The sequence below is a fragment of the Lathamus discolor genome, chromosome 4 (genome assembly GCF_037157495.1).
Source record: "Lathamus discolor isolate bLatDis1 chromosome 4, bLatDis1.hap1, whole genome shotgun sequence".
NCBI lineage: Eukaryota > Metazoa > Chordata > Aves > Psittaciformes > Psittacidae > Lathamus > Lathamus discolor.
Genome location: NC_088887.1, coordinates 35,203,496 through 35,328,539, shown reverse-complemented (window position 1 = coordinate 35,328,539; position 125,044 = coordinate 35,203,496). Strand labels below are relative to the sequence as shown.

General features: G+C 43.9%; 2 protein-coding genes across 13 annotated transcripts; both read right to left on the bottom strand.

Annotated features, from left to right (window-relative positions):
* Positions 1–13,180: 13,180 nt before the first annotated feature.
* Positions 13,181–63,040, bottom strand: PDE9A (phosphodiesterase 9A). Of its 4 annotated transcripts, XM_065677032.1 has the most exons (18): positions 62,877–63,040; positions 50,120–50,190; positions 48,260–48,337; positions 47,295–47,338; positions 40,063–40,117; positions 39,147–39,217; positions 34,490–34,574; positions 30,255–30,336; positions 28,290–28,364; positions 25,111–25,197; positions 21,901–22,005; positions 20,680–20,762; positions 19,533–19,689; positions 18,222–18,335; positions 17,444–17,548; positions 15,924–16,052; positions 15,641–15,736; positions 13,181–14,062 (listed from the first exon to the last, which is right to left on the bottom strand). In XM_065677032.1, exons 1-18 carry the CDS (start codon positions 62,943–62,945, stop codon positions 14,012–14,014), a joined length of 1,557 nt encoding a protein of 518 aa, XP_065533104.1. In that variant the 5' UTR covers positions 62,946–63,040; the 3' UTR covers positions 13,181–14,011. The 4 variants fall into 4 exon arrangements, with proteins under 4 accessions (XP_065533104.1, XP_065533107.1, XP_065533106.1 ...); XM_065677035.1 differs by lacking the exons at positions 47,295–47,338; positions 48,260–48,337; positions 50,120–50,190; positions 62,877–63,040 and adding an exon at positions 41,765–41,868; XM_065677034.1 differs by lacking the exons at positions 39,147–39,217; positions 47,295–47,338; positions 48,260–48,337; positions 50,120–50,190; positions 62,877–63,040 and having other exon boundaries at positions 40,063–40,091.
* A 15,473-nt stretch (positions 63,041–78,513) lies between these two features.
* On the bottom strand, positions 78,514–117,972 carry SLC37A1 (solute carrier family 37 member 1). 9 transcript variants are annotated; one of them, XM_065677023.1, is made up of 22 exons: positions 116,892–117,286; positions 116,233–116,295; positions 114,662–114,723; positions 112,953–113,120; positions 111,155–111,236; positions 110,190–110,316; positions 108,070–108,148; positions 107,124–107,259; positions 105,268–105,344; positions 103,298–103,464; positions 102,547–102,584; positions 96,826–96,909; positions 92,343–92,474; positions 90,864–90,954; positions 89,886–89,948; positions 88,112–88,197; positions 87,438–87,486; positions 86,535–86,608; positions 84,939–85,017; positions 84,291–84,388; positions 81,887–81,939; positions 78,514–81,248 (listed from the first exon to the last, which is right to left on the bottom strand). In XM_065677023.1, exons 4-22 carry the CDS (start codon positions 113,006–113,008, stop codon positions 81,233–81,235), a joined length of 1,587 nt encoding a protein of 528 aa, XP_065533095.1. In that variant the 5' UTR covers positions 113,009–113,120; positions 114,662–114,723; positions 116,233–116,295; positions 116,892–117,286; the 3' UTR covers positions 78,514–81,232. The 9 variants fall into 9 exon arrangements, 8 of the variants coding, with proteins under 8 accessions (XP_065533095.1, XP_065533098.1, XP_065533096.1 ...); XM_065677026.1 differs by lacking the exons at positions 116,233–116,295; positions 116,892–117,286 and adding an exon at positions 117,880–117,972; XM_065677024.1 differs by lacking the exons at positions 116,233–116,295; positions 116,892–117,286 and adding an exon at positions 117,415–117,805.
* Positions 117,973–125,044: the final 7,072 nt, after the last annotated feature.

Below are 125,044 nucleotides of genomic sequence, written 5' to 3'. Positions count from 1 at the left end.
AAGGTAGGAGGAGACACTCCAGCTACTTAAATTAAACACAACATTGATTTGATTTTTCTCCTACTTCCCGTTTCGTGGAAGAATTCATATTATTATCTATATACATTTAGATTTACCTCAAATAATAACTCATCATATCTAAGGCTGGCAGTATTCAACAAATAAACTGGCCATTAGAAAGTGAAGGCTTCTTATCTTCAAGGAAATAATAATTAGTCACCGTGGTAAGATTTGCATGTACTGCATTTCTGGAATACTTTATCAAGAAATTCTGTTTTGTAAACAAGGCAGAACTGGTTTTTGTCAGGCAACTTCTAGTAAGAGCAACGACAATCGACCAGTACTTTACAGTTGGCCTGAACCTTCTGAAGAGAGTTTCTTTAGGAAGTAGTTTCTACCTGCTTGTTTTAATACAGAGATGTAGAATCTTTGGTCATTATGGTCTAAGTCTGATTTTCAGCCTTTTCCCTCGCTTGCCACTGCCTTCATTAAAAACCAAAAAAGTTCTCCAAAGCCAACAAACAGAACCCCCACAGCCAAATTAGGACAAAAGGCCCCAGTGATTACTCTGCTCAGTGTAAAACCAGCTGTATAGGATTTCAGATTTCTTCTCAAAAATGGCCACATCAAACCAGGCTCTGTCCCTTCTCTGCTCTTCGTGGTACAGCCAGGAGGAAGTTTCCATGGGTTTTGTAACCCAGCACAGGTATGATCTACAGTAAAAAGAAATAAAGCCAGAAAAAATCCTCCTGTTTCTCCTTTGTAGCTATAGAGGGTCCTCTACACAAAAGGTTAAGGGCTTGAAACTGAAAGTACTCATTGGATGGATGCAGCATCTTGGGCAGTAGTTGGGTATAGCAGCTCCATTTGGATGTGCCAGTTAAAAGCATGGAAAAGCTGCTGCCGTATCTTTGCTTCCTGTTAATAAGTAATGGGTATATTTAGAACAGCACTGAAAATTGAATAAATCAAAAAGCAAGAGTTTTTTTCACCCTAGGTGCTTTATTTTCTGGTTACTGGGAAGCCCAGCAGCATTATCTAAATAGCATAGGGGAAATCCATGCATGAAGTAATAACAACTGCCATAATTATTAGGAGGTTCCTAGTTCACTTCTTGCCCTCTGGCCCCACATGGGGCTTTACTGGCACCGCATAGGCAATGCCCTTTCTCACTCCTTGGCTGCCTTGTACCACCCTGCCCAGTAGTTCTCTCTTTCCCCATGCTGGTTACAGAGGTGGCAAGGTTGAGGAACCCAGGCCCAGTCTGTGGCTGGGCTTCTTGCTATGTCCCCATCTGGGTATGCACAGGACAACGAGAGTTGCTCTCCTCACCTGCTGGGCATGGGAAAGGGGCTCATGTGCCTGCCGAGGGATGCAGGACTCTGTGAGCCATCAGAGCCCTGTTTCCATCTGTCCCTCTGGCTTGATGTGTCTTCTCTGCCCGATTCCCCTTTGTGTATGCTGCTTGTGCTTTGGCACAGTGCCTGGTGTTCCTGCTCTGGTTTGGGTTCTGACATCTCGCGTCAAGCTGACAGAAGTCAGGCTCTCCTGGAAATATCACTAGCATAATGTGTCTCACTGAGTGAGGTGTGTGACTGCACCAAACAGTTCAGTAATGAGAAACAGGGGAATCACTCTTCTGTGAGGGCTCTCCAGGGCGTGCAGTCACCTCGCCATTCCCGTGCTCATCCTTTGTCACTTCACTGAGAGATGCCACCTCTTTATTCCGCAGGCAGAGCCAGGCCTGCATACCTTGTGTGCACCTCAGCTTTCTGTAACTTGTCACTAGGAACCCAGCTGATCTTATTTGCCTGAGGACAGTTAACATGTGCAACACTTATTGCTGTTAGGCTATTTAAGAAATAATGGGTTTTTTTAATAAAATAATCTATTTTTGTATATATAGATCACATCAAAGTTGCAAGAGATGAAGAAAGGGTCAGGAAGTTGTGCTGCCTGGTAAGCAATGACCAAAACTGCAAGTGTGGCTGCTGCTTTATTCCTTAATGGGAGGTGTTAGGGCTGAAGTTATTTCACCACATGGATGTTTGTTCCTTTCTGCTGCCCTGGGGAGTGAAGCGGTGGTGAGAGGGCTACCCGCTGCTCTTTCTGATCAGCTCCCCTTCATGATGGGGGTTGGAACTAGATGATCTTTAAGGTCCCTTCCAACCCAAACTATTCTATGATAACAGCAGGCCTGCAGGAATGAGCCTGGCAAAGGCAAACACAGAGACAAGCCAACAAGCTAAGGGAGGTGGCTGCGGCTGGCCATCATGAGGACACAGAGAAGGAAGAGTTGTGACTGTGTAGCTTGCTGTTGCCATCTTTTCCTGTTCCCGAGCTGTGGGCAGGGCCTGCAGGAGGGCAGGTAGTGCCACTGAGGCTGGGAGCTGATCCCACCCTGGCCACCTCTAAGCCATGGAGGACTTCTGCAGAAGCAGATGCCGGAAAACCAGCCTGCTCTCAGGCTTTACTGGCAGTTCTATGGTCCACCCAGTTCACAGCCCCGTGCAATCTAGTGCTGCGCACACACACACACACACACACACAGAGTTTACATGGGGCAGGCTCCCTGTCAGGGCAGAGCAAGCTCCTATCTGCCTGCAGCGTATGACGTAGACTCAGTCCAGTCTCCTCTGGATGAATGAGGTCCCTCAAACCAAAGGGAGTTCAGTCCCAGGGACCACTGACCTCTTCTTTATAGCCCTTGCAGGAGGAAAGTCAACTGCCATTGGAAGAGACATTGCTGCACCACCCCTGCAGTGGGGTTTGTGTGTGTGTAGTTTAATGAGCCCTTACTCACCCAGGAGGTGGTACAGTGTGTAAGCATGACCCTGCAATGACATTCCTGCTCTGCTCAGAAGGCAGTGGTAGTCATTGACTTCCAGCTCGCATGTACTAGTTAGTTGAGTACACCCCCATTTACAGGAAAAGCCTTTCCTGGTGAGGGTAAAGACAGCCAGTGTTTTCCCCCTGTGTGCTTTGCTTTGTCCCTGTGAGTTTAATGGGTTCCCTGCACTTAGCTGAGCTGAGCACAGTGTTCCCAACTCAGCTCATCAACTTACTATAAAATTATGTAATTCAGGAAGAAACCCTATCTAAATTATCCTGATTTAAAATAAACAGATAAGCTGAAAATGGAAGAGTAACGCAAGGCCAAACAAGAGCTACGAGAGGAAGGGGAAGTCTTTTTGGATCTGAGCTTTCAGCCAGCCTCCTCTGAGAAGCAAATAGATCACCTCTGTACAGAGTTAACTAGCAGGATATATTCCATCTGTATTCTATTCTACCTATATTCTGTCCAGGAATAAAGGAGCTGCACCAACCTGTGCATGCACTGCCATGGGTTGGAATGGTGCGATCAGCAGATCTGAACTACAGCAGAAGAAACATGCTGTAACCATCACTGCCACAAGCCAATCAAGAAACTTCAGCTGCAAAAAAGGTGTAAATGAGCTTGCATTGGCAACTTCATTTTGGAGAAATGAAATGGGTTCTGCATACGTATGATCTTTCCAGCTTCTCTCTCAGATCTCTTGGTGACCAAAGGTTCACACGGAGGTTAATGGGTAGGATCTACATGAGGAATGAGGGTGAGAGGAGGAGACTGCTTTCCCTCCAGAACATTCATCATTGTCAGAGTGCTGCTGTCATCTGCTCACTCATCCTGGGGCATGTATCGCACCACTTCAATTCATTTATGTCCCATTTTGGATTATGTAGTCAACTCATTGAGGTAGAAACCATGCTTCTCTTAACATTTGCAGACTTCCCACCAATTCAGCGCTACCACGGTGTCAAGTCTTCTTCCAGCACAAAGTAATATGTGTAATTAAAAGTGAAAAGAAAATTAATGACATTTACTCTAACTTCTTCTAGGAAGGGGAGCGACATGTTTCTATTTTATTCTTGCAGATTCCTGTTTCCTTGTGGTTGTCCCTGAATGAATTTTAAACTAAGAGGCTTCCAGTGATATGTTACTATCCTACGTACCTATGTGGGTAACCACTGTAGAAACACCCTTATTAGAGCTAGACAGAAGAAGCAGTTTAGATTTGACAGATACAGTCTAAGATTTGAGGTCAGGGTTGCAGCTGAGCCAAACCCATTTGGGATGTGATTTGCATCAAAGACCCTCACTAGGATCTGTGGTTACTGTAAAATTGCCAACTGGTTAATCTCAGCTTGATCTAGAGGAGGAAAATGCTGGAAAAAATACACGGTAGCCTCAGTGTTGAGAGGGTAAGCATTGGCTCTACCTTTAACTGTTGTGGTTTTAGTGGCCATGCAGCTTGCTTGTCTTTCTGGCAGCTGTGCCTGTGGGACCACTCAGAGCTGGAGACTACAAGTGGCTGATGCACGTTGCTTATGGAATCATGTTCCTAGCAGAGACGTTTGAAGTGATCAGGGGCCTTTACAGACATATGATAGCTACCGTTGTTTATTGCCAGCATCATATAATCATTGAAAAGAGTGACTGTTATCCTCCCCAACCTACTAACTCCTTTAGGATCAGAAAATGTAACAGTTTTGCAGTTTTCTTCTCTGATCCTCCCTTGTCAGTTCTTTAACACAATGGTGGTGCAGTTGGGAGTGAGGAGACTGATGTGGGTGTCATCCATAGGATTTCAATGTATTTTGCAAAAAGGTAATGAAACAGCCTGCCTGGTGCAGCACGCTGCCAAAGATGGAGAGTCCTTGCTAATGCTTAGTCCCCTTCACCTGTGAAAAGACCGACATCATCAATATTCTTCTAGCACATTTTGAACAGTAAGTACTAGCATGAAAAGAAATGTCAGGCTCCTATATAGTTCCTTGTTATTATGCTGCTTTCATGTACATGAGGATACATTTAGATGGGCTAGAAAGGGGTTCTTGATGGAGTAGAGTAGATAATAATGTAATTCTGAAAAAAATGAGAAACTGGAGAAGATAAAAGGTTTCAGATTTGGACAATGTGGGAAATAGATGGAGCTGATGCAAGCTAATGAAGGGGGTATAATCATGTCTGATGTAAACACTACAGCCATCACGTAGCATAAACTAGTACACGTGTTAAGCCTGTGCACTGCCATTCTTGCATGCATGAATGCTTAACTGGAATTGTGTCTAGTGAGGTCTGGGGGTGCCAGGTTTGCTCTTCCTTTTGCTGTAGCTGCATCTCTGCTGCTGGGGCTAACGCTGCCCTGGCAGCTACCAGCTCCTCTGTGTGTCAGTGTTGACAAAAAGGTCACAGCCATGCTGCCATCCCCAGTGGTATCATGCCTTGGTCATTGCAATGTCTACTGCCCTCAAATGCCTACTGGGATTCCTCCTCCTTCTCTTCCTCCGGACAAGGAAGGAACAGGGAGCCCCACATCACAGAGCATCTGTGGTTATGCTGCCAGTCACCTGGTAGTAAAAATACAGCAACAGTTGAGATGATAGTAGAATAAGGGCAGCATGTGCCCATGGGCACATACCCAGGGCTAATCCAGGCACTTTCACCTGCTCTTGGTTATCTGGGTTGATTACAGAGAAGCCGATTTTTCCAGGCAACTAGTTGGAGGCATCCCCCCCCCGCAGCTTCAGGAAGACTGCACTGTGTAAATGAACATTAAAAGGGTGAATTCTGATATAACCTATGGTGGTGAAACCAACTTTTTACTGAGCTCACAAAAATGGGGCTTAAAAAAGAAATTTAGAAAAGATCAGGAAATCCCTATCTGGCAAACAGGCTTTGATTCTGATCCCACTCTGTGGAGAGCAAATCCCCCATGCAGCACAGAGCACAATTCACCTCTTTTTTCAAAGAATGCCCCAGGGGTTGTTATTCTCTTTTACAGTCTGCAAACACCATTCTTACTCTGCAAACTTTGAGTTCCTCTTGTAAGTCACGCCACTGAATCCCCCTCCCTGTGCAATGTGTCTTTTAAGATTATTATTGTCTCTCTAGTTAAATTTTAACAACTGACATGAGAAAGGACCTTTGTGCTAGAGATAAATTCAGAGGTGTTATAAGATTATTACATTGGAAATAATGGATTTAAATTCATCAGGCATCCCGAGTTAGCCTGCGTAGTTCAGATTTGAAAGAAAGACTATACAGTACTAACTGGTACAGACTTTGAATATTAATCAGCTTGTAACCTTTTTGATTTTAATTTTATGTATTTTCATGCAAAAGATACATGTTGAGCTCTGATTCTGTAGAACACCTAAATGAAGCTACATGAATGTCCATGCTTCAATGCAGTTCAAAACCGGGTGCCACTATCTGAGTGTTCACAATTTTCTCCTTAGCCAAAATAGTTAAATAAAAACATAAATCATAGACTCATAGAATGGTTAGGGTTGGAAAGGGCCTTAAGATCTAATTCCAACCCCCTGCCATGGGCAGGCACACCTCTCACTAAACCATGTCATCCAAGGCTTTGTCCAACCTGGCCTTGAACACCGCCAGGGATGGAGCATTCACAACTTCTTGGACAACCTGTTCTAGTGCCTCACAACCCTCACAGTAAAGAACTTCTTCCTTATATCTAATCTAAACTTCCTCTGTTTAAGTTTTAACCCATTACCCCTTGTCCTGTCACTACAGTCCCTGACAAAAAGTCCCTCCCCAGCATCCCTATAGGCCCCCTTCAGATACTGGAAGGCTGCTATGAGGTCTCCACGCAGCCTTCTCTTCTCCAGGCTGAACAGCCCCAACTTTCTCAGCCTGTCTTCACACGGGAGGTGCTCCAGTCCCCTGATCATCCTCGTGGCCCTCCTCTGGACTTGTTCCAATGGTTCCATGTCCTTTTTATGTTGAGGACACCAGAACTGCACACAATACTGCAAGTGAGGTCTCACGAGAGCAGAGTAGAGGGGCAGGATCACCTTCGACCTGCTGGTCACACTCCTTTTGATGCAGCCCAGGATACGGTTGGCTTTCTGGGCTGCGAGCACACACTGCAGCCGGCTCATGTTCAGTTTCTCATCAACCAACACCCCCAAGTCCTTCTCTGCAGGGCCGCTCTGAATCTCTTCTCTGCCCAACCTGTAGCTGTGCCTGGGATTGCTCCCACCCAGGTGTAGGACCTTGCACTTGGCATGGTTGAACTTCATAAGGTTGGCATCAGCCCACCTTACAAGCGTGTCGAGGTCCCTCTGGATGGCATCCCTTCCCTCCAGCGTTATCAACCGAAGCACACAGCTTGGTGTCATCGGCAAACTTGTTGAGGGTGCACTCAATCCCACTGTCCATGTCAGCAGTGAAGATGTTGAACAAGACCGGTCCCAACACCGATCCCTGAGGGACACCACTCGTTACTGGTCTCCAGCCAGACACTGAGCCATTGACCACAACTCTTTGTGTGTGGCCATCCAGCCAGTTCTTTATCCACCGAGTGGGCCATCCATCAAATTGATATCTCTCCACTTTAGAGAGAAGGATGTCGTGTGGGACAGTGTCAAACGCTTTGCACAAGTCCAGGTAGATGGCACCAACTGCTCTACCCTGTCCATCAGTTCCGTAGCCCCATCATAGAAGGCCACCAAATTGGTCAGGCAGGATTTCCCCTTAGTGAAGCCATGCTGGCTGTCACCAAGCACCTTGTTGTTTTTCATGTGCCTTAGCATGCTGTCCAGGAGAATGTGCTCCAAGATTTTGCCAGGCACAGAGGTGAGACTGACTGGTCTGTAATTCCCTGGGTCTTCCATTTTCCCCTTCTTGAAAATGGGGGTTATATTTCCCTTTTTCCAGTCGTTGGGAACTTCACCTGACTGCCATGATTTTTCAAATACGATGGCCAGTGGCTTAGCAACTTCATTTGCCAGCTCCTTCAGGGCCCGCCGATGGATTTCATCAGGTCCCACGGACTTGCGCATGTTCAGGTTCACAGGAATGCATTTTTGCTGATTTTAAATGTACTTGCCAGTGGATGAAGCTGCATGACCTGTCATAGCCCAGTCTCTCATGAAGGTGCTTAGCACTGTACAGCACTCAGGGAGCAGCTGGTGCTTTCTGCACGGGTGAAAATGGCAACGTGAAGCACAGGTCAATGAATAAATCACCATATGGAATGCATAAATGAAATGGCTGGTAGGGTAAAATGAAGCACTATAAATAAAGGGGAGATTCCTTTACTTTTTATCACTGAAGTCCTACAAACCAGGATTTGTTTGGACGCAAGCTGTCTTCCAGATGGAGAAGAAACTTGCTGCCATTCTCTGGCAAAGCACGGCCAGCTTCCACTAGCTCTGGATGATGCAGCCTGGCTCACCTTCCCTAAAACGAGTGGTGAGTCTTCTGCAAGCAAAGGAGCTGGGATGAGTGGGTGAAGCTGGAGACCTGCCCTTGGCAGTACACACAGTAGCCAGCATGACGAGGAGGATCAAAGTCTCGAGTGAGGGGAAAAAATACAGTGTGCAAGAAATGGAATTGTCGTTTATGACACACACATCACCCCAGTGAACTTTCTGAAGTACAGGCTGGTTTAGATTTATTATCCCATAACCTTTAGGAACTCATTTCTTCAGCTCTTCCCCAAGATAAGCACCTATCTCCCTGCAGGCAGACCCTGCTACCTAGCCCTGGAGGCACCGTGAAAGTCCAGATGCACTGGGTGGCACTGGCAAGCAGTGCAGGGACAGCTGCCAATGGGGAAGGAGGCACCAGACTGCCTGTGTGAGCAAGCTTTGGGCACACCAGTGCCCGCCCCAGGCTCTTCCTTGCTTTCCCTGTCAATTTTCTTGTTGTGTTTTATAGCCTGGAGCACATCCCGTATGTCCTGAGCCCAGAACACCATCAGTGGACTTAGAGCAAGCTCTCTTTGCTTAGAAAGATATAGAGCTGCTGCAAGTCCCTGTCACCTTGGAGCTTCCTTTAGGGCAGAGGGTCTGTCAGCCAGGCAGTAGCTGTGCTTCCACAAAGTTTGGAAAACAGAGATTTTTCCTCTGAGACATTATAGCAAATGTTGGCTGTGATGAGACCGGTTTACACTTTCCAAACCTCCCTGGTTCTAAGTTTGTCTTGCAACAGAGCCAAAAGCCGTATTACAAAAATGTCTGCAGATAGATAGCCATTTTGTGTATAAGCATGTGCCCGAGTACACCTGTAACTCCTGATTACATGCCACAATAGTCAGAAAGCTTTTCTCTGTGTGTGGGGGGGGAGTGAGAACTATTACTTCTAAATAGCAAAGAGACAGGTCTACTGCAGCATGGTTGCCAAGAAAGAGATGGTTGACTTGCTGGGTACAGCTTCTTTGTTTATGAAGATGCTTAGTAAGGGTTTTTTTTTTGACAGAAATTTCTATCAAGTCATATTTTCTGAAGATGATAACTGTTGGTTCTTGCAGTTGGGAGCATTTTACATCCAAATACCACAAGCTGCTTTACAGAGGTGGGTCTCTGTTTGAAAAAAGATGGGAGTTCTGGCTTGGTAACTGGCTCTGCAGGGTGTTGGAAGCCAGTGGCAGATGTACGTTTGCTATTAAAACTTACTGGTTTCTTGTGCTATCATAGCACACACACACAGACCAGGAGTCCAATGTGCCAGTTTTTCAGAGTACAAGCTTTACCTCTGCCTAGTCACTCCCCTGGAGAGCGGAGAGAAAGGAGAGATCACCTGCTGCACTGTCACAGTGCCTTGAAAAGCAGCATCTAGGCTGTCTTAAACACACTTCAGAAAGTCTTTCCTTCACTTTGCTGGCACTGAACAACCTTAATTGCTAGGGTGCTGCATGGTAGAGATTGTGCAAACAGAAGGGTGGCTCAGGAGTGCAGGGCCTGCCTGGTGGTCTTCTGGACTACAGCCTGGAGCTGGGATGCGCCTTACTCCAGAGCAACCTCTTGGACAGTAATGTTTTTTACGCCGAGAGTCAGAGCAGCACCGCATGGCCTGACATCAGGCTGTCCTTGCACATGCATCCTTTCTGCAGCCTGGGGCTTGAGTGCTCCTTGTCACTAACAGGCATGTTGCTGTTTTCTATATCCTGCCTGCCACAGGGAGATGACAGTGCAGGAAGGAGGTGAGATTTTTCATCCTCAGGGTCGGTGATTTGCCCCACTGTGTCTGCTCTCTCACCTTCGCAACAAAACAGAACAGTATACGAGGAGAATAAAAACAGGTGTGCATGCTTTTAGTGCCACAAACCAGGCACCAGGGTAGAGCTCGTCTTCAGGTGTTTCCAGAGAGGAGGGGCAGTTTGCAGTGAAAGCCCACTGTTCAAACAGGAAAATGACAGTGCTTCTCCTGATGGACTCGTGCTCTGCACCAGCACTGTGCCTCACTCCCATATGGAACAGATGCTGTTGTTATTGCTGCTCAGAGGCAGCAGAGATTAACAGTTTCCATGTACAGATACTTCTTTGGCATTACATAAGCTGTGTATTTAACACACACTAAATTTTCATTGCAAATGGGCTGCTGTGGGGGTATTCACATTTTAAAAAATCTGTTTCCTTCCCAAGGCACGCAGTTATGCTATAGCCTCAGTTTGATCCGATGATGAGAACCATACTAAAAAATGGAGTGTGTATGGGGCTGGGGGAGCTATCAGTTAAAAACAAAATACTAAGAAAAATCCCAGGGCTCATCGTTAGTTTTCCAAGTCAGATGGCATGGAACAGTTGTAACCTGTTACCTGCTCATCTTTGATCGCAAGCATAGGAGCGGCAAGGTGAGGCTGGGGTTCATGTGGCGCTGTCATAAGGCTAAAAAGATGCGTGCAGCGGATCATAGAAAGTTCTTTAAAGGCACCTACCGTGAGCTGAAACAACACTGAGGTATAATATTCATGCTTATTCATCAGATTAGGGAGAGAAAAGATTAAATCACACTGGAGACGTCTGGCTGGCTGCCTCAAAAAACCTTCATTTTCATGCTAAGTGTAGTTTCAAAATGTCACCCTGAAAATGTGTGACATTTTAATGGGCTGATTGCCAAGATTCTCAAATCCATTAATCTGCATGCAAATCATAGTATCAAATGTAATGGAAAAGGTACAAGAAACTAGAATTATAAGAGAATGCCTTGCATTCCCCTTGGTTAAAAATATGTTGGGAGGATTGTCTCTTACAAATCTAATATTACAAAGGCAAATGAGATTAAAAAAAATGCTGTGGTATTCCATTTATACTGATAGCTGGTTGTGACTGCATGTGGTCTCTTTTAGAGCTGTCTTTGAAAAACAGCCTGGACATGGCCTGTTCTTTCAGTAAGCTGCATAGCGTGTTACAGCATTATGACTGTCACTAATGCAGCCCTTAGGACAGGTTGCATTCCCTAGTCCATGTTTCTGATGCAGTTCCAGTGAAGACAGTGGGATTTCACTGACATCTTCTGAGCATCTCCCTCCAATAAACTGTTTTCAGCTTGTTCTTAAAAATGATGGAGCCAAAACAAGCACCAATTCTGAAATTCCCATGCACTTCAATCAGAGAAAGCCAAGGAGCCCGCAGTATTCAATTAGCTACTGCATGCCAGGGTCCGTGACTAGGCTTGTGGGAGTTAAGCACATGCGTAAATACTTGTTGGATTAGGGTTTAGGGTCAGACAAAATCCTACCAGCTGAAACAAAACTTCCTCTCAGGATCTAACTCTTGGACAGTTGTAGGAGGAGGAGAGTGCAGTCGAGTTCCTACAGCAGGTTTTCTCATCTAGAGTAACTGACTAGCTCATTGCAGGACTTGGCATATCCTAAGCAATTGTTTCTAGCTCCTGCACGGCTCATCTGCTCTGGGAGCTGATTTGTGACGGAAATCTGCTTGAATGGAGATGGTAAATTTGATTTACTTGTGAAAGCAAAGTGAAGAATTCCACAGCAGAACAATCTGGGTCACAATGTACTTTGGATTATAAGATTTAGTACAGAAATAAGGCCCAAACCACTTAATTAAGATCCAACGTTCAAGCATCAAAAGTTTGAGGTTAATCAAAACTAGGGCTTAGTTCATCCATTCATGAAGATGTCTGTGTAGCTTGGAGCTGACCCTGTACTTGGATCTTCCCATCTCCTTTGGAGTCCCCCAGGACTGTTCAAATCCAGAGATCAGACCCTTTTCTAGTTTGGAGCAGAAAGCCCCAAACCACACACACACAAAGCTGTTTAAAGGAGAAAGCAGCCTAGGCAGAAAGAGGAAGCAGCGAAGAGAACTAGCTCTGAACTAGTCCTGGGTCTCTAGAAGTGTGCAAGTAGAAATAGGGTACAGAGTGGATGTTTTAAGGTAATATTGTTCTCCCTGAGAGACTGGAGAGTACTCGGAGTAGTACCGTTTTATGCACAAGAAAGAGACCAGACAATGGCAGTGGGGGAGAAACGAGAGTTAAGTTCAGAATTAATTTGCAGAAACAGCAGGAGAACAAACCTGAATTTCCAGAGCAGGAGGCATAGTTTTTGTTCAGGGCTGAGCTTCGTAGTAGACACATTGCAGAGAGGCTGACCTTCCTAAGGTGCTTCCTGGGTCATGGGAGGAAAGACTGGCCCCCACCCGTTCATCTCTTTTGAAGAACAAGGTAAGACAATGCATGTGGCTTTGGACTTTGCAAAGGCAAAGCGCTAGTGTCACCCTTATTGCTATCACACCTTGCAAAGTTGATGGGACAGCCTCAAGAACTGAGCCAAGGAGGACAAGAGCAATTTGCATCATCGGCATCGTTGGCTGCATGCCTGTGGCTGCCAGTGAGGGGATGCCAGCAAATGCATGTGAATCACCGGTGTCATCAGCCACACTATGACAGGAACTGATATTCACTGCTGAAACCCCAAGGCAGGGTGAACTTTCCCCAGTGGGAAAAGCCAGGATTAGGTGAGCAGCGTGGTGGGGGCTCTCCTCTTGTAGCCATGAGGAAGGGGGTTCCTTCTGGCCTCCCCTTTGGCAAGGTGGTGCACAGGAGTTGATCACAGTACTGCTGGCTGTCTGCACAAGCGCAGCTCCGGGCAGAGCTTGCCTCCCCGGAGCCAGCGATGGCTCATTGATGACTAAGTAAGTCATCAGTAGAAGTGAAGATCTCTTGGTGCTGCACTTACGATGCAAGGATACCACAAAGAGTGTTTCTAGAGGTTCTCCACCAAGACTCACCTCTCCTTTACAGCCCCTTGTATTCATTATGAAAGCGTTTGTCTTTAGGAGCAGATGCAGTTTTCACCCAAACACACACAACAGAAAACAAGCACAACAGCCATTTCTGTAGAAGAATATATTATTTAGCAGATCAGTTTAAAAGTAAAAAAAAAAAAAAAAAATCTGTACATCTTTGAAGGTTTTTCATGTTGGTGCTTTTTGCATCCAGGAGGATAAAAATTTGCTTGCACAGTGGTTTCAGCTTCAAACTCCCTTTGCTCATTCTGAAGGGTCCCATGATGTCTAGTCGTACCAGGCCACAGAAAGAACCTGCAAACTCACTGAGGTTTCTTCTGACTTCTTCTAGTGTAGAAAAAAAATATGCATCCACTATGCTGGGCTTCTGAATGTACAGTGAACACTATAAAATTCAGAGAGTAATACAGAGAAATGTGTCATTAGGGCCTAGCAGGCAAACAAAAATATATGCCAGGGCCCTTGTCAGAATATAAGCATCTGTTAAGCTATGCTGTAATTAGCATACTGCTGTACACATGTATGTTATATCTTGACTAAACCAACTGTTTCGTTTGGTTTTGGGTGCAGCGGTTGTTTTCCAGAAAAGGCTCATTAGCTAAACTGCTTTGTCTCTACGCACTGCAGTCAGTGTGGTCACCAGAAAGGCAGATCTGCTGAAGATTTGAGCTGTGCTGAAACACGTGCGACGTGCGCAGCAGAGGACATGCCGGAGCGTGCGGAATCCTTGGTGCTGACCCTGGCAGTGCCAGTGTGAGCAGGCTGCAGGCTGTAGACAAGGCTCCCAGGCAGGCAGACAGGTCTGTGAGGCGTCTGTGTCAGCCACCACTCTGTGTACATGGTCCCGGTTGGATTTTGATGTAGCCACCACGTCCGTTTGGCAAACACAGCACTTCTCAAAACCAGAATAACCTCAGGGCTTGTGTCTTGTTCAGACTTTTTCATCTCACTTTTCAGTACTTCCAGTGGTCAAACTGTCACTTTTCTTTTTCTGCAACTGAAAAGAAGAGCAAAGGAGCATTAATACCCTGGCTCACACAGTGCTGCTTTGCACTGCTGCTGTCAGTCAAAAGCTCATCTCTTCACAAGGTATGTGCAGCACTGCTTGGGAAATAATAGGCAGCATCTTGGTGTATCACAGGTACCGTTTCACCTAAACTCCTCTGGATGTATGTCCTGAGTAAACAGAACCCAGTCTTTCTCATCATCTGCCATACTAGGCTTTTAGATTATTAACTAACTCTTCTTGCTTCAGGATATTTCTGCATTCAGGCAGCTCCTGTTTTTCTAAGACCCTTGTGCCAATGCACCATAATTACAGCTCCGTCAGTTTGTATAGAATTTCTGTTTGACAGCTTCTGTAAACCAGAAGTCAAATCTCAGCTGAACTTGAAACATGAGCAGGACTCGGGAAGTTTGGCAGTCATATCTGAGTTCTTCCCTCCTTGGAGAAATGCTCCTGTCTAAATTACAGAATGCCTAAAAGACTTTCTTCTCCTTCGTAACTTAGTGTCCTCAAAGCACGCTCTCTTTGATTAACTTGTGCTGCTGAAGGGCTTTTTCTCCTAAGCACTTGGGAGGACGTGGCAGCTACACCAAGGATGATCAAGTGAACGAATCTTCATTTCCCACATATCAAACAATGTCAGCACAACTACTATGCCAGGGCACTTCGCAATCTATTTTAATGACAGAGTGACTGATAGTATCCTGTCTACATGATCAGATTTTTCATGTCAGAAGACATCTATGCTGTGATGCCATTTGGGCAGGTTTTGTCGTCTGCCTCAGTGTGCAAGGGAATTGGGCAGGCTCGGTGCCACAGGCTGCAGGATGCTGTGGAAGCCAGGCCAGCATGCCAGCTGCTGTACTGTAGGCAGCTCGCAGGGTCTGGCTTTGGTGTCTGCCCTGCCAGGCTCCTGAGGCCATGCAGACATGGTCAGAGGCAGCAAACATGGTTAAATACATATCCTACCTCCCCCGAGCCTTAAATAATCAAAATGAGAGACACTGTAAATGGAGGTTGCCACTCAGCACGGGCCATAAAACAGCTTTATTGGTTGTGTGTTTAATCCTACCGGTTGCTGTGTATAAAAGAGCAATTCCTCATAAAAGTTCAAGCACAGACATGTGAGTGGAAGTTTCTTCCTAGAAAACAGACTTATGGCTTGGTGGTGTGGTGCCTTCAGCTGCCCAGCCCCAGGACATGTTGCAGCAATGTAGCCCAGGCTAACTGCTTCCCAGGGGAAGGCAGCTCCCTGCAGGAAGAGGTGTTTGATAACGTGCTCCGCTCAGGCAGTAACTTCTGGATTTTGGTCTGAGGTCCCTCTCTCGCGAGCAGCTCCCTTCCCGTGGCTGTACTTGTGTGGTGTCTGGTGGACTTGGCAAGGGCATGTTTGTGTGCACACTTACTGCTTGTGGTACGCACCCAGCCAGGAACAGCCGCTGTGTTTCTCATGGTAACAGTTATGCCATAAGTATTCCTAATGTTGCAGAATTAAGCTGCTTTTAACTTACAATGTTTGACTTATTCAATCCTAATGTTTGCTTTATCAAAGAGATATTTAGAGCTTACCTCTTTCATAGCATCATCTATTTGTTTTAATTCCTCATAGTGGTCCCTGGATTCCCAAAGGGGCTGAAGCATTACCTCCTCCACTTCTGGGAATAGCTAGGTGAAAATAAGGAAAGAATATCAACATTTCACTTTGTATTTATTAACTTGTATATGCTGGAAATGGGGGGAAAGGCAGGGTGTGAATTGTACATCCCTATTTCCCTGGCTAACTAAACACCTGATGCAAGAAATGCGGAAGCTCTGCATGTCCCCCTTCTGCTTCTGGCCTTGGGTGGCTTACCTTTGTTACTGTTTCAAACATGGGGATGAGAACAAACTTCAGAAAGCCAATCTGTGCTGTCGGCTTGGTCACTTTATCGCGGTCCATGAATGGTGCCACTGGAAGCCCCTCAGATTTTTCTCGATCACTCTGGAACAAATCCAGAGAGAACAAATATTAATCATGGCTAGAAGCCTTTAAGGATAGTAATGTAAGAAGCATTAGCTTGCTACTAGGTAAAGAGCAGTAGGCTTCAGATATGGATCTCAGTGGTGTCTGAAGATAGCACAGAATAGCAATAGGTTTCCCTTGGGCCAATGCATCCTTCGTTGTTTAGTGCAAGTTTCTGAATAGAGAACTCTGTTCAGTTAGTTCTGCACAGCACTGGCATGAAAAAGTTGACCTCCAGGCTTCCAGGTCAACAAGGCCACCTGATTCCCTTTCCAAATCTATGAGATTTATGAGGTGAACTATTTCAGGCACTCGGAAGGGTGGTAATGGCTCTTGCCACTCTGGAAGAGAAAGAATAGGTCTTTGATTTCCTTGTCATTTTCCAGAGAGTGATTATTTTCAGGTATTCAATTGGAAATTACACCTCCTTCTTCACTAATTATTAAAACTGGCTCTGGATAGCCAGGTCAATGGAGAGCAGTTCAATTGACTGCAAAAAGTTTACCAAGCTACATACTTGACCAATAATTTATTGTTTCTATGTGTGGGGGTTCATGTGCAAGGAGGTCACAGACTGTGTATGCAAAAAATACATCCCGTAGCAGATTTTCTCTCTCAATTACTGGGTCTTTCGGCACATAGTGTCTTCGCTGGATAGCCAAAATAGTAAGGCACATGAATACTGTAATTTTGAGTAAAAAGCTGGAAATGCAGCGGGCTAGAAGTGTTTCTGACACATCATCCAAGAGATCTTCTTGGCATGAACCCTATCAAAATACAGACAAAACACAAAAGACAGCTCTGGCATCTCCTACTCAGAGCACTGCAGCCATGTGTTGACTAAGATCCACTGCTGCAGCACATACATGCAGCTCGGGAGCCCATGTGCCAGGGACAGCTGAGGGCTTCTGTTCCAGGGATCCTTTTTTAAGCAATCACAAACTGTGTTCAGCTGGGAATCCAGTGAGGAGCAATGGTTTGTGGAGCTTAAAGTCTGACTTTGCAGACTGTGATGTTCACATGCAGCGAAAAGTATCTAAATTAGTTCCTATGTGGTATTTGATAACTGACTTGACCAGTTTCTCTTGCCATTGCTCTTGCCCTTTTGTCTCAAAAATCATTTGTATGTCAAACAAACTTGCTTTACAGAGAAGAAGCTTAAGTCTGCTAGCATTAGGATTTCTAGGTTGCTGCTGTATTTCATCTGCAAATTACATTAATTTGCTCTCTGAACAGCTTCTCTTGCTGACATCCTTCTCCAACTTCCTGCAAAAGAAGTCTTCCCATGCTAGAGCTAGACTGGTCTGTCAGAGATGGAGCACCTGTAGCTGAGGTGGCATTCAGGAAGAGCAGCCCTCCCTCATTCTTACCTGCATAAAATATTCCTCTAGTAAACAATCTACCCAGGGCTCTGCTACTTCCATTGGGCGGACTTCATTGGAGATATCACAGCATTTTATCAGTACCATCTTCAGCTGAAAGAGGATAATAATTTTATACTGCAGTCTTAATGCCAGCCCTTTTTTTCCCTGCTCAGAGCCTTTCTCTTTACAACGCCCCGGGAGGCAATGTTTTCAAACAGAAAGGACAGTTTTAGGATGAAATCAGAGGCGTTAAATGATCTGGATTCTTTCCCACTCTCTCAGTTACTCTGTAAATCGCTTATCCCCTCTCTGCCTTGGTTTCCCTGTCTGTGGCACTGCTATGTGTCACAGTGGGACATGTGCTTATCTGCTGCATGAAGAGATTCAGCCACAAATGACCATGAGGTTGATCATGGAGTACTCAGAGGTAGCTGGGGAAAGACTTCCCTGGACATCAAAGATGACTGGATTGGGAAGTAGGGGAGGCTAGAGTTTGTACCCTTGTGGGTAATTTTTGCCCCGCCGTAATGGACAATATGAATTTATGACCTGACAGAGTAAATCCAATTTTTTCCTGATGGGACTCCAGGATTTCTAAAGCTGGAATAATCTACTTTATATGGAGCATTTTCAAATTGCAATTCTTTTTGGTGGGGCAGAGAATGTAAGAAGGATTTATGTTTTTTAATAATGTATATTGAATCTTGGGTTTTAAACAAACAAATTTCAATCTATGAGCTTTCACACTGTGCACAGAAAGATCATAATCCAGAAAACCTCTTACACAGGTCATGTGTTCTTCATTTGAGTAATCAAAGTTTTCCATTTTTTCCTTGAAGGAGTCCAGTATTTCTGCATGTCTCGCCATGTCTGTAGCCAGAATTAATGTAATTATCCCCTAGCAAAGAAAACAAGTTCACATATTAGCTTGGCACTCTTTACACTCGTTACACTCTGCTATTACAGAGCAGAGTCTTTCTTACACACAAAAAGCCTCAGATGCAGTACATAGTTAATATGTAAAGGGGAAGTTTCTGACCTGAAACTGCCAAGCAAATTGGAAGAGGGTTATGAAGAGTTCATGGTATACGAAGATACTGGTTGGATTGGCCTGTAACATTTGTGTGATATTCCAGAGACATTGAGGGTTTTCTTTTCTGATTGACTAATTGTGGGAAAACAAACTGTACAACAAGATGTTAAAAGCCACACTCTGCTTGCCAAGATCCACTATTGACTCCTTGGAAAGCACTACAGATTTTGCTGCTGACTCTTAAGGGCCCTAGGAAGAGACAAAGATCAGTAGTTGTAGGTGTCCTCTGTGCTCATTTTGCTTAGGAGCTTTGAAACACCCAGATGCAGACAGTGTGTTAGGACTCGGTATCCTCCTGCTAGGTCGAGTTGGGATGGGTAAACATGATTAATTTAAAGTAGAAGGTTTTCATACAGATCTGTACATTTTGGGCTCATGCCTGCTTCCTGTACACTGGCAGAATCAGTAATTCCAGCCAGACAGGTATCTGAACCCTTACATTGGTCTGCTTTTTCATTTGGTGTGTGACGGAAAGCACAAATGCTTTTTCATTTGTGTGGAAACTAAGCCTGGATTTTGGCCCTTACAGCTCTAATGAGAACTGTAGCATTGTTCTCTGTCTCAGAGGTAACTGTGATGACTCCCAGTCCGCCAGAGCCTCTTCCAACAGCACAAGTGCTCTGCTGCTGTAAATCTTTCCCCATTTTGAAGTCTCTTTTAATATTAATACAATGTTCTCTTAAAACATAAACTTCTGCCATGAGAGCTTAATCCTTTCCCAGTCAGAGCTAATTGGCTCCTTCAATAATATAAATGTCTATCCCTCAAATGTCATAGGCTTTAGTAGTCAGGATGTACTCATTATTTCACAGCAAGACATTCCGGGGAGTGCTGCTGTGGAAATTTTCCAAGAATCCCTCTTGAATCCTTACAGTGTGAGGGGCTTTTTCAGTCCTACCCTCTAGGGAGAATGATTCACTTGCATTGTACAACAGGGAAGTCTGCGAGTGCTTTTGTCTTCAGGAACAGTTTGTATGACACAGAGGGGACCCGCATTCATACCTGTCTTATCTGTTTGAATTGGTCCTGGTTAACGTTGGAGAAAATGTTGTATTCTGGCTGGGAAATGATCTGGAAAGCTACAGCACAGTGGTGGTTCTCCAGCGGGGAGATGTCATTGTAGCGTACCGCAAGCTCAGTCCGTGCGTTTATCTGATAGCTGATGTGAAGAGAAACAATGAGAACTCCTGCAGATGCACACCAGCTGCTCTAAACCATGCTGCTTACTTTTATTTACATTCTTTTCAATATTTATTCAATTAGATGCAGTTTGCTTTTTGATTGTTAGTACCAAATCAGATGTTTTGAGAAGATAGATTTTATTTTAATATCGTCTCAGGCACTATTCCCCTGTAGAAGCTGGTTTGGGGTTTGGTTTGGTTTTCTGGGGGTTTTGTTTGTTTGGTTGATTGATTTATTTTATTTTATTTTATTTTATTTTATTTTATTTTATTTTATTTTATTTTATTTTATTTTATTTTATTTTATTTTATTTTATTTTATTTTATTTTATTTTATTTTATTATTTTACCAGGTGTCTGTATCTTAAAATGACATAAGACAAAGAAAGAAAGAACCGTCTGGGCTTCATTCAACCCCCACTAAGGTTAGCGGAGAGATTCTCACTGATCCCAGCCAGAATTGGGTTCTGCCCTTATTTAATGTATGGCTACAAATAAATTAGATTCTCTTTTGTTCGCACACACATACAGGCACACAGAAGTGTCCATGGGTCAACAACTATCATTTCATCACAAGATAATAAACAAAATAACATGCGCTTCATTATTTATAATTATGAAATACTATGGAAGTTTGCATTTTCCTGTAACGATTCCATTTCAGTCAATATAGCTATAATAAGGTATTCCCTCTCTCTCATAGTACAACATTTTACCTTGTTTTCTCAGCAGTGGGGGAAAGTGTTGGAATAGAAACATGAAAAGGCATTTCCCTTACAGAGGCAAGGACAACTGGCAGCCTCAACCCGGACCTGAGCTTTGTGTGTGAAGCTCTGCCTTGGCCTATGTGTGAGTGAACACCAGGGCCTTGGGGAAGGTCATTGCCAGCTCAAGCCGTGAGGAGAACCTGATCTACCAAAACTGCAGCTGATACTGCCTTCCCAATGAATGTGAAGGGACAGACTTACGTATTGTTGTAGCCTGGATGGTCCAGGTCATGGCACACTGCTGCAGTCATGAGAATCAAGATGTCAATTTGGGAAAATTTCTCCTGTAAAATACAGAACATACGGTAGTATTACGCTTTCTACTTCCCCTATCCCCATAAATGAATGTAAGTGAAAAACCCACCCACATTTACTTTTTTAGAGAAATGCAAATCTGAGCAAAATGAAGTGTTTTTCCACAGATCAATTTGCTTCAGTCAAGAAAGAATTCTGCCTTCCCTTCCAGTAAAAATGACTCAGATTTGCCTTTGTTGCATTAAATAACAGCAGCTCAGAGGAGGCAATTTGCTTGAAACTTGTTATTACTGCAGGGATCCTATAAAAGCACTGAGATATTAGTATAGTCTCTTACAAGCCATTTGAGCATCCTGATTAGGTAGGGGAGGGCTAGAAGATAGCTTAGTTGCCATTGCGTTCTGCGTTAACTAAAGTTATAAAAAGGGTGAGAAAAATTAAGTGTTGCATTCCCACAGTTTCTGAATAGGGCAAACTTCCATTAAAGAAAGTTCTTCTTCACACTCGTACTGGCAAGAAAATACTTAAGCCAGTAACTGAGATGTTTAACTATGGAGGAGACAGGGTTTTTTTTACTGAACAAAATCTGGTTTGTACAGAAACGAAATGAATATATAGACACAAGTTATCCAGCCAATGAAAATTAATTATGCCTATAGTTTTGAACAATGTGCAGGTTGAACGAGAATCTTGCGTACTGTACATGCAAGGCATTATTTGAAGTAGCTCACCCAGGTGCAAGCACACATTTTGGGAAAACCTCTCGTGGGATTATTTTGTGTCGTAGATGAAGACCATATCCACAGACCATAATTCATCAGGCTTTGGGATCCGATTCGTTGATGTTTCATGCTATCAGAGTGTCAGAAAAGCTTCAGTGTACAGATTTGGGATATCCGGGAAGTGAAGGTAGCATCCCAGCAGCCTCAGAAAGCTGTGCAGGCGCTTGAGGTCTGGGATGGGAAGGCTGAGTGGGCGGGCAGGTGGAAATGAAACACTTCCTCCTTGCCCCAGGGGCTAACCAGTGCGGCCATTGCAAAGCTCATCACTTGCTAGCAAGCTGATGGCCTGTTTTGCAAGAAAAATGCACAGGTGTCATAGTGCTGAGCGGATGAGCACGTGCCCCATGATGGCAATGAGGAGGTACTATTGAGGTGGAGGGCATACCTGGAGGCTGCAGAGCGAGATCATGCTGTACATCATCTGGGTCACACAGAAGCAGTGCCGGAAATTATGGAAGGGGTTGTTTCTGTAATTGTCATGAATACACAGCTGCAGAGAGAGGGAATGAAACAGTCAGAGAGAGGAAGGCTCTTTCTTTATCAACAGATGCTTCCCAACTTCCCTGGAAGCACTTTATATCCCTACAGGTCTCCTGTGGAGCCCAGTGTTATTTTCTGCTAGGACAGACTGACAGCACAAAGGCCTTCTGACACTTTCTGCCTTCCTGGGGGAAGGCGAGGGATTACTGCCTTTCAAGAATCTGTCAGCAGGTAAAGCTCATAGCAGCTTCTCTCATAGCAGCTAGCAACGGGTAAACATCCCAGCACAGTCAAGTGAGACAGTCCTATCAGTGTCGAGACAGGACTCTGGGCTCTCACCCTGAATTTGTGTTTCAAACTGTGCAGTGGTTAAATGGTGTCTTTGTGTGTGTAAAGAACTCAAAGTATATCCCTGTTCCCCTCTCTTGCTGAATGCAAATTGCAGCTTTGAACTCTTCAAGGCTGAAATGTAGTTGCTATTTCATTTGCAAATGCTCAGAGGTAGTACTTTGGGATGTGTTGCTTGGCAAAGTGAAGATACGAATGCACATTCCCTGGCTTACCTATGTGGATTTCCTACGCTAAAGCAGCATGGGAGAGATTAAGCCATATAGGCACATGGGAGAGGTTTTAACTTTCTACAGATCCTGGCTTTGTGCCCTTATTACAAATGCATGTCTTTCCATGTGTCCTCACTACTGTCAACTGGGCTATCTGAGTGAAGCTGACACAGCTGGGTTGCCACATGCCACAGTCATTCTCGCAATGTGCTGGAGAGCCTTTGGTGTCCTGCCCTGCACAAAACAGCCAAGCATCAGCAGCACTGCTGGACCCCTTCTGCTGAATCATCCATAGCCTGGACCCTTGTGCACATGCCAGAGCCCTTGGAGAGCTCTTATGCACAAGCTTCAATTACTGAGCCTGAACTAATGACATGGGCGGAATTTGTGTCCCCTTCTCCAGCTGAATAGTGAATTTACTTTAAAGAGTCTTCAAGCCCCATCAGGATCAAACCCTTCAACCCGGGACCCAACTTCTAGGAAGCCTTAAAGTTCCGGATCAGGTCAAGAGAACTGTGGGTTTTCAATACTTATTCAGTATTTGGGGGCTTCATTGCGAAGCTGTTCAGATTATTCTGCAGCAAGGACTTTAGTAATACATTATATTATTTTAAAATAAAAACTAATGGCACAATACGGTTGACAGCCAGGCTCACGGGGTGGGCAGTATGTCACAGCCTCTGCGTAGAGACCATGGTCGTGCCGGGGCACTGTGCAGCACTGCATGGATGTAATGCACACAGCCAGCAGTGGAACTCAGAGCATCCCAGGGGACTCCTGACTCAGAGCACTGAAGGACTGGAGTGACTGTGTTGCATTAGTCATCTGTTCCTCCCCTTTCTGGAAGATTTCTGTAGCCAGTGGATGTGGGAGCAAGAAAGCAAGCATGTGCATGAGGTGGCTTTTTCTGACCCGCTTAAGTTCAAAGTGGTGCCCGTACTGTGCCTGGGGAAGTATCATAGTTTGAAGTAGAGTCCTCAAGGCTTTTTTTAATCATCTTTTTTTTCTTCTTCTGCAAAGTCAGCATTTAAGGAAAGAAATCTCACCCTGTCTTACCTTCATAGAAAATACATAATAAAGTCCCCTTGTTCAGATCAAGGCTGTCTTAAATGCTAGTGGTAACCAATTACTTGGAGATACAAGCTAACAGGAAGCTGCCTGCAGTAGGGCATGTGGGTGGCATGTTGATGTGTGTTGACATATCACCTTGCTCCCCATGTTTTCAGGCTGTGAAACAGGAGGAGGAAATTTTCTGTTTTATCTACTCCGTGCTAGCCTTGTTTGCATTGGGTTTCATCCCACCCCTTCTGTTCAGCTGCTGTCTAAGGTCAACAACACTGAGCTTTTCATCTGCCTTCTGCGGGAGAGTGTTCCTAGGTCTTGATCATTTTTTGTACTTCCTTTAATGTGGTCATACTAAGTTTCTAAAAAGGCCTACAAATAAATTTCAGGTAAGCCTTATGCCTGTGTTACCAAAGGGTAACACAGGTCCATTTTACCCCTCCTTTCATTCTCTGATCAGCCTTATGCCTTCTTAGCTTCATTGTGCAGCAGCACACCAAGCAGTGACAGTCACTGTCCTGTGTAAGCTCACGCCTGGGTGCTTTCTGCTTTTGCTGTACTTCATGATGCGATGAATTCGGAGTTTGCTTTGTGCTTGCTAAATAGCTTCTGAATTCGTGGAATTTGCTCAGGCCCTTCTAGAAGTCTATATCCACCATGTAAAATGGTTTCCACTATTCTATGCGTATTCTTCAGGTTATTAGAAGAGATAAATGAGATGAGTCTTTGCCACAGGAATTGTATGAAACATCTGTATAATGAATTTCACATCATGAAGTTTTTGATTACTGTAATAATCAATTTGGCAAGTAAAGATGTAATTTTTACTAACTGTAATTCTTCAGGCTGTACCTAGATCCTATTTAAACAACAGGTAAAATATTTACTGTTCTGCAGTTCCCTAGGAATGCAGCAGGTTTTTCTAAGAAAGCCAATATATCCTTCAGCTTTTCAGTAAATGCTTTCTCATGCCCCACCTTGGACCTGAAAACTTACTGGTTTTTAGATCAGTGTTTCTTCTTCAGACATGTTAGTTTTGTATGATCTTAACATTAGCATGTCTTGCATCTCTGCAGCAGTCTCAACACTAATGACTAAAGCAAAGAAAGTTATTTGGCTTCCCAGGAATTCCGTTTCCTTCCTGACTTGCTGCTTTACTCACCGTGTAGTACATCTAATACTTATTGCACATACTGGCTTTTTTGGCCATATCTGAAAATGCTCCATTTACAGCAGGTACCAAGAGCATTCACCAGAAATTAACTGCTCTCAATAATAGAAATCTCAGCAAATGCAAACCAGTTAAAAAAATATCATCTGGGACCTCTAGACTGCAAACATTCACTGAAGTACTTCAGTTTTAAGAATCTGTGTCAATTGACTGCTTTCAGTGGGATTCCTCAGGTGAGCCCCGTTCATTCCATGACCAAAGGTCTTCTTCATCAATTTTTGAGTTTAAAAATTTTCAAATATGAGTAATTTTAAATGCTTACCAACCACCTCTTTAACGTAATAGGATTGATATTGAAGTCTTTTACCAGTCCAAGATCATGGTACATGTGTTCCAAGCAACTCAGCATCTGTAGCCAGGAACAGATAGATAGGTTATTGGCTTGGTAAATATCACTTTGCTTCCTGATACACTGCAAAGTGAATTTTCTCCTTGCAAGCATCTAATAATTGTAAAGCCCTCTTGTTAAGATGAAAGAAAGATGTTCAAAGACTGTGTGATTAAAGACAGTGCAAGAGGGAAGATAGAGAGGTTCTGAGAGCTTTTTGAAGTAGACAGATTGCTGTTGACTTCATAGGTTTTATGGAGGGCTCTGAGTCACACCAGCTCTCCTTAGTAAATGCGATTCATTCATTTCATAGCAATGCCTTCTCACAAAAAAGTATTGCCATTTTTCTAATTCAGCTGGGATATGTCCTAATGCTTGTTGAAAACATGGGAGTTTTCTCACTGACTCCAAAGGCCCTGGCTGTATGGAAAATGACAGCAGAAAATAAGATTCTTGAAAACCCCTTTTATTCTAGATACGTGTCAATATCTTCTTTCTTTATGACTTCTTGTGAGTTTCTAACACCATTATCTTAACTCGTATTTCTTGTTTAACAAAACGTCTACCAATATAACCCTACAAAATTGCAGCAGGTTTGTGACCATCCGCCCCTGTAAACTGTAACTCTGAATCCCGACAGCTGAACTGCAAAGGCAGGCTGCTCTTTTGAGGCAACATCTGCTCTGCAGTAGGAAGGAGGGTGCAGGTAATAAATCACTACCAATCCCAGTTAATCTTCCAGTTTGAAAACAGTGGAAAAGAAAGGTTTTGATCATCTGATGTGTATGGGCACTTAACAGCTGCCACCAGACAGAAATGAACAGGAGTTCAGGAGTTTATGTATCTGCATTCCCATTTCTGAAGGCAAAATCTACTGGGGATGAAACGTAGCCATTAAATTACTTGATGCAGTTCTTAGACTGTAGACTGATGAGTTTTAACATGATGAGTGTGATGTCACAAATATGGCCTTGGAGACATTTCTAGCTAGGTTTCTATTATTTAGGCTCTTCAAAACTCTCCAGAAAAATGATTTCATCTAATGAAACTTTATGTTTATCCAGGGAATATATGTATTTCGTGCAGTAAAAAAGAGGCTGGTTTTGAGTCATCTGAACAGGAAGAAAGGGACTTTCCTGCAAGCCTTCAGGGACAAAGTCACGAGCTGAATGGTGCTCGTATCGCATGGGTAGCATTTTGCTGTAGCCCACCATGTCCTGTTCCTAGTCCCTGAGGTAGAATATATGTTTGGCAATAGTTTCCGAAAAGACTTTCTGAGACAACAGACTGGATCCAGAAGGGCTGAATTACTCTCAGAAAAACCTATCTCCCCGCATTTGTTGCCAAGAGAGCTATTGTTGAGTGGCCAGGTCACTGTAGTCCCAAAGCTCCTGCCCTGAGCATGTGAGAATCTCAGTTTTCATTTTTAGCTTTCTTGGTCAACAGCAAAAGCTTGAACACTGGACTCTTCTAAGGCTTAAACGAGTGGGCATTTGATAAAGCGAACACAAGCTTGCTGCGTAGTTCTGTTTACTGAGATGCTGCAGAGCGCATTATTAATTTGCTTACAGAAGGCTAAGGTTTATAACCTGCCTGCCTTCCGCTGCACATGTGAGCAAATGCTCATTGCTAAACAAGCATTGGCAGGATTGAAATATTCTCTGTAAACATAACCCAGAGCTAAAAGGGTAAGACAAACCCAAGTGGTGCTCAGCTCACTAGAGATTGTGTGGTATCTTGTTTCTGAGCAGCTCTCCTCCTTTCAGGGCATGTCTAATCTCTGCATTCTCTTGTTAGCCTTGTGCATGCCACCATATAGTGTTTCCTAAGATTCCAAATGAGTTACTGCGCTAAAATAATATGCCTCAGCACACAAGAATCCATGGATAATGTTTTTTGTCTCTCACTATTCTTTCTTAATAGTCAGAGAAACAATGAGCCAACAGAGTTACGGTCCACCTGGCAGGTTGTAATTCTCTCTTGCTGTAAAGACCTGACAGACATTAAAAAGTTGGGGCCAAGCCATTTTGCCTGAGCAGTTGTATGGCCGTGGTACAGAGAAAAGGGACCGGAGAGGGAGCAGTAACTGCAGAGGACCAGCCTTAGCTTGGCATGGACCGCACAAGGGAAGTTCTGCCAGTCTCTGCAAATGGGAGATGGACCTAAAGCCACCAGAGAGGCGTTCTGTTAAAGCCGGATGAAACATCCTGAAGGGAATATCTTGTTCTTGTGTACGGTATGGGTATTTTTAGTTGTCGTGTTGACCTACAGGTGCTGAGCCAGAATGATCCTTGTATGCACAACATCTGATTGAGAAGGTAATTAAAGTGATTGCTGCTGGGGTGCTGCTAGAGCTGCTCAATCCTTCCCTTGGGAAAAACACAACACTAAACCCCTACTTTAGTCCTGCCCTCCCTTGTATTTTTCCTAAGTGAGATTTGCTCGTATTTGCTGAATCTAGTTTTATATTAAATTATAAGCTGGCCATTACAGAAACATCCTTCTCATTCATGTTTCCACAGAGGTTTACACATGGTCCTTCCAGAACCTTCCGCAATACAAGTGACAAGCAATGAATGATACCAATAGCAAGAAGAAAAATAAGACAATTAAGCAACAAGAAAATACTAATAGGCTGTGCATGCAACTCTGCAACCTCTTCAGAATACACCGCAGGAAAACCCCTCACCTAAAAGGGTGTGAATCAATGCATGAACCTCTGTTTGGCTTCATACAGCAGCATGCTGCTTTATTGATTTGAGCAGAGCTGTTGATGACGTGCTTGAGCATACACTTTGCTAGGGATTGATTTGTTCACATAAAATGGCACGAGACAACTCATGTGGCAGTAATGACAGTGCACCAGTTGTTGGGGGACACTACTAGGAAAAGATTAAAGAAAATACAGAGAGGAGTCAGTTTATGATAACCAGCATAGTCTATCTGGCATCTGTTAGGAAAAAGTGCTGTATTCTGCTGTAGTATGAAAATCAAAAAAAGATAGAGAGTAAGGGGCAGAAAAGGGGAAAAATCCCACAGACCATCTCAAAGGGCTCTTCTGGCTTTGTTGGCTCTCAGAAAGAACGCTAACCCAGCTAACTCAGCATCCTTACCTCATTGGGCTCCCACAGCCATACGTCAAAGGTTGGCTTCCGAAGTGCTTCAATGGTCTCCTGGGACAGCATGTACTGCAGACAAAAAGACAGTTGGCATAAGGGTCCCCCAGCCTGGCATGGGACCTGCTATGGGCATGTCCTTGGCACTCCAAGGTTCTATTCATGAGGGGTTTAGCCATATTTCCCAAGGAGAGAGCAACTGAGCTCTCACTCTGCCTGCCCAACCCTCCTCACCCTCCCCACCAGCTGCTTGTGTTCAGGCTAGGATGCCCATGCCTAGCAGGCAGCAAGACCCCAGGCAACTCGCTGGGCAGCAGAGATCCCTGTGGAGCAGAGAGGTGGAGAATCTGGGAGAAATGGGAGGAGAGTGCAAGTGTTATGGATGGGGTTATGGGTAAAACCAGCACAGGGATACAAAGGGCACACGGCTCAGACCTGTCCCTGGCTGCACTGGGCTTGTTGCCTGCAGAGCATCAGCAACATTCAGTGCAGCCAGTTATGTCTGGATGGTGTGAAGTGTCTACGCTCACAGTGCTAAATTAGCTGGTGGGTATGATATATTTACTTTCAGATGATTTATACTCTCATTTTGAGTATTTTTTCAAGAACGCCCACATTTTCCAATTGGTTGTCAGCCTGCAAGATTCCGGTGATTTTTTATCATTATGCTCGGAGGCTTAGAACAAACGCAAGCTCATCATCCAGTTATGATTTGTGTACAAAATGGAAAAAAGGAATGTGGGGAGTAACAAGAACAGGACTCTACCTATTCATCTTTTCTAGACTCCGTTCATCAGAGTCTTTCTGGGCCACAAAAATCTCACAGCTTCGCTTGGCCCATTTACCATGGCTGTCTCTAATTAGTCTGGGCTTACGGTACTGAGCAGGTAAATGAAATTTCTGAGCCATCAGACTGCTGATGCTTAATCCAAGGTAGAATAACACCAAAGATTAATTTCCTTCTTGAGAATGCAGTTGATTTTGCATTTGCACATATAATGTACATTGAATACGATGTTCGCAAGAAAATTGTGAACTGGCAGTATGGATTTGTTATTTGATAACAAATGCGTGTTGCTGAATAAACAGGAGAACTTAAAATTCATTGCTCTGTAAGGCTCTGAAGGCAAATACGCAAGGATGCATGTCCATATCATACACCTGCATCACACGGGACCATGTGAACTTCAGAGTGGCTGAGCCAGCTTTGATGTGCGCAAGCAAATGACCACTCAGCAGCTCTGATTTGCACACGTGAGCTGGTGTATTGTCAAGGTGTGAGGTGGGCACTGAGCAGACATAGCCTGAAAGCTTTGCATAATTCCTGTGGGCAAAGACTGATGGTGCTAGGACCGAAGATGCTGTGTGCTTCATGGTTTCAGCCTCATTCATCACTGTGGATTTCTGCTTGTACTTGCCCAGTAGACATTTTTCTTCAAGCATTGCTGTTTTCTGTAGTAAATACATTATCTCATTTTCACAGGGACAATGAATCATTCTGGAGAGAATCCAGTGTCACATTTTCTCTTTGTTTCCCTAGGTGAAGCATCCCCATAAATTGCTTTTTAAATTAAAAAATAATCCATTAGGAGAAAACAGGCAGCGGCACTATTTTCAATTAGAGTACAACATTGTAGGCTGGTTTTGATTGCTTGCTCTGAGCATGGAGAATAAACAAATATAACTAGACCAAAGAGCTTTAAACGCTGATGAATGCAAAATGTTCATTAACATTTCAAACGCTAACGAGCTTTCAAATATTAAACACTACTGAGGATCCAACTTTAAGTCACCACAGGCAATGACAGCTTTTTTCCATTGGCTCCCAGGGATTTTGGATCAGGCTCTGGATTTAGAATAGCTAGGATGTAGATGGCTAGTGAGTCATGCATTGTAAACCAGCAGTTGTCAGGATAGCAAGAGTGTGGTAGGATTCTGGGAAGAAAAAGCATTGTGTGGTACCTTTGGATAGGATGGTACATCCCGCCGGGGAGTCGGTCTCTTGTTTTCATCCAGAAAGCTGTACTTGCAGGGACAGTTCGTCCTGAAATTAAATATGCGACTCTTAACATTGTGGAAACAGAACCACAGTGCCTCAGAAAACGCTGGAAGTACTCCGGTCTCTCAGTAGGCATCGCTTGGAGAATTACCCTGCTCCCCAGACTCTCCCTTTCTAATGTGGTGTTGCTCAAATGCTTTAAAAGTGTGATCCTCTTTAGGATTTTCTGCCCTCGTGCAACTTGTTGCAGCTTCTCAGTCTATCTGAATTTGAGTGAGGAGCTTCTCTATGCAGGCATGTGGATACCCCAGAATTTCTATTTAAACCAAGCAACTTCCAGCAAGCAGCTTGCTGTCTGTGACAAGCATAGCTGTCTGAGGACTGCAGAGCCCGGCCAGGGGCCACACTGAACATGGACACTGGCACACCTATGCTTATTTACTAGTGTAGGCACACACCAAGCCCAAGGCTTATTTCAGCCCAGCTCCAAGCCTGATGAAAGCTTGGGTAAGAGCCTCCATTTTGATGGCCTCACCATCTTCCCTGCTGCTCTTCAGGCAGGACAACAGCAGTGAGGTGCAGGCTCAGCAGACGCAGTCTGCTTGGCTCCCAGGTCCTGGAGGAAGGGAGCTGTTGCCAGCAGTTACAGGTAATTAACACTTGCCTGGTTTTTAACACCAGCACCCACTGACAGTTATCTGCTTGTCCTGCCTCTGCACATGGAAGAGCCAAGCTGATGCTGATCTAGGTGAAGATGTCCCTGCTCATTGCAGGGGGTTGGACTAGATGACCTTTGAAGGTCCCTTCCAACCCAAACTATGATTCTATCCCAGCTGAGCAGAGGACCACGATGGTGGGAGGTACACAACAGCCTTACAGCCTTTGCAGAGCATCTAGGTTGCTGCATTGCAGTGTGAGAGCAGTTTTTTCCCTTACAGCCATGGGGGGCACAATAAAATGCAGGGCTCTGTGGTGTCACCTGTGGCAATCATGGTACTTTAACTCAACACACGTTTTCCATGTAGTTGGTCATGTGGATTTTAAGAACTTTCATGTGAGGTTGATCTGCTTGTAGTTTGCATTTATCCCCGGATTATTCTTTCTCATTTTTCAAGCCTCCTGCCAATTGAAGTTAAAAGAAACCCCCCAAAAGAGCCAACCAAAGCATTCCATTAACTTTATTTGAGCCTTTAAAAAAGAATCTCTTTCTAGTGCTTCTCTTCTCTGTTGGGAGTTGGTCTGGGTCTCTTTTCTGCTCTTAACATTGATGTCTTCTATCACTCCTGATGGTGTTGTCTGAATCCTGTGAAAGTTATGTCATCCTACACTTCATGGTGGTCAGCTGGCTTCAACCAGCTTTTGAGGAGATTTGGGGAGCCCTGTTTGAGTTGATTCTCAGGTGGTGAAAAGCTGTCTTCATAATTTCTAAGGCCGTTTCCTCAAAATTCCGCTGTGAGGTGTATTAGTTGGATGAAAATAGTGAGATGTGGGCATTCTTTGCCCTAATTGCAGCTGGCTGCCAAGGCTAGCTGAAGGTCAGCCAATTATCTTTAATTCCCAGCTGTAGTATGACATCCCAGTATGCAGTATGACATCCCAGTATGTAGTATGACTCCATGCTACCACACTGGGGCACACACCAGAGCCAGGGTGCATCAGACCTTTACAAATGTAAAACTGTATCTGCAAATGATCATGATTTTAAATGATACTATATTGTTATTAGCATCTGCCAGTGGTGAGCACAAAAAGCAGACAAGCAACCAAAAAAGCAATTTGAGGGGATGCAAGCGGGTGTCCTTTGCTCTTGTGAAGAGGACAGATGCACAATTCACTATGCATGATCACTCCTACTCTGTTGTTCGGTAATGTAACAGCAAATGTAAAAATATGCAAACATACAAGCGTACAGCTGTGTATGCTGTGATATTATTGAAGGAATATATGCACTCAAACATACTTTTTTGTATATTAACTGAATTTAGATGTGATCCCTAATTGCAACTGTAACACATTATCTAGCAATTGGCATAGCACAAGAGATGACAAGCCTAAGTAGGTGCAAATACATTGCCATATACGCTGGGATGACTTGTTTTTCCCCCACAGCACGTATCTCATGCCAATGGGAGAGAGATTGCTCAGCCGCTCTGGGGTGAAGCATCCCTAGGCTGAGGTCACTGTGGTCATGGTTCCTGCAGATCCGTGGTTGCTTGGGAATAAGGAACCACAGCTCATCCCTCAGCAGCTCCCAGTGGGGTCCCTTTTAATGGCCAGCTACCAAGGACCATTCTCTTCCCAGTCTTACAGCAAGAAGTGACTCACAGCCACCCCTGGTTGAACCTAGCTACATACATACTAGCCACATACACAGCCAGGCTGAACCTAGCCACATCTAGCTGCTTTGAGACCCAAGCCCTTAAGCTACAAATAATAATAGACAGAATTTTGTGCAAGGAGAAGGAGGTTTTGTGCAGCTGGGAGGAGGAAGACCGAGCTCAAGGCAACCAAGAAGTGCTGTGACAGGTAGCTGCCATATCGGTAGGACGCAAAGGGATGCTGAGTGGAGTAAGTTAGGGTCCTGTTTCAGCGAAAGCAGCTATGCAGTGTGAGCTAAGAGCAAGCAAGCTTGGGTATCGGCTCTGCCTCCTGCTGAGCACTGCACCCATTTTCACCACAGCTTTCCAGCACCACGGTCGATGCTGGTGTCTGGCTGTTGGCAGCTGTCATATCTCACTACAGTTCTGGGCAAAGACTACACACCTCAGTTGGAGCTGGCTGCACTGGGCAGGCATGGCACTCCCCATTCCTGTTCTTGTTAGCAGATTGCTGTTTATACTACAAAATATAGATTGTAAGGTGACAAGATCTGGGACAGGAATGAGTCATGGCTGTTGCTGGGACAGTTTCATACTTCCTGATGTGTGTGGCAGCAACTGGGCAAACACGAAGTTGCCATAGCTTCTATTTTGGTTTTAATTCCCTATCTGCGTTGCTATGCTTGTAAGTGCAGCTCTCCCAGCTCCCCACAACAGTCGAGGAAAAGTAAAGGCACATGCATGAGCACAAGTTATTCACATCACTCCCTGCACAAATCAGTGTACATGCTTTCCTATTTGCTGCCAAATTGAACTCTGATTTTTCTAATGAGATTTCCTCACACACCTGAACAAGAAATGATGCAAATCACAGGGCAAACTGCAATCCATCCCACTGGAATAAATCTGGAGCAGATATGAGGTTAATACTTTTACTCTGCATTTATACTAGAATGACAGCTGAATTTGGCCTTAGACCTAATAGGAATGTATTAACACTGTGCCTTCTGACATATCTGGATAGCAGAATTTATGAAAGTGAGTGATTATAAAGCCTGATTCTTTTAGCACATCTCCTATTGCCCTTAGTAGGAAATAGCTTTGATTAAAGGTCAGAGAATTTGACCCTGAATGAAGAAAATGAAATGCTGTCAAGATAGCATAGTCACATTTGCTGAGAAAACCCCCCTTCACCCACCCTTTGAGCAACACAATATATCCCTCTTCAGCAACCTTTCCATAAGTATTCATCATCTCTCCGTGATGATTTGTTTGTCCTAATGGCGTGTTTCAGTGACACAGGGGGCAGACTTTCCAGCCGAGACTGCGTGCCGTACAAAATGCAATCTTTTCTGCTGTTGTTTTAATTACAGCGAAACCAAGCTTCATAATCGCAGTAAGCCCTTGAACTAGAGAGTAAATTCCCAGCTTCTTGTTGAATTTGAAATGGGTGTTTTATAGTAGCATGAGATCATAAAGTTAGAAGAGCTGCTACTTATATATTTGATATTGTCCCAGAATATGTTGGAGCTCATTTGAGCGTTAGCTGGTTCCCAACTGAGCACCACACCATACAAAAGTTCTTTTCCCATTATCTGTCTCCCAGTAAATCTGGATAAAGAATTCCCATTCTTTCTGTATAGTGAAAAATAACTCTCTGCTGCAAGACCTTTTTGTCTGTTCCCATGGCCTGAGCTGTTTTAACTGATGGATGGCTATAGATCTTCAAATGCTAAATTAAAGCCACTGTCCGTAATGGTTATTGGGTTCCTTGCCTCTGCACTTCTAAGCCCAGAAGGTAACTCAATCCTGCGGAAACACAGCATAAAGGTTTGAAACCAGATACTTATTTCTTTGGTTAGGTCTAAAGCAGAACTTACCTGCTGCTTCTGGCTGCCATTTCCTCCCTCATCTTTTTAATGTCGCTCTTGCATTTCTCAATCTCCACTACTTTCAGGCCTTCCACTGTCAACAAAGGAAAACAACAGGGGTGTAACCATGGCAAAAGTCGAAGGATCTCGTTTCACAGTTGTGCAAAATTTCAAAGAGCTTTAACATGGGGTTATCCAGTGAGCCAGCAAGCTCTTACAGCCTGCCTCGGTTCTCACATATGCAGGTGCTGCCAGAGCGATGTATCTTGAAAACCCATAAATCCACTGCCGATTTTAGATAATAGCTGCAGTATTTTAATTCACAGAGTAGCTATAACGTCTCAGCTTTTCCACCACTGTTAGCAGCAGTCAGCGGTCCTGGTGCCTTCACTTCTCTGCTGTAGAACACGAACCAAAGGAAATCCTGAGCAAAAACAATCCCCTCCAGTGATGGGATGATAAGCACAGCTAGGTAAACACGTCCCGGTGGGATTAGAATTCCCATTAAGATAAAAGGTTTTAATTCAAAAGTTCACGCAGAGCATTAAGGAGCTCTGAAAGGCACAGCTAGATGCAGAAAAAGCAAAGTGAGAATGTGGGAGAGAAAGAAAAATGTTGAAAAGCTTTTCTCTAATGATGGATTTAATTTATTTTTTCTGTCAGGTATTGAAGATCTGTCACTTCTTTTTGGCAATCAATTTTGTAATCAAAGGTTATTTCTGCATGCAGCATAAAAAATCCTATGTTTCCTTTCTGTGTGCAATTATGAGAGCCACAAGGCAAAAAGTTTGATTGCCTGTTTATGCAGCAATGTACTTCACATAGCTGTGAAAACCTAACGCAGTGCAAGTATGAGACTATTCTCCCTTTTCTTTCCCTCTCATTTAACTACCAGTGTGCTCAAAGACATAATACAGCACCATGTATTAAGTACATGTCATTCATATGCAATCATTTCACAGCTCATTTGTTTACTTATTGTTTGCTTGGACAAGCTGTGGTTCAGGGAACTCCAGGGAACGTGCAATTGTACAATCAGTATTCAATAACCTTCTTGGAAAGTAATACTCAAAATCACATTTGTCTGGAGGGTACCATGTAAGTGATAAGAAACTGCCTCGGAGGGCACAACTCTGTAGATAAGCAGAGACCTCAGCTTCATTTTCCTTATGCTAGTAACAACAAAGATTGCTACTGGAAATGGGAAAGAGGAAAAACAGAGAGGTGTATGAACAAGTCCAAAATGCGAGTTATTAAGGAAAGGAAAGGGAAAGGGGTTTTATTTATGCTTGATTACAGGGATATCCTCCATTTAAAAATCCAATTTCCAGATTACTGTTGTGGGGGTTTTTTTGTCTAGCATTGTAAAAAAGCAATTTTTTTGACGATGACAGTGTGATGATATGGGCAGGATGTTGTCCTGCTTAGTCAGTATCTTCATTCTGGGTGTCCGGCTGCACTTTTTTGGGTGCTCTGTTCAAATGCTGATGGTCGGCCGCAGCTGACCTGCAGTATTGGGCTGCTATGTACCATCCCGGTGCATTAAGCTGGGAGAAGTTCATGGATAGCCCATATGCCAGGCTGGTGCTCATTTGAAGCAGTGGGAGCAAAGCAAAGTTATCAGACTGAGGGTAGTGGGGCAGGCAGCTGCAGAAGGAAGAGGGGCTGTGGTGCAAAACGGCAGCCCTGAGCATTTTTTCGTGTTGCATCTCTTCAGTTTTCTTCCAAACCCTCTCCAGGGGGAGAAGAGAATTTACATAACTATTTTCTTAAGGTAGATGTGAGATGCTTACAAATTGTCAAGGGCTTTTGCCAGCTTCCTTATTCATGTGTGGGCTGCTGCGCAAACACTGTGCAAAGCATTCTTAGTGCTTGCCCTGTGTGCAAGCGTTTTCCAAGGGGAAGTCACAAGCTTTAGATGGGATTTAAAAATCAGTTAAAAGATTCGGCTCCTTGAAAACATGTCTCTGTGATATGGTCTCTAGACAGTAATGGGAAGGAAGCCGAGAACATTTTATGTGAGGTGCAGATGTAGCTTTGTCAGGAGCACTTATCCCCACACACACATCCCCTCTGGGGAAGAAATCCTGGAGATCACATGTGAAAGTGGTAGAAAAGGGTTCTCCGAAGGAGGCAGGAGAAAAGGCAAAACAAAAGCACAATTCTTCTCACATTTGGCTCACAAATGATGAATGGCCTTGTCATGTGCGCTGATTAAGGGCCCATTATATTATTCTGCAGCAAGAAATACCTCCGAAAAAACCCTGTGCTGTCTAAAGAAATCCTTGGGCTGAATCCAGCACTGGAACATGGCTCTTAGAGCAACCTCTGGGAGCCCAGCTCAAGCAGGGAGGTTGGACACTCCCTTTCTCTCGCAGTTTTGCTTTTTAAGCAGGAAAGCCTGGAATTATTTCAAAATGTTGCAGATCTGGCTCTGCCACAGATCCTGGAAGTCCAATTTCGAGCAGATGGGTGCACTTGTAGGCAGGCAACCCAGGGAGCTCCTTCCCACAGGCTGAGGCTGCCGGAGATAGGATCGCGAAGCGCTCAGGCAGAATGGCAGCAGATTGCTCCATCAGCTGCTATTTCCATCAGTGGAGAGACCCACTTACAGTCAGAAGCCTTGTCTGGGGACCAGAGCATTCAGTTCACTTGCATGGCACCGCAGTGCTGGGTAGGCTGCGTTCCCTCAACAGCAGTGAAGTGCTGGGGAGTGCAAGCACACAGCTCCTCCCCGCCGGCAGCAACGTGCAGAGATCTCTGTTATCTCCCTCCACTGCTGCTGGCTGCCGACGCTGAAAGGCAGCCTGCGTGCAGGGTGCAGCCAGGGATCACAGCGGGGACAGCGGCTGGGATAGTTGCTTGCCTGGGGGATAGGAAGTCCCGCAGGAACGCTTGCCTCATTTGCCTTAGTCCATGGCACTTAGCCCTAAGGACAGGAGTTGGTCGGAAGTTTCACAGAAAATGCAGTGACTGAGCTAATTTCTCTCATTTTTTCCTGTATTTATTTTTTTTTCTTTTGGACAAAAGAATACATCAGTGGAGCTTTAGGAAAACCAGCAGCCGTGCAGACAGGGAGGAATTACAACCCAATCTTGCAGAGGTCTGTGCTGTGGTAGGCATACTGCAGGTAGGGCTCCCACCCCACTGGAGCCTACAGTGAGGGTGGCCTCAGGAAGAGGTTCCCCTGCAGCTGCTCTTTGAATAAGGACATACTTCCCTCTCCCTGCTGACAAAGGCATCAGTCTCACTGAGCAGCTGCAGGGTCAAGGTAGCTTCTGGTCAGGGGAAGTTTCAAGAAAACAACTTCTTCCACAAACCAGAACCCTTTTATTTCCCAGCCATCTCTAGTGAGAAAAGTGCTTTCTGCAGCTGTAGTAACAGGGAAAACTGCCTGCTCCTGACTTAAATGCTGCATACCAGCAAGGATGCGGCCTTTGGTGTCAAGGCAGTGCTCGGTGACAGTGCCATACCTCTTATTCATACCTCTCCCCTGCTTTTCCGTGACATGTGCTCTGAATAATATACTGAAAACCAAGTCAGATGCTGAATGACAGGAGGAGTGGGTGAGGAAGTCCCAAAACCCAGAAAAGGAGCTCTTTGACCAAACAAATTAAACTTGATTGTGCACAATAACTGCATATTGTTGTGTTACATGTAACACATTGAACAAGTGAGGAAATTGATGCTGCCTAGTACTCTGCAGGCAGTGTTGTCAGGGAAGGGTAAACCTCCATGCTTGCAGCCCAGAAATCACTGCCTCGCAAAACAACGAGATGAACCATGAGACAAGTGTAGGTTTAGATATTAGGAAGAAATTCCTTATTATGAGAGTGGTGAGGCACTGCACAGGTTGCCCAAAGAAGTTGTTGCTGCCCCATCCCTGGCAGTGTGCAAGGCCAGGTTGGACAGGGCTTTGAGCAATCTGGTCTAGTAGAAGGTGTCCCTGCCTTTAGCAGGAGGTTGGAACTGAATGAGCTTTAAGGACCCTTCAAACCCAAACCATTTTGTGATTCCATGATTCTGCAAGGAGAAATCTCTCTGCAAGACATGTTTGACCTTGTCAGATACATGTGTGCAAGTATCTGACTTAAAGCAGAAGGAAGGCAGCTGTGTTACTCCCTGTAATTAATTACAAGATGCGGCAGTGAGTACCAGGTCCCAAGTATGTTAAGGAGGCAGGGACTCCTATGCAGAGGCATGGGAGGGTCAGTGCTGGGTGCAGGGGAGGTGATGGGGATACGGGGCATGGAGGGGATATGTGAGGGTTTGTCAAGGGGACTTGGAAGTATCAGACAGGGAATTGGGTGTTGGAGACCCTCTGTTGTGGGGTAGTGGGAGGACGTATCCCTGGTCCCAAAGCTTGGTGGAGGGCTGAACGGCCCCTCACAGGGGAGGCCAGGAGGCACTCTGGATGCCTGCAATACCAGACATTTCTCCCTGCCCTCATCCCGTAGTAGGTGCCAGCATGGGCTCTCACCTTCCCCACATCTCACCCCAGGCTGGCCTCCAGCCTTTGAGGGCCAAGGCCAAACAAATTATGAGCCATTGGAGAAAGCGGAGGGGCTGCGAGGAGCGGGGCGGAGAGGGGGTACAATGAGAGCAGCAAGGCAGGGGGTTTCTGAGGCACCAGTTCCCACTGTGATACGAATAAAGGGACACTCACATTCAACCTTTTTCTCCAGCATTGCCAAGTGATTAGCTACTTCCGTTTTCAGCTCATTGATTTTAAAAACCCTGAAAAGAAAACCCTCATGTATTAATGTTATACATTCATTGCCATACCTACCCTAGGTACAAAGGATTTTTGCTAGAAATCCCTATATTTTTTCAGAGGATCGACCTTTTCGGCCACGCTTGCTGTAAGGAATGGAAAATCCTCCATGGAAATGCTAAAATTTGGTCTGAAAATACTTCTTTCCACCCCCCCCCCCAAAAAAAAAAATTAACAAGAACTGATTTTGTCATGGCCCTGGCGCTGGGAATGTACTGTGGCTCTGCAACACTTCATCACCCCCGCTTTCAGCAGCGACTTGTTGTTGTACCCCCCAAGGGAACCAAAGTTGAATTGATAATGCTTTGCCTAACAAACAGCAGCCTTTTGGTCTCTGCACACTCTGAAGCCCTCCTCCTTCGGAGTTATGCTGGGGATTTGCAGAGCTGTGGTGGGATTGATCCAGCTTATGGAAACCAGCTGGAATAAAATAAGCAGCTCTACAGATGTTGAGAAATCCTCTCGGAGGAGAGACACATTTGAGTGAGATAGGGAAAAAGGAACAGATCAGATGATTTGACTGTTCAACAAAGGATTTCTTTTGCTTCCTAAAAGGGCAGGAGCACAGTAATAACATTTATATGTATTACTCGATCTCTTTTTAAGATCAAAGATCATTGCCAGAACTGCTTTTGGTTTAGGCTACTGTATTGCTGACAGCAGGAAATAACGTGTGTACCAGGCCTAAATTTGGCAGGATGAGTGGAATTTGAAAGAGATCTTAAATGCCCCTCTGCCTCCTGTGAAAACTTCACTTCAGGCTGATAAAAGAAAAAATGTTTTAAATCAGCAACGTTCAGCTTCTTACCTGGAGAACTGCTCCGCAATCTGTCCCAATAAATTCTGGAACAACTCTTCTTTCTCTGAAAAAATAGGAGGGAAACATGACAGAAAATGACAAAGGAAAGGAGACATCCTCAACTCCCCTGCAAAGTGGCATCCCCAGGCTTCCAGCTCTGACAATGAGGCATTTAGCCAAAATGTTGTTCTGGTCCTTTGAACAAGTGACAGCAGTTGGGAACAATTCCTCATCTCATGCCTTCCTACGCCTGCGGATTGCAGTCAAGGTTTATCAGAAGTGTTTTGGAAGGTGCTGGGTCTCTGAGGGGTGGCTTGTTTTAAGGCAGCACTCTCCAGGAATGAGACCCTTTTTGCATGTCTTAGCTGGGACACCCAAAATCACCATCTGCTTTCGAAAGGACTGGCTCACAAAGACTGCCTCTACAACATTAGCAACAGAGCGCCCCTGAATAAAGCAACAACTTGTGAACACAATAAATGCCAGCTTGCCTTTCAGATTTACACTTGGCCATTATCCTGGACACGGTATTTTTGGTGCAAATTCGTAAGGATCGCACTGCTATGCAGAAGCTTCAGGCAGACGTGAGATGCCGAAGTGACTGTTCTAGCAGAACGAGGTCCGCCCTTCCTGGTTCGTGGGACGGACACAGCAGGGCACAAGTTTCCCAACCCCTTTTCCCTGAGAACATAACTTGGACAGTGTCGCTGCAGGGATCCTCTCCGGATCCCCTCGCTGCCTGAGCAGCTGTGGCAGTGGCCGCACTGGGAGTGCTCGCACCAGTAGCTCCCCGCCTCCTGCTCCTTGCTCCAGCGCTTGGGAAAGTCAGTCTGGTGAAGCCCCAGCCCCTTCCCAAGACCATCATGGAACTGCAACTGCTCATAGAGGGAAAAGCAAACCAGTCCTTAAAGAAAGACCCTAGATTTCGAGGGACAGTACATTTCAGGAACAAAGAAAAAGTATAACTGCAAAGTTTCCCATCTCAGTCTGTCCACACTGTATTCACCCTGTGGACAAGGGACAGCGTAGATTACCATTGCAGAGCTGTGAGCTGCTGTGTAAAGATTGCTCCCACTTTCCCCCACAAACTAGTTCAAACTGCACTATGCTGCAGTTGTTCTCACGCCTGCAATGTGGATGTACTCCTGGTTTCTCATGCTTAAGGAGCAGAAACATTGCATGCTGTCATATGCACACTGCAGATTACAGAATATACCCTACGTAGCAATACTTTTATACATCCTAGGTAGAAATACCCTGATGGAATTTCTTTTTGCACTTGTGTGAGGGGGTACAATGTCTCATGAGTGCAAACCCAGGCAAAACACATCAGAAAGAAATGCAACCCAGCATTTATAACCTATTTCTAAATAATAGCTCTTGGTACCTGTTGAAAGGATTCGCAGCTCCTCAGGCATCAGAGATGTCAGAAATACTCGTCAAGAGCATTCACTTTGCTGGTCAAAACAATTTGTCTGTTATCCCTGTATCTCTAAACTGGAGCAAGCACTCTGTGCTCTGAAAGTCTCTGATCTAATTCTCTCTCTTGTTTCCATCCTTTCGCTGAGATCCAGCTCCCAGCGGAGCGGTCAGCAAAGCAAATTAAGGGATCAGTTCTTTTCACAGAGACCTGTTTTCAGTTTTCTCACAAAACCCATGTGCTGTAACAAAGCAAACGCTGTGTCCTATTTAAGACAGGAGGAAAGCTTACCGTATGCAGCACCTGGGGTGGTACCTGAGTCCAACAGTGAAAACGAGCACAGAAACCCGTGTCCTCTCACTTCGATGCTGCTCCGCTCTCTGACAGTGGCTGCAGCACGCCAGAGACTGACAAGTTCCCTATAAACACCGTTCCGGTAAAAAAACCTCTCTTACTTTCACTCCCTCCCCCTGTCAAAACTCACTGGGAGCACTAGGACATTCTCATCCAGGGAACAGGCAGCTGCAATCTGATGTTTATAGATGTAATAAAAGACTTTCCAAATGAAGATGTATGTTTTTATAACCCTAGGGTGCAGTAAAGATATATGACTAAGAGTGGCAGTTCATCTCATCTTAAAGAGACAAAGATCTATTTCTCTGCCCTATTCCTTTTCAAGGGGGAGACCTCCGCTAAACCCTGATTCTGAAGAAAATGAGATATTGCTCCAGCATCATTTGGTCTTGCTTCTCCAGTCCTTTGTTAAATGGGAGGGCTAGGTGTCCTTTTGCTCCCTTCATCGCCCTGTCTTCTGGGTTTTTTATAACTCTGGGGAGGGCTGATACCCCAGGCGCAGAGCTACCTTTTCCCTCAATTGCTTCATTCATTTTGCTGCGATTCCCTCTGCAAAAAGAAACCCTGCTGCACATAGCTACAATCTGTACACCTCGCTGAGGGTCACCAGCTCCTTCCTGCAGCAACCCAAAAGCCAACGCCAACCCTTTTCTCAGCTCATCTGCCACTGGCACCACGAATGGGCAACGTTTGCAGATGCAGGTGCTCAGCGAGTCAGATTTCTGCCCAATACTTGGGGTGGTTCAGAGTGCAAATATTAACCCCCCCCCCCCCTCAGAAGATGCTGCAATAGAGCAATGCCGGGCAGAGCACGGGTCAGCCCAGGGCTTCCCACAGTCCATACCCATGCTCGCAGCGGGCACAGGGACTTCGGCTCCTTGCCTGCTGGTGCCTGCCAAGCTCAGCAGGGAGCGTGGCTGAGGCATCACAGAGGAAGGAGCCACCTCGCTGTCCCTCCTGCAGCCCCTTTGCCATCAGGTTTGGGCAGAAAGCAGGGATGGGGGAACACGTCAGCAGCGCCTTTTCCTGCGATTCCAGCTGTGGCCAGACCCGAGGGCTGGCAGCAAGCACCACCTTCCCTGTCGGATGGGGACCAGGTACACACTGGGGCAGCTCAGGTTACGTGTGCGCTGACACAGATGGCTTATTACCGACTGGCATGCACCCTGCTCGGTGGTGACTCTTTCTCTCCTGTCTTATCTGCTGGGATCACAGCCAGGGAACCACCTCCATCCTCCCACCTTTCCCAGCAGAGAGTGCGTGGGGTTGTGAAGATGGGCTGGTTTCCCCCCATCTTTTCTGCTGTGGCCAAGCAAGGCTGGGAGGACGTTAGTGTCTGCCTTTCCGTGCCTTATCAGACTGGAGGATTCCTGACACATGGTCTCTTTCTCATGCGTGCTTGTTCCTCTGGCCCAAGCCCCTGTTTGTATTTCACTTTCTGTGGTTTGTTTGGATGTGGACAGTCAGGGGAATTAATGAACATCCAGGTGTACAAAAGCCTCAGGAAGGGGCATGATTCAAGCTCCAGCCAGCATCTATGAACCACGTCATACCAAGCACCAAATTTGCTCGACATCTCAAGCTAAATTGTGCTCTCTCATGCAAGTCCCTGTTCAGGTGAGTAATCCTGAAGCAATTGGCCCCGTCCTGATGCACGCATCCATGTGGGATGCATATTAGGAGCAGCAGGTGGGAGGGGTATTTTTCTCTCGCAGTCTCTGCCTCTTAATTCTTGCCTAAACTGCAAGCGTGAATATGCTTAAAAAAGGAGGAGAGATCCCAGAATAAGAAGATTTAGGCACAGTGACGAGCTTCTGTCACTTTACCAATAGCAATTTGCACAAGATATTGTGTCCTTAATCCTTTGGGAGAAAAAGTGGACCCTGCAGATCTCTGGTTCGGTCATTGGTGGGCTCAGTGGTAGGAAAGGCAGGGCAAGACGGTTCAGACATGGACCTTCTAGCAGGCAGTTGCAAGTGTCTTGCTGGAGCTAGGTGTCCCATCATAAGCCAGTATCCCTTGGGAGAGACCCTGGGGTTTCCTCAGTGCAAGCGCTAGATATCTTATTAGCTGAAAAAGCAAATAACTGAATGGTGAGCGAAGTGGGAGGCAAAGATGGTGCCTACAGCTCCAGCATGGCCAAGTGTCTCCAGCACATACTGGCGGGGTTCCCCAGCACAGAGGCTGCCAAGCAAGCAGTGGCAGGTGGCGAGCTCTCTCCACTTGCTGGCTTCCATCCCGGCCAGGCACTGTTGTCTTTGGGTTTCCTCGGCCATTTCCCCCTGGGGTGAGAGGATGCTTGTGTTGAAGGACCCACAGAACAAGCTGGAGACAGATGCAGAGAGAGCTGGGGCTAAGCTCAGCACATCGTGTGCTTTTTCATGTCACACCTCTGGTGAGATGTTTAAGGGCTTGTTCAGCCACCTGTGTGCTTGCTGCCCTGACTTCAGAGCAGTAGGAAAACCCCTCTGAATGTTTCCCCATGTTTAGGACTGCAGTGGATCAGGCTATCCTGAGCTTCACAACAGCTCCTTTCTCTGCTCTATTAGAAATGTAACAGACTTCATTTTGACCTCTCAGGAGTGTGCTCCTAGTAGGATTTGTTCATTTAGCTGGCACCTCCAGCAGCACCACCAGTTCAGAGTGCCTGAACCCTACTAATTGCAGCCCCACAGAGCCATCAGTTTGTGAGTTTTGAGCCTGTTCCTCCACAAGGACACAGACCAGAGCCTTTCTAGGGAGGAGAAGATGCCCGTTCAATAAGCTTGGGAGTTTAAATGCTCCAGAGAGAAGGAAAGGTTTGTCATTGGGTGCTTGGTGCTCTGCTCGCATAGCCTTCTGGTCTGAGGCCATGGTAGGAAGGACAGCACATGATGCAACGGCCCCGCAGGCCCAGAGCCAGCCAGCGCAGCCCCTGCCTTTGCCTTGCAGACAGCTGACCCCGTGGTGATATGGCAATGGATGCTGCATCCAATGGATGCTCGGTGGGATAATAAGTTTTTTCTTTCTAACCCTCTCCCATGACCATGGCCAGGGAATGAAGAGCAGTTTCTCAGCAGGACTCTGGTGTATATCTCCTCTGCTGGATAAAAGCCACTGCTTATATTTTCCTCCCGAAGGATCATATTTTGTGGTCCCACCTTTTACAGTCTTTGTTCTGCTGAAGCATGCGTCATTCTTTTCCAGCTGCCTGAGAGACTGCTGAAAAGAGGTGCATTACCTCCCACTGCTGTGAAAATTGGGGTGACCCCATTTTTGGCACGTACTTGAGCAAGTTGCTTCGGGAAGCAGAGTCATGCAGGCAGAGTTGTTTAAGAAGGGAAGACTGGAACAGAGCTGGGTTTTTTCTTTTAACGAATAGGAACAATTTCCCACTCTGTTTATTCTTCCCACTCTCAGCAAAACGTCAGGAATGCTTAAGATTAATGACAACCCATGTGAAAGAGAAACAGATACCAAGGAACATTAGTTCCATCACACTCAGTTCAACCTTCCGCCTCTTTCCATAGCAGCGTCTGTCTTATGCTTTGGCAGCCTACTGCCAGAATTTTTCTTGCCCTTTTCAGCTTAGACCTTTGGAAATCCTGATTTTATAAAATGCAGGGAGGAAAGAAAGACCTTGCTGACTCAGTGAGCTGCGCTCTGCACAAAGCAGAGCCATGTGCTGTCAGCTGGAGTGAAAAATGAGGGCCCTGGGAGAGTGAGAAAAGTCATACACGGGCTTACAAAAATATACGGTTAGCTTCATGTCAGGGGGAAAAAAGGCAGGTATTCTTGAAAGGCCTTCAGTCAACTTCCCAGCTGGTATAACGCAGTGGCATTCCCCAGCAGAGCCTCGCCAGCCCTGTTCACTGGTCTTTCTCTGTGTTGGGGCAAATGGCTATTGGTTACCCATGCCAGATAGTACATAGAGTGATATGCTCCAGTTAGACCTCATCTTTTCTGATCTTGTAAAGCAAATAACGTACTCCTGGACCAGAAGAGTGATGCTGTTCCAGCAGACTTTGTTACAACGGGAAATAGTTTAGGAGACAGCTTCTTTTCCCTTCACAATCACGTGTGTCTCTTGGCTTTGACTACCTCCTTCTGGCAGCAGTGGCAATCACTGACATGGGACCTGTTTATGACTTGTAACAAATCTTACTGTGATAAAGTTCTTCTCAGTTTCCTAAGCTTCTTTGTTGTTTTTGCTCTCCATTCACCTTTGCTCTCTGCATGTACAAGCTCCTCATTGTTGCTTCTCTGCCCACCCCTCATCCTCCTACACTGCTTTGCTGTGCCCTTTTCCTACAGACATTCCTGCCGCAGCTGATGTGAGTGCCTCAGAGAGTGGCCTCAGTTCCCTCTGCCTCCCCATCTGAAAAAAAACAGTGCTGTGAGACACTGTGTTTTCTCTTGAGTAACACAAGAGCCTAAGCAAGAAGAGGAGACGGGACCTGCAATTAGCTTGAGCCAGAAGAGGAGGTGAGACCAGCAAAACTGCCTTGCTGCTATCGCAAGAGCCTTATCCATTCCTGCAAACTACTTTTTCCAGCCCCCAGACTTTCTGGCTCCCTCTTGTTTCTTCTGTGCACTCTGCGTTTCCAAGATAATCTATCTTAACCTCTTGCCTTTTGTCTCTCCTGTCTTCCAGTTTTACTGCTCCAAACTGTGTCCCCAGCTGGTGTCTCCTTGCCTCCTGCAGCCCCTACCTCAGTGGCCAGCCTCTCCCTATAGCTCTACAACGTATAGGTTAGGGCTCTTGCTCAGGCAAGAGAGGGTGGTGGGAGATGTTGCAGATGCGCAAATGAGAGAGATGGCGAGCCAGATGCTCTACAGAAATTGCCACAACCAAGTGCTGTATTCCAGCATCTGAGAGCTTCTGGCCTGAGTATGAGACTGATCGGCAAAGAGGAATGGTAGGAGTGCCACTCTTGCCTGTGCTGTGAGCTGGGCAATGTGTTCCAGACGTGTTGTTTCATCCAGGCCTTCCTTAATCTTGTCAAGTGTATTTAAATATTTATTACACTTAGAGCTACCATGCCTAGAGCAGACATTATGGTCTCTCGTCAGCAATTTGGGAATACCAGGGGGTTCAAATGTTGTGCTTAGCTTCTCAGCATAGCTTTGCTGAAAGATGAACAAGTTTAACAAAACACTGCAAGACAGGCTTTCAAGCATTGTCTGTTGCCTGAAAAACCCCACTCTTCCAGGCGAGACTTCCCCCAGGACATCAGTGGTGCTGAGCCAGATTGGAGCTAAGCACTGGGAAAGTCCCCCCATCCAACCTCACCCTCAGATATGTTGAAATCTGGGGGCATTTTTTTTAGCTCTCCTCCAGTGCACTGTGATCAAACACTTCTTACTCTGCTGCAGTGACAACCACGACACCATCATCTTTCCTCCTTGCATCATAGCCATGCAATTCCCACGTGCAAATGTTCACAAACTCAGCTTTAGTATATGCAGTTCAAAAGGGTCATTTTACCTGAGAGCTGCCCGGTGGCAACAGGTATCACTTTGTATGGAGACCTGGAAGAGTCAGAGGCTGGTATTAGCAACACCCAGAAAGCAGTTTGTATTTCACGTCTGTACTCCCTGAGAACCTGAGTATATTCTAAGATCTCTTCAAACCTGTCAGATTAAATATGAAATGGGCACTTTTTATGAACACACGACCCTCCATTTTACCACTGAACTAGAGACAGAGGTCTTTCTTGTGCTGTACTGTCGTACAATGAACGTGCTAAAAATGCCTCCTCTTTGGCAAGCCTTGTTAGCTTGTGAACTGAGAATGTCAGGAAATTCTTTAGGTCAGAAGGAAGCTCTGGTGGTGGGGATCATCTTTTTGCTCTGTGTCCACACACTGTCCTGTGCAGTAGCTCCCTCCCAACTGCTTGGGCCTTGCCACATGGTGTCAGTTAGAGTAATGCCGGTGATAAGTAATGATGAAATATTCAATGAAGTAAATAACAGCAGAAGGAGTAACTGTGAACAGTCAAGAGTGAACTTAAAAGTACTGGGATGAACAAGCAACAAGAAGCCAAGCAGAAAGGGATCTGGGTGTGGGAAGGGCCAAGGCCAGCATGGAGGAGACCTAACTTCATCAAAGAGTGAATTCACATTGCAGGTAATATCGTGGTTGTGTCCTCGCAGAGCAATAAAGGAGTGGGTGAACAAAGAAGCTGGAAGCTTTGACAACAAAGAGGGTGGGATGGGAACAGATGTTCCACATTAAATACTTAAAAGCAGTATTTTTCCCTCAGACAGTTACTCCTACTTTAATAGCAAGCAAAAATCTTCAAAACCAGCAGGCATTCGTGTTATAAGCCAACATTCAACTCTTACTGTCATCTCTCTCCTCCAGGGAGCTGCTCACCTCCTGCTGCGTAACCACCACCCCTTCCCTTGGGTTGACCCGAGCTTTGAAGAGCAAGCTGCATCAAGGCTTACCTCTCCGAGTTTGCAGGCATTGTTGGATCAATGGATACCATGCAGTTGTCTGCAGTCAAAAGGGAGATTGTTGTATTCCTGTAAAGCATGTTTCAAAGAAGTTTATTTGACTTGGAAATGCTGTCTGAAATTCTACGCATACAGCACATAACCATCTTCTCTCCTGCAGCACTCCTGGCCTGGCACTGTCCCTGACCCTTTCTAGCTCGCTGCGGAAAGGGTCAAAGCACAAGACAGGGTAGGCTTGATGCTTCACCCACTTCAACTACCAGAGACATTTCTGGCAAAACGTTAAGTGAGATCATCATTGATCTCAGAGCAGGTTTTGCTCCCTGCTAACTCATGTGTTCTGTTGACTCATCAACTATTAATTCCTGTTAAAAGGCTATGCTTTGTGATACATTGACTTGGCAGCTATGTATTAACTCCCACTATACAAATGACTACCGGTGCTATGAATGTCTTGAAATTATTTAGTTACTCTCTTACCAAAACAAATAAAACAAATGTCTTGCAGAATATAGGGAGGGTTTTTTACTGTTTTTTCTTTATACTATGCTAGGTGTGATCTCACAGGCTTAGATGGAAACTTTGGAGGTTTACTTTGGCTCCAGGAGCTTGGTTGAAATCACAGTTCTTTGGAAGTCTTTTGATGAAAACAAAGTGCCATGTATGTAGTGAACACCCTGCTCATGAAGCACTAAAACTGCTGAACAAAGTTTCTTGGGTGATGGAGTGGAAGTATTTGACATCACAGGCAAATGAGACATTAACTTCTCTAATATCGAATGCGAGGAAATAGCCAGGATAAACAGCAAAGGGCATTAACTCTGTCGAGCAGCTTATGCAAATTCTGAGTCAATATAGACAATTTTCTCTTTCAATCCCCAGAGCTGGAATCATGCAATAAACCCATGATTAAAGGGCTTTTTTTACTCTGTGCCTTTTCTGTATTGTAAACCTGTGTGTACAAAGGTAAAGACAATGGTTTATTGCATGCTGCTGTGCATCCGGCCTGTGTTGCTCAAGGTCTGTATGCAGACAGCAGATGCCTCCTTCTAGATGTGACTAAGGGGCTTCCCTTCCCCTGCACCACCACCCTGGACAGGTGGTACAGAAGCGGCTGGTACTATACCATGCCTCCCACAACGGCATCTCCTACCACAACACACACCTACAGCTGATCCTGGATCCCCCTCAACACAGAGGTTTAACTTAGATGCTGCTTTCTAGGTTGAAAGTAAGAGAAACAAACCCTACAGGTGATGTGTGGACTTTGCAGGACAGCGTAAATTAGGAAGTACTTGGCCTGAGCAACGGATTTGGGGATATTTAAGTTCTATAAAAGGATTCTACTGGGGTGCTTCATGCTTGGCTATCCCATGCCTGGGATTAGATTGTACTGTATCTAAACAGAAAGTTTATCATCTAGGGGCAATGCTTCTCATTGGCTCAAACCTTTCCCCTAAAAAACAGGTTCTAAAGATATGGATGTATTTCACTCAATATGGGCAAAAATATAGTGCTGAGCTATAACTGGGAGGTTATGACCCAAGTGCACTCGCAGCGGGGATTCTGCACTCGCTTTTACTTTTTTTAGCTCACATCCCTTCTGTTCTACTCTATTCCACTCTGTTCCCCAGGCGCAGATGGCACTGAGGTGGCTCAGTTCTTGTCCAGGCTTCATGCGCTTTTCCAGCTGGTGCTCTCTGGATTGTCTCAATTTCTTCCTCCAGTAGACTGGAATGAGAGGAAAGCCTGAATAGCAGGTAAATGAATCATCTGGGGCCTGCCTTTAAATTGTGCCCAGCAGTAAAAGAACAAGAGTGAAATGAATGTCACAAATGAAGAGAGACCTACCTTGGTAACCCTGTTGCAATGCAGAAGAGATCCATAATATCTTTGGAATTGCAGTATTTACTAAAGATCACCTTCCAAACCAAACAGCAGCAGAGGAAAAAAACATGAAGACAAAAAAAAAGGACAGTTAGTTCCCAGTGAGAAATGAGCTCTATTCAGGCATGAACTGGGCTAATTTTAAGGCTTATCCTACTATTTCAATTACCCGATTTGACTTGAGAGCTGGAATATTTCTCTGTGCCTGTTTAATACCTGTGTCTTTTTTGATAAAGCAAGCAAGCTCTGGAGACCTAATTGCACTGTTCAGAAGTAGAGCAGTAATATATGTGACCTGAGAGCAAAAGGTTTCTCAGAATGCAGTATTGCTGCAGGATTAGAACAACTGCAAATTTAAGGATGTAAGAGCCCAGATTTAGGAAGAAAACAGTCCAGATTTGGGGAGGTCCTTGGATGGTACAAAAGGGCACTGCTTTTTGAGCTACACGGTCTTAAGCTAGCTTTAAACTGACAGAGTCTTGTCCCATATTCCCCCGGGTCATGCCAAATTTCCTGCTGACTCTCAGGCTGTATCATTCCTGCTGTTAGGTCAGAACTCGGACCTTGAATCTACCATCTACCCATCTACCCCAGAACATCCCCCTGCCCAGCACATGCCAGGCAGCCCCTATGCAGAGAAGACTGTTCGTGCAGCACGTTTAAGAGTACAACATCCCCATGATCCCATTGTGATACAGCCCTCAATGACATGATCCCTTGCCACGATTTCCGCAATACTCCTGCATCCATCAGGACATACATGTGATGGTGCTCCCTGATTGAGAAGCTTTACTGCAGCCAGGGTGGGGGGCTGAAAGCCTCTCTGCTTTTGATTTACTATGGTGGAGGCTTTGATTCTACTGTGGAAATGAAAAGCCTCACTACAGTCAAGTCCAGCTCACCTTCTTGAAGCCAAGGACAACAGCAAGTGGCGGGGCTGAATTGTCTGGGGGATGCTGGTATTAATGGGGCATACCCCAAGAAGAAACAGCCACCGACCCTCTGGGTTCAGAATGCAGCACCTTAGAGGGACTTGTGAACACCTAATGAAAGCTCAGGAGGAGTGAGAAAGTGGTTTTTCGCAGATGAGGTCTGATGCACAGGGAGATCAAGGCCAAAAGTCTCCTCTCCTTGTGAGTGCCTTGCTGGAAACACTATTTTCCACCTCCTTCCAACCACCCATAGCATCCCACATTCTCAGGCACGTTTCTACTGCTGTCCATCACCGGCACGGGCAGTGTGCATGCTCACAGATCAGCCTGGAGGCTGCTGACCTGGCAAATGAGGAATGTGCCACCCAGGATGGCCTTCCAATGGTTTGTTTGCCCTGCCCTGCCTCACGCTGCCAGGAAGAGAGAGTGGCTGTGGGCACCAGGGCTGCAGGCAGTGGGGGATGTTGTCACCCACCCTGGATCAAGCAGTTCAGACTGGTGAGGACTATGCTGGAAAAATAACATGTCATCATCCAATTAAGAGTCTTCCGACAGGTGTAGGTGCCAGGAGTTTATTAAGCCTGGAGCCTTGCTCCAGCAGCCTTGGCCTCCAAGTGCTTTAATTCCTAAACTGTAATAGCACTGCAGTAACACTGTTCCCATGTGCCGTTTCTAAGGTGCCTTTCAGACACCGGGGGAAATCCCGCACATGGAGGTGTCGCATGGAGCCAACACAGACCTCTGCAGCTGGCAATGGGGAAGCAGTGGGGGAACCTGCAGGATGCTCTGCCAGCAATGAGCTGGTAATGCCTGCTCACAGCCTGGGGCATGACAAACCTGGAAGTTTCAAGAGAGTAGGGACAACACCGCAACATCTGGCCAACAACTATTGTGCCTGGGGTATGATGCACTGATGCTCAAGACGATGCTGAAGCAAGGCTTCAGACCTCAATTTTCACTGGCAGTGAGGAGCACTCTTCCTGTTGCATGAAGCATCAGGGGTTTTGTGGTAGAGAAGAGGATAGTACTGGTCACCTGAAGAGGTGACTGTGACCAGTACATGCATGCACACCCATCTCTCCTGTTTTCCAACCTGGATGACATTATACCAGGCAATATCTTTACTTCATACAACATCAAGACACTTAATTGCTGCTATAGTTAGTAACTGCTACCAGGGAACTGAGTGGGATGAATGCCCAAGTGTGTTTTAAAAGGCTATTTTGCCCAGTGATCGACTGTTGGTTATTAAATACAACAGCAATCAAAGCAATAAAACATAGCAAGTTGAGTTCAGATAGGACTGAAACCCCACTTCCAGCAGATTACAGCATCCTTTTGGAGTGATAGCTGCTAAAATTGGCTGACAGGGTATTGGAGGATACAACGACTGGTACATGCAGTAACCAAGCAGATGATGTTAATTGCGGCTGAACAGAGGTTAAAGGCTTCCGATGTGCCAGGAGTGCTATTTGAGGTATTGAGGTTTCTTGTTCTGGAAATCAATGATTATTGACCAGGACAGATAAGAGAGGAAAAGATTAAAAGAAAAAAAATATCAGAAAACATCAAAGGTAAGAAAGCCGGCCTGACTCATAGAAAGCAGCAGGAGCTTTCAGTGCATTGAGGATGGATTTCAATGCTTTTTTTACACCATGTCCTAGCGAAAGTGTGGGAAGCAAAACACGTATATCCTATATTGTGAGCTATCTCTGTACATGCTTTTTAGTTTCCCATACTTAGCATTTTTACTTAAGTTTGCTAAAAGTAGGACTTGTGAATTACCCACTGCACTTTGATACTACTCATCTCAGGATGGTTGTCCTCAGCTGCTTGAGGTTTTTGAGATTTTTTGGTTGGTTGATTGGGTTTTTTTAATCAAAGAGTGCTACTAAAATAGTAAAAGAGTGCTACTAAAGTTTACTCCTATTTCAGCCTGCTGAGCTTTTCTGACAAACTCCCTCCTGTTCTGAAACAAAGGAGCCAGCCTCACACATTTCCCACTATCACAGAATCACAGAATCACAGAATCCCAAGGGTTGGAAGGGACCTCAAAGGATCATCTAGTCCAACCCCCCTGCAAGAGCAGGGTAACCTACAGTACATCACACAGGAACTTGTCCAGGCGGGCCTTGAATATTTCCAGTGTAGGAGACTCCACAACCCCCCTGGGCAACCTGTTCCAGTGCTCTGTCACTCTTACAGTAAAGAAGTTCTTCCTGATGTTAACGTGGAACTTCCTATGCTCCAGTTTACACCCATTGCCCCTTGTCCTATCACTGGATATCACTGAAAAAAGCCTAGCTCCATCATCCTGACACCTACCCTTCACATATTTGTAAACACTGATGAGGTCACCCCTCAGTCTCCTCTTCTCCAAGCTAAAGAGACCCAGCTCCCTCAGCCTCTCCTCATAAGGGAGATGTTCCACTCCCTTAATCATCTTTGTGGCTCTGCGCTGGACTCCTTCAAGCAATTCCCTGTCCTTCTTGAACAGAGGGGCCCAGAACTGGACGCAATATTCCAGATGCGGCCAATTATGCAATTGTTCCTGTTCCTGTCCGCAGGTTTATGTTCCCAATACGGTTGATGTCAGTTGTGCTGATGGAATATGGTTGGAATGTATTTTGGAGAGACAGGAAGGTGGTATTGCATACTATTGATGGGACCAGCACAGTATAGGAATCCTATTTGCCGAAGTCCATTATCATTGCAGGGACATTAACAGCATGAAGGCGGTAGAGTGACAATTTGGCTTGCAGCCATACTTCCATCATCTGGGACACATGGTTTCTCCCATGACCAGGGAAGATGGTTGACCTGCAGCTCTGACTGTGGAGAGCCCTGTAGACACTAGCTGCATAACTGACCATCTTATCCCACCCTGTGAAGATGTCCTTCTTGGGCAGATGTCCTGAAGCCATTGCTGTTCAGCCTGGGTCTCCATGATGACACTTTTCTGGTGCTGTTTGTGGCTCTGATCCAGACCCACAGTCAGCACTGAGGGACTTCATCTGCCTTCAAACCTGTCTCAAATGTCACTGACCCACAGTCATCATCTTCCTTAGGTCCCTGTTCCTATGCCTGGGTGGCAATCCGCTGCTGTGACGTGTCCCATAGCATCTCACTCCCTGCATTAATGCCTGGCGCTGGAAGATGCCACCGCTTAGGACAGGACTGAGCCCTTGCTATGGAGCATAACAGAGGCCAAATACAACAGGGGCCACATACAGGAGACCACAGCAGTTTCTACAGCTGTGGTAGTGGGCTAGGATCATACGCAGACAGGTGTGTGTGCCTAAAATACATGTCAAAAAAGTACCTAGTCATGCAAGTCAATACAGCCGGAAAAAGCCAGGCATGCAGCTCCTGACACCTCCTGCAAGAAAGAGTGGACAAAGGGACTCTAGTATTGCCTGCTGGTACAAGAGTCTCCTGCAAGACTCGTCAACAAAAGACACTGAGTTGCCAGCATCGTTTCTGAAGGCAATGACAGAGCCAAAATGATGTGTAAACAGAGTCACAGTAGTGACACGCTGCATGGGAAAGAGAAACAGAGGCCTCTGCTTCAGCTTGCAGATTAATGACTAAATGCCATGAAGAAAACCAGCCACATATAAACCCTGTTAATTGCATTTCTCTTGGGTTTGTGCCAGAAGGAAAAGAATGTATTCTTCAAAACTGAGGCAGCATCTGCAAACAATTTGTTTCCTCTATTTGAGAGTTAACGTTACTTCATATTTCTGCCCTGCTGCTTTTAGCAAAACTTCTACCATGTGGAGAAAAAAAATGGCAGGAAAACTCATCTTCTCTGAATGCTTATCTTGATTATCTCAATGAGTCTCCATCAAGACCAAGAAACAGACATTTGATTTAAGCGGGGAATGCTGTCTGTCTGCTTTCGACAGTAATGTGAAGCAAAGGAGGGGAAAAGCAGAATGAATAATAACTGAGGCTTTTTGGAGTGGAAATAATATTTTGATGAAGCATGCATGCATTGGCTGCGAAGGAGGACAGCGTGACTCGATGGGGATGCCTGGTTCCCGGCCCGAAGGTCCCTTCTGTGGGACTGGTTTCTTCCCTGAATACAGTTCTGCAGTTTTTGAAACATCTTCCTCTGAAAGAAGGGGCCATTGTCTCTTAATCCATAGTATCCACCTCTGGTCTAGGACAAGGATTTTAAAACCCCTCTCAGAAAGAGTAAGGATTAAGAGCCCTGGTACTCTCTCTGAGTTTCCCACTCAGAGGAGCAGTTCAATATTAAGAACTGTGATGGAGATATTACTAAGGGACCATTGTGCGTATACTCTGCAACATACCAGTTTACAATTAATCACATTCTATTTTGCTTTCAGGGTAAAATCACAGCTTACAAATCCAATTTCTGTTCTGTATTTGATCCTCAGAACAGCTAATCCTCTCTGTAAACTGCAAACCCTGTCCAAAATGTTACCCTGTTCTGATCTGACGTTGATAATTGGGTTTTCCTCCAAGAATTTAACTTGTGTTTGGTTTTTGGTTTTTTTAACTCCAGTAAAATTCCTACATAAATAATGCAGAACTATTTCCAAAGCCAGTATTCCCTCAGTTTCCAGTCCTACCTCCTTTTTCAGGTCTCAGACTGCTGTGTTTGACTTCTAGCACTTGGTGATACCCTTCCTTCAGCACAGCGAGCAACGTTCAAAGTCAGGGCTGAAACTGTGGAGGTTAAACAATTTAAAATGATCATCTTTCACTAGTGAGGTTGGAGGAGAGTGTGTCAGAAAAGAGCCCGGTAGAACTCAGTTGCGTGTCTTGCATGGACTGTGGACATTGTTGCTGCTTCCGTAAGAGCAGCTTTCAGGGAGGATTTCTGAGTTGCTAAGGCAGAAAGCTGATGTGAAATTTCTCACTGTGATTTTCCCTATCTCTCCAGTGGTCTTTGCTGTCCATATCAAAATGAAGCAGGATCCAGAACTTTTAGATACCGCTCTGCAGATATCACTGGAAGGAATTAATATTTCTAAACATGTAAGCAAATGGGCCTTCCTCAGAAAACAGCAGTAAAGGACTTACCATAGTTCCAAATATCCAGCAGAAGCCTTACCTGAAATCCCATACCTAACCATCTTCCAGGTTTCTCATTCTTTGAATTCAGATACAAGCATAGCATGAGACCAACTATATCCAAACTCTCTATTTTTTATTTCTTGCCCTAATAAACAGGTGATACTCAGAAAACCACTCCATTTATCTAAGCTGCAAATATTAGGGGGTATTAAAAATACTACACCAGATGTGCCATCTGTTTGATGAAATAGGAACTTCTTTAAGAGAAGAACAGAAAGTAAACATGCGTGTTCATGTGCATGTGTGGGGAAGAAATGAGATCCCTCAGCTGAAAGCCTGATCAAAAATGAAAGCTCCGCTGAGTTCTTCAAACACCATTTCTGTCATAGGATGAAGCGTGTGGTAGATGTTTTACTTCCAACAGCTGGTGCTCTGCAGCCCTGCTGATTCACACTTACCTTTGGGCAGTGACGTGGCTTGATAACATTCATTTCAACAGGACACCTAAGTGAAATGCACTGCTGTGATTTGCCTGACATAACGTTAACCATCTAGCAATTCGGCACCTCATGCATGTCGCTTTGCTAGACTCCCTCTTGCCAGCAGAGAAAGGGGACAACTTCCAAAGGGCAAATCAGCCCACGTGTCTCTGAAAACCAGTTAAAGATGGAATGAATCATCTTCTAGAGATACCACCCGCCTCCCCAGTGTCTACAGGGGAGCCTGCGCGACTAGCATGGAAGAGTCATCATTAATTTTCAGATGGCTACAGTTAATGGTTAAGTGAGGTGAATCCAGCTGGTTTCCTAACTGCGTACATTACTGTAAAATAAGAAACAGGAGCCACCAAACAGAGCTGACATATTAGGATCCTGAGGCATAAGTCACAATTCCCATCATTATAACGTACTTGAACAGAATGCTATGTGAAAACAGACTTTTCTTTTTTCAGGAAAGAGAAAATGTCTGTGATACAGTCATAAATGTGACCCCCAGGGTCACTTGCACATCCATTGAGAGGGACAGCATGACAGAGGATAGCTCTTTCACTGAGCAAGGAAAGATCTCATTTCTTTTTAAAGTCATTTGGGCTCATAGAAGAAATGAGGTTACATGAAAGAGAGCCTTGTGCAACCTACTGACTGTACTGAGGGACATAACTGCTAATATTCAGTCTTTCAGTACTAATGGTTAATGGCGGAATACAACCAGGAAGCAGTAAGAACTCAGAGAGTCTGAGCTGTAAGTTTCTTATTTTCTGCAGCAGATATAAAAGCATCTCAGCCTCTGACAAACAATACAAATGTCTATTCTGGGGCTTTTCTTAATATAAAAAGGGCACAGGATTGTTGTTAATGGAGTACTAAGTGCAAGTAACCCATAGCGCATTAATGCATTAACCTTGAAATATCCCGTAAACTGGATAATAAGGATTCTTTTGCACCACATGTCCTCACTAAAGGTAAGTGAAGCTAGGCTGCTTGTTTCAGAACTACCCGCACAATTAATCACAACATGATTGATAATATAGGACTGTTAGAAGCATAATGTTAGTTAATAGAGTAACAAAAAGCAGGTATGGTGAGATGCCAGAGAAAGGTGGATTTGCAGCTGTAGTTCACTAGAAAGGTGCTAGAAACAAAATGGTTTTGTCTTGTCTGTACTAAATCAGAAGAGATGCATATGAGTAGCATAAATTGTTACAGTTGGCTCATCTGAATCCATAGGTAATTCTAGTACAACAGTGTTAAACTTACACATTGTCCTGGGTAACGTGAACATGCACTGTAATAACTGTAATAGACTGTGTGTGACTTCAGAAAGATAAATGGCAATAAACAAGCCTTTCTGGGTGATGAGTACAGAATAACTGTAGAGCTACGCTGGAATTACGGAGATGTTCTGGGATTATGGTTTGGCTCCCTAAATGTCCTGAGGATCCCTTGCTGGAGAGGAAAGATAAGGGGGAGTAGGGGAGGGAGAAGCCTCAAGTCCGACATTTTCTTTCACTTTTTTAAAAGCATGGTTTTAAGCCTTTTTTACTTTTTTAAAGTGTTTATGTGCTGTAATGTGGTGGAGTTTCAGGAACCTGCTGTTCATTTCATGCTGCTTTACAACAGGAACATCTAGCAGCAGCCTTGAATTCACTGGGGCCAGCTGAAATCGGAGAGCCAAGGTTAGCCAAAATCACTGGCCAGACTTAGGCTGCGCTACACTGCACACTCCCTCACTCACAGACATCTGCCAGCACTAAGAAAATGGCCTTGATCCCACAAAAACATGCTTCATTGGGCTTGTGCCTCGTTGGCTTGTCCATGCATAGGGAGAACCTGGGAACACCAGCCAGGAAGAGCGACCCCCGGAGGTGTCTGTGTCCCGACTGCGCACCGCTCTGGTGGTCGGCACCTGGAAACGGGTTGCTCTAAATCCCCAGTCCAAACGGACAGGGAATGAGGTCTATGGGCATTGCAGAGCATGCTTGCCCTGCTGCACCGAGACAATCACCGGCACCCAAAAATACGTTCATGCCTCGAACTGATCGCCACGCCATTATTTTTATGCTGTGTTTTGTTTTTACCCTGAATCCAGTTTGGCGTGTTAAAAATAGCACGGTGAGCTTCGGAAAAATCTGTTGGGTTTGCTACAGCCTGAGCATTTACACCACAGTCGCTGTTCTAATTAAAAAGAAAAGCTCACATGACAGGAACGATTCCTGTGCGCTGACATTTCAATGCAATAACCACAGCACCAAAACCCAGTCTTGGCACTGTTCTGTTCATTGTGGACCTCAGACCAAGAGGAGCAATGGCTGTAGAAGGGACAGGGTCCTGCTCCACGGGTCAGTACAGCAGACACTCAGAAAAGTTGAACCCAATACATTTCCTTGAGAGAAAAAGAAGTAATTTCTCTGTTTGGCATCCCGAATGACTCAGTAAACCAGCAAAATGACTCCAAAATTCTTCACTTGCTTTCTGAAGAGGAAGCAAATACCACCCTGGGTGATTTCATGGAATCCTTGACAAAGGCAGTGGTCCTTTTCTTTTTTCCAGTTAGTTCAGGCTCTGCGCCCCTCTGACTTCCCATCCCTGTTACGAATATGATGTTGATTAAGACACTGGAAGCAGAAATCCTCTCAAATTAAACATTCTTCTCAGAGGAACTCCTTACAACTCTGTCAGCAAAGCCACTGCCCTATGACATTTGAAAATGAGAGCTATGAAGCCACCCATCAGGGAATAAGGCCACTGGCTGGTTCAGCTTTGCTACCATTTAAATCTCAAAGGTCAAAGGAAAACGTTTGCCAGTAGTTTCCTCATGGAAAAAAGCTGGGCATGAGCTGGGGAATATTTTCTTGCTGGTGGATTTTTAATTTGAAACATACTCAATAGGAATTTTTCTTAAAAACACAGCCAAAGGGTTAATAACACCATGAAGGAAAATAAAGACTCCAGATCCGGCTCAAGTTTGCCAGAGCAAACTTCACTTCTTTGCTGTCAGGCTGGGGGTTCGGGTGCTTGACCCCATCTAGTGGCATTCCAGGAACAAGGAGGAATCCTTGTCCTCAGTGGTACTGCAGGTTCACTGTATCCTATGTGAAACACGGCCGCGTGCTTCCCCCAGGTGTGCATCCTCTTTACATAGGCACTGGATAGGAAGCACATTGTGCTGCAATTTCATTTTTCAATCAGCTCTGAAACAAGTGACCTCTTTGAAGCCGGTTTGCGCAGAGCCCCGGTTTGGCATACTTCTGTAGCACCACGAAACCTTTGATCTTCCCTCTCCCGCAGCCTCAGCAAGGCTGTCCCCTCCATCTCCTACTTTGCATTTGCCTCTGCCTCCACCTGTTCCGCAGGTGGCCGCCTCACAGGAGATCCCCATTCCCTTCCCTTTCTCTGGGACACAGGTACCAGCAGCACAAATCCCTCCCTTGGTGGACACAAAAGCCACCCCTTCCAAGACCTTGAGCTCAGGTGCCTGTGGGGGTACCGCGGTTGGTGTCTGCTGGACTGGGTCATCTCGTGTCTATCCCAAAGCCCTTGCTGTCTGTGCTTGAGCATGAGGACATGCCCAGCCACCTGCCCACTGGAGGAGAGCCTGTCCCTGCCGCCAGCTTTGGTGAAGACCATTTTCTGCCTGCCCATGCCTCTGAAAAGTCAGTTTATCAGACTGACAAATGACTGGGGCCCTCTGTGGGCAAAGGCAGGATGGGATGAGGGGAAAGGGTGGGAGCCAAGGAAGTTATGGAGGTGAGGGCAAGGCTTTCGCAGCGTGATAGTAGAGCGATGTCCAACACCACCGGGGCGGGCTCCCTGCTGCTCCCAGTTTCCCACCACCCTCACACAGGAGGCTCCTGGACTCCTGAGTGTTCATGGCACTGGCCTTGAAGGTATGCACCTCAGCCCTTCCTGTGGGACATGCTGCCCTTTGCACGGTCCTGTGTTCAACCCCTGCTGATGGTGCCTCCTTCATTTCAACGACTCCTGAGAAAGCGTTCCAACCCTGCAAACTCTCCTTCAGTGACGGCCATGTCCCTCTGCCCTTCCTGCTGTGCCCCTCTGGGCCTGCCAGCACACAAACCTACTTAGCTTAATTCACCACTCCTGTTGCAGAGCACTTTCAAGTGCTCATCTGCAAAGCTCAGGCTCCCAGGGGAGCAGCATGAGGCTCTCTGAGCCTGGTTTGCCCCTTCATTCACCCCTGTGCCGAGGCAAAACATCTTCTCCTGAAGTCAGTAGCACGCCCTGAGGCTACACCAGTAGAAGTTGCAGATGAGGCTATGGAAACACAAAATTTCCTATGAATAATTGCCGTCACAGGTAGCAGTGCTGTAGGATGCCCAGTTCGACTGTACAACTCTGAGACAGCCAGCAAGACAATTGCAAGCTGGACCTGAGCTCTTTCAAACCCAACAAGTGCTGTTATAATGAAGCTCATACCTCATTACTGGGTTGACGAGTAGCTTAGCATTGATTTAATGAGTTCCCTCTAAGAAGGCTCCAATACTGCATTCCTCGGAAGATTAAGGTTGGATTTTTGTTTTTATTTCTTTCTAATGATGTTGTTACTGAGGAGGCACGAGAATCCGAGATATGCCCTGCTCACCCCTGGGTGAACCCCATTTACACAGCATTTTTGCTGCAGGAATCCTTCCAAACATTGCACAGATGGAATTTCACATCTGACAAAAGAAACAGATAACATTCATCGAGCAAAAAACCCTTAATACCGCCTGAGTTTGCCTTTGCTTGCTCATGCGATTGTGACTCTTCTGTGTTTTTAGTGTCAAAAGCACTCTCCAGAGACTGGTTCTTAGAAATGCTTTTCTGGGTTTTTTTAAGCCCACATAGATGACAGACAATGTGCCTTACCAACATCTATGGAAACACTCGCCACCCTTTCAAAATGCTGAAACATTTTCATACTGAACTGTAAAGATGCCAGGGAGCTCCGTGCAAGCCTTTCTTCAGGGGACCGTCAGGCAACCAACTCATTAAGCCCCAGCACTAGAGAGCCAGCACACTCCTGCCCACTGGTACAGAGGAGCCCGCAGCAGCAGAGGGATCACTGTCATGTCTAAGCCCCAAGATGGATGAAGAGGAGCAGCCTGCTCTGGGGAACTGGTGCATATCTGGATTCTCCAAGGTCTTGTTCCTGAGGACACGACTTTGGCGGTTGCGGTGGGTCTCCAAGGCACCATAGGCAACGGAGGTGTGCATGGTGGGACGGGACTGTGAGTATTAGCTCTCCATTTACCTCATTTCTGCTATCACTCTCGTAGCAAAGGCAAGGGAAGGGAAAGGGTATTTTTGCTGTTTCTTTTTAAAGGAGAAACAAAAGGCGAGGCTGGGTGAAAAGAAATTTAGAGCAGGAAGATGAGAGAGAGAGATTTGAATTCTGCAAGGCAAAGAGTTTACTTGCTCTTGAGCCTCACAAGTGGCCTTCTATTATAAAAAAGGCACTTGGTTTGTGGCCAAAGCATTGCTGTCAAAAAGAAGAAAGAAGAGACTTGCAAAAATGGAGCGGCATTGTTTCTGTTTAAAAGCAGTGGGCTGTCAGCTCGACAGCGTGCGAGCTCTCCCTCTTAGCCAGAATACATTTCTCTCCGCAGTTTTCCCTGCGCTGTGAACCGTGGTTAAGCAAACAGGGCAGGCTAATGGAAGTGAAAGTTTTAATTAATGAAGGTTTGTCATCATTTCCGAACCAAGGTGCAAAGGCGGCGGCGACCCCATCGCACAGCAGCCGGGCACCCGCCTGCGTCCAGCTTGATGGTAGGAAAACGCCAAAATGCCCATTGCTCAGCGCAACCCCCCCCCCCCCAGCAATCTCCACATAAGTCGGCGCACACCGTGCTCCACGCTCCCACTGCTGGGGTGAAAACCTCTCCCTCCACAGGCAAAGAACTTTGTAAACGCGTCGCAATGCTCCTGCACGGCTGCTGAACCACGGACCTCCAGTGAGAGCTGGCAGCGCCCAGCCCTCCCCTGCTGCCAGCCTCCCCTTCCCCTCTAAATAAACATCTGTGTACAAAGCAGCAGCCGCTCAAGATTCACCCCCACCCCACACCCCCCCGCCCCGTTTCCCCTTAAAAAGCGATTTGAAGCCCACTGAATGCCGTGTGGACGGCGCTGAAGGCAGGCACGGATCTAACTCGCGTTAACAGAAATAGGTCGTGCAGCAAACACAGCCCGCAGCCGCTGCTGCGTCCGGAGACGCTACTTTGTGAAAAACAGCGAAAGTACCTTTTGAATTCTTCCATCAATATCCAAATAAATACGCTTCGACCGGTAAGTTGAGGAGGCAGATCCCATCTTGCTACTGTTGGGTTTTCACTGGACTTTTTTCCAGTGACAAACAGAGGAAATTAGGTTTATCCTAGCAAGCCGAGCCACCGCTGCCTGACAGTTTGGTGTCCCTGCTCTTCTGTATCCCACTGTACTCTCATTCTGGGAAGGTCCCTCCTCTAACATGCATGAATTTTGCTGTGCCTCTGTCTCTCTCTGTCACCTCCTTTTAGTTTTGCTTCTCTCCAAATCCAGCTGCCTTGAACAGGGAAAGGCACAGGCTCCAGCTGCCGTCTGCAAGTACCCTCTTGATTCCCATAGCAACAACCCCTCTTGGCTTCAGGGCTGAGAGCTGCTGGGCATCCCCATGGTAGCTCTGACCCTGGGGCTGACCAGCTCCTGTTACACACAAAACCAGCTGGCACTTATCCCCTGGGTGGGATGGGGGAGGGAAAACCTCCTTCACCAGGGTGCTGAGAGATGTCATTCGGTTTGATGCTGAAATAGGGCTGCAATTATTAATTAGCGCTGACCCTTCTGGTGAGCTGCCCAGACCCTGCAAGCGGTGCGACAGGCTCCCAGCTGTGCCCTGAGCTGGAAGTGTCCTTTCAGTCACCCACTGCAGCCAGGGCATGGACTATCTCAGCCCAAACTCAGCAGCTTTATTTCCACATCCCTCCTGTCATCGTTACAAGGACGGAAAGAAAAAGCAGCAGCCTTTTTTCCCCCTGTAAGCCCCAGAATCACGAAGAAAGTGTAAAGCCCATGCTCTTGCCCAACACCATTCATACCACCCCCGGAGAGAAGAAATTTGTAGTCTAAGGGAACATGAAGTATCCTGGCAAAGGCATCTCTCATGGGAAGGCACAGCCAAAAACCAGGAGGGAGCAAAGCAGCCGACGGTCGATTCTCTGAGCAGATGCCAAATGCCATCTGCTGCGTGTCTGTGCTGCGCTGCAGTGCCTGCGCCTGTGGGGAGCTGAGGCAGTGGCGGTGGCGGGCGGCACTCTGTCACGGAGGGGAGAGAGCTTTGGAGGCAGAGGCTCCTCCACCCTCGCAGGGGAGAGGCTGTCTGACGGGCTGCAAGCATGCACAGCTCGTCCTGAGGCTTAGTCCTGGGTGTTTTCTGGGGCTTCTGTTGGAGCATTCCCCAGCCTTTCTTGTGCTGCGGTCTGGGAGAGTTGGGCTCGTGGGAGCGGGGTTGGTGCTGCCTTTCCTTCTCACCCCAAGCCTTTGCTGCAGCTTGAGTGAGACCCAACTGACCCCCAGAGGAGGCCAACATGGCCCTGCAGGCTACTGCATGATGTGCAGCCTTGGCTGTCCGCTGCAACACACAGGCAAGGCTCGTCCACCGTGTGAAGGGGATTCATAACAGCCAGCAGGGCTGAGAGGGTCCTGGAGCCAGTTGAGGAGCCAGAGCCAGGCTGGCCTTTCAGACCAAAGCCAGCAGTACTCCTACTGCCCTCAGAGCCAGCAGCAAGGTGACTACTGGGAGGTGCAAGCCTTTGCTTCACATCCTTCCTCTGCCAGCTTGGAGCAGCCACTTGAAGTCTTCCAGGAGAGAGAGAGCCATTGCCACAGTAGGGCTGTTCAATGGGCTATCTTGTGAGCTATCCTCTAGGATGCCCCCTGAACTGTGCTACAGTCTATCCTGTGTGCTGTCCTGGAGGCTACTCCCTAGGCTATCCTGAAGACTAATTCCCTAGGCTATTCCGTATGCTATCCCTTTGACTATCACGAGGTGGGCAGAGCCTCTTTCACTGCAACAGCCCTCCCACATCAACTCCACTGCTTCTGTACATTGGTCAGGACTTCTGTGACCGATCATTTCGCACCCTGCTCTGCTCAGCATTGCCTTAACCCTGTTGTACAATGGTTCAATCCTGAATGAGTTGATTGACCTTGACAAGCACAGCAAACAGCTGAAGAAGATGGCCATGACAACAAAAATGCATCCATTTAGAAAGAGGCAGCAAGAGCACTCACACTGCGAGATGCACACGGGGCATTTGGTCCAAGAGGGGTCTGACAAGGTCACTGGTGCATTGCAGGATTTGATGCACATCATTGACAATCAGAATCTCACGGCAGTGAGCACCCACCTTTTGATTTCTCATTTAAAAACTGACTGGCTTCTCCAGCCAGCAAAGACAGGCTCCAAAACGTCATCCAGATGATGATCCCATTGCTGCCTCTCCATCGTCCTTGTCATACCTATTGTCCCTATGCTTTTGACTGTGTTTCTTAAGCTCCAGCACACACCACATGCCCCACCCCCTTAATTACATTAATATTTAGTTTGTTTGTATTTTTCCCATTGAAGTGAATCTACGAAGATTAGCTTTCAGAAATTATGGCAAAAGCCTAGTGCAATCCGAAGCACAGTTCAGGCCAATGCCTGAAAGATGGCATGCATCAAGAGGATGTGCAGCTCTGTGTGATCACTGCCTCAAAAAAGTTAACTGCTGGTTAACTTCAGCTGAATCTCCTTATTTCGTTATATGCTGTGCTACATACGGGCGTAACTTACTTGGAAGAATTATTTATCTTATCAAGCCCTTCAGCAGTTGTGCTTGTTTAGTCTGGAGAAGAGAAGGCTCAGGGAGGACCTTACTACTTTCTACAACTACCTGAAAAGGACAATGGAGAGAGGAGGTGGCTGGTCTCTTTTCCCAAGTAACAAGTGATAGGACCTCCCACTCAGGCTATACCAGGGGAGGTTTAGGCTGGATATTAGGAGCAATTTCTTCACAGAGAGGGTGCTCAGGCATTGGAACAGGCTGCCCAGGGAAGTGGTGGAATCACCATCCCTGGGGGTGTTCACAAACCATGCAGATGAGAGCCTCAGTGACACAGTATAGTGGTGGACTTGGCAGTCCTGGGGTAAAGGCTGGACTTGATGATCTCACAGGCCTTTTCTAAAGTAGTTAATTCTATGCTTCTGTATGACTCTATGATTCCATCAGCTGGGCTAAATCCTGGCAATACAGCGCCAGTTGATGTTTCTCCATCATTTTGCCTTAAAGGAGCATTTCGTCCTGCTAAGGACAGCACCAGGCTGTTATCCCCCAGACTGGAGGCAGCACATCAAGTGTTGCACAGCTCTGCTTTGCCTTTTCTGCTACACTGTTTAACGAGGCTAACACACACTACTTTGTATACACGGCACTTAAAAGTAGATGTGCCTTTAGGAGAGCTGTGGGGCTCAAGCCTTTGGCCCGCTGACCTGGCTGTGCCCCGGCCAGATGTCGCTTACTCCAGCAAGTGCTCCCAAGGAGTAAAAGAGGTGCCTCTGTCTCCTAGTCCTGGCGTCTGCTCCACATATGTGGTTCAGAGGCAGCTTTATCAGGGTTTCCAAGGTGTAAGTGGAGGATATTCAGATCACACATGGTTTGCACTTGGACTCACTGCCTTGGAGGCACAAATGTCCAAGCTGTCTTTACACAGGTTAAGATCCCCCCTTGCTGCAAACCCTGCTTAAAGGGAGAGTGAGCTTGTGGGGCTGGACTCAACCCCAAATGGCTCCCCCCGACCTGAAGGGCAGGGACAGAGAGGTGTTGTGGTCAGGGCTGTGCAAAGCACAGAAAATACCTGAGTGCCATTAGGGGGCTAATTTGGGCCTAAGGTTGTATATGGAGATGCTCCTGGGCCACTGGGACTGGGAAGGTACAGCCTGACCTGCGGAGGTGATGGGCAGCTGGAGCATAACTCAAGCCGAGTATTTTCAGAACAGTGATGTATTTTGACCAGTTTGCCTGGAAGAAAAAGCAAAGAATAACAATCTTTAAAAATCAATTTTTTTTCCTTACCTACTCCATATCTAAGACTCTCCGCTGTTTCTTGTCTCTGCCCACTAACCCCTTCTCTTCCACATCCGCTCCTTTATATGTGTGTATCTGTCTCCATGATCCCACAGGCCTTGTCTTATTGCTTTAGCTCTCCATGTTTCCCTCAAACCTGCCGAAACACCTCATTGACTGTGGAGCTGGAAGGTTTCCCCTTCGTTCTTCCCCTCCCTACTTTGCTCAGTCTTCTTTCCTTCCTTACACCACCTTTGGTGTTTCACCACTCTCGCTTCTACACTTTCCTGCCCCACAAACCCATAAATCAGGGTCGAGTCTATGAGGAATTAATTTTTCATGGTGGTTATGCTCTTAACAGGTAAACCAATGGCTATGCCAGCATAAGCTCCTCCATCGTGCCCATTGAAGAGTATGACTGACCTTTTCAGTCCAGCTCCTTTCCATAGGCCTATGGAAAGCACAGAGCTTGCAGTATATGGAAATTTTAACTCACTCATTTGCACGTTTCTTTTATATACTGCCAGGTTTCCAGAGGACCAGCCCTGGAAATGATCATATTTAATGCTAATTACAGAATAACTGATTATTAATACTGGCACCTTTATATGATTTGTGTACACAGACTCTGAAAGCCTGTGTTTGGCCCTTCACCATGCAGCAACACAGCTCTCCACTTTGCTCTTGGTTCCAGCCCCCTTTCTGGGTCTGTTGCTCACCCAGTCGTCAATCTATGCAGTGCAGTCGTAATTGCCCACATCCTGGTTTCCATGGCAAACCCCCAGGAACGTGGGCTGGAAGGGAGCTGCTGCATCTCCTGACGTGGCTGGTCCAGGGCACCAGGGTGCAGAAGCAGAGCCCTGTGGGCTGGAGACGCAACATTACTCGTTTGGGAGCGAGCCTTGCTCTTTAAGCCAGCAATGCTGGCCACCTTGGTGATAATGCTGCTTTTATTCAGTTTACAATTGTTGTTCAATGTAGTTCTTGCTTCTGTCTCAGCACTCACCAGTTAATAGGCTCAGATCTTGGGAAAGTAAAAATAGCAAGCTGTGTTAACTCACAAATACCTGCCCATGTGTGCTGTGCTCACTTGGAACAGGAGAGCAGTCTTAAGCCATGGGCCATTCTTCCACTTTGTGAAACACGTGTCCATGACAGCATCTGCTATTTCTTGACTTTCTTCTTCTGTCTATTGAGAAAAAAAACTTCTCTCTCTAGCTCTATGTTAGCATTATTTTTTTTAGCAATCTGTTTTCTAAAGCACTTGCAATACCTGGCAGGTCCCCAGGCTGATTCCCTGAAGGTCTCCCTGTGGTGCTAACCCATTGCCTTTCCCTGCTGGGTATGGAGGAAGCTCAGCCTCCACAAGCATTTCTTTTCATCGCAGCGCTCGCATCAGGGTTTTGGCACAGGCCCTGCAATGCACTGGCACAGAGAACCCTATGTCCTGATTTTGATAAGAGCCCTTTGCATCACCTGCCCAGGGCACCCCTTCTCCCTGCCAGGAATGAGCAAGACCTCAGGCATTGCCATGCCCCAAGCCACGGTGTGCTGCCAGCTGCCTACAGGGAGCCTTGGCTGCACTCTCTTCTGTTGCAACCTCTCTGCTTGATTCTCAGGCTCCCTTCCCTCTCTGCTTTCCATTTTCCACCTCTTCCCTTAGCTTCTCACTCCCCTCCCATCACTGCAATCCAGCTGTCTGTTCCAAAGCCTTCATTTAAAGTATCAACATAGAGCCAGGAGTACCCGAGTGCCTTACAGTCCTGCCCTAGGCATTGCTGTGTATGATATTAGGCATGCAACCCATACCTGCATACAGAGACCCTAACTAGCTGCTAACGACCCAGGCAGTCAGCATGCTGCATCCCTGCTATAGAGCTTCTGGGAAAGCCCAGCTATGAAAGCTGTGTTTTCATAAGGTTATGGAAGAAATTAGCAGACCCAACTGGAACTTTCAAGAGCTGATGAGAAAAAAATAAATGAAATTAACTGCGTCTGGAGTCACCTGCTCGATCATTCAGAGCGATGGTAGCCAAGAAGTGGAAAAGTCAATTCCCTTTGCTGGACAAGGCTGTCTCATGTTCTTGGCAAGAAAGCCTGAGCGGGGGCTGTAGCCTATGCTCCCAAGGGGAGGGAAGCGATATATGGCTCAACTTGAAGAAAACTCCCTGGCATTTTATGTGGTGCAGAAAAGTGAAGTTACTTCAGATGCCTGTTTTGGGAGACTGCCATCTGAGCAGCTCAGAGCTGTTCAGTGACTCACTGTAAACCAGCTATTTCCATCTTTCTGACAAGCAGACTTCAGACACCCTAAAGTCTTGGCAACCCAAAGATTAACGAAGGGTTGTTAGTACCGGTGCCAGCCTGGTCTAATGTATTTCACACGTTCACGAGATGTGGGGCCTGGGGAACCGGGCTGGCTGTGCACTTTTGAGTCTGGGCTCAAGACCTGACAAGGGCAGAGCAGGAGTCAATCATTGCTGCATCCGTGACTCATCCCTGGGTGCCTCCTTGTCTGCATGATGACGATCACCCTCTCCTTAGGACACCCAGCCACCGTCACATCAGCAGGAATGGCTGTGAAACGGTTCACTACTCAGGGCTGCTTTTTAGCAAGCCAGGTGCTTTGGCAAATCTTGTACCCTGGGTGGGAAATTGTACTTCAACTGCATCACACCTGCATGCCATAAAAATGGGAGCTAGACCTGCAAAGTCTCGGGGGATGAGAATAAAAGGACTTTGCACAGTTCTTTGCAGAATATTAAATTCAGACCTTTTATTTTAACATAGAATCATAGAATGGTTTGAGTTGGAAGGGACTTTAAAGATTATCTGGTTCCAACGCCCCTGCAATGGGCAGGGACACCTTCCACTAGACCAGGTTGCTCAAGGCTCTGTCCAAATTGGCCTAACATGCCTTTTAAAATGTCGATCTTCATAAGTAGCTTGATATCTCAAATATATAACATTTTCCTATAATGCATGTAGTTTCTCCTATTTGTTCTGTTTGCACAGATCATTCAGTGCTGTTTCCATTAACAGGCAGAAGCACATTTTCTCAGTAAAAGAGATTAAAGAATCTTGACTTTTAGGGTGGGAGGCCAGAACAGAACCACCAACACTGCAGGAAAGGATGACAAAAGCCCCCGGTAGCACTGAAAGCCCCTGATCTGCTCCATCAGAATACTGACGGCTGCCTGAAATGTGGGACTTTTTAACTGTTCTTGCAGTTTCCAAAACTACTTTGAGTTGAGTGATGCTTTCCTCTGGGAGCGGTACCCGCACAGACACACGGCACGGACTCTATCTGAATTATCACTGTTTCTAAAACTCATAGGTCACGACCCAAGAAACTCCAAAGACTGGATGAGAAATCATTAGCATCTGCTTCCAAATAACACATTTGCAGCTCTTCTTTTTACTTGTCTCCTGTTTTCTGAACCTGACGCTTCATCCAGGTCACATACATGAGCTTTCCTTTACAACTTTGAAAGCCAGAAACATCCACTAAGGAACAAAATTGAACTGAGATTTTCATGCAATAAGATTATTCCATTTCCCAAGGAGACAGTAAATATCAGAAGTTAATAGTATGATCAGGAGAAAGGGCAGCACTAAAGTGTTACAGAAAATGAAATGGAAGTGGCTCGTGGGGGGAGAGAGTGGCTCACACAAAACCCGATTTGTTTTTCTTCCTTTGGGGAAATATTTTGCACTACCCTTCCTCCATCCTCTATTTGATTCTGCCCTGCACAGCCCAAGTGTGCACCACAGTGCTGGGTCTCAGCCCATACCTCCCCCCCTGCACCCTTTTTTACCTAGAGGTGGCCCCAGGACCCTGAGACCAGTGACACTGGTTTCGAGATGGGGACATTAAAGCCCAAGATATGCTTCCCTTCCTAGCTCCTGCACAGGGAAAGACCTGATGTCACCACACTGAGGCCAGACATACAGCATAAAGCCTTAAAACTGAGGAGAGCAGCTCAGGGACCATCAACCAGGGACAACCCTCACAGCCATCCCCGAAGGCTCCCAGCATGACAGCCACTGGTTTTAATGAGTAGCTTCTTCCAGAGGGGCTTTGTTAGTGGCTGGATTCTCTCCCGTTACGCTCCAACACAGCTGAAGCCATGCCACCTTCCTAGTCGTTCGTCCTCCTCTTCCTCCTTTCTTCCTTTATTTTCCCTTCTTCTTTCGAAGGATTTCACTGGATTCACCTGTGTTTAGTTTTGGTTTTTTTTAAATCCTTTTCCTCCCACCTTCAGCTACTTCCACACAGCCTGGACACTAGATATGAAGGCTTTCCAGTCCATGGATCTCTCCTTCTGCCCAAGTGCTTGATGAAAACACTGTTGGCTTTTAGTCACTAAGAGCTTCCTGTAGGCAGGAAAGTTTTTTCAGACAAGAAGCTGAGAAGATCAAGAACATACAGATATAAAACCCCAGCAGTCCCCTGCTAAAAAGGGCACAACGCGTGCTCAGCTCTTCTCTCCAGCCCCACACCTTTTCCCCGCACTTTTATTCTCTTTGCTTTGTTTGTTTCTCCTATTGCTCTTCCATCATTATCTCTACCACTACGTGCTTGTGTCTTCACCCGTCATGGCTGAAGGGGCTCCACACTCTTCCCCTTGCCCCATTTCATCCAAGAGGCGCAGTCTCCCTGCCATTTGCCATCTGTCTCCCCTGTCAGCAGTGCAACCAGCTCTCTGCCTTCCCTCTGCCCAGGGAACGGTGTCCACAAGCAGCAGGAAAGCCACAGAGCCAGGATCACACACCAACAAAACAGGATTTCTGCAGAGACACCGAGCCATGTTCGCTTTGGAATGTAGGAGTGCTTGACCCCTGTGCTTGCTAGGGAGAAGGCCAAAGGCAACACATCAGTTTGTTTCTCTTAATAAAATAGTGCTTTTGGTCTATTTGTCTTCTACAGATCCCTCTCTTCTCCTCCAGCCCAAACACACTGTTCCCGAAGTGGGTGACCGAGACCCATTTGAAGAGTTGTGCCTGTTGCTGAAGAGCTGCTGTTCAGAGGAGCGCCTGTTCATGTGCATGCAGATGTGTGCACGTATGTGGCTGCATGAGTCTCTATAAAGCTCTAAGGTATGGCATGCATTATGAACATCCCCCCGCCAACACACCCACTGACCCCTGAGTGTCACAACTATCGTGAATTAAATATTGCTACTGTGCTATAGCATCATACTGCAATATGCAGAACTGGCCATTATTGGCTTTTCCTGCATTGCTGAATAATATCTGTAGGAATATCCATGGAATCCTCCAGAAGGATATCCAAACCTCCTACATGATTAAGGCATCCTGACACTGCCCGAGAGGAGGCACGCGCTCTTCTCTTACCTTTGCAGTCAAGTTTCTCCCCAGCTCTGCCAGCGCTGCTCTCTGGGTACATCTTCTCTGTGTTTCTTTTCACACAATTGCTTGAGAGCCTTCCAGCTTCAGGAACCGGCTCTGTGTCGTATTTTTAAAGGGAGGAGGTTTAAGCTTCGCTAAGTCCTCCCAGGACACGGAATCCGCCACTGTGGGTCACTTTAGGGAAGCATCCTGCCCTTGTTATCCCAGCCCAGACATTGTCAGCCAGCGCATCCCCACAAGGAGCTGCTGCAGAGAGCCCAGACACCTGTACAGGCAGAGCCCAGCAAAAGCTGCATGCTCCAAAATGATCCAGGAGTTGATTTCGGGTGAATCAAACTGTAATTCACAAAGAAATCCCTTGGACAAACTTGCTTGAAAAGAGACTCATGCCACAGAATACTGAACGTGCTGGAAAGTCACACAGCACCCAGGTGCTTACTAGATCAACTTTCTGGCCTCAAAAACGACAGTAGCAAGACAGTTTATCACCAGGTTGGTGCTTGTCGCTTGTTCTCAGCAGGACCCATTCACACAGATAATTTCAACTATGACTGAAAAACAGAGGCAGTAAAAATGACACAGAAAGCAGTTCCTAATTTTTACAGGGATGTACGAGGTGAACGTACCAGAGCTGCTCATCATCCATTTTGACTGCTCAGCCTGGGAAGGCTGAAAAAACTGTGTATAGGAACCATTTAAGAATTTAGGAATATTATTTAGGAATAACATTTCCTTTCTGATGACATGCAGAAATGACATTAAGATGTTGCTTCAACAAATGCATTATTTTCTTACAGGCAAATATAGGAGCTTTGTTTTCCCTGTTTACTGTATGGTTTACATCTTCTGTAACCTTCCCACCAAGAGGTCTCATTTTAAATGACAGTGAAAATTGTTCTGAGAACTCGATGTGTTAGTTCTGCTTCAGACGTCCAGGGGACTTCATCCGTTCACCATTTCTAGGTGATTGGCTGGAGAGGAATTTCATCCCCCCAGAAAATTATTAGCTGAAATCTGGGGTAAGTTTAGAGTCACACTATTTGCCTGACAGAAACACATAGAAAGTTAGTCTGTCCGGTGTAGCTTTAATACAGATACCAGCCCTAAACCACACCATCTCAGGCTTCTCTGCCTGCACCCTGGATCTGACAGGCAGCTCAGATCTTTCTGGGCCGGTGATGCTTAAATTGAGAACCAGCATCCTAAATATCAGAGCAAGGAAACCAGAAGGGTTCCTCTCTGTTTCTCCTTTCAGCAACCACACTGCTTTGAAAGCAGACATGCAGACCAGCTGAGGTGGTAGATTCCCCTCAGTGCCAAGCAAGCCAGCAGACTTTCTTTCTTCCAAACCCTTAGCATGGCCAGCTCTATACTTTCAGAAGGAAGAGCTGGGGCTAAGCTGAATGCAAGCATGGGTGGTGGGGTGATGGTCAGCCAGCATGGATGACCCTGCACACCATTTCAACTCCTTTTATTTGGGAAAAGACATTTGCTTTTGTTACATTTCTGCGACTTCTTCTGTTCTTTGTTAATGTGCTTTCTTCCTTTTATGTAACTGGAAAGCTGCAGGCAGAGAAAAAAGGGGAGAAGCTTTATAAAGACTTCTAACAGAGAAGATAAATGGAATCTGTTGTTACATTATTGGTATAAAACCAAACCTGTAGATTCTGGCACAGAAAGATGCAGTGTTCTGCTGTTTCCTACCAGATGATCAGAGCAATTTAAGAATAGATTCAGAACCTGCTGTACTTGATGTCTCACGTGGTCTGTGATGAAATTGGGTGACTTACTTACACTCAAATACAATACCCTGTCCTCTGCAGCAGAAATAACATCACTGTGTATGGCAGAAGCCATAAGAAACCCACTCCTTCGTAAAGTTTTGCCTACATCGTAGTCACTAGGCTATGATGGGCTGCCTGTACCAACCACTCCTCCTATTACAAAATAGAGGAAGGTGAGAACTTAGAAGTTATTGACTCCCTGCACCAGCTGGGCAGTGAAATCCAACCCTTTCAACTTCATCCCAATTTGTGCTGAAATGTGTGTGTGTGTATGTGTATATACAGACAGTTCTGTATCCCTCTTGATTTAATATGGGAACTCAGGCTGCTGTTTTGAGTTCTGACCTCAATGCAAGAAGCTGCTGCTGGTTTCTGAATAACCCAAGAAAAACCGACGTACCAGATAAACTAAAAGGAACTTCGGTGGCCGAGACAGCAAGGAATTAAATACAGTTGTTAGATTCTCCAAAAACTTGTGTGAGCTACACAAGTGAAAGGGAATCAGTTCCTGGGGTAAAGGCTAGAAAGGATTACACCTTCACTGCAGCCTGTGAGCACAACTGCAAAAGCACTCACAGTTGGGAAAGGTTAATCAACTTAACCTCACCCTGCTCTGCTACAATTCACCTAATACCACCTTGCCGAGGTTTTGCCTTGCAAAATGAACAGGAGAAACGGACTCTGTCACACATGGCAGGCCACAAAGCCAATTTTCTAGCAAACACAAAATCCACATCCTGTGATACTGGGAGCAAGCTTGCATGCTCAGGTCTGGGTTTATGCAAGAAAGTAACCTCTGGGGCAAGGAAAAATGAGAAACACGTGTACTTTTTTCGGCTGTGTTTTTTAAAACACACTGTAAGTGTGAATGGAGCAGGAGAACTGATCGGTACAATGGTAAATAACTGCAAATATCAGAGTAATTCAGGTTCTAAGACATTTCTTTTTGAAGCACTGCCTCTAGCACCAAGCCCAGATTCAAGTAACTGCAATAACCTGAAGATGATGGAAGTAGTTCAAAGTGGGCTTCACACAGGCACCTTGCCTGGGAAGAGCATGCAAAGTTTCAGCCCCACTCAGGTTTATAGAAGCTGCTCATTCAGCCCTGCACCCAACTTGCCACCACTCGAACAAAGGAGCATGCCGATGCCCAAAAGCAAACAGCCAACGGAATGCGAATGGATTTAAGTCCCACAACAGCTCCACAGGGACCTTCAGAAGCCCTGGGCTGCTGCAGCGCTGAGACAGGATGTCACCCCAACCCCCAAAGATATTTCTTACAAGCACAGCAACCAACTGGTTCCTGGAGAGAAAAAAAGTAAAAATTATGGATGTGAGCACAGAAACGAACCTCAAATAAACCTGCTGGCAGCTGAAAAACTGGAAAGCTGTTCAGGCCAAAGCATCTGGTTTCTGACAGGTTCCATGCACCTAAATAGCAGGTAGGAAGTGATCCTGCAGCTGACCAGTTCCATGTCCAGCCACATCAGCCCTCTTCCCATGGGATACATCCCTTAGGGTTCCTCTCCCAAGGCTAAGCAGGGGCAGATGGGAAGAGCAGACCCCGTTCCCACTGCAAACCCTGCTCAGCACACAGCACCTTCAGGGCAAGGTGACTCTTCCCCTCCCTTTTCTTTTTAATCGCAACACCAGGTTTCCACCTCTCTCTGTAGTTTTCCAGTCAGCTGAGTCTTTTGTGCTTTATCTTCTTTCAGTTTTTACGTTATCCCATCCCACATTCACATTTCTGTAGCAACCCAGGTACACCCTGCATTTTGATTATGCGTCATCACTTTATGTCCTCCACTTTCTTTTCATTTCCAAAATTGAACATCTCTGTCTTTGAATTTCCCTTTTTTAATCTATAGCCAATTTTTCACACACAAAGGCCCTTGCTATTTTTCAGATGAACGCTGCCTTCTGCTGACTTCAGTTAATGGGTGCTTGACTTCCCTTTTCCACTTTATTTCTTTTAAGCCTCAGTGACATGCAGACAGACCTCTCAGAGTGGGGGAAGATAAAACAAGAGAGACCCGTTTGTATTTATTCACATCTGTGTAGTTATTTAATAGCCATGCGCAAGGATATTCTATGGGTGTGTAAACATACCTTTACTATATGCTACAGAATACCTATATCAACTTGCAGCCAGAAAGACAGTCCCTTAAGATGTGAAGCTGTAGCATAAAACATTCATGAAAAGAGCTCGTCTCCTATTTCCGAACGGCTGGAAAAGCCAGGAGTGAAGCAGGAAGGAAATGATTTTGCAATTCCATCTAAGTAAAACACATTACCTGTCTCATCAGCCTTATAATAGCTTTCCAACGTTTATACTTCCATGGCAGTACACAAGAAGTCAGCTTAGTGTCCTCCTCTGCCTGAAGCAACCAACTGGAAAAAAGTGACTGTTGTAGAAATGTGGCTAAGTATTTGTCTGCTGCTTTATAAGAGGAGGAGGGGAGAGGAAAAACCCTACCTCCAATATCATCACAAGGTGAAGAAAACATCCTTAAAATCCTCCAGGTAATTGCACCATCAAAAGAGACTGTCAGCACATTTCTGATGGCCGATTTCCTGATGTAGGATACGAGCAGGTCAAATAAGCCTAAAGAAAGTTTGGTTCTTGTATTCACAGTTCACAGAGCTGATGCAAAAATCTCACTGCTGCAGAAGCGTAACTGGTATACTTCAAAAGAGAAATCCAGAGGAAAAAGTAAAAATAAACCCCAAGCACCAGCTGATGATGTCAAGTAATTCTCTCCTTATTCCAAACTGGAAACTAACCAAAAGGAGGGAGACAAAGAGGGGAACAACCAACATTTTATAGCAATTAAAGTTTATTAAACTCTTGAGGCAGTGAGACACACAATGTGGCGTTAAGGTCAGTGGACATGAGGCTGCAGCACACCGGCAGTTAAACCCTCTCTTTCCCTCTCTCCAGCTCCAAGGATGACAGTCAGATTTTTAACTCGGAATGGCAGAAAATGTAGTTCAAGGTTACCAAAGCCCCAGAGCGCACAGATGCAAACCTCCTGGGGAACTGTCTGCAGTCCCTCCGCTGGCACAGCAGGCTGCGAGATGAGGGCAGGAGGAAAAGTCTGTACCATCGCATGGCTGGTTTAGCAGAGAGTAAAACAAAACCAAACAGACTTGCTGCAAGGTGAAAGTGACATAGGCCAGCAGTCAGAACATCGTATCAGGTAAACACTGAGGTTGGGACAAATCATGAAATAATACAATGTGACCTCTTATATAAAAATACACAGGCCATAAAATTTCATTCAGACCAGAGAACACCACCATTACAAATTCTGGGCCTCATCATTTGATGGGATTGTAAACAACCTTCCTCAAATTACTTCCATATCAGGACCAGTAGCTCCCAACATCTCTAAACATTCTCTGCTTTTATTTATACCAACTTACATCTACCCAGTTCTGAGCAGCACTTCTCATATGAAGATCTTCACACATCAGTCACTGGAGAAACCAGCAGCAACCAAACAGATAGCCAAGCATAAACATGATGAGGTCAGCCAGAGTCTGAGGCAGTGTGACACTGGCACAAAGAAAGGTGGAGGATTCCCATTGTTATTCTAAGGATATTACACCAGAAACACATGTAATAACCTCCTGAAACGGATGACAGAATCCTGTCTGGAATTTTCTAACTGGAAAAACATACAGGAGTAGGTGTATCTTAGTGCATGGAATAGGTTAGCAGTTTCACTTACAGGCAAAAGAAGCCTCAAACTTTCCCTGCTACCTATTCATCTTTTTCCCACCCTATAAACCCTTCCTAGATGATCTTAAGGTCCTTTCCAACCCTAACCATTCTATGATTCTATGATTCCTACACACAATAAACCTCCACTGCAGTGTGTCCAGCAACAGTGAGGGTGCTCGGTACCCTGCTTGAGGCTTCTGCCCCAAATCAGGCAGAACAGAAACTCAGATCCAAGTCTCTTTTCTTTTAGAAGATGCCCCAGCTATTATTTACCTATCCCTGGGAGGCACATTTTGATCAGAAATCCTGTTCAAACCCCTCAGATGTCTTTTTGTAACCAGAAATTGTTTTCCTTTCCAGTAAGTTCTTCCCTGGCACATCTATTGTTTGGACATTGTATCTCTGCTAGAAGCAGTGCCAGAGGCACAAAAATCCCATCAAATGTAACAGAATCAAGACAATAAACGTTCAAGATTATGAGAGCTAGAGAGAAGTGATGAATCTTTTCAATTTCAATTCCATATAAATTGAAGAGCAAGCAAAGCAGACAACAACAACAACAACAAAAAAAATCACCTTAAAACTATGCTGTAGGAGCTGGACTTAGTCCCTGACTCAGGTGAGTGTCCTACTTCCCTGTGACACCAAAATAAGTAAGCAGAGTATACCCATCTGGTGCAGCTGATTGGAAATACTCATGGTGTACAACCCACAAAATGAAACAAATAATTACATATTCAAGTTGACAAGGGCATTGTTTTCAAAACAGAAGGTTCCAATTTGTTCTCCTACTGAATCATTTTCATTACCCTCACAGGAGATGGGAGCACTGTCCCAGCAGGGATATCCATCCTTCCATATGAAGCATTTCTTCATGAAGATGTGAAAAATGAAGTAATCAACATTTCCCATTTTAAAGTAGAATGTGGTTTTATTCAACACAGGACTATAAATGGATAAAATTCACAATAACCACCATTAAAAAAACCAAACCTTACAGTCATACTTAAATTTCGCTCTACATACTGGTCACTCACATTTCTACATACAAAATTTTGTCAAGTCTTGTTCATTTCCAGGTTAACAGATATTGACGCCTGAGACCAACAAAACACACAGTTTATTCACAACCTTTAGGGGACTTTTAGGGTTGTTGGAAAAGAAAAGCAAATCTTTATCTTTTGTCCAACAAATTCATAGCTGGGAGGGACAGAAATGCTGTACATTAGCACAGAAGGAGACATCGGCTCACTAAGAGCCCTAACTCCTGCCTACAAAGGGCTCATCCCAGTACCTCCAACACTGTCATCATCCCATACCGATGTCACTGCAGTGCAAAAGCTATTCAAATAAATAAATAAATAACAGCAGCAGCCCACCAAGTAAAACCCAAGACACGGTTAAATATCTTTACAACCTGTAACTGTTAGATACAACTGAAAGCTTTTTAACCGAAGACTTCAGCCCACAGGGGCCTCTCAACATCTGAGCACAGCAGAGTTTAAACTGTTTTGATAAACTAGTATAAAGGTCTACATACCTTTTTTGGGGGAAAGGGATTTGCACCTTCAGCTTAAGTCCCCCATTCTTCCCTCCTCACACAGCCATTGAAGTTGTGCCAATACAACTATTTTGGGATTGTAGTGTTACTCTTCCCCCCATGAGAGGGCAACATCAGTCCCCTAGTCTGGCTATAAGTCCCCAGGGTCAGCCTAGCCAAGTGAGGAGCAGTGCTCCATGCCACTGTAATAGGAAGTCCTTCCAAATAACATTACTGAAGAATTCTGTCATGTTCAACTACAGCCTGAAGCCCAAACGTAGCACAGACGTATGAATTCACATGTTCAGCATCCCCACTGGTCTCAACAGGCTTACTGAAAATCTGAAGTTAACCATTCATTTAGGGAACTGCAGGGTTGGGGCATGCATACAGCATTCATTTGCAAGGACTTGGTGCCTTCCTTAAGTCTTTGTGGGACTGAGGTTTTTCCTGGTTTTCAACAAAACAGTTAAAAATGAACACATACTGTTCAAGTCAAGCATAAAGCAGGAGCTGAATCAAACCAGTGAAGTAACTCATCAAAGACTGAACAATTACTAATCAGCCCTGGAAATTAAATGTTGTGCCAGCATATGGAACACCACCAGCAGCTGATGAGACATTTCTCCACCATATTTTGCGGGACTATTTTAGAACGTGCTGTTTTGTTAATCAAGTGTAAAGACCACTACATTGTTTCACAAAATCTGAGAGCATAGTTCAGAACAAGACATGTGCCTAGAGCTTTAATAAATACAGTTAAGAATAATACAGTTTAAATTATCTAGCCTTCATGATTTGAGTATAAACGCCTCATACAAAACCCCCTCCTTTTTACTTTGTCCATCTTAAAAAAAAAATAAATCACAGGAACATCTGTTTTGCAAAGGAGATAGCTATACAAAGAAATGGTATGGTTTGAAGACATTAAGCTGTCTATTCGCTGGGAAACACTAGTTACTGAAATGTTCTCTTACAACCTACCCCCTAGGTCATTTTTCTTTCCTGATATTTTGGCTCTACATCTGAAATTCTGAGCCACTTGAAATCTGCCACTTGAAAGAGATTTCTGGTTATTAAGGCCCTGATCTGACAATGACATTCACATGCACACACCAACACTGAAATCAGGGAGTACCCAACAGTGATCACAGTGGCAGGGGGCACTAAAGTAGCTTATCCGATCAATCCTGTAGAGCTCACTTATGACAGCTCACAGTTCCCTGCCACCCTAAGGGAACACCCTCTCATTTCAACCCAGCCTAGTGGAGCAGCACAACAATCATGTGATGCTTGCACAACCAGTTTATAATGCCCTGAAAATTACTAGAGCCCCCCCCCCCAAGACGTTCTCACTCATAATCTACTTTTTCTTGCTTAAGACTCTTTTGCACAATCCTAATGGAGGACTAACACCCATCTAGAAAGTCTATGAAAACTGCTAACTGCAGAAGACAACAAGAGTAAATTCCATTTCATTGCCTACTGAAATGCTCGACGTTGTCCTTGGGATTAGAAGCAGGACTAAAAACTAATCATATGGTGACATTATTGTCCGAGCAGCTTCAAAACACTAATAGCAGTGCATCTTAATAACCAGCTGTTATTGTCCTCTATAAAGCGAAGCCCTTGATGTGCACGAGATGACACAAGCGATACATACTTTGCTCACTGACACTGGGACTTTTCACTGCTGGACTGCGATGATTTCAACTTCCTTATGCTCTCAGTTTGACTCGTTTTTGGAAAGCACAGAGTTCGGCATTTTAATTAAAAACATCCTATGAAAAGAAATAAAAAGGCACTTGGTATTCGTCTTTGGCTCAGTTGAGGCGCACTGCTAAAACCTTCTTGAAGTTCCTGTCTCTTCATCTGATGGATAGTTGCCATCTTGAGGTACTTATTCATGTGCAAAAATAAGAGCTTCGGGGATTTACCGGCTGCATTTTTCACACTGCTTCCAGTAAACGTGCAAAGTTCTTCACCAAACAGAATCCCTTCAATACAGAATAATGCATTCCATGAAGTTTGTTTCTCAGGGAAGAGCTCTGATCACTGAAGAGTCCTTATTCCAAATCTAGTTGTGTTGCTCAGTGTTCTTTAAACCTGGGAAAGAGCAGTAACCAGGCAGGAAAAGTTAAGGTGTGAGGCATAACAGTCACTAACTTAAAAATGCAGTATCCAGCCCAGGATCCACCCCTCCCGTGCATTTTTTTGTTCCCTGACCATTTTACTTCTACAAAATTACAACTAAGGGACTGAATTTCAATTTTGTGTATGCAAGTGTAACCCCATTGATTCAGTGGATTCTGGTTTTCCTCAATTCAAAACACTGTAAATTCAGAGTCACCCCTTCCTTTAAGGAGAACTTTTGGAGAAAGTTACATTTGAAACTGTTCTTAAACACAGAACAAGCAATCGAGTAGCTCCTTATTCCCCACCTGCATGCTCCATGATGAAACCCAGCAAGATTACACGTTTGGGCAAAACCAAACTACAACCAAGAGACCATGACAGAGATGCGTTTCCAGCTACTTGTCAAAATAAGATGTACCAAAAATAAAATGTTCATTAGTTGAGAACATCAAACTGAGGTTACTCTTTTGAAACAAAATTAAAACATACAGAAATGGAGATACAGAAACCTCAACAAGTTCAGTCTAAATCTAGGTATTATGGGGCAAAGTCTTAGTAACATGCTTTTAAACTGTTATTAAAGAGCAAAAGGCATGCGTAACACTTACAGGGTATGATCTGCATTACACCGAAGTTCCTTCTGAATAAGACGGAGTAAGAACTGTAAAAACAGTCATGGTATCTGTGTTAGTATCTATACAGATACACAAATAAACTAAATTTCAGGACAAGATGTTCACTGTTATTCAAAGAGTTCCTCATTTGAAACATTGCCCTGAATTGTTGAACTTGGTTAAGAAAAAAATTAAAGGATTTACAAATACTCAATGTTTGGGAGAGGAGTTTTTACAATAAAAAAACCAAGCAGAAAATAATTTCCTTTTCACAACTAAGAGATCGATTTTTTCATAAAAACCAGAGTGCTTTTCCAGTTTCTTTACCAGCAGATGTGTAAAGAAACCAGCAGAGGGAACCCAAGACCTCAAGAAAACACGGCAGATAGACACTTGAGGGCATAGCATGTTTTAGGGCATAAGGTATTTTAGCTGCTATTTTGAAAAATAGCTTTATGTATAAAAAGCTTTAATCACACAATTAGTCAAGATGAATAACGTCAGCTGTGTTTAACTGCAGGATCAGGACTTTCATGTGCACTTTAAACGCTGTACTAAGACAGTACCCAGGAAAGTGATTTTAGAAATAAGATTTTACGATTCCCATATACATTAAAGCCAGAAGTAGAACGTCCAGGGCTCCTCACTGTTACAGGTTTCCTTATCTTCAGAGTTTCACTCCTGCATATAGAACAACTCAGAGGTATAGGAGTGGTCAAGAATGACAGCACTGAATACCACATAAGAGGCTAAAGCCCCTCCAGATACCTTTGAAGAAATAATGTTTGAACACAGGCATCTATAAGCTGCACTGCAAAGAGTGGGAAAAACTGAACATGAGTTATAAAATTCAGGATTTATTATAACAGCACAGAGCCAAGCCTCTCAAAAATAGCGCTTTACAAAGGCATTTTAACTGTTGCTGTAAAGAAACGTGGTTTTAATAAGTAATTATACATGAAAAAGAGCAGAGCTTTAAATAGCCTTGGGAAAACTACAAGAATCTCCCAGACCTCACTCTATGAGCAAGCGTGGAATACCTAATACAGAAAACAGCACAAGCAATGATTTACAGAGCTGCTGACTACCAGTGGCAACATATTTCAACATTTAATTACCTAATTATTAACTTACCTAATTATTAACTTATCCATTTTAAACTTTTCAATTATTATTAAGTTACCTAATTTATTTACTTCATTTCCAGAGACTTCACATCTTAAATGCGGAAAAATGTACTTTAAAATTTTGGGTGTAACACAAATTGAGGAAAAAAGCCTCACTTGTAACTCAAAGCAAGACTTCCTGCTTTTCTTGCGCCAGGAAAGAGTGGTCTGAGGCACTCAGCATTAGCTCCTCTGCAGGAGAACAAAGCTCAGTGCAATACTGTGCAGGCATGGGTCTTTGCCTGGTCACAGCCAGCATGGAGGAGGAGTACTTCTGAAGTGTTTTCACAGTCACCTTGCTCTTTCAATGAGCACTTCCACCCAGGACTTCAAAAGGAGAGGATAAGCAGGTGACGCTTCATACATCCCTGAGGTAGTCATAGCAGCATTCTGCTCTACTGCAGAACAAAGCTTATACAGACACTTGCCAGGGAAATCTGTGGCAAACACAAAAACGTAACCTTCAGGCTAACCTACAGGTGGGTGCAGCAAGACTGGCTTCAAAGCTACAGCAAGACTTTCCTTGCCTCATGTTGTCTTCTGTGGTCTTTACAAGCAAAATATAGCAAGCCAGAAGTGGGGAAAAAAAACAGCCAACTTGCCAGATCTTCCTATCAATCAGATAGGATCTTTGACAGGAGAAAAAAGGAAAATGGATGTGTTTTGTACCAAGCCACCATGTGTGTGCTGCAATCCTTTTCCCTAAACATCTGCTCATGGTGACTGTCAGAAGTTAGAATGCCAGTTTTCCGTCAAACCCAGTACAGCAGTTTTAGGGCCCATCTGGAGAATGCGATGTATTAACTTTCAACATCTTCATTATTGTGGCAATTTTGGTGATACAGCAATGTAGCAAAGCATTTGTTACTACTTCGCTAAACTGGCTCTAAAGAAAATGGAAGTAATTCTTCTGTGAGTGGAATCCGAGGCATCTTCTAGGTCTGTGTATGAAGGTTTACTTACAATTATGCCTGCTGCAATCTGCTCACAGCCAGCAATCAACAGATGTGTAGTTGCTTGCAACTGAAGTGCATCAGAACTAATCTACACTTTTGATTAAAATTAGATGATAATTTCAAAATGAGCAAATTTGCCCTTTAATTGAAAATTTCCTACACAATTGGAAGTTTCTTGTTAAACGGAGTATTGAAATTGCAAAAGGAAAATTTGCATTTTAAGATAGTTTAGCACAAAGGAAATACATGGCAACTGAAGAGTATTCTTAGACTTACTAGCAAGGCACATGCATCTGCCATCATAAGCATATAAAATACGTTGTTCCAACCAGATGGGGAAATAAGACCAGCTAAGAGAGGCCCCAAAGCTGCACCTAAAATATAATATTAATACTGTCAGAATGATGCAATGTAAGATTTACTATGCCAAAATATAGTTATTCTGAGTTAGCATATCAATTTCTCCACCTAATTAACTCAGTATCTTACATATTAAAAGGTTACAGAAAGCTCAAAACATTACTAGTAAAGCTGCAAGCCAATGGGAACCCTACCACAGGGGAAGCTGGAAGACTAGAAGTTTGAGAAACGTCTATATTTGGCTCAACAAAATGACCATTCAGTATTAAGCTGAATCCTACTCAATTTTCCCTTCCACGCACCAGTGCGGAGGGGCAAGAATAAAATACCCCTCATGCGAGAAGGAGCCCAGTGGTATCTACTTTTGCTGTCTGTGCCCAGAGTCTACCAGTCTCTTCCTTCTTTCCTCCCTCCCTCAGGGACAACTAGAGAGATTTAATGCTAAGTTTGCTCTAGTCCCCATTTCCAAAGCTGTACTGCATCCTGGAGAGAGCCCACATTCTCAAAGATCCTTTGTTTTAACCCTCCACAGCTAAGGCAGGCTACCTTACAGCTCTGGCTTACCTACAGATCCTGTTCCATCAATGATTGCTGTAACTGTGGACAAGGCTCTTGCATTCCCTTTCAGGCTTTTATGGGTACCCTAAAGAGACAAAGACTGCTTACAGCCACCCTGAGCTGAACTCTGAAGTCCTTTCAACATTATCTAACTCACACCCATCCACATTAGATATACATTGTGAAGATGCCTTAAATATCCCAGATCAGACCCTTTTATCTCTACTTGAACAAGCCTCCTACCCCAACCACCTACTGTCTACAGTGTTCTCCATTATTAAATGTTACTTAAACCACAGGAGCCAAGCAGCTTTCTGTTCCGCACACTGTGGATTCAAAAAAGGACAGCACTTCAGCTTTGCATTATGCCTCAAGGCTGTTTCCAGGGCCATCTCTTTCCCACTAAGCCCCATGGAACAAAAGAAAAAGAAAACAAAACACTCCTCAACCCAAACAAACAGAAGAAAAACCCCACTGCTGCGGCAGGAACACCAGAATTACGGATATATACTGAAATGCTAATTCAGAGACTTCTTGAGTCAAAAGACAGCTTTTAGTTCCAATTTTAGAAGCCAGATCTTCAGAGCAAAATAACTGATAAAGGGAGTAACTTAGTAGAAAGACAGAGAAACTGAATTGTTTGGAGAACTGCTAATAAGAAACAGTCCTTTATCTCCAGTACACTGAGGAGAATCCAGTCAGGTAATCAGTGACTTACATTTGCTTGGGTCAGATGTTTGATTGTTGACATCTGAGGAATTTCGGTTGGCAGTTTCAACCCTCTTCCCAAGGGCCATGTAGGGATCTTGCCATGTCAGGCTGCACTTTCTACCTAGTGGCCCCTCCAACAAGGTTAAGGATAAAATGGGCAATGCATGGTGGCTGCCTTTGTCTTGCCAAGCCCCCCATGCCAAGGACAGGGCTCCATAGGAAGTTTGGAGATTTCTGTCCTGCTCCTTCTCCTATATTTAGAGCATTTGTTGTTACAGGATTTTTCCCTTTTGCTTTGTGCCTTAAGGAGCCAAAACCTTTTGAGACCAAACTTCCAAAGTGTACCTAATGAAAGGTACCAGGGTCAATGTTTTCACATGGCATTTGCAACTTACTGACTGGATCCAGCTGGAAATGCTGGTATCTAGGGTAACTGTACGCTAAAGTGAAGAAGGCAGCACGGACAAAAGTGAAGGTATGTGCCAGATACAGCTTTTTGCACTGATGGGAATTAAGTCACCAGCTCAATCTCACATAGATACAGCTCCTCCCCTCTTTTAACGATGTAAATTATAAAAGGGGAGAAGGTATTTGTACAGAGACCTGGCTTTGCATATAGCCTTCACATGGACTTTGGGCTGCCATCTACAAGATTTGGTCTGCCTTATTAGTAAGCAAGAATAATTTAGAAGCCTCCCACAAGCATGACAATTCATTCACACCAACACAAGAACTCCAGAACAATTTCAGTGGCTGAGTTCAGCACTGCCTATCCTGCCTCCTTTGCTTTGCGACAACGCAGCTCGTTCACTGATGACCCTGCAGAAGTCAAAGGGCTCTCTACGGAGGCCAGAGCTACTATACTGGAAGCAGAGGGGAAGCCAAACTCACCAAATCAGCAGAAACAGCAGTGGTGATCAGAGCATAAGGGCCATTCACCAGGGCACCACTGATGAGCAGCATCACTGTCGCAAGTTAACAAAAACGGAAAACATAAGTTGCCCAAAAGACTGTCAGCCATAACACAGGAGACATCATAGCCTATAGTTCTCAAATGCTTTAATCCTTCCTTGACTCCCCTGATCCCATAATAGAATTGGGAAAGGAGGAAAAGCAACATAACATTCCTACCTCTCTTCAATACTCACTCCATGATGTGAATTCTCAAATACAGTGAGATAGGGATGAGTTAAAAGGCACTTCCCAGGAACTTTATTGATTCCAGTAGGTCAGAGAAAGGGGAAAATCTGACCAAACTGACCCTAAGAGCAGGGGATCCTCACAGGATCCACCTGTAAATCTGTTCTCTGCTTGTACAGTACCAAGCATCAGAGGGCCCTAAAACTTCACAAGGCCTTTTGGTAGGTGACACACTATTGTCAGCACTTGTGTTACTTCTGTTTTGAGGTAACAGATAGAAAGGCACAAGTGAATTCAGCCTATACAAGTAAAGTTAACATTGCTGTCAAAAGTACTTCAAGTAGTTTTTAAACACTTCTGACATTTGGCATATGGAATATAATAAACCCTGTGTTGACACAAGCAGCTCCAGAAGGAAGGCTAATAATATTAACTAAATCACTGCTCCCGTGCCACCCTTTACTCATTTCCTAGCCTGCCCTTCCACACCCTGTTAAAAAGCCTGCAAGACAAAGTCCAGGGAATTTGATTCCAAACTCCCTCCTCTAAGGGAAAAGACAAAATTAAAATAAATAAAGAAGTAAAAAAAGACCAAAGGATCATAAGTGAAAATTTCACAGAAAGCCAGGCAGAAAATAATTTTAACATACTCACCTATGGTAGCCTCAAGGCCCATTTTACTGACTGCAGAGAACATGTACAACTGTAAAGGTGAAAAAACAAGCATGCTGAATGCCAACATATGGAGTAATCCTAAATTCCCCATTTCCCCCATGTTTTCCCATTTCCCCATGTTAACTACAAAATATCTTAGTTGCTATTATGTGAAAGCTATTTCTAGGTTTTACTTAATATGCAGCAGGACTGTTTGATTGGACACAGGAGGGAGACAAGGGGAATGCTCCTGTTCCCCAGTATGTCCTTTCAGAAGAAAAGGGCTCTTTTATGAGATTACTCAATTTTAAACTCTCAAATTGCCAGCTGCAACACAGCACAGAATACTGATCACAAAGGAATCAAAGAAAAATGCCAGTTTTCCAACAGCTACAGCACAGAAATTTTTGCCTTTAAGCAGGTAAAATTCTGGCTAAGAACTGAACATCAAATTTTACATGAGTGAAATTTTCCAACGAACAACATGAGACTTTTCTGCTTGTTTAGTAAGGGCAGCCCCGATGTCTGTAATTGTTCACATGCTCAACTTTCATGCCGGCTTTTAACCTGGCCTGAACTCTCTATATCCAAATTAGAAGATGCTGTCTGCAGAACTTCCCAAGGAATGCTGTCAAAGTCTCAGCCACAGTTGTAAGAGAGGAGCAAATTCTTACTGTGGGTGCTGCAAGCAGTAACATCATTCCACAGGTTGATGCCCTCTTCTCCAGCCTGTCTGAAATCAGGCCTGCCAAAATTCCACCTGAAAAAGACAGGTGTGTGAGGAAAACACTCTATGCATGTTTTACACAAAAGACATCAATTACACTTAATGAAACTCAACTGAGATTAAAACAACATGGTACGACACTTAATGCACAGCAGCACAGAGCATTAGACTGAAAACATACTCCACACTTAGCAATATCCTTATTAACCCAGCTGGTTTTGACTTAGAAGATAACAGAAGCAGACAGTTGCTCTTCCTCACTATTTATTCCAAACAAATATCCAAGATGACAGGTTTTGGGGGCAGAATAGAGATGAAGTTCATAGAATTATATGTATAAATAATTGTTCTGCTGGTTTTGAATGCAAAAACCTTTTTGTCAGCTGCTAAGTGCATTCTGGAATCCAGCTGTGCCTAGCTGACTCACTGGTCTCTTTAACTCCTAACATGCAAGAGTAAACTTGGCTCTCAAGTGCTCTGTCCGCATTGCAGTGCAACCAGGAGAAATGAGCTATTCCAGATCTTGTGGCAAATTAAATACTTTGTTTTCTCTCCAGGTGCTCACTCCAGCCTCTTAAATTTTTCCTACTTCTTGTGTTTGCCAGGAACTGTACACAGAAGTACTAATCAGAGCATGTGGCAGGAGGGGGCTGAAGGCCAGAGGGAAGGAGCTGCCAAAATGATGTAAAGAGAACCTGATACAGGAAGAAGGAAAGGAAGTTCTCTAGATTCTCCAGATTCCCAAATATTGCGAAGCCTGCCCCTCCCTTCCCAGCTGTCCATCTCCATAGTGCTCATATCCCACTTGAATTTAAATGCAAGTGCCAAAGATCCAAGCAGCACATTGTTAAGCTTGTATTCACAGGGATATAAGATGCTGCTGAAAGAAGTCGCCCACGTCTCTGACATCCTACTGACTCTGGCTTCTAGCTGTCTAGGATGAAATAAGCAGTGAGAAATGGCAGAAGTCACATCCAGCACAAGATTGGAACAGTTACTGCAACATACCTTGACACCTGCATCTTGAACTACCAGGGCCTCATAGGTCATGATCCAGTGAAACTTCTGAGTATCATGAACATCATTTTCCAATAGAATGAAACAGGGCTTATTTCCGTAAGGAAAGTGGGAGGGCTGGAGAGGGGATGGGGGTGTGCGTGTGTGTCATAAATCAGCTGGGCATCAAGATGATAATGCTCGCTTCATTGTGAGTTATGCTGCCTGCACTGGCATAAATTTAACCATTCAGTGGTCACCTCACAAATTGCAAAGAAATGGTCTCATCCTTCCTGTTACTACTACAATCTTCCAATTTTATCATACACAGTTTTATAAGGCATCAAAAAAAACCCCAAACAAACGAAACACCTGTGGCCATTCACTTATGTGCACACAGAAAATACACAACTATACCAGCTGGGATAATTTTGCTATACTAGAGTGACAAAAGAAAACAAAATGATATTTGGATATGTGGAGCAAGCAGGACTCACGGGCCAGAGATGATGGAGCTAAAAGATTCCATAATATTTGGCTCTTGGCTCTGTCACTTGTTCAGTCTGAAGATGTTTTGCTAGGTTTTCAATGTCCAACTCAACTCGCAGCTTAGTACCTTTACTGCCACTCTTCTTAAGTAGATATACGGCACAAGGACTAATAATAGTACCATAGCTTTTTCTAAACTGGTGTGATTAAGGATGAAATATAATATTAAAACTTACCAAAGATTCCACCCACATCAAACAGTGTAGAAAGGTCCCCAGCTCTTTTGGCATCAAGATGCTCTAGTGAGAGAAGTAAAACATTTGTCTCATTTCCAGACTATAAAACATAGAAACCTCACCACAGTCTTGTCATGTTAGGGTAAATGGATTTTACAGCAGTACTGTTTATAAACAGGAATAAGCTACCATAAGGTATCATTGTATAAGAAAAATAAGAATGTACCATAAGCAGGTATTCAGGGATACATGCTTTTGAATACAACCACAGTAACAGCAAGAGACGTTTTACCACTCTAACAAACATACAAATATAGAATGATTTGGATTGGAAAGGACCTTCAAAGGTCATCTAGTCCAACATGTCTGCAATGAAATGGGACATCTTTAACAGGATTAGGTTGCTCAGAGCCCTGCCCAAACTGACATTGAATGTTTCCACGTATGGGGCATCTACCACCTCTCTGGGCAATCTGTGCCAGTATTTCACCACTCTCATTGCAAACAATTTCTTCCTTATATCTAATCTAAACCTACCCTCTTGTAGTTTAAAACCATTACTCCTGTCCCATTGCAACCCTATTAAAAAGTTTGACCCCACCTTTCTTATAAGCCCCCTTTAAGTAGTGAAAGGCCGTTATAAGGTCTCCCCAAAGACTTCTCTCCAGGCTGAACAACCTCAACTCTCAGCCTTTCTTCACAGAAGTCATAGAGTGGCCCTCTTCCACCAGAGCACAGTAGAGGGGGAAAATCACTTCCCTCAACCTACTGGTAGTGCTTCTTTTGATGCAGCCCAACATACAGTTGGCTCTCTGGGCTGCAAATGCATACTGCTAGCTCACATCCAGCTTTTCATCCACCAGTGCCCCAAGTCCTCCTCCTCCCCAGGATTGCTCATCTCTCATTTTATTTATTTCAAGCTCGTGTTTCCAGATACTTTGTAGTCATAATTCTTTATCCCTTTACTGTGATACTTACCTACATTGGTGATATAGAGAGGAAGCCAGAAGAGGAAAGTATAGCTCACCAACTTTGCAAACAGAAGACAAAGGGAGAACTCTATGACTCCCTGAGAGAATAAAGAAAGTAGGAAGTTAGCATTGTGACAGAGGCTGCTATTTGCTTTCAAAGACCATTATAAAAATGGTTTCTAAGAAACACTTAGGCTTTTTATTTTCTCTCAAGAATTTCCAAGAAGCATTCTTCCCCTGAGAGCTCAAAGCTTACAATCAAAGCAGACCGTGGTATTTTACTTTACTTCTCTTAATTGTACTGAATTGACTGAAGAGGGAACACTAAAATGAAGAGGAAGGATTTGATGCTGTTTGGGACACCTGCATCACTTATTTTCCTCATGTACAGAGTTTTTATATAGCGTTATAGCAGGTTTGGAGTGTATTCAAGAGAAGCTGGGCTCTTTAGACCCATCCTTCAGATGAGTCTAAGATTTCTCCCTTATTAACTCTTTGCAAAAGGACAGTCACCCAGTACATCACAGTTCAAATCAGTGTGTGGCAAGAGCACACTACAAACAGTGCATATGCCTATTTAAAATACTAATTTGTTCCACTCTTTTCTGCTGGGAACCTGGAAAATACACGTACTGCACAGAGCTGCAGCTAAACTGCCAAAATAACCTCTCTTTATTCCCCTCACCATCTGATATATTTTTGCTTGAAACAGTATTTATTAAATCTCTAGTTTGCACACCACAATTACCTGCATGGACAGCACACATACACAGCTGGCTATCCTTCATATACAGCCGTAACCCTTCCAAACATGAGGCAGAAAAAAATACCACAGTCAGAGAGATTCCAGGTGGCAGCAGCAGCATTTTTTCTACCCATTACTTGAGGACCAATCTGGTCCTGATAAGAAGATAGAGGAATACAGTGGTTGAGTGCTGGAGATTTCTTCCCCTACCTTTATACCTGGTCCGAATCAATGTGCACATAATTCTACCTGTGCATTCCACTGAGGCTGCTAGGCTTCAAGCCCAGAGGACAATAAAGGATGATAGTCCCTGACTTAAAGGAAACTTCACGAAAACAGTAGTCCAAATGTTTGGGCTGTCTGAAACTTCTCAACATAAACCATACAAAAGATCTTAAAATTACAGCTGCTCCTCACAGGACATTCCTTCTAGTCTTTCCACCAGCTTTGTTGCCCTACTCTGGACGCATTCAAGGCGTTCCAGGTGAGGCAGCACCAATGCTGAATACAGCAGGATAATCACCTCTTGACCAGCTCATTCTGCTGTGCTTGATGCACCTGAGCATTGTTAAAACAGGACAGAAGGGCCCTGCCATAACACATGCACCAGAGATGCCAATCAAAGCTTGTGATGCAAAGTTAAACCCATCTGGCACTTCATTTAGAACTTCATCGAAATATGAATTCTGAGGAATAAATTTCTTAGAGGAACAGTCAAGATGTACAACTAAATGTACTCACAGGTATTCGCAAGGCCCCAAGGAAGCTGATAGCTGCTGTCCTGTGTCTGCCTTCCCCAGTGACCACAGTGCTGGGGTTCAGTGGCGTACTACTGTTTTCATTGTCAGTAAGTAAATGCTGCATCTCTGGATCCTGCGATTTCCCCCAGAAACACCATATGAAACAGAAAGGAATAATGCATCAAAACATGTATCAGGGAATCAATTCTTTTTTTTTTTTTTTAATCACAGAAAGTTACAGCTTTAAAAAAAAAAATCTTTTTATTTGGAGTTTATAGACAATAGAAAGTATATACAGACTACTGGATGAAAGAAGCCTGGTTGTTTATGTCTGAGTGCATACACTCCACTGTGGGATCAAAATTCTCTTCTATTCTGGAACAATTTCAAATTGCAAACCCCACATATTAGAGTACAATTAGAGTACAATGGAATAAAACAATTTCCAGCTTTCCCTTATGCCACTGCATTAATATGGTTTAATTAAGACTGACAATCTACTGAGTACTACAACACATTTCTGTACAAAGGCATACATTATCTGCTTTCTGTTACAAACATTAAGCCCATTCTTCAGACTCTGTAACATCATCTTATTCACTGATTTAAATATAGGCCATCTTTCCAATTAAGTTACGGATACTGAGTGCTTTATGCACTTATTTTTCATGTCTGTTTCATTTGAACATTACAATTCACAAATTATAAAAGCCTGGAGTTTACCATTATTACCTAAACTGTGAATTCTGAGTTCTTTTCTAGTACTAGAAAGGATTTTACTCTAGTAATTCCACTGGCTGCTAAGAATACTTGTGGAGCAAGTCATCACTCAACAAGAACAAGCCATCCCGGTCTAGCCACGAGGATATCTTGTTATTTTTATCCATCCATCACACTGAAGTAAACTCTTGGCATAGAACTGGAAATTTCCATCTTACAGCTGTAGACACAAGAAGAAATTTCAGGTATAAATAGTCCTCAGTACGTCTTATCCAACTCAGAAAAAGGATGGGATATATCTATACTCACTTCCAACTGCTTGCTGAGAAGCTTATCCATAGCTAGTAAAAGTACACAGCTAGGCGTTCTCTACATACTGTCATCTTTCTCCTAATTCTTGTGCATTTGAAGGAAAAGCCTTAAGAAAGAATTAAGCCTCAAGTGTGTATTTGGTTGTAGGTTACTAAGGATAAAACACTGGGCCATCTCACTTCCATTTTCTGTTCCATTTTCAGCAGATTAAAACTTTCTAATTAATATTTGGTAAGTTGATAGAGGAAGAAAGAAAAAAAATCAAGTGCTGGACAAATTCAATTTTGCTATTTTACACTCAGTGATTCTAAATAAATTCTGGTTTTAAATAACTTTATTTAGGAGAAGACAAGGGAACTAGAAGTTTCCTGGAAGACTAGGGAACTATCTGGATACCTGAACCCAGACACTTGGCATAATTTTAGAAGCTACCACACAGCATCCAAAATCTTTGTGTAGGATTGATAGATAGGATGCAGGATTTACAGGAGACCCTGTAGCCTGATGAAGCATTATCTAGAACTGAGGAAAAACATCTAGGGACCTCTGACACGGCACTGTAAACTTATGGCACATGAGTCACTCCATCACCATCCAAAGTATTTGTGTATTACTGGAGCAACTTCAAAACCTCAGCTATTTTAACAGTAGCAATTCAATTCATCAGGTATTAAGACTGAGGGGAAGGGGTAAAGAGAGTAAGGTGGAAAAGGGGAGCAGAAAACCCAAAGCCTTAAGCAGTGAAGCTCCCTGCTGGATTCAATGGAAGACACTTTTAGATAGTGTCTTAAATGAATATCTCTTGCACAATTTGCACAGCAAACTTAACCAGGATTGTCTGACATAATGCTCCTCATTTCTCAGAAAGGCAGCTCTAAACCTGCTTAGGAAGAGTGGATTAAATATTGAAGCAGAAGTGACCAAAGCCCAAATAATTTATTTAGCAACTCATGCTGTAAAGTTTTATTGACAATATGGGATTTTTATGCTGCACGTAGCTAAATGATAAATAAACCCAGCATTTGTGCTTGGCTGAGACAACATTATTCAGCCTTGCCAGCTTGTCATAGAGTGTGATTAGGCATATGGCACACTCTTGATCTCTGGGGAAGGATTCATTATCCCTCAGTTTTGTATAATTTTTAAGAGGCCAACCTGACATAAGCAGTAATGAACACACAGAGGCATGCAGGTCACGCAGCCAAAAAAACCGTTCTGCTTTCAGTCACTATATATCCTGAATATTTGCTTTCTTTTTACAGTAATTGAAGAGGTCAATGAAAAATCAGTAAAAGCTGCCATTCCAGTGTGCTTGGAGAGCAGCTCATAAATGCAAAACATCTGCTGTTTGTACAGGCACAAAAGCTGACTGTGATAATCAGCTCAGCATAACTGTAAGACAACCACTGTAAAAAGGAAAGATGTTCAACTCCACTTTGAGAGGAAAAATATTATCTTCTCTCACTGGCAGAAAATCAGGGGATCCCAAACAGGAACAAAGATTTTTTGATGTTTTTTATTAATTTATCTTTGAGCCTTGTTAAGACTGTATCACAAACATATAACTCAGCTGGCAGGATGAAGCAGGGGGGAATATTGACAGGATTGCCAGCAAGTGCTCTCACGCTTTGCTGTGCATTGTTGTCTCTGTCCTGCTCACAAGGGAGAACCAGTCAGTGTGGGGTACGTTTTCCTTGCCCACTTGTTATACAGACTCTTTGCACAGCCCTCTTATAGTAGAGTTACTATTAAAGAGTCAGAAGAGAAATCTTTGTCTACTGATCTGCTGATTGTATTTTAGTTCTGTGTTCATGACTTGTCTAAAGACACCTACTTATAGTCTTACATCTTCTCCCCTTTTCTTCCAGTTGGTTGTGAAATAATATTGTCAAACGGTTTCTAGGATGGAGACTGTTCTTGGGCGGCTCAAAATGAACATGAATAAAGTCAGTACAGAGGGGGCTTAAGCTGGACTGATGAAAATTATGAGTGAAATGCTTCCTTACCTAAAATTTCAAAACCTTTTAATCAACACTGATTAATACACCCTGTGAACACTCATTAATTCTACAGGCAAAGGATAAACAGAAGAGGAAGTTTCTATTTTCCTGTAAAAGTCTGAAAGCAGCTAAAAAAAGTTATCCTCTCAGGATCACAGAATCACAGAATCCCAAGGGTTGGAAGGGACCTCAAAAGATCATCTAGTCCAACCCCCCTGCAAGAGCAGGGTAACCTACAGTACATCACACAGGAACTTGTCCAGGCGGGCCTTGAATATCTCCAGTGTAGGAGACTCCACAACCCCCCTGGGCAACCTGTTCCAGTGCTCTGTCACTCTTACAGTAAAGAAGTTCTTCCTGATGTTAACGTGGAACTTCCTATGTTCCAGTTTACACCCATTGCCCCTTGTCCTATCACTGGATATCACTGAAAAAAGCCTAGCTCCATCATCCTGACACCTACCCTTTACATATTTGTAAACATTGATGAGGTCACCCCTCAGTCTCCTCTTCTCCAAGCTAAAGAGACCCAGCTCCCTCAGCCTCTCCTCATAAGGGAGATGTTCCACTCCCTTAATCATCTTTGTGGCTCTGCGCTGGACTCCTTCAAGCAATTCCCTGTCCTTCTTGAACAGAGGGGCCCAGAACTGGACGCAATATTCCAGATGCGGCCTCACCAAGGCTGAGTAGAGGGGGAGGAGAACCTCTCTTGACCTACTAACCACTCCCTTTCTAATGCACCCTAAGATGCCATTTGCCTTCTTGGCCACAAGAGCACATTGCTGGCTCATGGTCATCCTCCTATCCACCAGGACCCCCAGGTCCCTTTCCCCTTCACTACTTTCCAGCAGGTCAACCCCCAACCTGTAGCGTACTGAATACAAAAACAAAATTTCAAATGGAAATTTTCAGTCAATGTCCATCTCAAGACAAAATATCTTTTTGCTCATAAATGAGCAAATCCAGAATTCCATTTCTAGTGAGAATTAATGGCACTTTCAGTTACAAGTTTTGAGCACTTATTCACAGAAATCTTGCTTATATTTAAGACTCTGTCTCCATGCATAATCTTATAAGTACATAAATCTATTACATTAAAAAGGGACAAATGTGAGACTGCAAGGACAAGACAAACATGATATAAGTAGTTTAAAGATTTCAAATGGGCTATCTTTAAAATTTGCAGTACATTTCTTTTGTGGAATATGAGGATCACAAGACAAGACCAACTGAGCACGCTATCTTATTCAGCTTGGTCTGCAGTATTTATATTTGATAATGCTTAGCTCCCCTGTCTGAAGTTAAATTTGTGCATGAAGATGGAAGTAGATTTCAGCATCATAAAAGGAAGAACAATCTCTGCCAACAGTAAATCTACTGTAAATAGTTCATGTGAGCTTTATACTCACTTTTTTTATACTATTTCATAACAATATATTTGTTATATTTTACCTGAGGTTTACTGGTTTCCTTAGTATTCAAGTCTGGCATTGGGACTCTGAATCGAGATGCACCATTCAGGAAGGCTTTAGAACTCTGGGAAAATAAAACAAAACAAACCAAACCCCATACTTTCGTTGCTTGTTTTTTTAAGGAATATATTAGGGTTAATCAGTTATCTGCAACAAAAGTTTTTGTGCACTGCAACATAAACATAACCCCAAATGGAGCATCTTTAATCTAATGACTGCACATTTAGGTTTTTAAAGTCCTTATGCAGACCTATAGCAATGTATATAAAATGCAATCACAAATTTACTTGAAGGCTAACTTCATCCTGCTTTTATATAGAAGCAGCATACTTAATTCAGAACACAATCGTGCCATTCTTAATAATCATGCCATTCTTAACTTCTTCAGCTGCTCTGTCCTCTACTGAACTTTCATTGACATGGCAAACAGTTTTTTCTCTCATAAGCAGATGATCCTAGTAGCAACTGCAGAAGTTGATTTATTTCAGGAAAACCCTGATTCTTCTTTTCCCCACCCTTCTGAGATTAAAGCTTACCCTTTAGCTTATGCTCACTGTATTCTTCTAACCCAGAAATAGACTGTGTTCTTGTGGGCAGGAAGGTTAATGAAGAGTCTGAGCACCTCCAGCATGCTCAGCAGAGAAACTGATGCCCCAGATGAGCCTGCTGCTTATACTTATTTACAAGGGCACTACTGTATCAATTCACACCAAAAAGGCATTCATTGGAAAACATCCTGAGATCTTTGGTCTAAAAAATTTTTCAGGGACATTTAAGGCTTGTCTGCCGAATTAAATATACAACTTCAAAGTAGGTTTGCAGTCAGGTACATGCAACCTATTGCTAAGACCTCAAGAAGTATTGTGCATTCCTCAGGGATGGGATATTTGTGTGCCTAATCTCACTCTAGATGCCACATTAAAACAGACAAATAAGCAAACCCAACAAAGCAAAAAAACCCCAAACCCTGACCCAAATAATCCCCCAGAAAAGCCACCACAAATAAAAGAATGCCCATCCTCATGAAACATTTTAATTCAAAATTAATCACTACATAATTCTTCCTCAACAAAAATACAAGGGTATGTATTGCAGAATTCTTTAGACAAACTGCCATTCATCAAGGAAGTCCTTCTAAGGAGGCAAAAAACTTCTGAAGATAAATGAAAGTGAGAGCTGATGCATGAGCAGTCTTGAGCATGCATTCCCCAAAGTAAACAAACAACACTCAAAGGCCCAGGATCTGATAAAACAGATTTTTAAATTTTATCTTACATGAAATTAGGCTCTTGTCAAAAAAGTGATTCACAGTAATCTGTGGGGAAGAAAATCCAGTATCTAGAGACAAGTCATCTACATCTTTATTCAGCAGCTCAGCAGAATAAAAGAAATGAAAGACTTTTCCATTTGACTTCAAAAATAAGATTTACTGCGGTAAGGAGGAAATGTCTGGGGAAAAAGACTAGACTGAGAGGCTGCACACTTAATACTTAGACTTCTTTCTCCTTTTCAAAAGATAAGGATTGCAGCCCGGTATCTTCTAAATGCACTTTGTTACCGGAGTTTAAGAGAGCCAAGTTTCCTGGAAATGCAAAGTCAGGCTAAAGAAGTTCCTAGAACACAAAGGTCTGTATGAACATGCTGCAACTAACATGTTTACCTAGGGGAAAATAAAAAAAAAGAGGTACAAGGAGAAAAGATGACAAGCAGTAAAACCAGCTCTAAATCATTACATTTCACAAATGCCATTAAATCTACTCTTTAACTTTCATTATGAAAGTGCAGCAATCAGCAACGCTTAATAATGCACACTAATTTCTTGCTTGCATTTGTCATAGGTATAGCCTTTCAGAAAGTTATAGATGAAGGTCATAGATTAAGCCTTCAATGCTAGCATTTAAAAGCACTTTATTGTACTCAAATATTTATTTTGAACAAATTTCAGATTCATGAATCAGAGCCAAGGTGAATACAAGCAAATGAGGCACAGCCCAAGAAATCAGTGAATAAAAAAATAAGACGGCACATTCAAGGCTCTGTGCCTGCTTCTCCGTCTGTGCTTCTGTACAACTCAATGAAATCAGACTATTCACCACTACAAACTCTGCAGAAATATTTGGCTCACAATCATGATGAAAATAAACAGTAGACTAAATTCATCCAAGATAGTGATACCATACAGAGATGAATCTGATCTACGAATCTTAATATAAATCTACCCTAAGTCCTTCCCATATATTAAACATTTATTTTAGTTGTGCTTAAATTTAACTGGTCTCATTCTTCCACAATGAGATCTGACTTTTGGCACCAGCTGGCAGAGCTGCCTGCACCTAACCATCTGTCCAAACTAACCTACTAGGCCTTATGAGCAAAACAAGTGTGTATGTTTCTTTAAAGGTCTTTAAAAACATTCTAATATTTCTTACTATTTGCAAAGGCACACAGGTTGTTCAGATTGTCACTGAAATGACTGAGCAAATAGAGAAAGCTAGAATTTTATGTCTGCTAGCAAATTCTACCTCTAGTACTACATGGCTAAATTTTTTTGCTCCCAGTAATAACACAGACTGTTTTATTACATGAACCTTCCCTCACTTAGCAGTCAGTTTTCTTTACAGCCAGACCTTGTCATCACCACATCTGTATTTGTAGGAGATCATCTTGAACTTCTTTCTTACCCTATTAATTTCCTTAACTTCTAAAACCACTTTCCCTGCGATGAACAGAAGCTGTGAGCCCTATTCACTAAGGATTTAGAATCCATTCTACTTTGCAGACCACAAGGTCTGAAGAGAGGTATTTGAGCAATTCAAATGGCATATAGCTTCCCAAAACAATGGTGAATCTTAAACTGAGAAGGGTTCAAGGCAGGTGGGGAAGCTCTTTTATAAGCCTCTTGTAAGATTTACAATGCGAATATACAGAATAGGAAGAAGTGATGCCTTTTGCTCTGGAGAGCAAGGTTTCCAGGGAAACAGAAGGCCAAATGCATCCCTACAGACCGAGCCTGTGCCTGAAGCAGTGATCTTGCTGGTGCCCTAGAGAAGGTTAGGTCAAAAGGGTGGTGAATGGAAGGGAGAGGAAGCTTCTAAAATACTGCATTTTTGTTTAAAATATCACAGCAACTAGATATTTAATGTCAAGTTTTTTCCATAACAGCTCTTTGAATCATATGAGCACCATATGGTTCAAAACTCTTTATCTATGCTTTCCAGTAAAAATGTATTTGAAACAAGTAACAAACATTTACTTCCACAAAGCTTAATAGCTAATTCTGTAAACATTATGCTCTAGCTATTATAAACAGCAACTGAAATGATCATAGGAACATTTCTGAGCTACATAAAAGCCAAAGGAAAAAAATGCCTCCTCTGTTATGATACTTGACAGACATTACCTTTATGAAATGAAAGAGAATTAAATGAAAAATACAGAACACATTGTAAGTACACCTTATCTCACAGTAACAAACTAAGAATAGGAGTGCCACAGACCAATAGCAATATTCAGAAGCTTCATCAGAATTATTTTGTATGAGGAAAAAAACCCAAAACATTAACTGTCAAAGAAGAGAACATAGACTAGAAAAATTGCCTTCAGTTACTATTCAAGAAGAGGGCAGTTAAAATGTGAAAAGCCATCTACCTGAAACTATTGGGGGGTGGTAAAAAACCCAGCAATCAACCCTGTACAATCTACCTGTAAGACTTGCAACTAAAAGGTTTAGTTCACGTAAACCTACATGTGCAGACAATCTCCACACACAATCCCATACCACTGGAAAACATGGGGGATTCCCTTAGGATCTTTCCTCCAATACTTCCCTCAATAGCCCTGATTTGCCCTCACACATGGGAAATCTGAAGACATTCTTTGCTAAGCTCCCCTTACTATCTGTGGCAGACCTGATTGCTAACAGGCCCCTGGGAGTCAAAGGAGAGAGAGCCTGGAGCAACATACTGCTCTAGGTTTTGGTTACAATAGAGATGAACATATACCAGAGTATTATGGAATATGAAACAGAGATGAACATATAAACTCTTATATGAAACTAGGCTAGAAATTTCTCTTATAGGAAGTTATACTCAGCTGGTCTTCTTCCTAATGCTCTCTTTTTTGTTAACTTTCCTTGATTTTCGTTTTTTTCTCATTCTATCTGAATTACCCCCTCTTCTTGGGGCACAGCTACGCAAGGCAAGCAAGGAATCATCTCATGCAGTATCTAAAACTTTCTAACACACATCTTTCGCCATTGACACAGCTTCTTAAAATGTCTCATGAACTTCCATTTCAAGAGCATTGGGCAAACACCTTGGTACCAGAGCTGAATCACTTCCAACCTACTTTTAAAATACTGTTGGAACAACCTTACACTAATACTTAAAGAGAAAGCTTTCCTTTTCGAAAAAAATTAAAAAAGTTATGAGTTTTGCTCTGGCACAACAAAATATACATGCAGTGTTCCACAACCCAGAAAAAGCTTAGATGTTTTCACACACGCGCACACACACACACACTTCAATCCTGCTTCAAAAAGCAGCCAATCTCTGATGCTGGATTTTTTAACTCTTGTGTCAAGAGCTGCATTCTCCCTTCTGATCCATGCAGTATGCATTCCACGGTTTGTGCGTGTGACAGTATATTTAGAGCTTAGTGAAGTTCACTACCTTGCCAAAATTTAAGCCCCTGAAGTATAAGATCACATACAATAGCAAGATCTACTGCCCTGATGCCAGTAAAACGTGATCAATGCATTCTAAAACTCACCGTATATTAAAAAAAAAATAAAAATAAAATAATCTATGTATAAACAGCTTCTCCATCCCTGAGGATATGGAATTTGCCAGGCAACAAGCCTTAAGCAATTTGATCCTATGTCAAATTTCGACCTACTATGAGCAGTGTAGGACCATACAATGTCCAGGGTTTCTGTCCCTTCCAACCTAAGTTATTCTGTGATGCCACAAAAACTAAAGCATTGATTGGCTATGTGACCCATACCACTGAGCACTGATTATTTCTATCCTGTTCACGGCTCTTCATTAATGCCAGTTTTGGTTAACTAAAGGCCATACTATATCATGACTAAACTCACTGTCACAGACTGCTGCTCCAGTCCCTTCATAACCACCCCTTCCTTCCTCTTCTCCCTAGCCATGTGCTCCTACTGTACTTCCCTGTAAATCCCATTTTCCATTCCCCAGCCCACCAATGCATGGTTCATTGATACTATCTCAGCAAAAGAGCTGTTTGCTCTTTCTGCAATGCCTAATGCAGGGTTCTCAAACAGCAAGAGACCCTTCACAGAATACGGTTGGCAGCTATCTCATCATGCTATACCTAAGCAAAGAAAGCAACAGCAGGAGATAGGTCAATATGCTCTGAAGATACCCAGGAAGACTGAGGGAGAGTAAGAAAACTCTAGAATGATGAACAGTTTTTAACTGTTTTACTTCAGTAAGATCATCTGTTCCAAAACTTTCATTGAATCAGGAGGTGAACGAGTTCACACTGCTTTGGTAGAAAGTAAGCTACTCATTTACCAGTGAAGCATAGAAGACCAATATTCCCTGAAGTATAGGGTCAATTATAACAGCCTAGCACAAAAGGGCCACACAAATTATCTAACTGCCAGAACTATCATAATGAATATGTGTATTGGGAGGCAAAAATCAAAATAGAAAAAGCATTCACTTACACTGGATAGTGTGCAGGAGCAACTTACATCTTTAGGATCTGAAATACAATACCACACATAGTTAATAATGAAAACAAGCATAATGAATACCTCTTAAAACACTGACCAGTAGTGTGATTTACTGATAGTAAACAAACAGTTCAGATAACACAGAAACAGTCCTGGTAGAAATGTGTAACTGTAACTTTAGAGAAAATGAAAAGGGTGCTGTGGTACTTTTCCTATGCTATGACCACATTAAGTACTATTCTGGCAGTTCAGCTCATTACAGCATTCTACTTATATCTGCGTAATTCTTTACTTCCCAAGTTAGGCCAGTTACAGTAAAATGAGCAATCATAAGAGTCTACACAGGGCCAAGATGGGGCACTCCCTTTTATTTTCTACTTTAAAGTGAGAAAACTTCCTCTATCAGCTGACTTCTGTATTTCACAGCACACAATATGCATGTCATAGGTGGAATGGAGAACAGAATATACTGCAGAGAGGTGGGACATTCTGCTAAGATACACTTGAACAATATACAGACAGGGAATTAATGACTGAATTTTTAAGTCTTATTCTCTGAGTCTGAACATATATACTCTTCAGACATACAAGGGTTCTTCTCCATCTAGTATTCTAGATAGAAGTTCTTTAAGTATCATCAAAGCTTGAGGAATATACTTTGCACTGGGTCAGTTAGCTTAAATAGATGGTGTTCTTCACCCATAATAAGCCCTCCACAGTTCTTTTCCATTAAAGCACTTACGTTCAATAAGAAACAGGAAACAAACAATTCCCATCACAGCAATGATAATACCAGGCACCATGAAGGAGAGACCCCAGCACGTAGACACCCAATAAGCGGCAATTAAGGATCCCAAGATATTTCCCACTGAAGTGTGCGAATTCCAGATTCCCATGATCAAACCTCTCCTGAATTTAAAAAAAAAAAAAGGCACAAAAAAATTTTACTATTCCAATAAGAAGCATTACTATTTTGAGAAAAGTGTATCAAAAATAATTGTTCATCTGGGGTGCCAGTGAAATATTTGCAATCTTATTGTTCTTCAAATGACCACTTCTTTATGCTACTGTCTTTCATGTGGCAATTTCAAAGACACCTAAATATTAATAGAAGTGTTATAAATACTTCTCCGTGAATGACACAATTCAGCCTGTATTTAACTGCATTTAAAGGCACCGCTAGGGCTTGTCTATTTCTGGACGGAGTTTCTTTGATAAAAAAAAAAGCACGCAGATGTTGTGCAGCATGTGTGTGATAGACCATTGCTTCTGGGAATGAAAGTCCTGCGAACACATTGCACCAATAACTTCATCTTTTCTGGATATGTTAGATTTATCATGCAGAAGATAACAATCTGTACAGGATAAGCAGAGCAAATTCAGTATTTTCTGATCACATTTTAGACTTGCTAGGCACCAGAAGAGAACACCTGCATAAACCTGGATAATAGACACATCAAATTGCTGCCTGCCCGGAAATCACAGATTAAAGCTGCTGTAGAATAGCTCCAGCCTAGCTAAAATAAGCCATCAAAATACTGCTGCAGTCATGACAGTTAATAGGTTTTTCCTGTGACTTACAAGGAAAGAAAACTGCCTTGCCCTCAGCAGGAGTCTACCTGGAACAACCTAATTTAACTAAACCAAGCCTTTTCCTTTGGCTATGACAAGATTTAAGAGGCCTGCCTATGTTACACAAAATACACAGCAAAATAAAAACAAGAATCAGATCACTGACATTCAAACCAGAGCCCTATCCATCAGTTCACTATGCAGCCTCCTAAAAGCAAAGGCTGTTGCTTGTGCACAATGCAAAATCTGAATAAATGTAATTGCTTTGCACAAGCTCTCTAAAGTGGTTTAGCATTATATGATGGTTATCATTCTCTGCATTTTGTAACACTCACCACAAAGGCTGCAGGGACTTTAGAAAACTAGTCTGAACCTACACCTTCTTAACTATGCTTTGATTTTATGCAGAAAGCATATACTTAATTTCCTTATGTCCTTCTCTTCAACCAATTGACAATAATGTTCATTCTATAGTATGTATCTACAACAGATGGCACTACAGTGGCATTAGTATATGCTACATGCATCAAACACTGAATTTAGCATGCAGCTCTTGCAAAATTTAAGGAAAACTCCTGTATGACATGACAAAATAAACATTACGAGTGATCTCGATGCAGGATTAAAGGTGGGAAAAAAAAGAGGTGATTTAAAGAAAGTGACAAAAAGAAAGGTCAAATCAACTGACGCAGGTATTTTTTAAATTGCAATTTTTGAGTTTCTGTAAGTTGGTTAGGAAAAAAGAAAAAAGAAAAAGACATTAGGCAAAAAGATACTTTTAGAGTTACACATCAAAACTGCTTTGAAACACAAATGAATACATGGGAAATTCCAAACTACAGTGGCAGGATAACAGCCTTCATTGAAAATAGTTTTAGACTGCTAATATTTGCTAGAATTATTCTTAATTGAATTCCGAAATATTTCATCTGAAAACCTAAACAGACTAAAGAGCTACCACAAAAATCTATTTTGATATGAGGGAGAGTATTTCAAACCAATGTACCAAAGATCTACCCAACTACTTGTTTCATCCCCAGAAAACACTGAAGCAAAAGAAAGATATTTAAATTGCTTACAATATTACAGCTCAGAATGTATCAATTTGTACTTCCAAACTTTGGACTATGTATTATTTACCTTCCTTTTCCAAACCAGTTGCCAATACATGTAATGACACTCGGCCAGCCAGTAGTTTGCACCAACCCATTAGCTATCTGAAAGTATATAAAAATAATAATAAGTAAGCATAGCCTATAATAAATCAGGTTCCTAAACAATTCCTGCCAAGTGCTGCATTGGGAAAAGGAAGCCTACAAAAATGCTTTAAATTTAGAAATTTAGTGAGGGTTTTTGAAAATATGCTTTTCCAAAAATAACCAAATTACAAAGTTTCAGAGAGACTCTTCCATCTACCTACATCTCTCCAATTACGTGTGATTTAACACAAAACACTTTGATTCAATCACATGCTTTTATAAAAAAAAATTAATAAAAAAAATAAATCACACTTCATTGAACAGAGAAATGAATTCCCACGTTCAAACAGCAACATAGTATTTATCTCAGTTTGAAAATACAGCAAAGCATATCTGCAACCAAACAAAGCAAGAAAAAAAAAATATACTTTTGGGGAGACTGGATAACTTTGAACATTAAGCTTAACAGACACCTGTAAATAAACTGAGAAAATTACTATATTCAGCCTGAAGCAAGAACTATTTCAGCCTTCATGTTGCACAGATCATAATCCCAACCCATCTCAACTCAACTCCTAAAAAGCGTTTTATCTAGAATTATAAATTCAGACAGAGATCGCAGTGCAGTAATTCATAGAATCATAGAGTGGTCTGGGTTGGAACGGACCTTAAAGAACATACAGTTCTAATCCCCTGCCAAGGGCAGAGACACCTTCCACTAGACCAGGTTGCTCAAGGTCCCCTCCAGCCAGGCCTTGAACACTGCCAGGAATGGGGCAGCCACAGCTTCTCTGGGAAACCTGTGACAGTGCCTCACCACCCTCACAATAAAGAATTTCTTCCTAACAGTGAATCTAAATCTATGTGTACAATAAGCATTTGAACATGAAATGAAGCAACCTCACTCTTCCCAACAAAAAAACCAATTAGGCTGGCAGTACAAGACCACCCATAGTATTCGAGGATTTACTGAGCACATCACATGGTGCAGGACTGGTAGAGATTGTTAGCTGAACCCTAGAGGAGACAGCTCCTGTCTTGGAAACCACATGAGTCAAGAGTGCTGGGGCAGTGACATGATTAAATGGATGACTTGGTGAAATGGTTATTAAAGCTTGAAGGACCAAAGTTAGTATCGCTGCACTATCGCGTTGCACAATACCATGCAAACATGCCAGTAGTCAAAGTGCTACTGCAGTGACACAAAGAAAGGGGCAGTGCAAGGTGCAGGCCTGTCTAAAATGACTCAGAAGTGCTAACCATATCCTGGTCCTGACCTACATTTCATTTTAGGTCAATGGTAAATATTCTTGTGACACTTGATTAGATCTACAAGGGCTCTGAAAAATCCCACACAACAAATCTCGTTACAGAAGCTGCCTGTTCTCAGCCACACCAATGTGGGAGACTGCTCATCATTAGCAGTATAAATGTAATTTTCCTGCAGAGAAAGCCAGGATGCATCACTCAGGTCTTGGCAGACTGACAAAAGTGAATACTTTTGTTTTAAAGCTCACCTATATATAAGCTTGCAAAGATTTGATCACTAACTTGACACAGACTGAAACCCTTTCATTTGTTTTCAAAGATTTCTTCCACTAAAAAAACACTTTTCCAAAATAAAACCTGGGGCTATCCACCCTATTATTTCTGCCTGTCATCAACAACAATGTATTCCAGCATTTATATCCTCCCATGCAGCCACTAATCCCTGTTTACAACTTAAAGAAGGAAAACCAATACAACACTAAACAGCACCATGGAAACCCAGGAGTACTGAAATGATATCGTGCTTACCTGGGCCATTATGTAAAACCACAGATTATGTATATTACAGAAATAACCCAGTCCAAACATTGCAGTGAAGAGTCCACTAGCAAGCATCCCAACTGTCAGATAGTACCGGATAGGTAGCCGTTCTCCTATTAGTCCACTTGGAAAGTGGAAGGAAATAAAAAGAAATGCAGTAATTAAAAATGAGATCATATCCCAGGCCTTCACAAATCAACAATATTTTATGTTGCTTAATTCTGGTTGAGGAGAAGCTTTACTGGTAACTGCTGCTCCTCTGCACAGCAGCAAATGAGCAATTTTTAGCACTCTACAGGAAAAAAAACAACAAACGTTTAATCTTTACTAGTACTGACATCTGCAAAGCCATCTTTCAGAGAGATGCTCAGCTGGAGCACATTGGAAGTCATTTATAGAGTCATTTTCCAAATGACCCCTAAGGTAAGGCACATCTTCAGCCATTTAAAGTGAGACTTGTCTCCCTTGCTAATGATTCTAGTTTTGAAGGTTTTGGGTAGAGTCAATAAAAAGCAGCATACCCAAACAGCAGCCAATATTGCACATTTTAAGATGAGTTAAGCTTCTGCACATTGACTATAAAGAAAACCGGGACAATCAGTTTCATCCACGTGTGCAGGTTGGAGACTGATAAAGTTTGAGGACATATATTCCTTCATATTCCATAGGAAGGAAAGACAGGTTATATGGCAAGTTGTAAAGCATTCCTGCACTAAGCAGGCAGGATGGGTGCAGGTAAGAAGCTTTCTATATGCCAACAGGTATGATACTGCTGGGGACTCAGGATGACATGAATTTTTTCCCCTCACCAACCAAATTCTCACTCTTTTCACCAGAAACTTTGCAGTAGGGAAATGACAGTATCTCAGTAGTAGTACAAACTCATAAATGAACAATAAGCAATAAAGCAGGTTTCCAAGAGAGGGATGCTTACCTTAAATACATCCCAACTGCGTATGCACACAGAAATGAGTAATCCAGTGCTCCCAGTAACTGCTTGTAGTTGTTCTTATCTAAGAATAATTTTCAAACCAAATTATCAGTTTAAATGTACCAATAACTTCCCAACCATTTTTACATGCAGACATTTAATTTTCATAAGGCACTTTAAGATGTAAGCGTGCACTTTAAAAGATATTTTATTTAACAAACAAAACCCTCAAATCCTTTTACCACTGACCCTTTTGTCTGTAACATACCAGTAAAACACTGGTAGGCCCATTCTTAATTCCATCTTATTCAAAACAGCATTTTGGAAGAGAAGAACATAAGTTATCAGCAAGGTGCCACCTTCTTATAGGTCCTTAGACAAACAAAACCCCAGAATGTAAAAGGCCTATTAAAAGTGGAAAGATGTGTTGCAACTGTGTGAGGTGCCAACAGTCAAAATGGCTAAAAAAACGTATCATCATACATGCTTTTAAGGAATCAGTTTAATGTATCTTTGAAATGGTTAAAGACTTCTGCATTTCATTCTCCAGCTACTCAGAGATAGACATTTTGTTTAATAGAAAGCCAAATAGGGTTCTGCTCTGTACAGCAAAAGACCATAATTACAACTAAATAGGACTTTCAGGCGGGACAGAGGGAGCAGGAGGGACTCCACCCAGATAGAAACACCAAGTATAATCTCAAGAGACCTGAGCTCATACTAAGAAAGACAGTTTATCTATTTGTAAGCTCCAATTCCCACTGACTTTGAGAATAAAAAACACAGTTATTAAACCATTCCTTCTTTCAGTGTTACTCCCAGCTTGCCAGCTATGTTGCCTGAAAAACAGAGCTGAAAGAACAAGTCTGGAGTGCCATTCCAAAGGAGCAGCTTTGCAATAATCTGTGTTTATGGGAAAAGGAAGACACTGGAGCTTAGAAGTCTCCATTAAGATAACTAATCAGTGTTTTAGGCAAGCTAACACAGACTCCCTTTGATACAGGGACAAGAAACAGCAAACAAGTTTAACTGCATCCAAACACATTTGGAAACCTGCGGGATCAAATAATTTCAATGGACTGATTACCTCAAACCAGGCAGTTAATACACAAAATTTTGCCCACAGAAAATGCAGAACTCAGATCTTTAATTACTATTGAACAGAGTAGGGCTTTTTTTTAATGGCTAATTAAAGAACAATTAGAATAGATGGCTAGATAGAATGGAGTGGACTGGCATATCAACAGAATGGACTATTCTACTTGGCTGATGTTCTTGGCAGTGATAAAAGTGTCAAGGAATGATTCAAAACCTCTATTAAATTCAAATACAATTAAATTCAAATTCAACTGTAAGTAGGCAAATATTTTTCTATCTAAGTGAAAGGCCAGGTTCATAAGCTATTCAGTAAGTTGTCAGCTCTATTCTGCAAGTCTACCATTTTTCTCCATTAAAATGGGGAGACAAATATTCCTTCTGGCAAATAAGGACTCTGAAAAGTTCCAAATTAGATAAACACCGAGTAATTTTATTGAAATGATTGCTGGACCTTGACTTAAAACAGCAGAAAATTGTAACAATTAATTTTATTCTTCACCCTTTTTTTTCTTACTAGCCATTCTAAAAATAAATAATAGAATCATGGAATGGTTTGGGTTGGAAGGGACCTTGGAGATTATCTAGTTCCCACCTCCCTGTCATGGGCAGAGACACCTTCCACTAGACCAGGTTGCTCCAAGCCCTGTCCAACCTGGCCTTGAACACTTCCAGGGATGGGACATCCACAGCTTCTTTGGGCAACCTGTGCCAGTGCCTCACTGCTTTCACAGAAAATCCCACTTTCTGACTGAGAACTTATCTACTGAAACCATCTTATAGCTGTAACAGGTAAAATAATGTCAGTTACTTAGGTGACATTAAGTAGTAAAGACATTATAAATCACCACTTAACCTTCTTTGTAAATTTCAGTGAGAACATGGAAAACAATATACCCCTCCCATACACATCTCCTGAATCCTTCCACACATGAAGAAGAAATAGCAAGAGGCAAATAATCCAATTATGAATATCAGCTCAATATTATGAAGGAAAAAAAAGAAAACCGAAAACAAATAACCCTTACCAAACGGCTCCCAACCGCACTGAGATACATTAGATGGCTTTTTGACAGACTGAATCTGGGCAGCATATTCTTTGTATGAGTTGAGCTCAACTTCATGTGAAGCAGCGCAATGCTTATGCAGCTCTCCCTGATGCAGAAAGAAAATGTGAAAATGGAAAATTCACTTGTGACTGTTAATCCCCATAAAGCAACAAATTTAACACCTCTAGCTTTGTACGAACCTGCGTCAAACCCTCTGAAATCAGTAAAATTGTTACACATTACTAACTGTTTGGTATTTTGCTGGGTGAAGACACCACTACATGAAAGAGTAATTACATGGTTAGAAATAATATGCCACAGTGAACTGGTGTTTCTGATAATGAAGAATTCTGAAATTCTGCATTAACATCAAGCTATTATTGTTACCCATTATTACTCATCAGTTATATTCAACACTGTCCTGGGGATATGATTTGTGTTTAGCAAGTTACACAAGTTGAAGATCAAACTAAGAAACCTAGAATCAGGTAATATTTTGCCACAAGCTTCACTGGGAAGAGAATCCCAGGTGTCCAGACAAATATGTCTGTGATGCTCAACAGCACTTGTAACAGTCTCGTGAATGTTAGTAGAGTTTTATCACGTTCAACTCATCAGTTATGACTTTTTCCAAACACATGAATGTAAACCTATAAACTCCTAAGCGTCTATAATTAGATTAACACATGGGAATTAAGTGCAGACATAGGTGTTTCAAATCTTAAACCCAAAGATTAGACATGTACACAATATTCTATGTGGTCTCACTACACTTCATCAAGTAAATGTCACTGCATACTAGCTTTATCATTTTTTCAGCTTTCAAACCATTCCAAGTTAAAGTTCAACACTGCCTTTCACAAAAGAAAACACTGAAAATGGTGACTACTTCCGTGTTTGACAGGAGTAGAAGGATGTTTAAACAAGGATGCAACCTTGCTTACCTTAACTATACTAATAGGTTTCCTTGATAAATGGAAGCTGGCATACAAGAAGAAAGTGAGAGAGAAAATGAAGGCTCTGTACCTACAATATTAAAAAAAAAATAGAAAAGAAAGTATTAGAAACTTATTTTATTCAGATTTACTTTTAGCGTTAAGTCACACAAACATTATAAAAATCACTGGTAATCTTGTAATAGCGGAAGACAATTTTTTTCCATGTTCCCCAACAGCCTGAAGAACCACCCTAGAAGTTACACTACTTTACAACATCTGCTGTGACCTGGCTTTGGGTGGGAGCTGTGTAGCACACAGGCACAGGACAACATTGCAGTGCTCTGGAACCCACAGAGCCAATCCACCTTGTTTACAGCCATCCTTTGGCAGCTATTAAAAGACAGTTCAACATTAAACATATTTATAATCATATTTCACATTTCACTGTCTCATCCAGTTTTCGGGTATGATTAGGACATAAAATTATGGCTCTGTGAACTGTCAGTTTGGCTACTGTGGGTTATTCCTTCTTTCATTCCTTACTGCTTTTAGGATTTTGCTTTACTTTTGCCTTCCTCTATAACAAAAGAAATCAGCCATTTCTAGAGACTGACAGGGGACTGACACTGCCTGTGTGTACTGCCAGCTGGAGCCCAGGAACATAATTAACCAGCTGTGGGATTGGGAATTTTCCCTGGTACCTCCCTGGCATTCTTGGGTCTTTCTCTGCAGTTCATCTGAATTAAGGTTACCTCAGAATCCCTGTCACTGCAACCATTAAACAAAGACAACAATCTGATCTATTCTATTCTCCACCTGCAGCACATTTCAGTTGTTTAAGAAGGAAAGTGTTTTGTGGCTTTGTGCTTTTAACAATAGACAGATCACAGTGTATGGACTGGCTCCTGCTAGCCTTGATCTTAAACCTAGTATTTGTAAATGAAAGGACATATATATATACAAAGATCTAATATCACACAGCCTACTATGGTCCCTAATTTTTAACAAACCTCTTTAAATAATTTTCTGCTTATGCACTTTAAGATAACAAGGGTCTTATTTTATAGTTCTGGCATATTCAGAGAGATGTTAAAAAAATAACATAAAATAAAAAAAGAGTTATCCTGTCGTGAAGTTATTCACCCCCATAACTGAAAACATCCTGAAAGTGGTAAAACTGGAACTACTTTGTCCTTGTTACTGTACTAGAGAAAGCATGGTAAAATTGCTCAAATGGAAAGTGCTTTGTTATTTCTGTTATTCACACACAATTGACTCAGTTTTCTGTCTCTGAAAGCACAAGAACTAACGCCATCCAACTTCCAGGATTAGCTTTCCTAAAGCAAAGAGGGTTTGTGTTGGGATTTTTGAGGGCTGTTTTGTTTTGGTTTTAAATATTACAGTATTAAGAACTAAAACTGTAATTCTACAAAGGTATATTATACACCAAATCTGGGGGGAGAAAATATATTTCTGGTTCAGAGAAGAAAGCTAACCTCAAGCATCCCTTCCACCTAGGAGTTTGAACATAAATATCTGAAATTCATCCCTCCAAATCCATAACTTGCAAAGAAAAGGACAAAAGGCTTTATTCTCTAGTGCACTTGACTACTAAAGGTTTGTCTGGGTTCCCTCACAAAGTATCCCACTTTTTAAATGTCAGCCATATTTATCATACAATTGTCTATATTTTCTTGCTGTATATATTAAGAAATGAGAAAGCAAATATAGAGCAAGGCAACAGTATTCTGATGCAAACTTACACTGTTCAAAACAAAGGTTGCCACCATACTTCAAGACTTACCACTGATCTCGTGAAAATGAGGTGATGAAGCGAATCCCAGGAGGAAGCTGAGCCATCTACTCAACAGCTTGTATCAAATTCTAGGCAACACAATTATGCACTTCTGACAATGTTATTTGTTCTTCAGAACGCATTACAAAGCTCCTCCCAAAGCCGTGCGATGATAGGCTGTTAACAAACGTGGAAGATACACTGTTGAGTTGATCTCCCTGCAGGCTTTTTTCCTTACACCTTCAGTCAGGACATGGCAAATTCTTTACTCTGCCATTGTTAATTGCTGATCTTCAAATAAAAGATGCTGATAAGTAAATATTCTTATCAAGTTATTGTAGTATTTTCCAATCGTAATATTTGAATCAGCAGCTTTCTCTTTCAGAAAGAAGTAATTACCATAACTAACCTTCCAGACATCAAAAAATGTAATGGAGAATTTTAAGCAAATATAAATAGCAGCCTCTTCTGAATTTTATCATGCATAGTCTATTTTGAGAAGTCAGCATAACATAAAGCAGTGAGGACACAAGGGAAAGATGCACTTAGAACATAATCTAAAGCCAGCTGACATCCAAATGCAGAATTTTTGTCCCAGAAAGACTACATATAGGCAATTCTCCACCTTACTAAGATCTATTTTACTACATCAGAAACATTCAGGAGGCTGAAATTTGTTCGAAAATGACTGTAGTGTTTTCAGCCCAGAATAGACTCCTCCAGCCTGAGAGTGGGTGCTGCTGAACAATGCTGCCAGCAAGACTCAACCCACACTCCCTCTTCCAGCCCAATTTCCCTGTCTCAGTTATCAGCACTGCACAAAGCACCACATTGTCAGAAAACTTGGAAAAGAAAAAAAAAAAGAAACCGAACAAACAAACAAATAAAAAGTGGTTTTTTTTTCAGCACTTGAGCTCTCTGCACCAGCTTGCCCAGAACCAGAGAGAGGTGCGTAAGCGACATGCAGGGAAGAGAGAGACCATGGCAGCAACAGTTTAGTTTGGTTTAAAATTTCAGGGCTTTCCTCCTGTTTGTTCAAACTTGGGCCAAAGCCCCTTAACAGAGGGGTAGTACAGATACTGCAACAGGAATTAGCTGCACTGTTATTTCACAGCAAATGCGAGCCAGCTGTTGAGTAAGATGATAAAAGGCACTGTGGGCAAAAGGTGTGGCCACAACTAATGCATGCAAACAAGGCCTCACTGTGTGCTAACAGCAGAACCACCCCAGCAGGATGACAACTAACGCGCTGCAGGCTGCAACAGAACCCATACCCTCCCAGTAGCCCAGCTAGTGGCTTAACACCAGCAACAGCCGCTGTCATGCTCCTGACGGGAAGCTGTTGGGGTACAGGACTAGCTCTCCAGGCAATAAACGGGAGACAAGCTAAAGCAGAAGAAAACACACCTGCCGAGACCAAAGGTTTATCTTAACCCGGAAATTTTAGAGGCTGCCACAGGGCAGGCAAAGGTGTAAGCCTCTCTCCTCTCATCTTTATTGCCCCATTTTACTACAGAAATCAAAACTACTCCACAGCCAGCTGAATTGCAATATCAAACACTATCTGCTGGGTCAAAGACAGCAACCTGACAGCCTCACTATCCACAAAGGCTTGTTTTCCCCAGCAACAGCAGAAAACTACCACCTCTTCACATAACAGAATACCCCACCAGGAGATCAAGAGTCTTCTCCTTTCTGATGAAACATTTTCGCCATACCTGTAGTTTTTCCACGCCTTTGTTTTTTCCAGTGTCCTGGGTCAGCTTGTCACCTCCGTCCCCTAAGAGTGAACTAACTTGTTAATCTCGTTTGACATGTTCCACCACCTCCCGCTGGCCCTGCATCACATAACTGGTTGTGCAATTAATCAGCAGACCCCAGAATCATTCCAAAAGGCATTTCCTATCTCCTCTCTGAGGCTGCAGAGGTTAGGGAAAGTGCAACCCTACACCCTCTTCCAGTCTCCCATCCAAAGCTGCAGGTCCCTGCCTCTCTCTACATCAGACCTTGTAGTCATAGAGAGATGGTTCAGGTGGCTGATCCCTCAGAAAACCTGCTCTGAAAAACAGCTGGTCCAACAGAGTATATTAACTCACCTTGTGGCCACAAAACTGTTACTAGGATGAATCAGAAGCAGTAAAAGTATAAAGGCAGGGACTAAAGGTGGAACCCCCTCTTACAGCCAGGGCTCATTAGTTATGTCAGCTGAACTCCGATTTCAAAACAACTGCTTGTCACTAATTCCATGTTTGGCTGAAATGAGCTGTTGATAGCTCCATTTGGGAGAAGAAAGGCAAGAAGAAAAAGAGGCGGGCACAAGCAGCTTACAGTAGGAGTGAATCTTTCTTCCAGCAGTAGGAGGCCTATTTCAGGGTGATCCCAAACCCACTTCTCCCATGTCACAGATATCCCAAACACTACAACTACTATTTTACTTATCATGCTAAGTACGCTGGCAGAAATATCTACTAGGAAAAAAATGAGAGGCCAACAAAGAACAAAACTCTGAGGTCATAAACTTCTTTAAATGGTTCTCTTAAAATATAATGGCACAAGGCAATTGTAAACATAGAAAAGTAATTGTTTAACAGGTTATTATTTAACTGCTTTAGTGTAAGCAGAAAAAGACTTCACGCCTGGTACAAAAAGTTTCAATGCTAAGTAGTCACACAAGGTTGCTCATCTGTGGACCTGCCAGACAGATCACACTCACAGCTACCTCCTAACAGTATATCCCTGCTGTAAGACTGGAGTCACACAGCCCTAGCAAAGGTGACTGGACTTCAGCAGTGTTTAGAGAACTGCACTCTAACCATTTGACAGGGCCCGATTTCGTTTTACCTTCTGCAGGCAGAGACACACAAGTTCTCCTTTACTCATCAACAGTCTCTGTCTCCATACACCCATAAGTTCCTCTGACATTCATGTGTTGTTACCAAACAGAACTTTCTCCATAAATGTAAAGAAACTAGTGGCAATAAAATTCTTGATAACAACTATAAAGATCACATCCTGCTGTAGATAAAACCAGATTTTTAAACCAAGCTACTCTTTAGAATGACATTAACAGGCTACGACACATAACTGGTAGCTCACCAGTACGCCCTTTATGCTTCCATTTTACTAATGAAGTCCGATGACAAACTCCAATTCCATCACTCAAACCGGTTTTATGTTCTTTCCTTTTCAGCAACTATTTTCCCTGACAATGAAAACAAATACTGCACTTTCTCCTCGTACTGCAATGCATAAAGCAATACTCTGGTACTTACTTTGAATCCATATTTACCTTCTAAACTTTGTATTGCTCCTTCAGGCTCCCCGCTGCACTGGCTGAAACATAGCTCCCTCCCTGTTTCAGGAAAACACCGCCATTCCTGACTGGCCTTTGCCACTGCAAACCTTGGCTCAGCTGTGCTGCACGCTGGGGTGCCAGAATGAAGCTCCTGCCTGCTTGCTCCCTCTCCCCCCCCCCCCCCCCCCCCCCCCGCCATACACACACACACAATTCGCCTGGAAAACAGACATTAATTCTGTGTACGAAGGGACAGTGGGTAATGCACATCCTCATCAGGGTGCCCTTAAGGACTCAAAAGGCCTTTAAACACGTGCAGAGCAAATGCATATTGTAATTAATTCCCAGCAGCTCTGCACCTGAGCCATGAACTGCCAAATCCGTCACCTTCGGACCTTAAATGGCCGTATTCTTTCCATTTCCATTAAAGTGGAAAACAGTTAATCCTAACTTAACAGGGGACAGGAACCCTGTGAATACACAGTGAACCCACACCTGCGCCCCAGCAGCCCGCATTACCAACCGCAGCGGCAGCCACGGCAACACGAGATGACCCAGTGGAAGCCAGGGCAGTCACCCAGCCTCCCCAGAAGCGGGGCACAGGCCAAGGCCACACCGCGGGGCCAGCCCAGGGGAACGCGGCACACACACACCTCTCCTTCCGCGTACGAGGTGCTGTGACCCTAGGAGCCTCCGCTCGCAGCCCACGGGAGGCTCCAAGCAGCTCAGCGCCTGCCGAGGGCTGGGCTCTGCCCTTGGGTCACAACTGCCTTGTAGTCTCCCTGCGGGTCACAAGCCAGCGGCGGCTCCCGCCGCTACCAACGAAACCCTGGGGCGCCCGCAAAACAACCCTCCCTGTCCGGCGCCTGACCCCGCCGGCTGGGAAGCCCGTAGGGAAAGCAAGACAAAAGGCGAAGGAAAGCGAACGGAGAGGCGGCTGCAGCAGCAGCAGCGGCGGCGGCCGGGAAGGCGAACGCCCGAGCGCCGGCAGCGCCTGCCCCACTGCTGCCGGCGGACACACGGACCACCCGCCGCCCGGCCGCCTCTGCCGAGCAGCCCCGCGGAAGAAGGGGCCGCTGCCGCCGCACAGGCGGGAAGCGCCGGCGACGCCCCCGCTCCGCCTCCGCGGCGGGCACGGCAGGTGCACGGCCACCCGCCCCCCCGAGCCGAGCCTACCCGGTGCCGCCGCTCCCTCTGCCCTGCTGCCGCCGGAAGCTGCCTCCTTCCTGGCCGGCCTGTGCCGCGCCAAGCCGAGCGGCTGGGCGGCGATCCGCAGCCGCGCCCGGCCGCGGGAGCTGCGCGGCGGGACCGGTCCGCCCGGGCCCCTCCCCGCCGCGACGCCCAAGGGGAGGAGGGCGCCCTGCGGAGCCAGGCCGGGCCGTGGCTGGACTCTGCGGGACCTGGCTCGGGGCAGCCGGGTACCCTCGCAGGGCCGGGCCGGGCCGGGCCGTGGCGGCGCTAATTGCCGCGCCGAGGTGTCGTCCGTGCCGGCCCCGCTTCGGTGAAGCGTGCGACGGGAACTGTAGCCCCGGCGGGGCCTCGCCACTGAGGGAAGCGAAAAGCCGCTGCCCTCTCAGAGCCACCTCTCACCCCTGCAGCCTCTCCCATTCCCCGCAGGCAGCCCGACCCTCGCCGCCTTACCCGGCATCGCTAGGGAGAGCCCCAGGCGGGACCCGGTCCCGGGTCAGGCTCTGTGTACAGATGCTTCGCTACAGCGCGTGTTAGTTGCCTACCTGAAATACGGGAAGGTATTTCTGGAGCCTAACCGTAAACGTTAAGAAATCACACTGCAGGGTCATCTTAAAGCTGGTGGGGAAAACAACCAAGCAGTGGTACTTCTTTAAATGTTTGCCTTCTGGTTTCCTAACCATACAGTGTGTTTTCATTTTCAGCAAGTATTTCAAAGCTTAGTTACTTATATGAATATCGATTTCCAGCTGCAGGTGTGTTTCTTTATCATGACCACCTCACCAGCATGGATAACCCTTACACTGTCTACATTATCCAAAATGGAATAGCTGCTAACAGTTACCTTGGGCCGGTTTTAATATCTCTGTACAACTATTTGTCCCTTATGGAATATCGCCTGCCCAGCACAAGCAACCGAGTTAGGGCACTTGTGAAAATGTTCTGTTTCATTTCGTCCCTTCCCTCTCGCCCTGCCTGTGCTGGTAATACCAATAAAACAAACTCTTTGGCTTCCAGTGTGGTCTTTCTTAGGCCCTGCATTTCAAACACTTAGACACATACTGATTTTTGCTCCAGGATCCTCATGGCATCTTTCCTTCCCCCTCTCCCAGTCAATAAATATGCCCTTCTCCCTTACAATGACATTGGCAGAACCAGGGTCTGGGAGTTACACTCAGACCATTGCGAATGCTGGTACCTGTTACACTGTCTGCTGCTTTTGAGCGCTTCACTCGCAGATGTCAATTCCTGCCCAGGCTCACTCCTTCTCGCTGAGGTTTGTAAGTAGTGAAAGCACCCACTAACATCAGACATAGGTGGGGTAGTTACAGCCAGAGCAGAGCAGCTGTATAGGCTGATGTTTGTTGTTTCTGCTGCAACAACCATTTAGCAAAACCAAACCCAGTCAGCGAACATTCCTCCACCTACAGTGATTTCATTAATCAGGTGGCTGCCCTTTCGTACCAGCATGGGAAGGCACCCAGGCCTTCTGACAGGTACACACACCCCGAAAAATGAAGATTTGTCTCTTTACAACAGAAAAAGTCAGACTCATCACAGAGTATTTGTTTGTATATGTGATTAGCCATCCTGAATTATCGTAACTACTATCACCATTATCTGGGATACTTGTATTTTTAAACTGGGGTTGGCTGGCCCTTCTTAAGTTCCTTAAGAATTTAGCCTTGCTTGAGTATCTATCTTCAGTTACAAGCAACTTGCAAAAAGTACAAGCCACACAGCCACAGAACCCCCTGGTATTTTAAAGTAGAAACTATCTCTCATTAAAAAAAAGGTCCTGCATAATCCATTCCTGTAACATCACTGAAACCTGCTGGCTGCCATGCTTGGCACAGCTGCTCTCTGCTACGCCAGTGCTGATCACCAGCAGCAACAGTTGCCAGAAGCCGTCAAGAATACAGAGAGCAGGAGCAGCCGGATCTTGTGATGCTGGCTGCAGAACAGCCTGCTAATGTAGAGTGTTAAAGGAGGGCCAGGTGTCCATCCTTTGTTCAATCATCAGAAGTAAAAGGACGTCTGCAGCCAAGAGTAAATGCTTTATAAAAACAGAGCACAAAACCCAAAACCAAAACAACCAGCCAAACAAAAAACCCATATAAGCCTCACAAAAAAATTGTAGAAAAGACATTTTGCCAGTTCCTGTCTAGAAGGAAATACAAATGAAGGATACAGTCCAGCAAATGGTTGTGTTGGGTAGCAAGTGTGGCAGCAGCTTGGTTTTCTGAGCCTCTGGCAATGTTCATGCTAGAAGAAATAGAAAGGGGCATGTTCTTGTCTGCAAAACCAGACGGCAATAAAGATGTATGAGCTGACAGATGCTTACGTGTGCTTCTGCTGACGCTTCTCTCAGAAAAGATAATCTAATTTCCTGGTTGACAGTTAAATTCTACTTCCACTGAACAGGAGTGGTGTTCTTAACTCCTCAACTCCTGATGTAGCAAACCACTTCAAAGTCAGTGGATGTCAGCATAGGCTTTCCTTTGCTGAATAGGTGATGATGGCTGAACAGAGGTTTGAATGCAGACCACTGCACCCTTTAGCTGTCTATGTATTTATTTTGTTTCCAGTAAATTGTACAAGTCTATTTTAAGATTCATAATTGCACAGGCTAATGTTTGGCCACTGAGTATTCTTTTTGTCTTAGGGGATGAGAAAAGTTCATAACTTCTTTATGTAATAATGAGTTGTTAAATAATATTTTACTATATAAAAATTTATATTCACTTAGACTTTATTCCACACAGGTAGTAGAATTCTCAGGGCGGATATAATCACAGCTTTCACTTTCAGTTGTCTTTGTTAGTTTTACATGCTTTGTTTTCCCAACAGAGAGCAGCAATTAATATCAAAACTGGGTGCAATCCAAATATAACCTGCCATCGAGCCTTGGCAGACAAAAAATTGTCCAGAAGAGCCAAAAAACAAGGAGGCTGTAAAGGCTCTGCTTGCATATATGGGGGTAGTCAGGTAGAGCCCTGCTGTGGCCATAGTAAGAAAGGGCTGGAGGCAAGCCAGCTGTGATCTGGAAGTTATCTAGTTGAGTTAGCCAGTATGTCCTGTTTGTTGATGAGAAATTTTAGTGCTGGCACAGCACCACACTAATATGACTACGTGATTTCCAAACTGGTATTTTCATCACATCTAGCTTGCCAGAAAGCAAGGGAAAATCACCAGTCAGTAGCTTCAGACAAGGCCACTGAGCCAGCACAGCCTTGTCCCTAGCCAGGGCAGGATGGTACACAAGTACTAAAGGCTACTTAGGAATGAAAAAACCTACAGCATGTGGAAAGTGGAGAGGAAAGGGCAGTAAAACTGCCTCCAGGCCTCCTACATCAAGATAGATATCGCTATGACTGCAGGAGACCTTGAGGAATAACATTGTTTATTTCAACTCCGTGGGTCACCTATCAGTCCCCAGTTCCATTCAGAAAAATGGAATCACTGGTGCTGGCAGTATGCTACTCTGACTGTCCCCAAGGCTTTCCAGAGGGAGAATGGGAATGGGAAGTCACCTCGTGCCATCTAAGATCTGTAAGAAAAGCAGTTGTAGCAACAGTGGTGTCTGTTGGGTAGGATCTACTAGGGGGAGAGATCAGGAATCAGTGGCCCCTGCAGCTAGGCTGAAGGTTCCCTGGTTAGAGAACTAAGTAATCTTTCATACTGTTAGCCATATGCTTGCAGGAAAATGAACAAGAACATACTGAGAACGCAGAATCTTAAAAAAACCCAAACACAACCAAGCTGTATTATTATAAATGGAGTCTGTAAAACAATATATAGACCATCTGTCATTACAAGAGAACATCTATTTTGAGGAGCTTATCTTGAAGAATTTATTTCTGCTTCCAGTAGGAAATGGAAGAGTTTCTCTTGTTATTTTGTCCTTATTTCTACTCTTCATAAATTTCTGGAGATCTGAGTGGAAGTGCAAAAATGGCTATGTAAACAATTGCTGAGGAGTAAACAGATTGAAAGAGGCAGAGAGTCTACTGGTATTTTTCATTTCTCCATGTTTGCAAATGTGATCAGCAGAGGTAATTATATGAGAAGAAAGGACTGAGGCATATTTTAATAGGTATCAAATACCAGAACAGTTACAAATACCATGGCAAAATAGAAAGCAGGCCAGAACAGAGAGCTTACACTAAAGTAATTGTCTTGCGAGTCATGTATAAGAAGATGAAGTATGGAGATATTCAAGCTTACAGGAACAAGGAGACCGCAAATTAGTCCCATCTACCTCAATCGTTTCATTCTTCTCTATTGAATTCTTTCTGAATTAGGACTTCAGATATTATGGACAAAAGAATTGGGGTGCTTTAGTTTTATGTCATTACAAGCTATGCCTGACTAAAGAAGCTTAGGGTTGGGGTTTTGTTTGTTTAATGAAGCAAAACCCACTTCCAGAGAAAAGTAAAGAAAATGTAGTATTAACACTGCTTTATTCTTATGCTGACCATATGATAGTTTTTTATGTCACAAATGCCAACTGCTTTCTTGGTAGCAGTAGTAACACTGTCATAAAAGTCTTGAGAAAATATATTAGCCACAATTTCCTAAATGGAATAGAAGTGACCTGTGTATGTTCCTACTGCACTTTAGTGGAAAGGGAGAACCCGTAGGTAAAAGATAAAGCTGACATATTTCCTATATGTCTGAAGAACAGAATGCACTCTGTACTTCAAAAAGAGCAGTAAGGTCAGAGAAATGGGAGGAAGGGTATAAATACAGCATAATGCTTTCCCTTGGATACCTTGCAGAAGTGAACTGAAAGGTTATATTTGGCCAAGATGCAAAAGTATTACCGGTATTCCAAGAATGGCTTCATACAAACCACGCTTTTCTAATCATCCCACCTTCAGGATATCCCAATGTTAATTGTACCTGGAGGAGGCGGTTGTAAACTGAGTGGCTTGAAAGGTCATTTACTTGTTTTTCTGGCTTCATTAAATTTTTCTTGACAGCTCCAGTTTATACTTTGCTAGGATCTGATACTGACCACTTGACTGTGGTTTTAGCTTTTATAAGGAGAAAAATGTAAATGATTGTCTTCTAAAAGATAACAAGGTATTTCTCCAGAGATATCTGTTTTTTAAATCCCTGTCAAAAGACACAATCTTGACCAGGCCTGCCCTTACCAAAAGCAATAAATGGTCATCTGCATCTCTAGTTTACCCCAGAGGAAAACTCAGATTGACTTGAGTGTCCAACAACTGGCCCTCACAAAGTAACCAGCTCTGTCCATAGTGATTGAAGAGCATGTGAAATGAGGAAACCAACCTGTGAACCAGGCAAATTACCACCACTCTTCCTAGTAATTTTAGTGGCAGAATTTGAAAGGCAGCTCCCTAAAGCCAAATCACTGGTCAGGAGGAGAAAAGCTGGTTCACAGAGGCATTGTCCCTGGAAGAAGGATGTGTGGTGGGACAGGGGCATTGAGCAGAGAACTCCTAGAGGGCAGGAATGCCAAAGTACACCTAGTGTGAAGTAAGAAGCATGCCGCCTTTACTACATCGGATGTAACGTCTGTACCCTGCTGTATTGTTATCACCCCTTGGAAGCAAAGACACTGATTACAATGTAGAGATGAACAAATAACAGATGTTGTTTCTAACATTTATTGTGCAACCTGCCAGAAGGAGCCCCAGTGTCCAGGACTGGCACAGCAGCATTTTCCCTGCAAAGCATCTGCACTGCCAGAAGCCGCCCCCATCTTTAACACAGGACAAAGTCCAAAGACAGCCAAGAGCATAACAGGGCTTAAAAATGCCTTTTAGCCATTCACCCCTTCAGAGGAATAATGTGACTAAATTCAAAGCGAGGACCTGCAAAGCAGGATAAAATGATGCCCAGGGATGTCCTCTCCAGTAGGAGGAACCTTACTAGGCCCTGTGCCTGGTAGCCTTTTGATTTGCCATGTCACTATATTTTCCTGTTTGTAAGCACCTCTGGCAGCAACAGCTTTGGATTTCTCTGGAGCTCTCTCTCTCCATGTGGGACTTCTGATCAAACTACAAACCAGGTTTCCTGGCAGCTCCTGCCCTCTCCTGCCAGGGTGACTGGCAGTCATTGCCAGCAGTAAGAGCAGAGCAGACAATGAGCACATTCACTTACACTCTCAGGTCTTTTGCTACATGAAATTTATATACAAATTCAGTGGGATCTTAAGAATATTTATGATATTATGTTGGTCCTTTGATGCAAAAGGAGGAAGAACAAGAAAATAAGGATAATAGCAGCCCTTTCAGTATTAACATACTTAAAGCTTAACTTTGAGATTGAAACACACCCAAATGCAACTGGAAGAGCAGAAACTACAAAATATATACTCTTTGTCACTAATTACATGCCTCCGTATAAACAAGATATTTTCTAGGTACAGAAAATTTTAAATGATGCCTCCCTCATTTAGGTCAAACGATGTGACCCTGATGTATAGATAGATGTTTGTGCTGTCTGCCACTCTTAGGTTCAGAGCAGTTTAGATTTTATGAATAAACAGTTTTTGGCTGTTTCCCAAGGAGAGTACACTGTTCTGCTTTTAGACCCTTTCCTCCTTCAGGACTCTGAAGTAATACATAGAGCAGGAGCAGTGAGTGATCATTAGTCGGGGTGTCTCTGACAGCTTGTCACTGCTTCCTGTTTGTGTCACAGCTGTTCCCTGGGCTACATCAACTTTGAAGCTAAAAGGCATAATCGGTTATTTTTGTCATCGAGGCAGCACCTCTATGTACATCCCAAACATATTTTCCCTTACAGCGCTGAGCCACAGTGTCTGCTTAGGATTAATATGCTGCTCACAGACTAAGTAACCAGTTTCATAATTAGAGACATTACCTTACTGTAGATAAAAGAATTCAGCCATCCTTAGGTGAAAGTTGAAACTCACTCATCAAGAGTGAGAAAGGAAGAAATGCACAGGCTATGCTTCAGATAGCATGCACTCATACACAGTTCTGCAGGAGGTAAGCAATCAGAGCAGTAGCTTGTATACTCTGCAGTTCCTTATTAACAGTACAGCCATTCTGCAAATTAGGCTTCTAGTCAAATGCTGGGGATGTGCAGGAAGGAAAAATAACACCACAATTTTGCATTAATAAATGCTCTGCCAGGTAACAAATTTAACTTCAGTGTTCTTAAACATTTCAGTTGGAAAGCACTCTCAAATTAGTAACTGGGTGTTAACTTGGAAACCAGAATGGTTCCTATGAGCTGAGAACATGATGGTATGGAGTAATAGCTCTCTTCCTTTTTTATCTTTGCCCCAGAGAAAACAAAGCAACACACATGCCACATAAGTGACACATCTTACTAAATAAATATTATTTATTTATTATCTGAATGCTGGGTAATTAGGTTCCTACCTTGAACACTAAGAAATTTACTTGAATATATGGCATATCTTTGTATAGAGATGACCCTCGTTTTCTTTGGGCTTGGGTGGTAAAGCTTTGACCTGGAGAATAAGGTGCCTTTCACTACTTTTTCTAACTACTTGTCACTCCTTTTGCTGCCTTCCTCAGAAGGACTGCCTCCTTTACCCAATGCTTAGTTAGCAAACTGCTTTTCACCACACATACCCTCGCATGGCTCCTCC

What these genes read in the sequence shown, in the direction of transcription:
- PDE9A (XM_065677032.1), bottom strand. Translation starts at nt 62,945, where the DNA reads ATGGGATCTGCCTCCTCAACTTACCGGTCGAAGCGTATTTATTTGGAT. An exon ending in TTACGTTAAAGAGGTGGTTG is followed by an intron (nt 22,006 to 25,110) that starts GTAAGCATTTAA and finishes CTCTCTCTGCAG; the next exon opens with CTGTGTATTCATGACAATTA. An exon ending in TGTTTGAAACAGTAACAAAG is followed by an intron (nt 15,737 to 15,923) that starts GTAAGCCACCCA and finishes ATTTTCACCTAG; the next exon opens with CTATTCCCAGAAGTGGAGGA.
- SLC37A1 (XM_065677026.1), bottom strand. Translation starts at nt 113,008, where the DNA reads ATGGCTCAGCTTCCTCCTGGGATTCGCTTCATCACCTCATTTTCACGA. An exon ending in GTGCGGTTGGGAGCCGTTTG is followed by an intron (nt 108,149 to 110,189) that starts GTAAGGGTTATT and finishes AATTATTCTTAG; the next exon opens with ATAAGAACAACTACAAGCAG. An exon ending in TTGGGGCCTTGCGAATACCT is followed by an intron (nt 90,955 to 92,342) that starts GTGAGTACATTT and finishes TTATTCTCTCAG; the next exon opens with GGAGTCATAGAGTTCTCCCT.